At 46.7% G+C, this 144,179-nt stretch overlaps 1 protein-coding gene across 3 annotated transcripts; it reads right to left on the reverse strand.

The window, feature by feature from the left end:
- Positions 1-22,916: 22,916 nt before the first annotated feature.
- On the reverse strand, positions 22,917-113,902 carry LOC144162547 (receptor-type tyrosine-protein phosphatase T-like). 3 transcript variants are annotated; one of them, XM_077693132.1, is made up of 31 exons: positions 113,407-113,902; positions 107,652-107,748; positions 107,315-107,564; positions 106,015-106,054; positions 104,617-104,913; positions 101,019-101,315; positions 89,219-89,469; positions 87,029-87,104; positions 83,966-84,066; positions 83,475-83,679; positions 73,413-73,509; positions 73,081-73,330; positions 70,847-70,886; positions 62,872-63,004; positions 58,192-58,265; positions 54,880-55,058; positions 52,745-52,832; positions 51,393-51,469; positions 43,155-43,191; positions 42,945-43,042; positions 41,829-41,945; positions 40,205-40,353; positions 39,294-39,429; positions 38,493-38,642; positions 37,212-37,287; positions 35,747-35,823; positions 33,718-33,852; positions 29,722-29,835; positions 26,324-26,475; positions 25,062-25,197; positions 22,917-23,164 (listed from the first exon to the last, which is right to left on the reverse strand). In XM_077693132.1, the coding sequence occupies exons 1-31, from the start codon at positions 113,525-113,527 to the stop codon at positions 23,087-23,089; spliced, it is 4,128 nt and encodes a 1,375-aa protein (XP_077549258.1). In that variant the 5' UTR covers positions 113,528-113,902; the 3' UTR covers positions 22,917-23,086. The 3 variants fall into 3 exon arrangements, with proteins under 3 accessions (XP_077549258.1, XP_077549257.1, XP_077549259.1); XM_077693131.1 differs by having other exon boundaries at positions 37,188-37,287; XM_077693133.1 differs by lacking the exons at positions 104,617-104,913; positions 106,015-106,054; positions 107,315-107,564; positions 107,652-107,748 and having other exon boundaries at positions 22,918-23,164; positions 37,188-37,287; positions 113,407-113,901.
- Positions 113,903-144,179: the final 30,277 nt, after the last annotated feature.

Genomic DNA, 144,179 nt, shown 5'->3' on the forward strand with positions numbered 1-144,179 from the left:
AATTCCGATGAGGCTTTCATTTCCTGCAATTCTCGGGACTTCTCTTCTTAGGACAGCCACACCGAGTCTGATCTTATGAGAACACTTATGCCGCCTGTAGTTAGGATCGTCGGCTGCATCAGTTCGACGGCAATGTTTTTCCCGGACTATAAAGGTCGCCACGAAGGGCGATTCCATCCAGGTCACCTCAGTTTCGTTGCAGAAGTGGGATATCACAATTGCACGCAAAAAAAGTCGCTGTCTCTGAACTGGCTACGTAGCTGGTTTTCAATTACGCGGCGTTTTTTAGGTGGTTGGGTCTACACGTTTGGGAACGTATCCATCTCAATCCCGAGAAACCAATGCTTCTTGTCCGAAGATGTGCACACAGTTCCTCTCTCAGAAAGCTGCTCTGGTATCCGCGGTCGAAAACTCCACGGAAATATCTGCAGGCCTCCTCACTCATGGCCCAGGTTTGAAATGTTTGAAACGGAGGTTTGAAACGGATGTTTGAAATGGAGCTCCCAGGTTTCTAACGGAGCTCCGCTGTTCATCGACCCCTCGTTTGGCACCTTGAAAGGACGCGCACACCGCCGTACTTGTATCAGGTCCACCGGTATCCCGTCGGGATTGTGAACGGCTTCTGTAGGGATCACACGCACTCGATGCTTGACGACCGGCCCACTTGCCACTTGACACTTTCGGGTGACAATCTCGGGCTCTGCCCTTTCGATGTGCAGCGAAAACAACTCAGGTCCTTGGCCATAGGTTGCTCACTTTGCTGCAAAAAACCTGCCCTGAAGATTTCTGTCAGGTGTGGCGTCGAATTACAAAAGCCCCGCCACTTGGCCGTCTTTTTGGCGTGGTTGTGCAATAAGGACCATATGATATTGTGGTCATGGAAATGGAAGACCTGGCTTTCAAAATCACCTGGTATAAGCTCCTCGCCCTTACTGCTCTCGAAATCGCTCTTCTTGAGGCCTTCCAGCTCCATTCCAAAAAACGTCAGCAGGCGGCCGAGGTCAGTTTCTTTTTGAGGGGCATCTGTACGTTGACGACATACTTGAGCGGCGCACGTGCGGTGGTATTGGACGACAATGTCATGGGGTAGAGCCCGCAAAATATTGTCGAAGAGTATTGATGAGAATTATATCATCTTTACACCCAGAGTCTCGATGCCTCGTATATTGACGAGCACATAATCGTAGAGCTTGCGAAACCCCACTGTGTCGCTGGATGTCTTCACGGGGTTCAGCATGCATTGTCTAGCGAAGAACTCCTGCTCAAGAGGCGTCTTGTCAACCAAGTGCCTTTTTATACTCCGATCGCATCATTGTAGCAAGCTTTCGTCGTTGGTGAACAGCTGACAGCTGAAACAGCCTCCGTGTTCAAAAAGAGTCCAAGATAATGAATTCCTCTAAGACAGTAAGGCCATTTTAGTTGAACATCTGATCAAACTGCTCCCAGAATTCGTTCCACTTGCACAAAGCTCTGTAGAAGGGAGCGACCTTTCGTTTCGAAAGGCTTGCTCCGTTTCTCTGTGGCGCGACAACTTGAGGATTCGAATTCTCGGCGGTCTTTGAGATGACCGTCGCTGACTGCGACAAGCGAGCGCTCCTGGTTTGCAGTTCCGAAAGTATGCGTGTCGCGTTGTCTTGGTACTCAATCACGCTTTTGTATTCAACCTGAAACTCGTCGCCCTCGATGTAGCTTTCGAGTTCATTGTTGAGCTGGCTAAGTTCGCCGTTATTCGTTTCAAGGCTGTCGTGTAGCGACGTCTGTTGGTCTACCGAAGCGTAGCTGTTATCAGAATGGCACTTGCCTCATTGATGAGCTTGGTATTCCGTGCCCGCCTCGATACTGGCGTGCCCTTGAGTTTCTTCATGACACTCGATTTTCCTCGAAGCCCTCAGCAGGTCTCAGCCATTGCCCCGGGTTGTCGGCACCAAACATGTTGAGCCACGAGTGCCCAAAGGTGAAATTAAAGCCGGAAGGAAGAGGAAAACACATTTATTCGACTGTATTAGTTCTGTTGTGGGAGGCCTCCTTAGTCCAGGAAGCCTTGGTTCTTGGCTGTGCGGTGGGCCCTGTCCACCAGTCGTTGCTGGGTTTGAGGGCGTGATCTGGTCAGCTGGTCCTCCCACTGCTCCAGTGTTGGGTTGGTTGGGGGGTTAATGATGGTGATTGTCGGCACTCCCACACCATATGGTAGAAAGTGTTGGGTGTGGGGCAGTGTTGACAAGTCAGAGTGTATGTTGTTGGGCAGATGGTATGGCGTAGTGTTCCGTGAAGGTAGGTGCTAGTTTGCAGCTGTCTGAGGGTAATGGCGTCCTCTCTGGCTATCTTGGGGTGTGGTGGGGGGTAAATGCCGCGCTGCAGTCAGTAATGGGCGAGGACATCCGTGTATCTTCTTGGAATGTCTTCGCTGGAGGTCATCGATTGGTCTGCCAACGAGGGGAAGGCCCGGAAGGTATGCTCGCGGGCAGCGGCGTGGGCCGCTTCATTCCCCTCGAGAGATGCGTGGCCTGGGGTCCAGATTATCTGGAGTTCGGGTGGGCTATGTAGATTGTTCAGGATGCGGATGACTTGACCAGAAACACGACCTAGTTTGTAATTTTTGCAGGCGCTTTTGGAGTCTTTGATGACAGTGAGGTAGTCTGAGTCCGTGGTAGCAGCGAGAGCGATGGCAATTTCCTCTGCAGACTCTGTGTCAAGGATTGGGATTCTGGCCGACGTGAGTTCTGTGCCACGGTTGTTGACAACGCTGATGGCATGCGCAGACTTTCGAGGGTACCGGGCAGCATCTGTGTAGTGGACTGCTGGTTTTGTTGTCTCTGTAGCATTTTCTGAGGGTGATGACCCTGGCCTTTCGTCGGTATGCATTGAATACGAGATGCATATTTCTGATGATTGGGGCAACGGTAATAAGTTTCCGTAGAACCAGGGGATGCGATGTTTACTATATGATGTCTCCTGGGCATCGTAGACAAGCCGACGTAGCGTATGACGACCCGTTTTGGTGAGTTTAATTCTTTCGAGTTGGCTGATTTTGTGAGCTTCAGCGAGTTCCTCCCAGGTGTTGTGCAGACCAAGTTTAATTACCTTGTCGGTAGAAGTTGTCGGAGGTAGACCAAGTGCAAGCTTGTAGGCCTTCCGGATAAGGACATTCAGTTTGTCGCACTCGCTATTCTTGAGACTGAGGTATGGAGTGCCGTAAGTAATCCTACTGATGATTGGGGCTTGGGTCAAGCGTATTATGTCGTGCTCTTTGACACCATGGCGTCTGTTGCTTACGCGCCGAATGAGATGGGTGACTTGACGTACTGTTTCTTGAACTTTTTGGATGGTTGCAAGGCCTGCTCCGTCACTCTGTAATGTTAAGCTGAGAATCCGTTGGGTATTAACCACGGGTATGGGGTTACCATTGACTGAGAGTTCAAGGTCAGGTATGGGGGCGGGTGGGCAACCTCTGCTGCGTTTGTCAGCAGAGGTCGCCCACCCGCCCAAAACTATTTATTGGCGACGCGGCCAGCTTCCGAACAGTGGTGGTGGTGGTGGTGGCCCATAAAGTGGCGCATACCCACTCAGGGGGATTGGCAAAGAACATTTTTTTTTCATTTAAAAGAACCATATATGGCACAATAGTAAAATTGAAGAAAGAATTTAGTATGTAGGTTAAAGAGAGAAATAGAAAAAGGAAGAGAAACGAGAGATCTTGACCAGAATCGTTTTAGCAAGGCAGATGAGCCGTCTCTGAAATGAAGGAATGGATGACGTGACAAACATTCCCATCGCAGTGGCCTAGCTTCGTACCTACAAACGACAAAAGCACTGGCAATGTTCGTGGCATTCCAAGACATCAGGGGAGCCTCCAGCAGCCTTCTTCGATGATGAGAGAATTGGCGGCAAAAAAGGAAGAAATGTTCATCTGATTCAATTTCATGGCAGAAGTGGCACAAGGCTGAGGTTGTTAAATCTGCCCGGTATAGGTACCTATTTAGTGGGGGAACACCAGAACGAAACAAAGTCAGCGAAACCTCGTGCAAGCGAATTTGGCAGAGGCTTTTTTCCAACGAAACTTCAGATGTTCCAGTTCCGGAGGAGTGTGCAGCCGGTGATCAGACACGTCCAGGGCCAACAGGTATTGTCGATAACGGGCTAGCAACACGCAAGCCAACGGTTGAAGCTCCTCCACAATTGGTAATGCCAATGCCACTTTTGTTAACGTATCAGCGGCTTCATTAAGGGCTAATCCACAGTGACCAGGCAGCCAAACAAGCCTATTTTCCCGCACATAAGTGGCAACGCAGGAGTAAAAAGGTTTAAAAATGGGGCCGACAGTTTCCGAAGAAACGACCATGCACACGGAAAGAGAATCAGTGAGTATCATCTCTGAAGATTGCGCCGAATCGAGTTTCAGGACGGCAAGAAGAGTAGCCAGAAATTCTGCATAAAATATGGGAATATAATCTGGTAGGCACAACGAAAAAGTTCAATTCAATGCCGGATAGAAGATACTTTCTCAGAAGAACTTTCTCATTTTTTCCCGAGGCGTCGGTTGCAATAACCACGTGCGCTGGGTATTCAAACTAGTGAGCCAGGAGAATGATTTTAATTAAGTTGGTTCGAAGAAACTTAGCATATTTTGGGAAAATAATATGAAAAGAAACCTCCACTACTGTGGGGTCAGACTACAAGGCGGGAACTGAAAGGAGCATGCAGTTTAACGGATGAAGTAAAGAATTGGCAAAAACGACCTGCGGGGGCCGGATACGGGACCAATAAGAACCGAAAACCACATTGAGTGTTGGATAAAAACAGCCTGTGATCTGGCTAGCCGTTACTCTAGGAACTTTGCAAATGCATTGATGGTTAGATATTTAAACCTGGAATTCAGCGTTTGGACTCCGGCCTCGAAGTACAATACCCGAATCGGGACGTAACCGGGTAAGCATAAGCAGCCACGGAATGCTTGTCGTTCGAGCTTCAACAAAGACGGGAGCTTATAGGTCGCAGCGCCAGACAATAAAACACACCCAAATTCTAAAATTGGTCGAACATACATGCTGCCATGCCAGATTCGATGCACGAGCTCCAGTTTCTAACTACTGCCTCGTCGTCTTCGTGGTCAAAGGACGCAGCGGGTGGAGAGATTGAACACCTCCGTCCTGTTATTTGGTGTTCCCATTCCTTAGGCTTGTCTCTCGGTATCCACTGGACGTCCTGGTGGTCCACTGGTAGTCATTTCTTCTTACTGCATACAAGCGTAAGTCCATTTTTTCTGTAGTCGAACCATGATATATTCTACTCAAGCGAGTTCCCTGATCTAGGAAACTCGCTTCCTGTCTTCCAAGTCCTACTCGTATCATTATTCCTTCCATGGCCGGTTGACGCGACCCAAGTTTGCTGTGGAGCTGTTTAGTAAAGCGACATCGGATAAACATGTTTAGCGCCTCGCTCTGCGGAAAGGTTCCGGTACATGCGGGCGCATGCGCAGTGGCGTCACGAAATAACGGAAACAGCACGGAAACATGGTAAGCTGAAACAACTGTATTCTTGGAATGGTGGGAAAGCGTAAACCTGTGGTCCGGGTCTCGCAGTGTGTTGGCGAACTGAGTGCGAAGGTGCTCGTGCAAAAGCTTTTTGTGGAGCTGGCACATCCCTATCCGTCTCGGTGGCATCGTGCGTAGCACCCGTGGTTCTGCGCCCGTTGCCCGCGAAGCCCGGCGGCTATGTGCAATCGTCACAGACCCAAGCGAGTATGGAGCCTGAAATGAATATACTCCGGGTCCACGAGGCGTCCGGATGGCTCGTGATGCTTAGTGGCGGCCTAAATACGATGGCTAAGGTCCATATGGTAGTTTTCTTGCGTTGTGTTTGGCATCAATTGTGATATGGTCATTTCCTTCAAGGGGCAAACACGTGTGCGTGGCGATCAACGCGTTTCCGCTGGCATTTTTTCTCTTTTTATAAACAGGTCCGGCAGTGTTTAGGAACACGCATGCAGGCTAAACGACCGGCTTCGGAGAGAAACAAAAACACTTCACGTATTTAGCCCATCAAGTTGTCTCCTCCGCTGTCTGCTGATATATATGCAGCCACTCATTCACGGCAGCCGAGCTCGCGCCGCCAGAGCAGTGCACCGCGTGACCTCAGATCCTGTCCCGAGCCGGGAGCCACGAGGCACGAGTCACGCGGCCGGAAATTGGGATCGAGACACCGGGCCTGTTCGATGTGCGGGCATTCTGGCAGCCCGCGGGCTGCCAGAATGCCCGTGCGATTGCGATTACGAAGCCGAAGTTTTCAATGTGTGCGTCGTCCTCGCGATGGTCCAGCGGGAAGAACGGCACTGCGTTACCCCTCTATATGGAGAACGTTGTGCCGACCTACCCGGAGTTCGAGTTCAGGAGACTGTTTCACGTGTCGCGGTGCACGGTGGTAGCCCTGGTTGCTGAATTCTACCCGAAAGTCCTGCGAGGACGCCCCGAAATGCCTTCCCAGAAGACAGTTCTGATTGCCCTATCGTACAGCGGCACAGAGGGTACTAGCTACATGATCGCGAACTCGGCGTGAGCGAGTTATCTGTTCACGCCGCAGTCTACCGAGTCATCGGATTTGTACATTTCTATCAGCGGACGGGAAATATTCTGGCCCGACTGAGCGGTATTGGAGCTAAACAAGCGGGCGTTCCACACTCTCGTTCGTCGAGGAAGCGGAGGACTGCCGGACATGACGGCGCGATTTATGGGTGTCGCATTTGTACACCCTCGGAGTCCTAAGGAAGCTACTACAATCTCAAGAAATTTCACTCCATCGCACTCCAGGGGATCTAGAATGCCGACATGGTGCTCATCGACGTGTTCGCCGGCTTTTCTGGCAGAGCCCACGACGCCTGAGTGCTGCGGGAGAGCTTTTTTTTCTTTCCGGGAATAAACGAAAACTTTCATTCATTAATCGCGAACAACCAATGTACTTGCTGAAGTAATAAACACAGACATTACTTCATCTAGAATTGTGACGCCGTCCTCGCCCTCGAGCTGAAATAGGCCCTCCATGTCTGTCGGAAGACGAACCGCAAATGACCGTTTATGCGCAAATTATGTCATTTCTCTCCTCGTTGAAAAAAAGCGGGTGTAGCAATGCGAAAAATAAACTGAAATGGGCGCAAAAGTGATTTTTATATCACCTAAATAAACTCCAAACCATCAACTCCGAAAGAACGAGAAATATTCGCAATTTTATTTTGAAAATCGCGGAGCCGCTCTCCTTTGTTGTCTTCTAGCAGCGTCGTCTGCTATCTGCCAGATCTGTGCCCGCTCGCCGCCAGACCACAAACGCCTGGGTGGCTCTGGCAGCTCGCGGGGAGCCAGAAATGGCCGACGCAGAAAAATCGAAGACGATCTAGCGCCACCGGAAGTGACGTTTTGGGCTGCCCGAGGAAAACGAATGACCGGCTCTCGCCTCTGGCAGCCCGCGGGCAGCCTAGGGCAGCCAGAAGTGGAAAATCGAACAGGCCCACCGAGCCGACAGCACCGAGCTCGACTCTGCCACGCAGGATCAGCACCGGCGCCATGGCTCGCCCGTCTCCGCCGCTGTTCGCCTTCTGCTAACCTCTCGGCCGTCCTCAATAAAGAAAGGTGGGACCTCTTCTCACACCCCCTTCATGATTGGTGACCCGGAAAACGAGCCCGCACGGCAGTTAAGGCGTTCATGGCTACACTTTCAGCAGCATCACCAACGCTACGTCTGCGTTGCGATCGCGCTCTAGGACACGTCAGTCATGGCTTTACCAAACCGGTCTGGATTCCCAAGCTCATCCGTCCAGCCGCCCAACCCCACGCTTCCGGGACTACAGGAGTTTTACGAGAAGGACCCTCCTGTGTGGTTCGCGCTGCTTGAGAGCCATTTTTTCATCCGAGGCATCACCGAAAGGGCGCAGCGCTACAACATCGCCACAAAAGCTGTACCAGAGCGCGTCGTAGCACAACTTCGGCTGCCGCTGGAAAGCCACGATGTGTACAACGACTTCAAAAAGGCAGTCTTTGTTCCTTTAGGCTAGACCAGCCCTTTTCATCACCAGAAAATTTCTCCTGCTGCAACAGCCACAGAAACATCCACTGCCCCTGCGGAGACGCCACATTCAGTTCCGTCCTCCGCGCCGCAAGAACACACTGCGGCCTCACCTGACACCGATACGCACCTGACTGCCATCCACGCCCACGGAGCCGTCGATACCACCACGAAGCTCAACAGTTTCGGTGAGCTATTTCGTGCTGTGGATGATAAGACTGATGTTTCTAGGCCCAGTCTCTACCTGCAACTACAGCCGTTTTACGCCAAAGATGTCGAGGTATGGCTGGCTCAGGCCCATGCATTTTTCGCCATCAACGGCATCACCAGTGACGTTCTGAAGTGCAAACTGGTGATTCGAGCCCTGCCAACCGGTAGCCTGTAGTTCATTCGCTACAAGCTTCTTTCTACTCCGTGAGTCCAGTGCTCCCTACTCAAGCAAGCGATCCTCTGGCCTGTACGCCTTCATCAACATACCTCAGCCCCTGGCCCGGCGTTCTCATCCTCGTATAGCACCCCAGAAGCCCTTACTACCCGTAACGAGGTACCTGCGGATTCTCCATCATATCTCGACCTCGTCATACGAATGAGTCAGACATGCATGCCCAAGTCTGTCTCGGCCCCATCCTCGACTGCAACCGCGAGCAAGTTTATGCCATCTAAACTCTCACCCCATGGACACACAACCATGCCAGGTTCGGTACCCGTCTCACAGCTGGGAATCGACAACAAGTTCAGTGCGTCCCTCACTTTTGACTGTGTTCCTTCGCCGACGTCGGAGACATCGATATCAGTTTTGTAGTCCACACCGCCAGCTCATTCCATCATTGCAGCGCCCGCTGGGACTGACGTTCGGAGCCCTGACCACTGCATCCCCGCCGATGCACCAGGGAGTGCGACGTCTTTCACCCAAAAGAGAGGCGTTTTAGGCTCTTTTACCTCCAATCCAGCTTCTTGCAGTTCATCGCAACGAGTAGCAGCCCGTCGCCAGTTATACCTAAGAAGTCAGATGTAGCTAAGGGTGCAAACCCTCCTGAGTGCGGTAAGTCCAACGACCAAGGATCAGCCTACACCGTCACAACCATCGAACAAATCCAACGCACAGAAGCTGCACCTGTAATTCAGCAGACTTGCCCACGCAAGCCTTTCGCCTCGGTTATCAGGTCTGCAAGAACGACGGCCTAACTGCGAACCAGCGGGTATTCTACTACCATCGAAAACCACCACTGGCAGGTGGCTGCAGTCATCAGTGCCAACGCAAACACACGGCAAAGCAGTACCACGTCAGGCATGGCGGCTAATTGACAACCCTCCACTCCGAACGTCCTCAACTGAAAGCACGTGTTAAGGTGTGCCGATGTCCACCCCAGCGTGCTCTAAAAGCAGAAGCATCATGGTACTGTGGTACGAAGCCCCCGGCACCCAAACAGCCACGTTTTATCACTGGAGACCGGTCAGTGCTTCTGTGCGACACCCTGTTCAACCAGAAAACCCTGCTTTCTTTCCCTCCTCGACTAGTCCTGCGTCCGATGACTCGTCCACCGCTGAGCCCCCTGGGACGACCACCCGAAATAATGGAAAACCACCGGACAGCTTCCACGGCCTCACCAGGACAGGACACAACTTGTAAATAGTGTACAGCTTGCAGTTGCCCTCCCTCTGGGACTGTGACTGGAATGAACTTGTATATAGTGTACAGTGTACATAGGACATTTTTTGTTCTCAACCTTTTGCTCATTTCTTGTTCGTCCTCTCGCGTCTCAATACCGCGAGCCAACTGGAGGGGGAGTAGTTGTAGCAGCTCAGCCGCGGCAACCGAGCTCGCGCCGCCAGAGCAGTGCACCGCGTGACCACAGATCCTGTCCCGAGCCGGCAGCCCCGAGGCACGAGTCATGCGGCCGGAAGCTGGGATCGAGACACCGAGCCGACAGCACCGAGCTCGACTGGGCCACGCAGGATCAGCAACGGTGCCATGGCTCGCCCGTCTCCGCCGCTGTTCGCCTTCTGCTAACCTCTGGGCCCTCCTCAGTAAATGAAGCCGGGACCTATTCTCACGTCCCCTTCATATACATTTCTTTTCGTTCATCGGCTCGAAGGTATAACAAAATGACTATGAACATTGTCAAAATCATACTCATGACCATCCACTCATTAAGCGTGGGATGGTCCTTAGAAAACAATAGGAAATATCAAACGGGATCAATAACCTCTCGCAAGAGTATGCGCGTGAAATCAGGCTCTTCTCTAGTTCTTGTGGAGTAAAAGAGTTGTGAAAATGTAGCCCCGTTTTTCCAAAGGGACGGATGTGGGGATAGATGGGTAGTGGGGCATCCCTTTTCACCGCCGGTTCTGATTCCTCTCTGGATAACAGGAGTCGCAATTCAGCTGCCCAGAATATAAAACAATGTAGTGAAGCCCCGCATTGAGGAGGAGTGCCTGTTTGCGGGTTTTTGTGTACACCAGCAATGCATACCGTATTTTTGCCAATTACCCAGAGAAATTGAGCCCGCGTTTCTGTTGTCTCTCCTCCTCACCCCTAGGAGCAACACTAAGGGGGCCCTAACACGAGAGTATTGCATGACGGCGTTGTTGTCGAGACGAACGTGGTGCTCTACGCATTGGGGTTTTGTAAACAATATTGGGGTGGGTGTTGCGAAGAGGAACGAATGGTGGGAGAGACTCCAGTACACTGTAATAAAGCTTGATGCACCAGCTACGCTACGCCTGGCTAGCAGTGTTTGGGCACACTTAGGCAGCTTCAAGGGAAACCTTCGGTAGGCTTAAGGAAGTTCGTAGGGTGATGCAAGAGCTACTTTACGAACCCAAAAGACTTTAGGAAAAGCTTGGCAGATCCAAGGGTAACCTTCGAGTCCGTAAGAGTGTCCAATAGCCTCGTGGTAATAGAACAACACAAACGTCGATTTGCGTCGGCGTTTGTCTAAATATCCGATCTGCATCGGCGTTTGTGCTGTCCTTGCCTTAGTGGAAGCGTCGAGGTTCTCCTTCGTTTTTACTGCGAAGGAGCTATTCTCCACCGCAGTTTTTATTTTGGTAAATCGGATTTGATTTACTCAGCCCAACTTCTATGGTACTCCTCACCATCGACACCCCTTCTCACAGCTCTTATACCGCTCGCCTCTTTCATATGTTCCGCATACGACTGATAACGGTGGTAGCGCCGTTACCAGATATATGTGGAGGGCCAACAGAAGCGCGAGTGTGCGTCAAAACGACACTGCCACCGCAGTCGAACGTGTAGCCGCAACCGTTGCTGCCTGAAATTCCAACTGGCGTGGCAGTTGCGAATACCACCGATGTGTAGAGCAACGTGGCCGCTTGGAACTCCAAAGTGAGCCCATAATTGTTCTTCAGATTGAAAGGTTTCGTGGGCGACATTTGCACCGGTGTATTTCGCGCCTAAGCACACGCTAATAGCCGGTTGCCAGTTGATGCGTGCACGGTTTGGGGGTGGAAAAGGCGGAAGTGCACACGCTGCTACAATTAGTGACCGGACCGATGACACGTGCTTCGTTCAGGTGGGAGGATTAAACGTGGCAGTATCACGTCTCAATGCGACCTGTCAGCTGTCATCCGTGGTCGAGCGTTTTGCGTTTGGGTCGGTGTATTAGTCGTCTGTGACGCGGGAAGGAAATGGACATGTTTGACCGATAGAATAAAGCTCGAGTCCTTGCAGGTTTTAACTCGCTTTGAGACAGAGGAATGTCATTTGTTTGGAGGAATTATAATGGTAACTGAATGAGGGTCGGACCACAAAGAAGCGCGAATGGCCGCAACAGCAACGAACAACTGCTGCCGCCGCCGTTGCCGCCGCAAGTTACAGCTTGTCGAGTCGCTGCAAATCCCTCCATGTTGAACAGGAATTTCCCCACTTGGATCGCCTACGTGAGCCAATATTTGTTGTTTATTCAATTTGAAGGGCTTTCGGGGCCACACTTAGGCGTGTCTTCCACTTTAAGCATGCGCACATCACTCCAGGACTCTTTGTACCTTTTTCTCTCTCTCTGCCACTCTCCACTTTATCCTGTCACTCCCCCTCTACTTTCCTTCCCCTGCACGGGTTGTATGCAGGTGAGCTCCCGACCGAGCTCAAAATATCCCCAGTGCCTTTCATTTGCTTTTCCTTTTCCACGAACCACAAACAACACCGGTTGCCGGTTGATGCGCGCACCGGTGGACAGTCGAAAGGAGGGATAGGGTGTCCGCGCGCAGTTATGGGCTTTACGTGTTCACTGATGACATGGCCGTTGCACCGGCGGGAGGCTCAAACTTGGACGTCAAACAACCAAGTGCTGTCTTCTTCTTCGAGCGCAGTGGTTTGGTGTATTATACAGACAGTAAGATGCCCACGACGCGCGATAGAAACAGACAACCCTATGTTTGTGCGCTGGAGTAAAGCTGGAGTACTTCTAAGTTTCATTCAGCTAGAAAGTATGCTCAATCCCAACTAACAGAGAAACGTTTTTTAGGGCACTGCGTGAACTGCACCTAGCTTCGCAGGTCTTCCTATGCATCGTCGTCATATGCATCGAAGAGGTCATCTTCATCTTAGTGGCGAGTGTCAGCAAGCATTTATAGTAGTCTGAAACTGTTCATTTACATGGTACGTCGGCGCTTTGCACGGTGATAGTAGTATTCGCCGTCATATTAATGAATATTTTCTATTCTCATGTCAAGCATTGCACGCGCTCACGAGCGCCTGGCATTTTCTTGGTATTTGTTTATGTCAACAGTGAACTTGCGGCCATTAACAACAGCTCCACGGTTAAAACAATAGCCACAGCTGGGCTGCGCCAACATGTGAATTTGAGGGTAGCGAGGATGCAGGGTTGGAGTTTGGCCCAAAGGAGCAGCAAGTATGGCTTACGCGCTGTCTGGAAAAAAAAATTGGGAGGGATTCGAACCCTCAAACCTCCCTCTGTCTTGCTACGGCGTTGGGTGCACCAACGCCGCTCTGCTCGTGCCAACAAGGTAGATGGGGAATGTTGTACCAAGTACCACAAGTCCTATAGCCCTGACGAGCTTCCTGTGCAAGCTTCCCGAGAAGATGATAAACCGCAGGCTTGCGTACTTCCTTGACTACATTGGTCTTCTCGAGATCTGCCAGGTAGGCTTCAGTATTGTGTAACGGTGTTTTTGACCTCGAGAAGGCCTATGACACCGCTTGGCGTTACGGGATCCTGAGTGACCTTAAATCTTTCAGTGCTTCGGTTAGCATGTTAAATGGCCTTGCTAGTTACTTGTCGGAGACAGCCTTTCGAGCGAGAGTTGGTTGCGCACCCGCAAAAGTGCGAGAAAATGGCGCAGCGCAAGGTGCAGTGTTCAGCTGCACTCTTTTCGTAGTTAAGATGAACTTTCTCGGACAGGTATTGCAACTCACAATCTATTTCATGTATGTAGACGACGTCCACATTCCTTTAAATCATGTATTATGTCAATCTGTCAACGTCAAGTCGAGCTGCGCGTCAAGAAACGTGCTGGCTGGACAAGCAAGAATGATTTTAAACTTAACCCTGGAATGAACCCTCTCGTTATATTTTTCAGGAAGCGTGGGGTCAATCCGCACCCAGACATCACTCTTAACACCGTGCCCATTCCTGTGAAGAAGGAGCACAAGTCGTTGTGTTTGACCGCAACCTCACATTCTGTCCCTACATCGAGGAACTTAACCATAAATGTCTGAAATCAATGAATATCCTTCAGTTTCTCTCCCACCAATCCTATGGGGCCGACAAAGAACTCCTGCTGCACTTGCATACTGCTTTGCTTTGGTCTCGGTTGGACTATGGTAGTGTGGTGTGTGGGTCGGTGACTAAAACGGCATTGTGAATGCTTGAACCAGTGCTATACTTGGGGCTTCGTCTTGCGTCGGGTGCTTTCCGCACCAGTCCGGTCCAAAGTCTGTATGTTAAGTTTTACACTGGTGCCTTGAGAGCCCTCGGATGTACATAGACTTGCCTCATGGTTTTAAAATTTCATCGCAGAATAATCATACTTTTTATCCTGTCTTTAGCAACACATCCACATATCGTCCATCCCTTGCTCTGCCCTTCTCGCTTAGAGTGAAAGAGCGAACCTCAGATCTCACCGTTTCATTTTTAGATGTTTACAGACTATCTTTTACCGCCTTGGGAAGTTTTCGCTGTCTTGCGACTTTTTTAAAACTTGGTAAAAATTGTTTACGACGAAGTATATTAGTACAGCACTTTCTGCCTCTGCAGTGTAAATACCCATGTGTAGAATTTTACAGTGGTGGTTCTAAAACCCGCACTATGTTGACTTGTGCTGTTCATGACCCGAATTTTAATGCTGCTGGAACTTGAGCGTACAGACGACCATTTTTTGAGCATAAACATATATAGTGTTGCTCTTTGTACAACACATTTATGAAAATCAAATTAACAATTCCACAATCTATACAGATTCCCTGAGTGTTGTTCGAGCATTGTCATCCCACAAGCACAGAAGAAACCACATAGGTAATCTCGTTTTCAACATCATTAGGTCTGTATATGCACAAATCATAAAATGGTCCTGTGCTTGGTCCCTGTATACGCTGGGATTGCTGGCAACGAGTTGACAGGTGAGAGGGCTGCGGCTGCTCCCCTCAAGAACACTGTAGGCATTACAACGGAGCCCTATACAGACCTCAAGCCACACATAACACAACACTCGCGTAGAACATGGCAAACACAATGGAGTGAACAGACAACAAACTACTTGTAATAAAGCCAGACTTGCGATGGTACACAACTGACTCACAACAGACTCACGGAAGTCGCCTTGGCTATTGCACGGATCGGGCACACCCACGCAATCCACTCGTACCTGCTCACGGGATCTTCAAGACCCCAGTGGAGCAAGTGCGGACAGGCCCTATCTGTAGTTCGCATACCCATTCAATGCAAGGCACTCGACTCCACATGACGCAAACATTCTCCAGAACAAAACAGCGAACACATCCCGGTACACATATCGCACTTCTTGGCTGACAACATAATGTTCACTATTAAGCGTGGTTTTCAGTTTTACGGGCGAAGCTCCTCTTGCTTGGGCCCTGTCCCGTCCCTCGTTGCTGCCGTGTACATACCGCTGATGATGATTGTGGCAGGATGCCCATAGGGATTGGCCAACCAAAGATTGGACGAAGAAGTCAAAACGTTCAACGCGATCGTTGCTACCCAACAAGGAGGAGAGGAAGAAGACGAGGTTGTCGTTCGTCGTCTGCGAACTCAAGACACGTACCGAGGGTACGCGACACAAAACGCTCTGCAGAAGGCGACGGCCAAGGTGGCTAAAATGTCACACAGCGAATTGGCCAACTCACCCATGGAGATTCTCATCATCCCAAACAAGCCCTACATGACCACCACAAACCTCGACGTCGTCGATAGGCTTGTCAACGGAGCGGTGGGAGCTCTCAAGCTTTGCGAGCGAGGAATGGTAGTCTTGACGCGGTGGCTGCCGTTTTCGATCCCACGACTCTCTGGCCGCGACTAGAGGTACGTGGCGCTGTTCCCACTGCGCTACAAACCGAGACACGAGGATGGCTACGAACGAGCCTTATGTCTGTCTCTCATTAGGATGGTGCGCACCGTAAAGAAGACCTATAACAACGTGTCGAGTCTTTATATGATGTGTGGGCGACTCTTTCATAGTTTTACCGATAAGCATTTTAGCTTCGCCCCTATCATCATCATTCACTTCGTGGAGATGTCGGGATTTGTTTATCAGATTTCAAGTTTTTGCAGCCTCTGTCATATCATGCATAATCATCCTGGCCCTGTACACCAGCCACCTTCATGAATTTTAAGTCGCTTCACTTTTGTTTGTACTGATACAATTTACTAATTAATTGTAAATGTGTGCCATCATCCAATAACTTTGTCTTTGGCGCTCTTTTCCCTTGTTGGCCTTGCGCCATTAAACACAAAGCATCATCATCAGCAGCATCGTCATCTACATGTTATGAATTCCAGCAAGAACAAATTAGACATCCAAACCACTAAACTAACCAGCGTTGAAACATACAAGGGACAAATATTATGCACTCAAGTTGAAAGCAGTTATTTCAGTTCTAACATTTTACTGTAGATACAATTCACGGTTCTGTGCTTTTTTTGTACATACTGGAAGTCCTAACCAGACCCTTGCAGGAGTGATGCTGTGCAAAAGGGCCTGGCCCGGGCCCAAAAGCGCCCGTCCCCAAAGGGCGTTGGTTATAGACAAGAAGGGCGGAAATCATTTTACACTGCACGAGAATGCTGCCAAAAAAATTAAGAAAACATGTTAGAGTACATTCCCAAATCAAACCACGACCAGAATTTTACCTGAGAACTTTGCGAAGTGGGGAGAAACGGAATGGGGGTCAGGACCTTGCGACGCATATTATACCCTCCTCCACCCTTACAATTAGGGACAATCCAATCCCTCAGTAGACAAATGTCATGCGTATAGTACCCCCTTGCTCATGGCCAAGCCCTTTGAGATGGTATGCCTGATCGAGACTCACTAATTCATTCTTCCAATACCCATGCTTTATAAATTGCGTTTATATTTTGGCCTTTCTTGCACTTGCTTTCATGTTGAATTGCAAGCTCCCTTTGCTTCCCGCAAAATAGTCCGACACCGTATAATGTCTCACAACAAATGAACAGCCCCATGGTAAAATAACTAATACCTTTTTGTCGATAAATACGTTCCTTACACGCTGCCAAAAAATAAAAAAACGCCCTTTCAGAGGGTTAACTAACGACAAAATTCCCTTTAAAAGGCCGTATTCTTGTGTTTTTGCTAGGGTGTAAGGTTGATATAAACGGGAAAAACCCCAAAATTGTGTTTTCTTGTTTTTTGTCTGATTTTAAGGGTGTCGCTTATAGACAGTCATTTCCATCCTTAAGGGCGTGTATAATTTTACAGTGCAGCACCAGCTAAAGAATATGCATGCAACGCGATGTGCGTGTGACCAGCATCACATTGGGGGAGCGTGTATACGGGGGTCGTAGTTCTGACAAGTAGTTTATTGGGGCCATGAAGACAAAATGCAAATTTGGGTTGTTAGCCAAAATAACAACGATACCAATTTATCGAACTCTTGGAATAATAATTTGCACAATTAATAAAAAAATTAGCAGTGCGTTTCCTCGGCCATGCCAGGTTATACGTAGCGTGTGCTTAGTTTCAGCTAGCTATTCATAGGTTTCCTGGTTGTCTAGGATTAGCTGATTGTTATGCTTACTGCTGCTAAAATGGTTTCCAATCCAATATAATTCAATAAAATCTAATTTATTCCAATCCAGTCCAATTTAATCAAATCCAATACAACCCAATTCACTCCAGTCATGGCGGCGGCAGCTCTGGCACCAGCGGTGCGCCGTGAGATGTCACTGCTGCTCGCGCATGTGCAGCACGACTCTCCAGGAGCCGCGCGAAACTGCTCAAGCTCGGCCAGTGTAGCTCATGCTCAAGACAGGTGAAGCTGCAGTGACTCCTCAGACACTTTTCTATGATGTCACAGAATTTTGTTTGTGCGATTGGCGCTCGCCATCAAAGCCACTGGGCGGTTGTAGTGTTTACGTCTCATTCAATTAGTTGAATGCTAATGTAGTGACACCATCGTCATCATAGCCATCACCGCAAAAATCATCATCAGCGGGGCTGGCACTGCAGCGTCAGCTTTGCCACGCGCATCACAAGAGATTGAGCACGACCGAGCACGACGCCGCTCTCCCAGTTCCGGCCGGGCCTTGAACACCCTCAATAAATGGAGGAGGTCCACCGCTCACCTACTCCACGCTTAATTGTCTACACTAACATGCAGTTAACACCATAGAGTTTCATACTAATATACACTAGAGGGAAATCTGGCGCCACTGTCTAGGGGAGCCGCACTTCAGCGAGCGTGCCGTCATGTACCGGGCAGGCACGTTCCACTTGTCCTTGGCATGGCTCACGAACAGGCTGAAAAGTTGGCTTTGGCTGCAAAAATGCAACAATATTACTGCAGAAGATTAACCGAATTTGTTTTGTTATTGTAAAATTAAAGCTCCAGAGAGATTTATTTGTCAGGGATTATTTAGAAGCTTCATGCAAGATGAACAAAAAAAGAATGTTACTACTTTTGGCTTCAAGACGAAAAAGAAGCCATGTGGCTAACCAAGCCAAGGAGGCGAGGAACGTCGCTAGCTGCAATGGCGCCGCTCACGGCGGCACGCGAATGCAGCGCCAGATTTCCCTCTAGTATATATTAGTATGAAACTCTATGGTTAACACACTGCTAACTGTGTTTTTACATATGGCCGTTATTACGTCGTCCCTGCCCATATTATCATTGATTAAACATTGTTCTTTCAGACTGAGCAAAATTATTTGTAGTCCTCATGGCGCTGAGCGTTCCTAGCGGCCGTGGTAAGTCAGAGAAAAACCTCAAGGGGCTCTGTAGCAACAGCGGCGTTCTGTGGTCGGCAAAATAGTCCGGTGGCGCCATTTTTAAAACAATGCTTTGCTACTTTCGAACAGCGGTTTCGCTGAAAATGCGGAAGTTAATCTTTTGACCGAGGCACACCCCCGGCGACACACTCCTCGAAGTACATCACGTGATTCGCCGGGCTCGCTGTCCGCGCTGCGCACAAGGCACCGTTTTTAGTCATTCTGCTCATGTAGCGGCGGCGGCCGCGACTGGAGTGGCAGCTCAGCTGATCGGCAGCCGACCAAGCCCGCAGCCTCCCACGCACGCACCGCTGGGTCGTCTCGGGCTATGTGACTCATCTTGAGCCGCGTTCACCGCGAAAGAATGAAAGTGAGGCCGGGCCTCTTTTAGTGAGCCTTGCACGAGACCGACAGGCTTTGAGCCGTGGTAGGCAATACAGTAATCGAAGGTTAACCAAGCAAAACCAAGGCTCAACCACACTAAGCCAAGCTTTTGGTTTGCATATCCAAGGTTAGCCGAGCTAAACGGCATCCATTTTTTAGACTGCTATTGGCAAGATCATACTTTAGTGTGCTGTCTTATAAAGATTGTTATTTGCAAGTTTCCATACCACACTACAAACGCATCAATGTAAATCATCACGATGTGCTTAAAGTGGTTATCCGATCCGAGGAAAGCACAAGTCGCGTTGCTGGCGCACACAAAAACGACGACAGCGTAGCCGTTTTAGTGTCGCAACAGCCCGCTAACATCGAAGAAGCGAGAGATTTTAGACTCATGTGTACACGAAAAAGAGAAATCAGGAAATCAGAGCGAGAGAAGGAGGCAGAGAGAGAGAAAGAAAGCTCTTTATTAGAAGCGAAAGCTGAGATCAGGAAATCAGAAGCTCACACTGAGGCCCTCTGAGGCACTGAATAGTAGGCTAATCGCCATACATCTTGACGTATACACACTTTTGAATTAATTGGTGAATAATTTTTATTGTTGATTTTGACTGACTGGTTGATCGATCCATGTTTGGATATCTTCACTGCAAATTTAGGCAGCAGAAATAGAAGGTTTCTTCTGTGAGTGCGCTTTACAAGCATCAGGTCAGCCTGATTTGGTCTGTATTTTTATCCCATTTTATTTTCACGTTCTTCCCTACTAACCTCCAAACATTGCTTAATAGCTAACTGTACACGCAACTCAAAAGCAGTCATTTGGAGAGACAGCCTGCAATAAACTTTTTAATCTCAACCTGGGATACCCGTGTTCTGCAGTTTATTCGTCATTACCTTGGGTTTTTGAGATGACCAAGCTGCTTCATACCCGGTGTTCATGTTTACATTCCGGAAGCATGCCATACCAAATTTGCGTTTTCGTATAAAAATCCGTTAGGCGAAGCTTTACATCCCGAGAGCGCTCGCAAGTCTTTGCTTCTGTGTGTGCTTCGTGCTGTATAGGTGTTGGGCCGATTATATGATGGTCGCACGTAAACATAATATTTGCAACATTTTGCAACATTTGAAGGAATTATATAGTGAAATTCAAACAGACCCCGGCAAAAAGTATATTGAAAAGCACGTGTAGCCAAACACATTACTGGAGACCTTTATGAGCTGTCGCACTAACTTTCATGTAAAGCAAGTTGAAAGCGCAACAATGATGAGGAGGCAAAATTTAAGGAATTTTGGGTCAAAGTGACAGAATATGCAAGCACAAAACAGAACTGATTGCACGTGGGTTATAGCTGGGCGGTCAGTTGCCGGTTCGTCGACTAAATGACCTGCTCTGGCTACTTTCACAACAAGGCAGCATTTGAATTGTAGCGCATTACCGTATTGCGGCGGTGGTGAAGGAGAACATGCAATCTACTGGTGTATAAATTATTGATTGATTGATTGATTGATTGATTGATTGATTGATTGATTGATTGATTTATTGATTGATTGATTGATTGATTGATTGATTGGTTGATTGATTGAATGAATGAATGAATGAATGAATGAATGAATGAATGAATGAATGAATGAATGAATGAATGAATGACATACGTTCATTCCATGTTTTAGACCGAATCTTCAAAGTAGCTATACTGTCGCGCTTTATACTTATCATGGTAACATAGCAGAGAACATTTGCGCATCTCCACGAAGTGAATAATGACGAGTGGGTGATGCACTATGGATTGCTCTAACCGTAAATCACCCGTGGCATTGCCCACTCGCGCATTTAAATGAATGACAACGCGTGTGTATACAGTTGTTTACAATTCCAATACAGTCTAATTCTATACAATTGAATTCATTCCGTTTCAATCTAATCCAATCCAAATTAAATCCATTCCAATCCAATGCTTCTCGCGCATGCGCAACACTATGTACATGGACGCCAAGCCCAAAACAAAGCGAGGTCCTTAGGTGCTGCGCACCGAAAAGCTCAGTGATTCCTAGCGAGTGGTGGACGCATAGTGACTGTACTTGGAGATGCTAACGTAGCACTCTGGTTTCAGGTATTTTAAAGACGATAGTCTTTCTTTGGCTGCTTAAAAGCAAAAAAATCGGTCTGTCTGTCAGTCTCTTTGTCCGTCTGTTACTCGATTCAGCCACCCGGCCGAAGTGAAACTGAAACTGCGCCTGAGTCTTATATAAACACAGCAAATCTAAACATCTAAGTCCGGAGTTAATGTTCATACCTGTCAACATTGTTGAACAAGAACAAGACATTAAGCAAATGTAAGGCAGAAAATCAATACACCAGTAATATTTGCAGTATTTTTTATTGTTTTCGCAGTGCTTTTGATTGGCATGGTTTTTTGCGCTAGCAAATGAAATACTACATCAGCTGCAGAAAACCATAGCCTGCTGTTGCCCGCGCTACCTGGCGGAATTTTAAAAAGTCAAACGGCAACAGCAACGAAAGGTCCCACTAGATAGGTTCCGTGTTCCGCTTGGAACACACTTGAAGCAGGACTACGTGGTTCTATAAACGTTGTAGTAGGGCGCCTCTATTCACGCGCGCCTCCACCGAACGGCAACACTCGCATAGAGGTACCCGACTTGGAGCACTGGAACGCGGTAACTTTAAATTCACTTCAGCAAACATCTAGCGTGTCATCTTGGGAGGAACGAGATGGGCGAGGAACAGCATGAGAGGTGAGCGGGAAAGATATTGGAGGCATTTACTTGCAAGGGGCGCAAGTCGACTATCGTCTTTCTCCGACATCTGCAACGAAAGGAGCAGATATATGGCTAACTTTTTTCTGTGCATTTGCCAACAGATGTATTTCTGTGAGACAGAGGAGAGGGTTATGCTTCTATGTGTAAATCAGTAAAATAAATCATATTCCGTGCAGTTCCACAAGTATACATGCGTCCGCATGGGTGCGTGAGTGCGTGTATATATGCGACTACTTTCTTCGTTATCACCGTCAGCCACGCCGAGGTCTCTTGTGCAACCTATTGTTTTACCACTGTTTCATGTGGGACTCTTAACCAGGATAGCCTATGTAAAAGAACGTGTGACACGTAGAAAGGAACAGAAAAGTTTTCTACACAATTGAGAAAACAAGGAATATTCCCGGTATTCAGGGTACGAAAGTGGCGTCTCTTGCGCTCTCTGGACCAAACTCACCAGTGGCTTGCTGCTGCCACCGATGCTTTTTAAACGACGTACTCTAGTTTACAGGCACACAGGCACAAGGTATAGTTTACAAGCACAGGCACAAGGCATAGAACCAAACAAGTGGCGTCTGCAGTGCTACTCCGGCTACCACTAGGTAGGCCTAATACGCAAGTGAAGATAAAGGAGGTACCCGTTCACTTGGACGGCCAGTGGAACCGCTCACCCATTTGCTTCTTTCTAGCTTCTCCTATCTCCCCCCCTCGCTACTTGGCATTACAATCGCAGAGAATGCAAACATAATAAAAAAACTACATTTGAATGGCTTTAAACTTCGTAGTAAAGCCTGTTGCTTGCCTCCAATATTTACTCTTGTAATGTTTTTCCTTTTGGGCAGGTACTGTACAATTACTGCTCTGTATTGTTTTCCAAGCGCCATGAGCAATCCCACGCTACCTTGGCTGGCACAAAACAAAAGCGAAGCACACATTCGCAGCTAGAGTAGTGCAAAGATGGCGAAAGTTTGGACCTTCACGTTATAACTTCCAGTGTTTCGATAACTTCGCTGAAACAGTCTTTTCTAAAAACAAAAAGCTATGTCGTGTACTACTCTCAGTTCAACAGCCCGTTTAAGTAATGTAGCGTTTTTTGTTCTTGTTGAGTTCCGATATAACCATTCGATAACAAACATTTATACTTAAAACACAAATTTATTATGAAAAATAACTAACCAACCCCCTAGCTATCGGGAGCTCCGAGCTGTCGTTGACGGAAAGCGCACACAGGGTCGTTATAAATAAAAAAAACAGCTTAAAAACACAAATTCTTAGCAGTGTTTCATGAATTTACAGAACAGAAACATTTATTTCATGGAGAAATTGCAAACTTATATACAACAGCCACGAATCGGAATAAAAACTTGTTCTTCTTCACCGTACACGTTTGCGCTGAGGTTTTGATCGACTGGCGTCGTTCGCCAGAGCAGAATCAACTGAAGTTTGAATAGGCGGCGCTGAACGCGTCTAGATAAGTGTGCGCCATTTCGTAGCAGAAGGCGTACTGCGCCTGAAAAATACGCGAGGAAATCACAATCAACGTCGCATCAAATATTCATTTTCCCCCTGTATGCGAAGCTACTCTCGAGAAATGTATTCCATATGTGAATACTCCGTACCAAAGCGGTTCCCCTAGTATTATTAGCACAGCTTTTAGCTTCACAGAACCGTAATACAGTGACACTTGACTGCAATGCAAGTGTCTTGTAACTCCACGTGCTCAGTGCATAGGGGAGAGATGCAGTGTCTTCCTCGCCATGTCAACGTGACTGAGGTCGCACGTTGCACTGCTCGATAACACGTTTCCAATTTATTTCCGTGTTCCCCTTCTCAAAGTAAAACAAGAAAAAAAAGTGGGGAACAACACCCGCACCAGCAAAGCTATGGCAGGTTTGCAGCCAATCAGATATAAATGAACAGGGGCTAGCACCCAAAATGCAAATTTCAAAAAAACCAAAAAACCCCAGGCCCAACAAAGGTGGACGAAGCCTGCCTTTGTCGAGACGAGGTTCCCGACGTCCCGCCCGCTACCTCTTCCGCCCTCCCTCCGACGAAAGCGCAACGCAGTCATAAGTGCTGATGGAGAGCTGCCGATTTCACCGCCCTCCATGCGAGCCGCCACTTGAGCATACAGTACACACCGCGTTACATTGGCATTCCTATTTTGTATGTTTTACATATACCACATCCCACTGTGCTGTCACTCGCCCGATAATATTAGCCATGACTTAGTGGTTTTACATGCCTAATTTAATGCCTTACTTAAACAGAGAAAACATAATTATATCTAGAAACCCTAAAGCGTAACATAGCCACTGTACACTGACAAAATAAATGCAGTATTTTAACACGAAAGTGTTTTATTCCGGGGTACACAAACATTTCGCTAACGTCCTATCCGTCACGGAAATGACGCCAGTACTACAACGAAGCAAGCGGCCTGTAAAGAGTGCACCCCTGCACAGAGGGTCTTCTTGCGGGGAAGCAACCTTTAGTACTAAAGAGTACGTTATACTTTGGGTTGTTCGTTTTCGGGTTGTATTTTTAACACGAAAATGTTTTTTGCCGAGATACACAAGATATCACTGGCGTCATATCTGTAACGTAAATGATGCCACTACACCTTTGCCGGAGCGACCCGTTAGCAGGAAAGCACACCGACGTGACATCCGCCGACCCGCGAATCACGCTCATATACATATTTCGCTGCACATTTCGCTTTCGTGTTTTACCGATTGGTATGACAGAGGAATCAAGCTTCTTTTTTTTCTGTTCATTCACGTCTCATGCAGCGCCAAATCTCTTGTGTTAGTTGGTATGTCGCTAACAGGCAGCGTCACGCCATACCTAAAACTTTATAAACTTTATCAAAGCTCCCCCACTGCAGCATAACTAAGTCATGTATGTACCAGCAGATCGTTTTAACCACAGACGGATTTTCAGAACTGAATATTCTTTGTTGGTAACTCTCGTACACAACACCGCTTGAAATGAAAGCTAGCTCTCGCAGCTCGCTCATGGTAAATACAAAGAACACACTGAACACTGAACACTGAACACTCCGCTAAGACAGCAGCTGCGTCCAAAAATTGGATCGTTCATTAGTGCAACGAGCAATGAATGGTTCTACTCGGTATGAAAAACGCACAAACATATCGGCATAACATATTACGTTACTAGACGAGGGGGTTGTCATCCCACTCAACGTTTACCTCCCTTTCTTTTTCACTCTTTATAAACGCGGCTTCGGAGCGATATCCATTCAGTTTTAAGGATTCCAACATTTAAGGATTGTTTGTTTGCCGTTCCTGTGCATGGCGACGGAAATTCGCTTTCCTAAATATATTCTTACTTACGTTCACGAGCCCAAACGTCCAACTCAAAAGGTAAATGTTTGAAGTTCTTACCGCACTGACGATGAATTCGGGACGGTTACGGCGAATCCTCTGCACGCATCCAAAGACGTCCACTTCATGCTCAAGTTTCAGCTGCTCGCACGTTGACATTACTGCACAGAACAAGCCGCTTCCAACACATCCATCCCTGCGTGACAAAAGAAGGAACAGTGATGGTTTTTTTTTTAATGCGAATCGCTATCAACGTTAGCTGATAAAAAAGGGCGCCTGTTTAAAAACAATGAACAATGCACCACTCTTTTTTCTTTTTACCCTAAAAAGCAGAACGGCTTATAGTGAGTTCTTATCAGCGGCTATGTTAGGAAATCTGGATCAAGAAATATAGCGCTGACGAGTGGCCGTAAAACCAATTTTAAACATATACGTGTGGTTGTCTTTATCCCCACATCAGTGGTTGGACATTTCAGTTCGCTTGCCGGAAACGTACCCCGGGGAGCGATTAGGTACTGAAGAATGGAGAACCCATCCTGGTACGGCATCCCGTATGCAGGGGGCTCAGCTTACCCATTCGCTCAACTAGTTTCGACCCTTCTATGTACCCACAGTCGTGGCGGTCGACACCAATGTGGCGTATCACAACCGGTTCTCAGCTCTGTGTTCTTCCTTCCATAGTCTTCACTATCATGGGTCATGCATAACAACTTCTGGTCACTAGAGTTCAGTGCAGCCTACTGCTACTACTCTGCCGTCAACGGCCTTCTAAATCCACACATGACCATACAATTTGTTTAACTACGTAGTATGATCACCCCAGTTCGTCCGTTGAAATCCGGGTGCAACATTCCATTTCGTCGACATCACAGAACCGGCCCTCCTTGCATTACACAAAGCATCAACGAAATACGATGATAGGCTGCACACTACGCCAATAGCTATCTAAAGCATATGAAACCACTGTTATTTCCGAGAAATGGGTATAAGAATTACTTTGAAACAATTCACATAAAAATTACCCGTCTTATAAAAAAAAACACACATAATTCAGAGGGCTCGAACCCAGGCTGTTACAATAGGAACCAAAGACTCAACTTCAAATTCACAAAGCTCCAACGGCAGGTACAATGTCAGCAGTTGGTCAAAATAACTGCTCTCAGCTCTGTAGCATTTACGAAATGGATTGTTGCATCCCGGGAACCTACATGCCAAAGGCATGCAGCGCACCGTGCGGTCGTAGTGGCCCCTAAAGCAACCGTTTTTTTTAAGTGTCGATGGCGGAAAATATGCCATTTGAGGTATTATAGATGACCACTTACGGGCACTGCACCATTATGGGGTGGCCTTCGGCAGGCATCTGCCAGCGCTCTACCTGGCTCAGGGCCTCCAAGACGGTACCACATGGGCTTGGAACCTTTGCGTAACAGTCCCAAGAGTGGAAGTGGTACTGTTTCACGATTCTTGAGGGTTTCTATAAGGAAAGAGAAATAAAAAGTACACCCGCAGAAGCGTGGAACTATTTCACTCTAACTACGTCCTATTTTGTAACCAGGTCCTCTAATGTGACTAGGTTCTATTTTAATTTCACTTAATGAAAATGATCTCCCTGACGCAATACACAGCTCTGCAATATTAATGTATGCGGATGACACCGCTATTGTAATTTGTTCTGATGCTCTATCAGACATGCAAGATACCATATTAGCTGGTACGTGAGCATCTATTTATGGTTTCTGAACAGTCAATTAACCGTAAATACGGACATATATAAACATGTCATCTTTCACTCAAGGAGAAAAGTAATTGATGGTACTTCTTTTAGTGTGTACATAAATGATAAGCCAATTCAGAATGCAAGCTCCTTCAAATGTCTGGGTGTTATCTTTGATTCACACCTGCATTGGAAAAATATAATCGAACAGGTGTGTGGAAAACGTGCGTTTACTTGTTTCTCGTAAACCAAAGCGCGGTCTTTTTTCCATGCAGTTTGTGACGATCCTTATACTTCACCTAAATTCAGTGCCACATTATTTATTGTACGGAAGCCTGGGGGCTTGCCAATGAAATATATTTTACGCTTTTATAACCATTACAACGACGAGCACTAAGAATAATATCATTTTCTACATTTTGCTTTCCGGAAATTACAATTTTTCAGGAAGTGCGTGTACTTCGTTTTAAACTATTAGGGAATACAAGATGTCTCTTTTAGTAAACGCAATTATAAACCATAAATTTCCTGCATTCTCACAACGTGTTTCAATTCCGGTTTTGAGCACTAAGCAATCGTCCAATGCCAGCTTCAACTTGCCAATCTGTCATAACGTCTATGGAAAAAGGCTTACTGAATTCTACGGTGCCAAAGTGTGGAACGATGTAGTTATTGAAGTAAAAACTGCGAGGAACTTCCAATTGTCTTGCAAGATATTTCACTTAATTAAACACAACGTAGTTTAATGATGCTATTGTAATTCTCGTTGATGTTTATAGTGCTTTATGAGATTCGTTTTTGTTTCATTTTGCATTTTTTTTCAGGTTATCTTTATTTTCAACCCTTGGTGGATACTTGTGACTCACTTGTAGGTATAGGTTTGTATGGGATCGAAAACTATCCTCCTGGCTATGGGTCAAAATAGTCTGTAAACATTTTTCCTATCCTGTGATAATAAAGCTTTGATTGATTGATCGATTGATTGATTGATTGATTGATTGATTGATTGATTGATTGATTGATTGATTGATTGATTGATTGATTGATTGATTGATTGATTGATTGATTGATTGATTGATTGATTGATTGATTGATTGATTGATATAACATCAGCTTTGGGATATCCCTTCGTTGATAATAGCGACAATGTGTGAAAACGCAATCGACCAGCTGCGGAGTTAACTCAAATCCGTGTTAGTGCGACGCCAGTATTTGTTGCCCTGACGCATGTTTAATAAAAGGGCACGAGCCCTTTCCCGCGCCATGTATAGGGCACACGTTCATAGCCAGTAGAACAAAATTACGGCTGATCCGTGTTCTGCCTCAAGCCCCTAACTGTGCGCATTTTCTATACGATACATGCCAACCTTCACTGTACAACATACCTGAAAGTACGCGACAAATTAGGGAAAAAATCCTAGCCTACAGGTAGCGGGAACGAGGTGCAAGTCAAAGGGAGCGCAACATTCTTTTTCTGTAGTCTGAGAATTTTGTGCAGAAAAGATTTTATTCGACGTCTTCTCGGTAAAAAACGCACGTTTTTCACCAATTGCCGCAAATCTATTGCAGTGCCGAGCTGAATCGCGCTGCCTAAGATAACTTCCCGGTTTCCCGCTTACTAAACTAACGACCTTTTGCTTAATAATCTTCGTTCAGTGGCCTAGGAATTACTAACAGCATTAATCCTCTGTTCTTGGGGAGAGAACGTTCGTTAAATGACCCCGACTTTTTTGGCGTGAATCGCCGTTGTAGCTCAGTGGGTAAGGCGTCACGGTGTCTGTTTTTCATGTGGAGAAGAAAACTTAAAGCGCCTTTGTGTTGAGATCTGGCCGCATGGTAAAGATGCCCGCGTGGTAAAAATTAGTTCAGCGCCCTCCACTACGGCGCGCCCCATAACCAAGGTGTAGTAGCTTCACATCCCCCGGTCCAAATGACACTTTTTTTGGCCTGTGCCTCAGCTGTGACAGCGACGGACTTAGTTGTTCGCGAGCACTAAAAACGTAACACTTCAAACCAATACGCTGTCGAAAGGGGGGCGAAAAACATTGCTCGTGATGAAAAAAATGTGGAAGCGTGAACTGAACGACAACCCTGCCAGCCGCGCAACACTTTTGGGACAAAAAACGTCTGCCGAGAGCTGTCTGCGCAGCAGCAGATCATTGAACAAAACGGTTGGGCAAGTTTGTTCACTATGTTTAAAAAAAAGGACGTGACCTCGCAAACCATACAAGGAAGAACGACGGGACAAGCGCTCACTCGCGATAACACTTATTTGAAACATCGTCTCGTATTTATACAGGTATTATCACTGGGAGTATAGGCACTGGAGTACGCTATGCAGAAAGAGTTTGAATTTTCGAAAGAGTTTGAATACACTTTGCACTGAGTGTGAATTTCTGGAAGCTTTTCTGACGGAGGCGAAAAGTAAAAGTAAAAATGCCCATGTATACGAGATTTCGTCGCACGTTGAATATCCACAGGTGGTGAAAATTAATTTTGAGCCCTCCCCTACAGCGTGCCTTATCGCCTGCGTTGAGTCGACACGTTCAAACCTATTATCAACGATTTTTTGGGAACTTCGAATTGAGTGTTGCTATCATCTGTTTTGTTCTTTCTGCAAAGTGTATTTCAGTGCGCATGCCCCCGGTGGTAATACCTGTATAAATACGAGACGATGTCTCAAATAAATGTTAGTTGCGAGTGAGCGCTTGTCCCGTCGTTCTTCCTTGTGTCGTTGCCGCAGTCTCATTCTTTTTGTCAATCAACAGCAGATCACTAACAGCAAAATAGTTTTACTATCCTAGGTGCTTATAATGACATTGTACGGGTGCAGATCTCAACGGAAGCTCACGTAAAAGCGAATGCTCTACCTGTCCGAATTGGCATAAACTTTAACAGCCACCGCGTGTGGACGCATCGGCACCATGGAAATTGGTCATGCGTTACTTCCAGATATAGAAAGAGCAGAATTTTTCACTGCTATTTAACAGAACTACCCAGGCCTACCTTGAGTTGAGTGACCCTGAACGTCCGCACGACAAAGTCAGGATAGTCAGTGTTGTCGGCGTTTTCCACGGCCACGTCTCTGTGAACTGCCGTATTTCCTTTCTCCGGCCAGAACTGCACCATGACGTGAAAGGCCATAAGGTCAGTCGGAGGACATGAGGACATGAATTCGACCTTTTTTGTAAGGTTATATTGTTACCCGTGGAGTAGAAAACAATTCGCTGTTTTTAAAGACGATAGTCTTTCTTGGGCTACTTAAACCCAGAAATGTTGGTCTGTCTGTATGTCTGTCCGTCTGTCTGTCTGTGACTCTATTCAGCCGCCCGGCAAAAGTAAAACAATGCCTGCGAAATAGTCTCCAATAGTCACAGCTAAATGTGCCCGTCTAAGTCTGCTGTAATGTTTATACTTGTCAATATTGTTGAAGAACAACAAGACATTACGCGTATATAAGACAACAAATTAATACAGAAGTAATATTTGCAGCGTTCCTTTATAGAAAATCGCACATGTTTATTTTGGCGAGATTAAATACTTCAACTTAAGAAAAAATATCACTCCGCCGTCGCCTGCTGTCGCCCGCACCATATAGCTTCTGGCCGCATTTGAAGAATTCAAGCGGCAAGAGTTACGAAAGGTTGCACTAGATAGGTTCCGCGTTCTGCTTGGAACGCACGTGGAGTAGGGAAACGCGGTTCTATAAACGTTGAAGTAGGGCGCCTCGATTCACACGGGTGTTCGCCGTACGGCAGCGTTCGCATCGAGACACCTGGTTTGGAGCAGTGGAACGCGGGAAATTTAAAATGATTTAAGCAAACCTTTGGCGTCTTTAGCTCGGGAGGAGCGCGACGCAACAGGAACAACATGAGATGTGAGCGGGAAAGCGAAGGGAGGTATTTACTTGGCAAAAGTCGATAAAGACTATCGTCTTTTGACGACAGTTGCAACGAAAGGAGCAGATGCGCGGCCAATTTTTTGTAAGGTTAGATTGTCAGTATTTTAGTAGAAAACTTCTGATACCAGAAAAAATGTAGCACCCGCACGTTTCAGGAAGATGTGCACGGAGTACATACCCCTCAATAATGCATTGCCGGCAATTCGCCGCAGTTTTGTCTGCCCTCACGAGCCACCAGGGCCTCTACAGGTACACATATAAGTATCGTAGTGCGGCACTACATAGAATGGATGTCACTCCGCTCTTTCGCGTGGTATAATATGACGGACAGCATCGTGTATCATTCAAATTAAAACTTTGATAAGTACTGGGACAATCAAAATGTACTGAAAGTGCTTTTGTGTGGTATAAAATATAAATTTTAAAATTTTGAACTGAAATTGTACTTGCTAGAAAAAGAGGAAAATGACCAGCTAGCTGATCCGTTCGGAAATTTAAAATAAACTGCGGAGATGTCAGCCCGGAAAATGTATTGTGCTGGCTGACTTTGTGTTAGTTGGGCAGCAAAAAAAAAAGCAAGGGATATTTTGTGCCAAACATTTTTTTAGCATTCACTTCGCCTACCATTTGATCCGGTGTCCTATCTCAGCGAGTACGTTAAACCTCACGATTGTTATTTTTTGGTGCTTTTAACAAACTGACTTTGGCTATGTGGGCTTATGGTTAAACACAACTGCGATCTCGGCCTACCACCAACGTATTTATAAAGCCTGTTTCTTTAAATAAAGAAACGTAAAGCAAATATTTTGCAAACACACACACTTTATAAGCTATGCGGTTATTCGCCGTACGAAAAGTACCGAAAACGCAAGACGTCTTCGCCCATCCCACTCTGTGAAGGCAGTTGACAAGCCAAGCTCTATTGGCGACAGGACGGTACCAATGCATTTACGCCACATTTTGGATTAATTTTTTTCTGACCCTGCGTTGCCGCCCTTTCGACGCCGTCTCTTGCGCTCGGTGTCGCGGGCCCGCTCTTCCTCCAGCGCCGCCGGATTGGCGCGATGTTAATGGTTGCGCTCGGCGTCGCGGCCTGTTCCGCTTCCCAGGCCACGGGATACGCCTGTTGACAGTTACGATCGGCGGAACGCGATCGCTCTCCTTCTCTCGCCGCCGCGTCGGAGGTCTCCTTCCCGCCTATGCTCGCGGCCTCGTTCCTCGTAAAAACGCGCCAACGTACCTAATAAAACGCACCAACAAGTAAGTATGGCGCGTATCGCCACGAGAGACCCCGACGTTCCTTTTCCATTCCTGGCTTCGCTCGCACTGGGGTTTCCTTCGCGTACGCGCACTCAATTCTTCCGAGGGTTCTCTGTTAGCTGCCACGCAGGTGGTTGTCCCTGCCATAGACAGCTTCAATGCAACGCCGCCTGTATAAACATTGCCTAACGCGTGAGCGAAAAATGGCCAAACAGCCACTCTCCTGTTGCTCTCTCCTACCCTTCCCCGCCCCGTAGCCTTCCAGCGTACTTTCGTGTCCGCCAGCCAGCGCCGCTTCTCGGAAACTATGCAAAATAGTGGAAAGTTTGTTTAGCGTTCCCGAGGCGGCGATCCCACGCCTTCTTGTTTTTCACCATGCCTGTCTGTCTTGGTCTGTCAGTGATAAAACTTCCTTTGTCACGAAGCAAAATCCCTTGCGCTGCCGCAGGCTGATGCCGGCTTTGCGCGCTTATCTACTCGGATTACAGGCCCTGCAATTTTCTGAATGGGGCATCCCACCTCTATCCCCTCCGCATTTAGGTACTGTTTTGACCCCGCTGTTCGCACTCCGCCCCGGTACGCACTTCTAAAATTGAGGACTGTACTGTAGAAGCGCCCGGACAGCGTGGCGGGATCCCAGCTGCTTATCCTTTTGTTTCCTATAATTTTGTGAAGTTTACAAGCACGTGATATTGTTGGAAAGTAATCGTAGAACTAAGCGCCTGAACAAAAATTGTGCACGCAATTTTTTCTTCTTTAAATACTCAAGAAAGAAAAATATCAGTAAAACAATGGCTGCCCCATCCGAAAATATCGTTTTTCTGTTAGCTATATGTCTACCCTACAATCAGAATGTTCTTACACTATTTCAGTCCACCTCCGTCTTTATCTTCGGAAAAATGCAGCAAGTATAAAGCGAGCGACACGTTCAACGAGATCCCCAGTGCGCCACAGAACTAGCGCCCCGTCGCGGCTAAGATGTAAGCGAAACGGCCCTTGAAGCCCAACAGGCAAGCTGGCAGACACACGTCGTAGAAGTGGGTGCAGCGTTCGCGACTCGCGAGCAGTGACGTAAGGCGAGATGTCCGCCGGCACACGCCACATAGCGGATCAATGCCTCAACTAAGCGTCCCTACCCTTCCCATTGAAAAGCGCGCGACGCGTCAGGCAATGTTAATACAGGCGGCGTTGTTCAGTGTAACACCATGCATCGGTGTTTCTCTCCCGTGTAGCAAGAAATGAGGCTTGACCGGCCTTTCACTGAAATAAAATCTGTGCAGTCTGCAAAGTGCAGTCTTTAAAGCCACAGGGATTAAAAACGCCTCAACCATAAGACCACTCCCACAGTGAATTACTATCGTCCAGTGCCATGCGGCGTTCGGTCTGAGAAAATCGCCTTATTTAATATATCATTTTTGAACGGCCGTAAGGACTTCAAAATGAATGGCTTTAGTTTACATCCCAGTTTCCGTTACTTGCGCCGCTGTATGAAGTACAATGTTTACTGAAGCCAAGCTTTTATCGCAGACAAGTTGTGACAGGTGAATGGGACGGAAGTTTGCATTGACCGCAGTTTTTAACTAATTTGCAAAGCATTGCGGTCAAACTTTAAACAAAAGACCACATAATTATTTAAATAATACTGAAGATATGTTAAACCAAATGGCTAAAGAATTTAGTGCCTTAATTGTTTGACCCAAGATTTCTAAGATTTCACCTCGTAGTGCTTGCGTGTAAAGTAAGTTTTTAAAGAATAAGAGTGGCTACGCAAAACTGCTGCGCAGATCACGCTCTAAGTGGAAGGCGTTGCACAAAATACAGCGTAACAATAAATGGCATACCTGCTCTTGAAGTGGCCCCAACGTGATTACAGTTACCGATGAACTGCTGGCGACCAACTCCCAGAATTCATCTATGCCTACCGTCGCTGGAGACGGAACTTGCATCACTATGTAGGCGTTCTTCTTCTTGAATCCCTGCGAACCGCGCGAATGATTTGCCCGATAAATCCTACGGAAATGGCAAGACATTTGACAGACGAAAGTCGTCCACGGGTATCATTGCTCGTTATAAACGTTAGGATGGAGGCTAACAAAAAGAGGAAGGTATTCAGCGACGTAAGACTGTGATTGACTGCAACACGGGTTTTAGGAGGGCCAGTTGCTACGTCATTGACTTAGAAACAGCACAGGGACATTGTCCTGTCGACCTGTTACTGCGCTGTTTGTAACTCAACTCTGAGATTTGAATCAGCATGAAGTGACGCACACGAATTCTCACATAAAAAAGCGTGGGTATCACAATATCATTGTTCCTTAGCATTGGGAATAGGTTATAAAAAAGGCACAAGGAGCTGAGGGACCTTGCTCGGTAATCTAAGCCAGCGTGCTGTAGCACACACAAATTCCCACCACATAAAAGAAAACCTTGGGTTCCCCGCTAGTTGTTTCATCCAAACCTATATGCAAGAGTACTCTGTAGAAATTTAAAATCCCAATATATGTAACACTGAGGCTTTGTTGTCATCTTGTATCCCTGGGAATCACGTGAACTACTTCCCCCAATAAATGCAACGTTAATGCCAAAACAGTTTCGTAAAAAATTCGGTACGGGAATCAGTAATTAATTCATTTCATTTAATGCATACTTCAAGGACCGAGGGCACTGCACAAGAGTCTGTGGGGGGGGGGGGGGGGTCAACAAATACTCTGTAAGGGGGTACAATTTGGTGGGAAAAAATTAAACACATTACTTCAACAAACACGCATATGGTAGGAATTGGTCAAAAATGCAAATAAAAATCGCAAAATGTCCACTTCATCTAGCTGCTCATTATCAGCAATGAGAAGAGAAAGGGAAAGGCAGAAGAAACTCAGCAGCATAACTTAGCGACCTAGGCCAGCGTGAACTGACGCCCACGAATGGTGACTTAAGAAAAACATGAAAAAGCTTGGGTGCCCAGGTAATTTGTTTGTACCGAACGTATGAGCAGACGTACTCTGCAGGGATAAATAACCACAGTGAACGTAGCGCTACGGCAAATGTTGTCCGAGCGCGCAAGAACCTTAAAAACTGCCACGAATGCAACTGCCCACGCCGCAGCACTTTTATTTTTAGCCATTTTTCTAACGGTACACGCACACATGAACATAGGAAAGGTTTGGTGGGCCCCTCTAAAAACATTCTATTCCTATAAGAAGGCACTGCATTTATTTGCCATGGCGACACAAACGCCAGTCCCAACAGATCGCCCAAACAGATCAGCAGTAGCTCAAAAGCAAACAGAGGAGTGCCGTGTATTGAACGGGACCACAGCATTGCTCCCTATAAAACTGCTGTTTTACTTAAGTGTCAAATATCTATAAACTGTGCGCGCAAAAGCCTCGTTAAGAATGTGTTGCTAAGACCAGTGGCACTATTCTTCTTACAAGTTACGTAAACTATACTTTTCGTTGCCATGGCCCAGCAGAAATTATTTAAAATAGGTAATAATCATGATGAGGTACTGACGTTCGGAAGAACCCGGTAAAGTTATTTGAATGGACAGATTACTGAGAGTTGTTGAAAATAGGGATTTCCAGGCAACACAGTGCCAATCTATACAAGAAAAGAATAGTTCGACACATATTAAAGTGCACCGTCCGACCAGGAAAGCTCACAGGATTTTTTTTATTCAACTAGCACAAACTGTCACTTCCTAAAAGGCGGTAAGACTTATTTGTCGTAAAAAAACCGCCACAAGCGTCACAAGGTGCCCCAGTTTACCCTCACCTTGTCCAAGCAGAGCACGATGAATATTTACATCTATAAACTGTACATGGCTTCAACATTCTATTGAAGCTTTAGACAAGTAGCTGTAAGGGTTCTTACATCTACGTAGACAGGGTCGATGCCCTGTTTGTGGTCCCCGTCAGGTGTAGAGGTGAGCATTGGCTTCCGGCTATCAGCTGAAAACAAGCAGCAATAAGTGTTTTCATGTCACGGCAATCACACGCATATTAAATGGAAAACAAAGCGTATGCACCAATCAGTTGTGCTCGGCACAAATAGTCCACAAATCAAAGCCCACTTTAACAACCGATGAATTTTTGCACATCGCACCATACGCAAGTAACCACCGCTAATAGGTGCAACGGCTTGTTTCAAAGGCAATGCTAAGGTCACTGGCTTCTCCAATCACGTGTGATACTATTTCATTGTTTATATTTACCATTCATTTCAGGTGCGTAAAAATATTCAAACTGACAAATATACACATTCCACGTTCAGTATTCCTCAATTCAAGAACTGAGTTTATTCGATGACACTTTGCCTTTGGCTTGGAATCATTAATTACAATAATATCATACAAAACTTGATTACAACTAGTCCCAAATAGGTTAAGCTTTACAAACTCGCCGCCAGGACATACTCAACTCAACGAACTTCTCTGTAATATGCCACTTCGATCCATGTATAGCTTTCTAGAAACTTTCAAGGAGATTGCTGTCCTGTTGCGTTCTTGCGTTGAAGTAATTTCTCGGATTTAAATATTTCCACGTTAGAATTTTACTGACTACTGCTTTAGATGACTGAATTACAATATTTCGCATTTTATGCTTTTTTGTTAGCACAGCTTCTCTAGAATATATATCTCATTGCTCGTTTCACACTTTTCGGGTTTTTGGCATTGTATGACAAGCAGTTCGCAATTTTACATTGTTACATTAGTTCTTTCTACCCCCTAACACCCGCATATCCTTGCTTTTCGCCTTATTTTGTTTTTGAAACTATCAGTTTTTTGTAAGTAGCTGTTGGTAACCTGCAGGTTGCAGCCCTACGCAAAGTAATACCTTTAAAGGGACCCTGCAACTCTTTCGATAAACGCTTTCACTCTTTTCTTCGCGTGTGAAAGCACTGCGAAAGCTACAGTTACGGCCAGCACGGAGCGGCACCGCGTGATTTGCTCGTCGCACAAGATACGTCTTCCGTTTCTCCTTTGTTTTTGTGGCTTTGTTTTTAAAATTCTTATCGAAAAGCGTTCATTGCTGCGACTGAAGGAAAACCGGCCGACAGCCGCTACATGGCCTCACTGACGTAATTCGGGCCGTCGAAGAACGTGAAAACCGGGAAGGAGAGAAAAATCTTTTCAGTGAGTTTACAAGTTAACTGATTAGCATAGAGCAGTAATTTTTGGCTGAGGTACTTTGCAACCCCCTAATCTAACTACTAGGTGGGTTGGGTGACAAGGTTTTGCAAGCATTTAAGATTTTAAAAAATGTTGAAAGAAGTGTTGCAGGGTCCCTTTAATTGAGAATCTTCGAGCGCTTACCAGTCAAATGTGTTCCAAAATAACTTTTGACGCTGTTTTGCCCATCTAGAGCACCTCCGAAGTTGCCAGGGGTGTAATGTAGACGCAGTTGGTTCAGTTCCTACAGAAACACACATTATACCAAAATGAGTTCGTGCGTTTTACCTAATAGGACCCCAAGCAGTCAGAAGTTTTTCAGTAAACTGCCCTTTGAACACAATTCAAAAAACACCTAAAAAACTTCATCTAAATAAACAATTCTGGCTGTGAAACAAAAATTGCCATTCGTAAATTCATTGCTGGAGATTCAAGGTGGGGGGAGCAGGCGAGTTGCCAGCGGTGTACAACATGTACAGTCTTTCTCAAAATTTTCTAGGCCATGCCAGAAGTTGATAGGCCACAAAAATGCAAGTTAAATTTTACCTGTCAAGCCAGGCGGAAACGTTTTATACCAGGCAGCTAACACATTTCTTTCTTATTGTCATAAAATATTTTGGCCATAGTTAAGGTTAATCTTGTGATTTCAATTATTTGTGACTCAGAAACCTTCGTCATGGCCTAGAAAAATGCGATTTTGACACCATGTCAATGAACGACACAAAAAAATGTCAGGCAAAGATGTACTAATGCAAATAACGCAGATGAACAAGAACAGATCGTGCGATGCAAACCACCGCTCTATAATATGGGTATTTATGTCTGATGAAATATTTAGTTGACATTTAGCCAAGTTCAATGTTTTCGGTATTCCTGACGACCTGTTTGAGCCGCAAACTTTTATTCTGTATTTCGTTCTCCACGGGATTCTACCACCCCTTCACAGCCGAGTGTTCAGTTAGAGGTAAGCGAGTAAAAATGTGCAATGGCATTACAAACTGTATCTAGAAAACGAAGCACACCATTAAAATATATACTACTTTCAAATCACCTTTTAGAACCTGTCAATCTAGAAAGACACAAACAGTTCATATTTTTTCAGCCCAAGCCCACACGTTACATTCTACAAAAATGTATGTGCGAAGAAGAATCCGCACCTACTTCCTTGCATGTCTCCTCAGCCATATCGTTCTTTTCTTGAATGTATGACAAGCCGCACATGAAAAAAGACGCTCATTTCTGCTTTTGTTTCTTTTTCCATTTCTGTAGTATTTTTACTTACTGCCTCCTGTTCATGCTTAAAATTGTATTCAACTTGTAATAATTATCATTTTTGGCTGCTGGGATTTTTCTTTTTTGTACGTGTAATAATGTACACCCACACCTGCCGAGGGCCTTGTGTAAGGCTGGCAGTATTCCTGAAATAAATAAATAAATAAAGTTACTTACCTCGTACTCCTTGTGAATTGGAGTCTTCCCAGTTGCAGGGTGCACACAGTTGAGGTTGCGGTACAGCTTCATGAATTCTTCAACTGTCAACATCCGACTTCTTGAGCAAACCAGTGCTACAAGAACCTTGTAGGCTAAAATGTACTGCTCCTATGAAACAAAATAACATGAGAAATGTGAAAACGAAACCGAAAAGTTTTGCAAAGTTGTAGGCAGCGTTTCAGAACATCTGACCAGTCAAACACATATTCTGCGCGGGCTGTGCCCGCTAGAATGCGTAAAGTATGCAGAATTGTGCTACTTCTTTTGCACGTGAGTGATTGTCTGTGCAGCAATAACTTGTACAAAAACAACCAGCTAGCCTGGATGACATGCGACTAGGAGTATTTTAACACTGGCATTTTTTCTACTTTAAACGTTGTAGTTTATATTTAACAAGCATCTACAAGTGTCAAATGCTTCCAGGTGTACACATAACTCAACGCATGCATTTGCGCATGCTGCAGCAGCATTTGCATAGAAGCAATGCATCATTGTTTTGCATGCATTCATTGTACGCATGTAAACATGAAAAACAGTCAACTTAAACAGCAAGTGATTCTAATACAATGGTTTTTCTTAACCATACCGGGGAATCCTATTAACTCATTAAGACACAGTGAACATTTCCGACCTAAATTTATCGCGATAACTACTGCGATTTGAAAGAGTGCAGAAATGTCGTGATATAGCTTCTAGTCTCTAAAGATGCCGCCGAGAATGAGATTTCTGGCTCTGAGAAAAACTGTAAAGGGGACTCACCAAACTTGCAACCATATTGGCCCTGCTTTGCCGCATGGAGTGGAGCTGCTTTACAAAATCCACTTTACCCTCCACCTCCGACTGAGACACCATGCTGTCTATGAGGATGAACGTGCCGGTTCGGCCAGTGCCTTCGCTGTGTTGGAAAACACGCCAATTTTCAAAATGTAGCTGCAGTTAGTGCACCGTGGCTGACAGAGTAACCATTACATTTACAGTAACGTGAACAAATTAGTCAGAAGTACAAGGAGAAATAATATATAGAGACCCTGCAACACTTTGTCAACTGTTTTGGAAATCGTAAATGCTTCCATAATGTAGTCACCCAACACACCCAGTATTTAGATTAGGGGGTCGCAAAGTACCTCAGCCAAAATTTACTGCTCGATGTCCGTCAGATAACTTGAAAACTCGCTCAAATGCATTTTCCCTCTTTCCCGGTCTTGAAGTTCTTCGACGACTCGATTTACGTCATTAAGGCCATGCAGCGGATGTTGGCCAGTTTTCCTTCAGTTGCAGCAATGTGAACGCTTTTCGACACCAACTTTAAAAATAAAGTCACAAAAACAAAGCAGTACGGAAGGCCCATCTGCTGCGGCGAGCAAATAACGCAGTACCGCTCCTTGCTGGCGATAACTACAGCTCTCGCAGTGCCTCCAGACGCGAACGAAACAGTGAAAGCGTTTATTGAAAGTGTTGCAGGGTCCTTTAAATTCTATAGCAACCTTCTGGTGGTTTTTCCACCTACTTCCCAAAAGATAGTCTGTGGTCGTTCAAAAAACGGCCATAAACTTGTTCCCTAGAAATTTGAATTACCAAAGCAACTGCTTTACCATTTACGAAAGCGGTTCGTTAACGGACGTTTATCTTATTTCAGTCTGAACACATGTACATACGTAAGTGTTGTTTACCTGCTGTGAACAAGGATTTTATTTCCTTCATCCGTCATGTTCTGACGCGCGCATCTCACGAAAGCCTTCAGACTGTCGCTAGATGCTGGTACGCAATGACGTGGCCACGCTGTGTAATGAAACTGCTGGAGATGTCGTTTCTCATGTTTCTGGGAGTAAAAAAGTTTAAATTGGTAAATTATCTCTCTACTAGCCCACGATTGTTTTAACACGAAAGTGTTGTCTTCTGGGATACACCAAGATTTCGACGACATCATATACGTCACGGAAATGACGCCAGAACAAAGAACGCAGGAAAACCGCCAAAAAAGGTTCATTGACGCTGATGGTGCTGCGGTCTAGGAGAGTTGACGCGAACTAGTGCATCATAAGGCTAACAAGCACCGGCAGTTGCCGTAAGCTGCGTCGTAGCGACGCCGACGGGCGAATGGCGTAAACGTCGACTGATTTGATGCGAAGAGAAATGCCAGCGGGTAGCGGAACGCGTTCACGCTTGCACGGTTCAAGCTAGAAATTCGACCTCTCGTGTTCCACAAGCTGATCTGCGCATACGCCGCGGAGCAGGACCGAAGTGGTCGCACCTTTCCTGAAGAGACCCGCTAGCAGGACGTAGCTTGCCAAGAACACCCACAAGACCGCCGCCATCCCGCAAATAATGCTCCTTTCTCTGCATATTTCGCTGCACATTTCACTTTCGTGGTTTACAGAACCCTATGACAGAGGAATCAACCACAGTTTTTTAGAGCATCCGCTGTCAGTATTGAGCTCTATAATAGATCTTTTTAAATAAATAGGGTACGGAAGCAGCGCTTCCTGCAGGCACCTAGCACCGGCTTCTGCTTCGCTTTCAACGCTACCAATGTTCGATTAAGCAAAATTTTAATTCAAATTGCCGTTTAACTGGCACTTCACTGCATGCAGAAAGCAGGGGTGCTCATCGTTTCATGAACGGAAAGTCATCCCGGGAATCAACCGTCATAAGCAGCCACGAGAAATCATCGACATGAGAATGGGGATATCTTGCGCCGTTTGTGATACAAATTCTTCTTCGCATCAGTGGTTACCTCCTACTGTACTTATCAGCTCTCAATATATGAAGTGGCTTTAACCACACTCCATTATTACCATTACAATAACATCGACTTGCCTTCGCCCTTTGCGGCATTGGTGAATGGAAAATAGATAACAGATTCGGAATCACCGCTACAGCGTTGGAAGTGTCAAGTGAAGGTTTGGAGCCATTTATGAGATTATGCTACTGATGCCGAAATTCGCAGCACATTCGTGTTGGCCTCCCTAAATTATCACTTATGTTTCTTCTATTTTGCTGCGGCCTTGCCAATTTGCTTTTTTTTTAATTAAGGAACCATGCATTGCTTGGTTCCTCATTAGCTAGCATGTGGCTTACTGCTACACTTGTCCTAGGGTCGGTGGTCATCCCACCGACAATAAAAAAAATACAAAGCAGAACCAAACAACCCCACTATATAATTAGGCGTTTCTTTGCACCCGAAAGAACGCACACAAGCTAATTAACGTATTAGAAATGACTTCAACAACCCTAAAGTTGAAAAAGCCCATAGCGAGTTGAGAAGGCCGGCCTGAATGCGTGCAAAATACTCACCAGGACAACCTCGAACTCCCGCACAACAAAGTCGGTTTTGACATCAGTTTTTCTTAGCGTCACCACAAACTCGCCGTACTTCTCGCCGAATTCCGGCCAATACTTCTCACTCGGTGTCTGAAATGGGAACAACGTTCACGTATCGGCTTCTGAGACAGGCTTCAGCGCTCCCTCAGCTGTGCATAATGACGTAGTTTATTTTGAACCAATTCAAACTTGTTTTCTCAGCTGTGCACAATACGTTTTTTTCTCCACTTCTGTGTATTTGGTCTGATAGAAACTTTCCTGCGAACTGCGAGCAAACTACACGTACGACCTACTATCCAAGACCAATATTTGATTCAGTTTTGATTACGTGTTATTTATTCACAAAAATAGAAGCACTCACGAGGGCCGGGTGCTAGAAGGTTAAAAACGTTTACCTTGACTTTCTCATTCAACCTCTCAGAAAGTGCTAACCATTTTCTGATGTTTTTTATTATTCGGTTTACGCTGCTCTTGTACAACGTGAGCTTTAGTATTGTCAGCCTTGCTTGCTGGCAACCTTGGAAAATTCTGCGTGGCAAGTTAACATCTTCCAAGTGGCCTTGAACCACATGAAGTATTTTCTAATAGCATTTTGTATTGCATTGTAAAAGATTGCCGTTTAAATGAACAGCCCTTGAGTGGGTGAAATTATTTACGGCGCCAGTAAAAACGTTGATTGGCAACAATGCTACGCCGTATCTCAGGTCTTTGCACTGACCTTTTTTTGTATTCAGGTAAATAGCAATTGTGATGAAGAGTATTCTTTGTTACATTCGACGAACGATTTTTCTGATGACACTTTTTAGCACGGCTTGACAATTGAGAATGTTTTGGAACACCTGTCTGGTAACATTACACTTTTTAATCGACTTCTCATGCTGCAGCATTGTTTCGACATGTTACCGTCCCCATCGAATTAAAAGAAACCGTTTTTGGATTGCAGTTATAGATGTTGCAGTGGCATTATTTCCCGTCTGATTATGCTCTAGCCCAGGAGACGGCATAATTGGTAACAGGATAGACAGAAAAAATATGGCGGCAAAATGTGTGATAAGGTTTAAAAATAAGGAACGAGGCGTAACCACATACCATTTCTTCCTCGCACCCACCACTCAGCATCACCAGTCTGCGTACGTCTTCCTGCCAGATCATTCGCCAAAAGTCAGGGATTGTTTTTATTGTAGGGCCTGCAATAAATGATCTCTTTAAGGCGACTTAATGTACTGCTTTCTCACATACATCGCGCGCAGCTATCACGTAGAACATAAGGAAAGATGAAGGCGCTGGAAAATGGCTCACCTTTGTCTGCTATGTACTTGCGAGGATTCCTGAAGTCCTATGAAGACAGAAGCAAGTGTGGTTTATAAGTGCAAACACGTACATTTATTATTTTGTTCTCTTCTGTTTGCACCTTTCCTAAACACAAAAACTCGCACTTAAAACGTTTCCGTCACAATTTTGTAATGCTTCCCATGTGGCACCAAGCAATGTTTATATAAACGTTCATGCTGTACAGTGTGGGCGAAACCACGGCACAATAGAAGACCGCACAGCACGGTCTGTGAAAGGGCACCACACAGGCACAGCGCCCGTAACGTCCCCTCTGTTCTCTTGTGTTTTTCTCCGCGCTGGACCTCAATCATTAGCGTCTTACAACTCGCTTAGATCGCTACTGTGTTGCAGTGTGTAGAAAAATATTTATCATACTGTACTTCCTGCTTAACTAAGGAACATAAGCAGGACAAATTCCCAAGCATAACAAATACGCCCATGCATAACAAAGGTCAACGCTGTGTGCGTGACGCTAAAGAAATAACCTATTTTGCACCTCCTCCATCCTCCCGCGATATTCTGTTCTAAGATAGGTACAAGGCCGACACTTCCGTTAAGATGCAAAAACGGTAAAAACATCTGTTGATATTCCATGCCCCACCTCTAAACCGACCTAAAAGGTATCAAAGTGTTTTTATTTATTGGAAGAATGCGCAGAACTTGGATAAGAGAACATTGTGCAATGAAAAAAATGGCAGCATATCTCGTCCCTTCGTCGGAAATGTCGAAAAGAGACGGTGGTTTTTGTCGACAATTGCCAAGTAGATGCCTCCCTTTGCTTTACCACTCACCTCTCCACTGTTCCTCTTTCGTCACACCCCTCCCAAGGTAAACACACTAGAGGTTTGCTCAAGTCAATTCAAATTTACCGCGTTCCACTGCTCCAGGCCAGGTGCCTGGATGCCAGCGCTGCCGTACTGCGGAGACGCGCGTGAATCGAGCCACCCTACTACAGCGTTTATAGAACCACGTTGCCGAACTCCACCAGCGTTCCAAGGGGAACGTGGAACCTATCTAGTGGAACCTTTCGTTGGTATTGCCGTTTGATTCCTTAAATGCCGCCAGGAGGTAGCGCTGCAACACCTGGTGACGGTTTTATGCCGCTGATATATTTCATTTGCTGTAGCAAAAATCAAGCGTCCATATTTTTTTATAAAGGAACGCTGCATATATCACTTATGTATTGATTTGCTCCTTATATTTGCGTAATGTCTTGTTCTTTTTCAACAATGTTGACAAATATGAACAATGACACCTGACTTAGACGTTTAGATTTGGAGCGAGTATTCGTTTCACTTTGGCCTGGTGGATGAATGGAGTCACAGATAGACAGACAGACAGACGAAATTTCTGGGTTTAAATAGCCGAAGAACGACTAGCGTCTTTAAAAGCACATTTCTAGCAAAAAACATTCATAATCCGGTGGTTCGGCCAGGGGTGTTTGTTCCGACCCCCACGTTTCTACCCTTAGGCTACTGAAGCCGAACAGCTGCCATATTTTAGCAGCTGCATAAAAGAATAAAAGCAGTGTTCCAAGTGGACCAGTAAATGGCGTTGGATGCGCAGAGGAAATGCTGCGGTTGTACCCACAAGGGAACGTAGTCTGCCCCCCGCCCCTCCTACCCCCTAAGAAGACAAAAATTATTTCTTGATTTTAAGGAACATTTGTGTCCGCATAAGCGTTCACAGATGATGAAGATGTTCGCAACGCTAATTTTTTATAAGGTGTGCGCATATGTTAGTCTTTTCTAGTCTGGAATCCAGCGCGAATTCACAGAAGGCATTAAAACATTTCGAAATGACTTCAGGCATGGAATACTAAGTGGGAAAATTCTGAAATAAAAAAATTACATTTTTTTTAATGGGAAACTGCACTGCTTCCATGGCCTGCTTAACGTCGACTCTGCCTCGTGTTGACAGCTATGACGAAGGGCTTCAGAGCTGAAACCTGCTTCCTGTACCTTAATAACAGCCTAAGCGGATACACGACTTGACTGTACAAAGTCGGCCTTGCTGACCCCTTGTACAACCAAGTGGTCTGGCACAATAAGCAAGTTATCGCACAAATATAAAACGACGAAGGCGACGACGAGCTGACCGAGTGTGCTTGGCACCGGCTCTGGTTCAAGGATCAACCTCTGGTGGAAATTAACTTCAGTGTTCCGAAACAACGCTCCTGTAGTGTTCCTTAAGTCACCAGGGGCACGTTGATACTAAGTGCGATGCCGAAAGTGCATTTTTTGCACTTTGCGGCCGTTTAAGCTACCGAAGCGGCGGCCGCCTCGCTAAGCCTGAAGCGCTAGCGGTGCAGCCTATCCCGCACCGGGACAGTCACGATGCTCGAGATGGCGAGTGCAACATCGTGCGCCGTCGCTGAAAACGTCCACCAGTCGTCGAACGGCGACTCGGAGGATGAGGAGATGGAAACTCGCGACAACAAAGACGCCTCTTCACATCCCTAGGAAGACAAAGCAACTACTGCACCTTGTATTTTCTTCGCCCACCGCGCCAAGCACCGTCGTGATCAGCGACTCGTTACTGCACAGCAGCAGTTGACCGAAACGCCGGAGAAGCCCGCCTTCGCAAAAGTCGGCACACAGCGCGCAAACCCCGACAGCCTCCCCTACCTGCCGAAGATCTGAAACTGGCATTTCGGCCACGCAATGGTCTACGCCTTGCCAGGATGAGCCCAGAAAAATTACTAATGGCTATAGCAACTGAGGCAAACCTACCTGTTGGAGCAGACAACGTCAAGATGCGGATAGACGGGGACCAAAACGTCCTTCATGAGTACCCCTTCTAAAACAACAGCTATGACGCTAAGCACGATTTGATGGGAAGTCTTACGAGGTAGCGTCATACGCACAATCTCCAGACAACTACTGCAAAGGGTCATTCATAACATCGACCTTGATACAACCCCCGACACGGTCATCAAACGCATCGAGGATCCAGGTTATGAAGTTTTCACTTGCAGAAGGCTTGGAAACACCGAAACAATGGTGATCACATTCTGTGGCAAGCATGTGCCCTATTATGTCAACTACAGTGGTATCCCGCTTCAGTCCTACTTCTACAAGAGAACGGTACCCTATTGCCAGAAATGCAACGAGACTGGTCACAGGGAGGATGTGCGCCCGCAACCCTCTACAACACCGAGGTGCGGGAAATGTGGGCTCGCCTTAACAACGGCGCAGCATCAGTGCCACCCTCAGTGCAGCTTTGCGGGGGCTCCCACCCGATGGCGGACAAGTCTTGCACTAGACGGTACCTGCCACCTGTGAATCGTCAAAAGCCTCAGCGCCAACAGCAACAGTCCTCCCGACAGACCCGCTCTCCCTCCCCTGAACTCCGTGGTGGTAGTTCGCACTTTCGCCATTCTCGCTCATCAACGCAGCGCAGTGCCAGCAGGGAAGGATCATCTCTAAGCACCGTTCCGGGTCAAGGCTGAAGACTTCATCGAGGAAACGAACGCCTTGCCGAGACACAACTCTAAGTGAAGACCGGTCGACGATCGTGGCGGGCGAAAAAGCAAGCCAGCTTCGTATACCTTACCAATGGTGAGCTGGACACAGGTTACCTCCCCCAAAGCTCTCCATGCAGCAGTCACTGCAGAATTGGCTAGGGAGCGCGCCTATAGTGCACGAGTGGCCGAAGGAAATGCCACACTCAAGAAGGAACTAGCTAATATGCGAGCCGAACTTCTAGCGCTTCGAAGCGAAATTCGTAAAACAGACAAAACATTCAACGAGGCAGACACCCAATCCCCACCCCTTGTCAAATGCAAACGGGAAAGAAAAACGAACACGCAACAACACCAGACCCATCACATCACCAGGCAACCGTAACACCCAGCGACCAGCAGGGTCTCCTTGCTCCGCCATATGCAACCGTCCAAAAGGTAATGGGTATGGAAACCAGGACTGTCCCAGCCTTACAGGCGGCTACTCAGCAGGCAGCCGCAACATCCGGCGACCCGCAGGGTCTCCTACCAGCGGCTTATGATACCATCCAAAAGGTAATGGATATAAAAACCAGGACCATCCAAGCCCTACAAACTACTATAGAGCAGGCTATACAGCGACCGTTGCAGCAGCACTTGCCAGTTATGCAACCAGACATCACAACCCAACAGCAGAACCTTGCTGGTTACAGTCAAGAAAGGTTTGCAAGGCTAAAGGAACTCTTGTTTGCTCTTGAGGCCAGGCAGCTCCGGCGGCTGCAGAAGGTAACCACACAAGAGCCTACCGACCTCCACGTGCACCAAGAGCTACCTCCTGATTATGACGAGGATGACTGTTTCCCTACAGACGCCTAACCCTCGCCAAAGCTCTACAGGAAAGACCACCGTATAGCAGTGGAACTGCCGAAGCTTTAAAAACAAATACGGCTCTCTTCTTCAAAGCACATCTTCGTCAACATCCCATCCAGACATTGTTGCGCTTCAGAAACGAACACACGCGCTCGCCTATCCGGATACGTCACGTACAGTAGGGGACAGCCTTCACACCCTCGTGAGTAAAAGACTACTGGCTATACAGCACCACCTGTAGCAATCCCAACCGGTCGCTAGCCTGCTAGAGCGGATACCACGACAAGTTAAAAGAAAGAATAACCTCTTGTTTCTTCTAAACGTTCCGAGATACCCGCCGGGCATCCCCAAACATGTCATAGAGCAGGCCACCTACAAAGCACCGAGCAACCCCCTGCTTATAATGGGCGACTTCAACGCGGCCCACCACTTATGGGGCTATAAATACGCAAACCCCAGAGGCAACCTGCTCTACAGACTTATTGAATACATGGACCTCACACTTATAATCGATCCCATGAAGAGTACAAGAATCGGCATGAGCTCGACAAGAGAAACAAATCCCGATCTCACTTTCATAAAAAACATCCCTCATGCTACATGGACCAATTTGGACGAATACCATGGCAGCTATCATGCTCTACTGGCCACCACTTTCATGGGTTGTAATACAAGGACAGTACTGGTTTAGCCCGTATAACGGACTAGACGAAGCTAAGAGAAACACGATCAGGAAGACACCAAAGCGAGAAATACGATTCCTCGACCATCCAAGAATGGATCGCACAATTATCCCTGTATGTTGAAGCCAATACCAAAACATTGCAGACTTACACCACCACCCCTTGCATCGACGCCTTTCTCCTTCACATATGGGAAGCCCGACAACAGATGGAAAAAGCAGCGCATGAATCGGAAACTCAAAAAAGCGCATTGCTCTACTCGCTGCCAAGGCGGTAGAATACGCAAACAAGCTAGCGAGAGAAAATTGGCTGACCCTTTGTGATGGGCTTCGAGGCACACTAAGCACCTCCAACATTAACAGACTGCTCCGGTATTTGATCAGTCCGACAGGCAGTAGGGCATCCTGCCACAACATGACCAGAGTCACTTACCAATTCCCAGACAGGGAAGCGATCTCGTTCTGGCTGTCAAAGCCTCGTACTTCCCTGCGCAACAGTGGGAGCCATTGCCGCCATACGCCGGCAGCCAAAACTAGCTTCTCGGCGAGGATCTCGATCTTCACGAAGTTGCCGCGGCCATTCAAAATCTGAGGTGCCACACGGCTCGAGGAATTGACCAAATTACTAACAAAGCACTCATCCATATCGGCGACCGTTCGCTGCTAGAACGTACCGCCCACCTTAACAAAATTTCGAAATCTGGCGACCTACCCGACGATTGGAAAACAGCGGAGGTCCGCCTCATACCAAAGCCAGGCAAACCACCAGCCTTTGAAAACTTGAGACGTACCTCTCTTCGTGTGCGGGAAAACCTCTAGAGCATGTGGTTCTCAACAGACTGCAACTGTGTCTGGAAGACTGAGGTAAAATCCCACAAACGATGGTGGGATTTCGTCCACAACTGTCAGCGCAGGATATCTTACTTCAGCTTAAAGAGGATGTGAGGGCCTCTGCGACTCGTGCCTACCCCACTGCCATCCTCGTATTGGACCTCAAAGGGATGTTTGATAACGTCAAGCACCCAGAAATTTCGCACAGGTTGAACACAATGGGATGTGAGGCCAGGGTATACAACTACATCAGAGATTTTCTCTCTGGAAGGAAAGCTGTGTTAAAATTAGGGGAAAAAGCTACGGACCCATTCTTATTGGGTGGGCGCGGAACATTACAGGGGGCTGTAGTGTCTCCTTTTCTTTTTAATAGTGCCCTACTAGGCCTGCCGCCACGCCTCGACATCCCGGGCATCCGCCATGGTCTATACGATGACGACATAACCATCTGGTCATCCACAGGTTCGATCAGAGAGTTAGAGAGCCGCCTAAAAGAGGCAGCAAATGTGGTGGCTGCCTATGCCAAGTCATGTGGTCTCAGGTCCGCCCCCAGAAGACTGAGCTAGTCCTGGTTTCACCGCGCAAAACACACTTTCCGGGTTCGCCCACTATCACCCTACGCCTAGAGGGCTATATCATTGCACCATCTCCAAGTGTGAAGATCCTGGGCACAATATTCCAAGCCGACCGCCCCAACACCCTTCTGATCAAGAAATTAAAACCACAATAGACCAGATCACTCATATGATAGGACGAGTCACGACCAAAACCAGGCGACACGCTTCGCCTTGTCTAGGCCTACGTCGTGTTTATGATTACGTACGCTATACCTTACGCCCTGCTTAAAGCCACACAGCTGGATAAAATAAACATCCTGAGCAGGAAGGCGTACAAGCAAGCCATGGGTCTTCCGGCAAGCACCTCGACCGAACGACTACTCCCACATGGCATTTGCAACTCAGCCGAGGAGTTAATAGAGGTGCACCTGTCTAGCCAAAGAATAAGGTTAGGAGCAACCGAAACGGGGAGGTTGATCCTCTCACGCCTGGCGCTGTCGTCCCCACTCAGCCACCCACCTCTCCTTACTGGAAACGTACCCCACTCCATTAGAAGACACTTCATAGTGCCCGTCTTAACACGCAATGTGCACCCTGTGCATCACGGGGATCGCAGAGAAGCCGGAGCCCGGAAAATATTTAGGTTTTACGGAGATGGACCAACTACCGCCTACACAGACGCAGCCTGTTACCCCGGAAGAGCAGCCATGACGGCCACCGTCGTTTTAAATCAGCAGCACCGGTGCAGCATCTCAATACCTGCACATAACCCTCTCCAAGCCGAGCAAGAGGCGATAGCACTTGTGCTTAGCCAAAGGAACACAAAAATTATACCGAGTCAGCGAGTCACCCGAATACCGAGTCAGTGCTGGTGAAGCCGAAGCCGAGCCCGAGCGCATGCAACTTCTTGTCACCTACCAGGAAATCACGCAGCACCATAGGCTGTCCCGTAAAACCTACTCTTCACCCCACAAATCGCTACCGAGGAATCAGGAAAGATTATTGCATGCCCTGCAGGTCAACACCTTCCCACGTCACACCAGACTTCACCTCTTTGACCAGACACACTTTTCTCCACTTTGCCGCTTCTGTGGAGAGCCTGGGACTCTCAGACACATCGTGGGCGGCTGCGAGGAGTCTACCCTAGACCCCCCTAACATCTACCCTTCCACGGAGGTGTGGAAGAGAGCCATGGCCAGCTCCGGCCTCGAAGATCAGCTGCACCTGATCGAAATGGCTGTCGACGCGGCCCAAGCTCAAGGCATCCTGGTATGAGGACGCCTCTCTGAAGCATTTTCTGGATTTAATTAAACTTTATTCTCTCTCTCACACACACAAATATAGGAAAATATGAGAAGTGTTTTCCAATGTAGGCAAGTTGTGCATGTCCTCCCTCATGTGCACCGGAAATTCTTTGCTACCCATACCTGCTGTCTATACAGTGTCCTTAGGTGAGGAAGCTGGGAAAAGAACTAGCGGCCGGAATCAAACAATAAAAGTTAAAAAAGCAGGGCCGAGTTTTCCGCCTTTCTTAGCCCAGTAGCAGTCGTATTGGCAAAGAAACACGACTAGGTAAGACATCAATCCTTACACAGGACACAGGTCCATTTCATACAACAAAAGCACTTTCGCCACTGGTAAAGGTTCATAGTCTGGTTCAACGGCATGAAGTGGTGTGCATAAAAAGAGCGTGGTTGTTGGCATTGAATATCCATTGACCGCGCTCCGGTCTTCACTGTTTCGCCGAAACCCAGTACTTTAGTGTCCTTGGTTTATTAAGAGCAGTTGGACAGGTGAACTGGCCAAACCAAGCCTAAACTCACCGGAACGTAGCTTGCATTATTGTAGTCGCTACCTCGAGGGCCTTCCCGGTCCGTTAAAATCACTCGAGAGCGGTCGTCTGAAAAGAAATAATAAGATATCACCTCACAAGCAGCTAGGGAGAGAGATGACTCATGAGCGGTGCAAATTACAAAGGGCAAAATAAGCAGCTTATTTTCTATAAGCAAATTAATATTAAATACGATAGTCTTTCTTGGGCTAGTAAACGCAAAAATTTCTGGCTGTCTGTCTGACCATCTGCTTGTCTGTCTGTCCCTCGTATGAGCAGTGGGTGGACTGGCTGTCCAGTTCAGACATCTCGACCCAGCGCATGCTGATAGAGACGGCATAAGTAGCAAGCAAGGACCAGGGTATACCGGACCACTGGACGCCCCCACCGGTGCTCTCACCATCCTACATCATTAAGCTCAAAATTAAACATTTTTATTCTCTCTCTCGACACAGTAGCCCGGCCAAAACCTATAGAACTCCTGAACGAGACGTCTACATAGGCAAACCATTTTCAAGCTACTAAATCTGGTGGCAATGCTAATATATTCAACATTGTTGAGCAAAAGGAACACACTACGCTTATTTGAGGCAAGACAGCAATACATAACTGGTACTCGCTGTGTTCTTTTTAAATGAAAACACATGACTGATTGATTTTTGCCAGCGCAAATAAAACAATACTATTTGAAAAAAATGTTTTGACCCAGAAATACACAACCAGCAAGCGGTGCTAACTAGGGGCGGCATTCTAAGATGTCCAACAAAAGGTTCCAGTGGGTGGCGCGCCAGCAGGGGGACGTGGGTAAATTGGATTGACTTGAGCAATCCTCCAATGTGTTTATCGTGCAAGGAGCCGATTGGGATGGGAAGAGCGGGAGAGTTGGGTAGCAAAGAGAAGAGAGGAATTTACATTGCAGGTGCGGCACATGACTACACCCTTTGCAGATACGCGGCCATTTTTTTACTGTCCCTCGTTCAAACCTGCTTCAACCTACGAATCGCTCCACTAAAGCGGAACTTCGTTACCTTGACGCATATCTTCAACAAGTCCTCATGCACGCGTCACAGTGCACCACAAGTTGTCCGATTGCACCTCTACGGCGACAGCTCTTAGAGTTTCCCTAGAGATTGCAACTTTGTGGAAAGGTACAAATAATGAACTCGTTGCCCGCAAAGCTGCTCTCGTGATCTACGTACAGACTTCGAAAAGTTCTGACATGCCAGAAGCAGTAACGCTGTCACAGATCGGGCAGCCAGTAATAGAAGAATCTCGTCTTCTTTTCCGTCATTTTTTCCACCTGTATTACGTATTACTCTTCATGACATTCCAAACAGTACGTACATGGCAAAACATCGCCGACACTCCTCTTCGACCTCTTCACAGACTTCTCGGCAGTGGCACATGTATTGAGGATTCCAGTGTTCGCTGTCTGTGAATACAGACGTGAAATGACAAAAGCCCGCACTTCAGAAGCAGCACTGCTTCCGCAGCCACCATAGAGAAAAGCAACAAAAAGGCCTGATTCATCCAGAAAGGTACGGCATGGAGAAAGAGCAGATATATCAATTAATGCTTATTTCCTTACAGTACAGCTAGCTTCAAAAAAAGCGTTAGTGCGAAACGAAGCCAGGAATTATCATTCTTGTTAAGAGTGGCAGTGAATGTAAAAACAAGGAACTTTTACTAAACGTACAAACCTGTCATCTGATAAAAATGAAATGGGTTGGTCACTTACTAGGCGCAAGTTTATTGCCAGCGGGAGTTCACAAGCGGATCCGTAGAAGCGACATTTAAAACACGCAGGCAGTATTTAAAACATATATAGTTGTTAATATGACCATGCCTAGGTTTTGCGGCCTGAAGCAGTCGCGCTGAATAGATCTTAACTTGACGTGCCCGGGTTTATATCATATTAAATTTCACTTCTATTGATATTATTGTTCTTGTTGTTGTTAGGTCACTTATTTGCCATTTCTTCTGTTCTGAGTGCTTCTGGCTAACAGAAGCGGCCCCATATTGAGGGTTGTAACCTATGTCCGTGGGTTGCCCTCACATCAGTTTTTCTCTCGCCTTTTCAATGACTCTGACCCCATGTTAGACAGGCCTAATGCACGTCCTAGTTCGACACTTTCTTTAAATTTAAATGTGGCATGCATGGTAATCTACTTAGTGCAAAGTGTTTACGGGGCCTCACAAGGTAAAAGGTAGAGAACAGAATGTTAACAAAATATAAACCATAACGTTGGTTTGAGGTCACAAATTGTACAGTGCAATTCCTTCATCAAAGGAACAATTTCAAACCATCTAATTATTCCTACGTTGTAACATTGATAAAAAGAAACCCGTCTTTGCGGACATGGGACCTAGAGCTCAAGGGGCCATGCAGGCAAAATACAAGTCTGTTTTATTCCAAGATTTCGTGTTTTTTAGTTGCCCTAGCGCTTGTCCGGAATCAAACGACTCTTTATTCACTGAGAAATTAATTAATTTAAGTTAAAATTTTTATTCTCGCGCCAAATTTGGTGTCTTTATGACGTCTGCAATGCCATCACAAGAGAAGGTCTTCAAGGTGAATCTAGTGTGCTGAGGAGCATTGTTTACTGTTAGTCAACCTAGATGGCGACACCATACCTCGATGGGCCGTATTCAGCTTTCGCTTTGTTTTTGACCGTATTTGTACCTGGCTTGTTTTTGTGAAGGTACAAAAAAATCGTTTCGAGAAACTGGTGTTCGCTCGACAACTATGGTCACGTAAGACACCATAGGTTAAACCAATCGACCAGTGTCGTCTGAGGCAACCCCAGAGCTCCGCAGCGCTGTGCAGCTAAAACAAGCATTGTGCGTGCAGTACCAACAGCAGTACGCATCGGTACCTAATGTTTGCGTGTACTCTCGTAACTTTCCTTACTTTCCCTACCATTCTTACTGCTATGAAAAGAATGTGCCTCAAATGTAAGCACTAAAATGGCACCTTCGGCAAGATTACAAGCCCTGCCTAATTTTCGTTTGCTTTTGCCGGCCTCAGCCAATCGCAGAACTCTCACATATGTCATCACAGGTTCTGTTGTGGGAAATGAGCGAGTGGGTCGCATTGCCATTCCCTTTCTTTCTAATCATGTAGCTTATTTAAATGAACTTTGCGTTAACAGTGGTGTGAGTATGATTCTAACAAGGCAATCTTTCGAATAAACGAAACCTGTGTTTTGTCTGCATGGCCCCTTCTTTGTGCCAAAAAATTATTTTTTGTAGAACTGGTCATTATAGGCGGTGTGTAGCGTTTGGACGTGAATGTCGCCATCTTATTCCTCACTTCACTTGAAATAGGTTTCAGTGCTTTTTTGAGGCAGGATGGATGACTATTTATTCACTGTAAAACAGCATGATAATGAGCCCGAGATCTAACGTCGTGCTGACACCGGAAGCAAATGTTCTACGTTCTGACGCATTAAAGAAACTCTGTTGAATGGCTTGCTTACCGCATACTCGTGTGCTAAGGAACCGTCCGTTAGACCTTGAGTCACGTGCTCTTGCAGCAGCTTAATGGACACCGGCTTCGATGGCCCACTCATGGCTGTGGCACTGCTCGTTCTTTCCACGTATTCGTTCCCCGCAACGTTCGACTGACAAGCAGACATCTCTTCTGACATCTCCACCGCTGAAAAAAGAGACAAGATTAATCACCCTACCATTGAAAATACTGTGTAACTAGGCTTGCACTAATGCATTCAGGTGCAATAATAGTAGAGCGGCAGGTTGGGTATTTAAGTACAGCCACTGCCACAACCCCGTAATTCCCGTGTAGACTTACGTATGCGTATGCCAAAGTTATCATCATAAAAAATACAGGTTGTTTCGGATATGTTCGAATACGTAGAATATTTTAAACTATAATCTGTTAACTGCAGAGTGTCTCGTCTACTATAATTTTGGGTGGCATAATGAGGTTCGTCGCGACGGTTGGCAAAACGTTTGCAATTTGTCGGTACGGGGTCTTCACGACCCTAAACAAGGTCTTTTTTCTGTTAAAATTTTTGGGTGATTTAAGTAGTGCATTTACACTGGCTGACGTATTGTCATACACTGTCAGCGTAAGGTCATATCACGTGATAACCCGCCCAAAACGCAGCTTGCGCAAACTATCTTACTATAAACGGAATGCCTTGTGACCCGACGCTGTGTATGGCAATTCCGTTTACAAAACGCGTCCTGCACATTGATCCAATACACTGGTAACAATAACATTCGGTGATCACTCCTATTTCCTGCATTGGTGGTCTTGATGGTGCAAAAATAATTTCATCCTAAGAAAAATTACCGTTTTTACGAAAAAACGTAATAATGCACCCCCTGAAATTAAACAAACTCCCTTTAAAACCTCAAAACAAGCCTGAAAATAATCGAATAATGTTGGGATACACATCAACAATACCTGATGAAAAAATCAAAGGAATTTAAAATTTTACAGTTCGGTTTGTTTTCTCGAAATATTCTAGACGCACCGACCTCGCAAACCTAATGAACAAAGCCCGACCTCCCTCACTCTCATACCACGAAGACTCAGCAAACTAAAATTTGTATGCCTTCTTTACCCTGGCCATTTTAAAATTCCACTGCAAGATTATCTCCTTGAGCGTTTAAGCACTCTTACAGAACAAACCACAAAAAGTGCTTCTACAACCAATTGGCCACAACGCCCATGAACACCGTGTTTTTCTTTCCTGAATTTCTTACTGGAACCAAATACCAGCAAGGGCAGTTAACTGTGAAACTGCGCAGTCATTTATCGATGATATTCTAGACTTGAAATGTGTATAAATGTATATATAGCGTATGTGGCATTTACTTTTGCAGAGAAGAAATCCAACTGTGTGTTTTCGAACGTCATATTTTTTAATTTGGAATAAATGATGTCGCATTAGTTTCATTGTTTTGCTGCCTTCATATAAAATTATGACTATACATTCTGACCCCACTGTGTGCACTATTCGAGTATATCCTCCTGTGCCATTCCTGCCTGAACCACCAACGTGGGCAGTATTGTGAAATAAATAAATAAATCCTGTCACGTTAAATGCAGAAAAGCACCGGCGTCATGCTGTTGGTATGGTAACAAATGCATGTAATATTCCTCCGTTGTTGCTTTGCTATGTTGCTACAATATTCTCTTCCACATTTTAGCCTCCCAAGGCCACGTACGATTTTAACGGTAGGAAGAATTTTCTTCCTTTGATCCGGTATCCTCGCGCCCAGAGGAAGCAATGTGTCCACAATTGGCTCAGATGATGTTTCACCGAGAGCGTAGAACAAACTGGCATCATTTTTGTCCTCTTGTATTTTATTTCAGTCTTTTCTACGTCACGCCAACATTCTAGAGAATCTGTTTTCCTTTCTAACTTCACTCAGGCTTTGTTGATTTTATGTACCCATATCCTGCCATTAAGTAGAGTTCAACGGTGCTTCCATAAAAACCGTGAGGATGATAACGCAAGTATTTCCACCTCCATGGAATGCTGGTGGCCCATCTTAAATAACCTCGAAAATAGAAACATTTCTACGCCAATTTCAATTTTGAATATATTTGTGTTTCCAATCCTTTAAATGTATTTCATCACTGGAATAAGTAATTTCGAACATGTTTGTCACAATAAAATATTTTCAATATAGCATCGTAGTATTATATAACGCGGTAATGATCTTTTCATAAATAAACAATTATTTAATAAATATTATACATCACTATAATTTGTTTTCAATTGGCACAGCTTGTTGACGAGCAGTTATAACAGATTAAGCCTTCAAGGAAAGTTGTGATATCAATCATCCAAATGCTTTAAAAGGCTTGTGCGAATTTCTTGAATTGTTCTAGCTCTATGCTCTATAACAGTCAATGCAACAAAGGTCCTCACCTTGATTAAAAATCCTGAAGTCAAGCATTCAACTACAAAAAGTGGTTCGCGGGTTTTAGTTGATTTATTCTGTCTGGCATTGCGGCGGCCACTTTCAAAAGTAACTTTTAGTAGAAACACAGCATTCACGAAATCGTTATCTTTTTCAGGAGTTCTACAGAGCAGTGATAAAATCGTTACCTGAAATGGTTACTTTTTTCATTACAACCTGTCCATATGACAACGTGAATGCATTAGGCGCCTGATGATCTGCTCAATTTACCACAAAAATTTCAGGTAAATAATATTAATAATATATTAATAATAATTTATTCACTTTACGTATGCAAATACATGATCCAGCCCGCATAAGCATGTGGGGGTCGCTTGTGTGCGTGGCTGGGCAGCCCAGCGAATCACAGTTCGTGATTGAACATAATAAATATACATATAGCCATTTAAAACCAAGTACTAGATTTCCAACATAAAAAAAACAAGCTCAATAAATAGGAACACAAGTGTGGGAACATACAATACATTAGAAAACACTGCGATTATGGAAGCTTCCCGAGAAAGAAAATAATACAACAATCTCTAATCAAAATAATACAACAAATGCTCTAAGAACCTCGACCGTAAGATCCTTAAGGCCCGTAGGCACACGACATTGCAATTTTCTTGATATTTGTACGAGAAGAAAATGTCATAGAAGTGCCATGAACACCCTATATCGACGTCGACGAAGACGAATGGCGCGGGCATTGCTCAAGCTGTGATGGCAGAATCGTAAATACATTCCATCGCTTTCGTAAATAGATCGCTTCAGCATCAACCATGGGTCATGTCATCCGTCCCGCCGTCACGTAAGAATATTATTGCAGAGATAAGTGCAGTTATACGTACATTTTGTCAGTGCAGAGAAGCGCTCCTCTATAACCTTGCCGCGAGAGCCATTTGGATGAGTACTTGCTCGCTTTCTGAAACGAAACAATGCTTGAATAGAGGAACAACTGAGCTGACAATACAGCCAACAAGAAAAATAACTTTTATCTCAGTATCATGGTAAATACACCCTTTTTGCAGAGGGCAACGGGTGATTACTTGGCGTGACCAATTGCTGGCTTTGACTTCGCCAGCGAGCAGCACTCCAGCAATAGGTCGCAACTGATTGCAGTTACTTCCGCAGAGAGTTCCTTCAGCAGTTCGGTCTCAGAAGCCTATCTATAGAATCGCCGATTTTGAAGCCAACAGCCTGTGTCCGAACACCAGCACTGCTAAATTTTTTTTGCGGAAGACCCGTGATTTTATTTTACTGTCAAAAGTTATCTGCTGTGAATCCTGCGTATCCTTTTCGCAAATATTGGTGGTTCGGTATCTTTTGCGTCAGTTTCAGCCTAGGGCGGAGCATGTCAACGCGTTCAATTATTGTTCTTAGTCGCATTGAATATCAATGGCGTGTACGTGCCCTATAGAAAAAAATGTCGCCGACCGCACAAGCAACAGCTTTCCATAAAAGCACCACATGAACGGAACAAAAATTACGGCCATGTCATTGATCTTTGCACATAGTACACGTACTCGTCCGCGGACCGCACTTATCAAAACTGATGTGACTATCGCCACGAGTTTCAATGCGATGTTGCAAGTTTGCTTTTAAAAAACAGGTACAGACATTAGGTTTCACTTGAACACACTGTCATGATAATTGTGGAAAGTCACTTTCTGCTGAATTTCGAGTCGGAACAAAGACGTAGGCTCACCTTGCATCTAACCAACCTTGTACTAACACTGAGTAGGGATCTTGTAAACGAAGATACTAGTGTTCTTTTAATAATTAAATAATAATTTAATTTATTTTTTATTTATTTATTTATTTATTTATTTATTTATTTATTTAAAATACCTTGCAGGCACTGGCAGGGATTGATTAGGAGGGGTTACACGTGAAGAAATTGCAAAATAACTAGATTTGTAAAAGGCACCAAAAAAGAACACAATCATACAAAAAATGAGACAAGAAATCCACCGTAAAGGCATATCTAGACAAGCGTAAAGTACAAAGATAACAAGTGCTATATCTTGCTCAAACAAAGAACAACATGCCGCATATTCAACACGAAAAGCAGGCAATAGCAAACAGACAGTTCAAACGCGAAAATGCGGTTACATAAAATTCCAATAAAACAGGGATAACAGATTAGTATAATAATACACCTAAATACAATACTACACTTTTTCAGGTAGAACGCAAAGAAGAGTTAAGATGTTTCAAGGCAAAGATGAATGCGAGTAGTGTTGTGCAGAAAGATGCGCAAAGTGGAGTTAGATTAGGCTCCTATACGTACTCGCACCTGCCGTGGCTTTACAGCTGAACAAAACCGTAGCCAGGTCTTTTCCCCACAAAAAGAAGGATGCGTTGCTACATCGTGCGCTGGGATTCGTATTCGAGTCAGCACAGAACTACGCATGCCATCAATGCATTAAGAACCATATTGAGAAAAAAATGCTTTAACTAAATTAGAACTTCATGCAACAAAGGTAGGCTAACTCTCGGCTATCAGGTGCGCTCTTCTAGAGGGCTACAAGTTTTTTTTTACTCTAGACCTTGTAGCGGGCACAGAAATCTTGCACACAGACAATTTTTTGCTTTTCGCCTACGTCAGGAAAAATGTCGCCCCAGGCGAGAACTGGAACCTCGACGCCGAGCTCACAACACTAGGCTAATTTGGATACTGATTCACAGCTACGTGTAAAAGCAGTACGCGCGAATAACGCGTGCCTATAAGTGTTTGACTTCTCTATCTGCGCTGTATTGATGGCCCTCAACGTTTCTAAAACATTCGTCCCAATATGAAACTGACCCGCCATGGTGGCTAAGTGGCTAAGGCGTCGTGCTGCTCAGCACGAGGACGCAGGTATGATTCCCGGCACGGCAGCCGCTCTTCTGATGGAGGCGAAAAACAAAAATGCCTGTGTGTTCGAAATTTCGGCGCACGTCAAAGATACCCTCGTTGTCAAAATTTATCCGGAACCCTCTACTACGACGCCCCTCATCGGCTGTGTAGCGTCGCCCCGTTAAGCCCCACAATCAATCAGTAGAAAGCAAAATTAATCTTCTTGTTTCGTGTTCTTTTCTGTAGAGTGGATTTCGAAAATTGCCGCCTCATTTTTCCACGTCCCTCTTTGTAAGTATTGTAATGAACTGATCACATTTTAAGAGCAGTATACGTGGTAGAGGTTCGAACATACTTTCGAGGGTTCCAGTTGCGGGCTAACTGCTTTAACCGAGGTGTTGCCAGAACAATTCCACACTCTAATAGAACGGCTAACATAGTGCACCAGGATTCGCAGTTCTGCTGACCCGCCCGGCAAACGTATAGCAGCCAAGTGGCAGATACGTTCTTAGTCAATCCCAGAGATTGGCAGTGCCTCCGGCGGGTGGTGGTAGTGGCAAGAGGCATTTCTATTTACACATGGTACAAAAACGCCATGTTACGCCTAGGTGAATTTCCGTGTCCAGCGGAAAGTAAAATAGTTATAGGAGGCGGAGGAGAAGGAGGAGCCGTAGGAGTAGGAGGAGGAGGAGCAGGAGGTGGAGGAGAGAGAGAGAGAGAGAGAGAGAGAGAGAGAGAGAGAGAGAGAGAGAGAGAGAGAGAGCTCTTTATTAGATGAAAGCAGAGAGGTTTGCCGGCATGTTCCCGCCTGCATGCTACTCTGCGGGGATGGGGAGAAGGGAGTAAAGGTCCTAAAAGAAGTAGGGCAGAAGAGGGGAAAAGAAGAGATTAAAAGAAAACTAAACACGAGGCTTTGCCTCGTGACTTAAAAGTCCACAAGATCTCACACGTAAAGTTCTAAATTGTCTCTGCGAGGCCGATTCCGTGTAAATAGTCAAATAAAGCAACCAACACTTTTCTCTGGGACGATGGAGAGGGCCAGGGTCCAAGGAGACCTTTCAAAGATATAGGTGGAGGAGGAATAATCTTTATATAGGCGAGCCTTAGGTGCTGCTGTCTGGGCAACAACCTGGTGGGCGGTTTCCTCGAGACCGGGATTCCCTGGACTGCGCTAGCCACCCGGGCCCTCTCCACCAGGCTACTCTGGGAGGAGAGGTCATAGCTGGCTAGCCGTACCACCCAGTTCACGTATGTAGGTTGGGGATTAGAAGTTCGTTGACACCCCCATATCAGATGATATAGGGTGCCAAGGTGGGGCAGTATTTCCAAGGTGGGCAGTAAATGGTGGGGCACATTGCATGTGGTAGAGTATGGGGGGTAAGAGTTCGTTTGTAGTCGTCGGAATATTGTAGCTTTGGTTCTGGATAGGTGTGGGAGAGGTGCTGGGTATTTGTGGCGCCCGCGGAAGTACTGGGCGAGTATGTCGGCGTATTTTTGCAGGTGCGTTGGCTTGAGGATGTCGTCAGCTTGTAGGTTATCCCCCTATTGTGAAAGGGCCTGGTGTGTACGCCTTTGAGGGATTCGTGGCCAGGTGACCAGACAATGTGTAGTCCTGAAAGTAGTTTAATTTGTTTCAGTATAGCCAATGCTGTTAGGGATATTGGTCCGATCAGGAAAGTGCGACATGCATCTTGGGAGTCTGTCAGTAGAACTGTGTAGTCTTCGCAAGTGGGCGCGGCTAGGGCGATAGCAACTTCTTCAGCTGTTTCTATCGATTTTGTAATGGTCGTGAGGAGGGTTATTTCTTTTCCGTTGGCGTCGGTCACACTGGCAGGGTGGGCAGATTTGTGGGGGTATGTAAAGGCGTCTGCATAGAGAGTGAAGGGGAGGAGGTCATACTACACATAGATTGCGCGCGCCCTTGCAGCTCGTCGTGCCTTTTTATATGTCGGATGCATGTTACGTGGTATTGGAGCCACTCTGATGTATTGTCGAATAACCCTGGGAATGCGTACCTTTTCGTCTTGCTGTTGCGGAGTCGAATACCCCACCCGGCGGAGGGTCGCTCTTCCCGTGATGGTGAGTTGGAGGCGTGTCAATTGAGAAATTCGATGGGCTTCTTGGATTTCTACTCCCGTATTGTGGACGCCCAGTGGCAGTAGCTTGTTTGTTGCCATTGTGCGGGGGAATCCTGGAGCGGTTTTGTAGGCTTGCCGTATCACGGTGTTCAGTTTGTTTTGTCCGGAGGGTTTTACGGCTAAGTAGGCAACAATGTATGCAATCCGGCTGGTACGGATGGCTGGGATTATGCGCAGAATATCTGATTCTTCGAGGCCAAATATTCGGTGAGAAACTCGAAGGATAAGGTTCGTAATTGTGAAAGAGTACCTTGAAGTGGTAGGATTGTTTGGGCACCCTACCCGTCTTTTGGAATAGGCTATAGGAATTCGAAAAAAAATAATTGCTCTAAGGCAGTGGTAAGAAATTAAAAGAGAGGCCGTATGTCTCAAGGAAGTTCCGTACAGCAGTTAGCAGGCACCGTTAACGAGTTTGGGTAAGGAAGACGGGTAAAGCCAATCGGTCAAACTGAGTGGGAATGCAATGCCTACTTCGGTGGGTGCTCACCTCAGACAGGTTTTTACACGATACGACCCTTCAAATTCCCCAGCTGCGTCTAGGAGAAGCTTACCTTCGGCGCAGGCACACGTTGGTGGTGGTACCTAAAAGTACTACGAAAACGCCGGCTGCAACTGCAGCAAAGATGGGCCAGTTGCTTTGAATGGAACTAACGATCGCTTCCCTCTTGAGCACATCCTTGCCCACTGAAAACAGAATACAACAGGTCAAAATGACTCGAGCAAATCAACCGTTGCTTATAACATGTATTTTTCAAAAAGCAAGCAAGGTCAAAGCGACTAAGCAGAAAAAAAATGTGTTTTCACTAAAGGTAAAGTATCAAGGCAGCTCAGAGCAGTATGGCGCAACACTTCTATGACTTTAATTAGCCATGGCTTCAATGGGGTCCTTTAGTGTTCTGAGGAAAAAAATTTACACCATCTTCCCGCGAGGGGAACCATGGAGTAGATGCAACGCATGGGGGGGTCGCCGTTGCGTTTCCGTTATGTTAGCGATGTCAGCGTGTGGATTGCTGTTGTTGTGTATCCTATTTACGCAGCATGTTCTCCCCCGATGCGTCCCATCTACCCCATGGATCCCCTCGCGGGAAGATGGTGTAAAGTTTTAACCGAGCGCAAGCTTCGCGCTAACACATAGCTGGCACGGCGACGGGAGCGAGCGCAGCCGAGCGCAAGCTGCCCGCTGACCGCGCTGACACACAGATGGCGCTGCGGTGAGAGCGGCGGAGCGCGCAGCTGCCGCGGCAAGGAGAATGGGGGAGGGATGCGGACTACGCCAGCGACAACGACGCGGGACAAGGCGAGTAAAGAGATGCGTTGCATCTAAAAAAGTCCACGGGAAAATTGAAACTCTACTGTTTCGTTTTCATTGGGTCTAGCTTTGCACTTTGCGGGGTACCGCCGCTTTATTTTTCGGTGTGTGTGATTTGTAAGGATTTGCATGGGCATGTTCATCACTGTCTATCTAGCAATTTTTGTCTGCATACTTTCCGCCTCCCCCACATAATCGCTAACGTTTATTCACCTTTAAAAGCCCGCGACCGCCAACGTTTCTTTTGTCGTTTTTGGAAATCCGCACCATTATTTTAGTTGTACGTGCTTTAGAGATAGACCCAGCGCTGATCAGAATCTCACTACCGGGTTGGACATATTTGTGAATTAAAGGGATGGCGACTGGATGGAGGCATACCACACCTACTATGGTTTAATCACCGGGGGGGGGGGGGGGCACTGAGGAAATATATTGCATCATCCCTATCGCAGACCTTGCAAGTACAGTCATGGACAAATGAAATACGAACACGAACATATGAACCACAACACGCGCAGGAATACAGTTTATGGAGGTCCAATAACGGTGCGTATTGGTGTACTTGGAAAGCCACATTTTCACATTTTGTTACTGCAATTGGGTCACGCGTCAATTTGACTCGCATGAAGGAAAATAGCGCTATTTGTGTGTTCAGGTTCACATTTTCCTGTTCGCGTTTCATTTTCATGACTGTACACCATATATAATTTCATTACATTCAGCCTAAGTCTACTCCAGGACAAAAACCTCTCTCGCCTAGATCTCTAGCTACTCCTGCTCGGCGATGTCCCAATCTGTTATTCGCATTTAATTTAGCTCGTCCCTCCATCCAGTTAAGGGTATTCTCGTAATTCTAATTGGGACGCTTTCATTCCCAGCTGAATTTCATTTATTTTACTTAATTTGAACTACTATATCTCTCACCGGAGTTGTTCCCTACAATATAGGTACGCATAAAAAGGTACCTGCCTCTGCTTTTTCAAAATCTTTTTGTGGTGTGACCCTGCCGCACGTTGAAAGCAGCTTAAAGGAGTGATGAGCCAAAATTTGATGTACTGGAAAGATTTCGTGTTTTATAGTGCCCCCATCGCTTATCCGGCAGAAAAGGATGCCGTATTCACTACGAAATAATTAATTTAGGATAAAATTTTGATTCTCCCGCAAAATCGTGGGTTTTCGTGACGTCTGCTATAAAGTCACAAGGGGGGAACGAACTGTTGAAACGAACTTTCAGCCTCTATGCTTTCAGTGCATCGTTAGGCTCTGCCGTGGCCTCCGTGATTTGCTGCCGGCGGCGCGGCGTTGCTCCGGCCGTCCCAATCGCCCGAAGAGAGCGTAAGTTGAAACGGGGGCGTGGCCGCGTTTTTTGCCGCACCACGGCGGCGCGCGTAACCTAAGGTCGCTTTCCCTGACGCGGGCGGGCGCAGAGGACAAAAACTCGGCCTTCGCAGCCTGTGTGCGCCGTTTAATAATAAAAAAGCTACCGCACACCAACGCAGGAGAAAGGTAGAAGTAGTTGCTGGTGCCATTAGGGTAGTTACTGGTGCCTTTGAATTTTCGACGTAGACTATGCCCGGGGTGATGCATTAGTGAATTCATTGCACAGCAGTATTCTTTTTTGTACTACAGTCACGCATGGTTCCAAAACACAACACGTTTTCCGGTTTTATTTCTGAAAATCTCGTACATGTTGTTTGGAACGCAGGGAACGCATATTGCGGTCGTTCCGAGCAAGAATCAAATTATGGGAACTCAACCGACCGAAATCCAACCTTAAGTAAACACGAAAATACCCCCTATGTCTTTTCCTTTTTTCTCCTTTAAACGTGCGGTCTTCGACAGATAAAGTAGATGACATGGCAACACTTGAAATGTTTGGCATAACTTTTACCGCGATACTATTAACAGAGACGTCGTATACTTCAGCATCTGAAGTGTATGCTGTCCAAATGGCTATCGGTATTTCTTCCGCAATAGGCAGATTAAACGTGCTGGTGCCGTTTATTGGCATGCATGCTTGCATATACAAACGTACAGAGAGGCGTTCAGTCTACCATACATGGACGTGGTCTATGTAATGTAATAAAAATCTTTACCCGAGTCACGATTGGTATAGTCCTCCACTTGATGTGTTTATTCACTGATAATCCGAACAACTTACTTACAGCCGATGTTGTGCATACAGATATTAATGATCAGCTTAACTGCTCACCGAAAAAATAATGCTTTTAATATGTCATCCCAACAAATTACGTGCAGAATATATTACCCCAGCAAATCTAGAAATCCAGAAACAGCCTTTCGAAAAAATACATATGTAGAGACCATGGCGATATGAAAGGCATCGCGGAATACCATATGACTTTTTCTCTCACGGCAAATAATTTGGTACCGAGATTGCAGTAGGTACTTGAAACAACTAAGCATATTAAATAAAACGCAAAAAAATGATTGATTCGTACCCGTGGAAGCCTAACCGATTATTTGACTATCGTAGTCTCGCCTGCCTATAAACAATACACGAGAGCTTATTGGTATTACGCTGTTTTCGCGCACGTGCATTCGCGCGCGCGCGCGCACGCGCACACGCGCGCACACACACACACACACACGCACACACACTCACACGCGCACACGCGCACACGCGCACACGCGCACACGCGCACACGCGCACACGCACACGCACACGCACACACACACACACACACACACACACGCACGCACGCGCACGCGCACGCGCACACGCACACGCACACACACACACGCACGCACGCGCACGCGCACGCACACACACACACACACACACATACACACGCACACGCACACGCACACGCACACGCGCACGCACACGCACACGCACACGCACACACACAACGGATACCCAGAGCGTTCGAAACAACTTAAAAGGCAGAAAGAGCATGTTTTTGCGCAGCGATATCGCGCGAAAATGCTGTAACAGCGAAAAAAGAATTCAGCACGCTGGCATTTACTCTGCCCGAGATGACAGAACCCTGGGCTATGGGATTCACCTTTAAAGCAAACGACCACTAAAGCTGCGTGCAAAGGCAATCGTGGGTGTTAAACAACGTACGTTAAACAACTTTGTACTTGCAGGATTCAGTCAAAATACATAGACCACATATTGAGAGTTTGCTAGCACGAAGACGCGACAACGAAGGCTGATTTACAACTCAAAGCGCAGGCAGCGTCAGCCAGAGGAGCCTCGGTTCAACGTTAGGCTAACGACGCCGCCTCGCGGCGCGTTTCGGAGTTAGCAAAATTACACCGCTCCCTTTGTTTCCGCACCGAATGGGACGGCCGGAGCAACGGCGCGCCGCCGGCGCAAATCGCGGAGGCCACAGCTCTGCAGCCTTGGTTACCGTCAGTCCACCAAGATGGCGCTGCCATACTGAGAAACGGTTCGTTAATTGTCCACCGTGGATGGGTTTTTCATCGCATTTGCACCTTCGTTTGCCCAAACATGGGGTATGCTCGACAAACAGGGCCATGTAAGACACCGCCGCTTACGCCAATCGGTCAGTGTCGTGTAAGAAACCTCCAAAGCGGCGCACTCCTGCGCAGCTAAAACAAGCATAGTGCGCCCCCAGTACCAACAGAATTGCGCATCGGTACTTCTAAGTTTACGTGTATTTTCGTAACTTCCACTTTACCCCACCATTCTTACTGCTGTAAAATGAATATGCATTACATTTAAGCGCAAATAGCTCGTTCGGGAATCTTTATTATGAGCGCTGCCTAATTTGCCTTTGGTTTTGTCGGCCTCAGCCAATCGCACAGCTCGGGATATGACATCAGGGATTCTGTTGCGGGAAATGAGCTAGTGGGTCGCATGGGCATTCCTTTTCTTCCTAATTATAAAGCGCATTCGAGCGAAGTGTACTTTAAAAGTGGTGTCAGTACGATTCGAACGAGGCAGCCTGTCGAATGAACCAAACCAGTGCCTTGTCTGCAGGGCCCCTATGAGTTCCTCTTTAGCCGTTAGGTAAGACCTGCAGCCTTTCGGCTTTGCACATGGTTGATTTTTCAACGCCCTTTCAGAATCACTGGCGTACACCTCATGCATTTTCCTCCACGCGGAGTAGGCATGTGCGCTGTTCGCGCCAGTTCTTTGGACCTAGGCGAGAAATTGCTGCATAATAAATGCATGTAAGGTGAATACTTCTTTATTAAACGGGCTCATGAACTAAAACCCTTCCCGTTCCACCGAGGTATAACGGGTAAATTAAATAATTTAAATTTACGGGTAAATTAAACAAATTAAATTTAAAAAATGTAAAAGGTAATAAAACAAGATAATTACGCAGAAAATGACTCATTACAGATCACAGTTAAATACAAAAGGTCTCAAAGTATAATATTGCGTTATTTGCCGCTGACTTTGTTTCTGCGTGTTTGTGAAATTGTGACAAAATATTTCAGGGGTTAGTATTCTTGAATATTAGCGTTAATTAATATTGTAATTTCTTCTAAAATTTTTAATGTTTTTGTATGTTTTATAAGCTGTGATTTTCTTCTTTTGAGATAATTTCTATGGCTATTAAGAAGTTGTTCTCTGTGTTTGTTTGTTATTGGGCAGTCTTGTAAATAGTGGTCGTAACTTTCTGCTGGTAGGTTACGTTTACATATGTTATTATTTGTAATGGGAAACCTATGAAAATAAAACGAAAATCTGTAGAAAACATCAGAAACGAAGAAGAGGTGGCCATTAGCAGCTGCCTCGAAATAGTGCTATCACCATCATTGTATAGTTCCATCCGCCATTAATATTCACCCGCGTCCTGCGGTCCTCGCCTAGGTTCTTTAACAAAATGGTGCCGTGACCAGGATGGGGAGATCTACACAGTTGAAGAACGGAGTGTGCAGACCGCCATCAACGATGACGTGAGTGACTCGGCTGCGATGGCACTAGTCTCCTGCTCCTGACCCTTGACCGCAAGCGTCCGCGAAGAAAACCCAAGGAATTGAGGGCGCACCAAACGTGTACCGAAAACCATGCCCTTAACGACTTTTACCGATTCTTGGCGGACTCCTAGCGGAAATCAGTGAGTCAACGACAACGGCTTCGACCTTCTACCGATCTCGATCCATCTCAACGACCACGTAGTCATTAACGACGTCGAAAATGGACCTGGAAGCCCTTTGCCACAGACGAAGCCTCATGCACAATAACGTAACCGGACTGACTGAAGAGATCATAACTGAAATCTGCGCCGATTCACCATCAATCTGTAAGCTCATTTTCTTGAAGATAAGCCTACTCAAAACACATGATATTCTAAAGAAGCTTGACAGCGATATCAAAAAACTTGTTGATATGAATCATTTAACCGAATAATAGGAAATCGCAAACGAATTCGAAGGTTCTATCCTGTTAACCAAATTTAAAATGAACAGATTGTTTCCAGAGTTGCAAACCCATTCCAACAATCACATCGCAACAATAGCACCGGAAAAACAGACAGGCATCTCCAACAACAATGATGCGGCAGTGGAGAGCAATGACTCTCCCAGCAGGCAGAGTGATTTGGTGACACTTTTCAATGAACGTGAAGAGCCACAGGCCACTTAACGAGACGCTTCCTCTAAATGAGGAGTGAATGCAATAAAAGAAAAAGAGGTGACAACTGCTACTGTTTTGGGCCCAGATGACGGATTGGAAACAGCTTTCTCCACAGTACACACTCTGAACAATGAACTGGCGCTGGTAACTCCAATAGGGCTCTAGTAGCTACGACAACGCGGTAGAGTCCCTGGAAGAGTAATCGGATTTGAATGGTTTTCATGACACGAAAACACGTTCGGTGCTCAACGATCAACATCATGAAGGCCAACAGGCACTACCGAAGGCGAACGAAGCATCCCTTTCCGAACAATCGTGAGATCGACCGAAACTCATGCCCGGACCCTTTAGATACATGTTGCTATGGTGGAACGTCGGGTTTGGATGTGATTGTGTTGGTCAATGGAAACTGTGACGATTTGAAGATCCCAAAGTCGAAATCAAGACGGAGAGATTGGCGAATACAGGCAGCCCTACAATCAGCAGGTGCAAGCACCCTAAACAAGTCTCCACGAAAACTCAAGATCGTTAAAGACATGGAAAGGTGCGGCCGGTACGTGACCTGCTTTGTGATACCATCGATCCGCCGCACATGCCACATAAAGCTTGCGCGACCACCGCCAGGACACATGATGGTCCAGATTCTCCGCATAAACTGGTCTGACCCCTTAAAGCGAATGCGGCACAGACGCTTCAAACATAGATGGAAGCAGAAGACTCCATAGACTACCATGATGTGGCGAACACGGACAGCATATGGACTGTTGCCACATTGAATTGATTACGTGACCTCGGATGAAAGTGTTAAAATGTATACGAGTGGTTGATGACCGCTGAAAATTGCTCTAGTTCACGTCATAATCAGTATCCTCCTCCATTTACCGCGTGGCAGGGAGGTGGTGGTTGTGAAAAAACGTTTTTATTGAAACCGACAAAAAATAAAAAAAAGGTGGGTGGCCTCTTCTAAGTTCAGAAAGCCGCGAGCCACTGCAGCTGCTCTAGTCCGGAAGATGAGGTGTTTATGAGTCCAGAGCTGAGAGCTGGTCAGCCCGCACTCCCACTGCTCCGGGGTGGGGGAAGGGAGGTGGTTGGGGTGGTCGGCGCATGCCCATACAAGATGGTAGGCCATACAGGGAGTATGGCCACCACTACATACCCTTACAACTGCCCTACCGTCCGGGAAGATGTAGAAATTATCAGAAACATAGAAGAATAGGTAGTCATTAGCAGCTGCCTCCAAATAGTGCTATCACCATCATTGTAGTTCCATCCGCCATTAAAGATTCACCCACGTCCCGCGGTGCTCGCCTCGGTTCTTTAACTAATACTTAGTCATCAAAGCACGACTAATCCAAGAGACGATTATTAAAGGCAGGTCATTGTTTTCTATTAAATGGGCTACTAATAGCATGGGACTGTTTGGGGCGTCGCAAGTAAATGATAATGCACCTATATTCAATTTAAAAATTTGCACAGTATTCACTTACTATGAAAACCGCAACTGCTGGAAGGAAAAATCTTCTCTCAAGAAACCGTAAACCCACAGTTTTTTTCATGCGGCGCACGTGTGGAATTTTAGTCATTGAGGCTAGTGTTCAACAGAAATGTTGTAGGGAAATTTTCCAAAATAACTTACCTATGATGGGTGGCGTCAGCCTGTAACCGTACAAGGTTTCCTGTGGGGAAACAAAATGTTTTTCGCATCAAGAAAGGGAAACCTAAATGAAAATATACGCTTAACATCGAGAATTTTGAGAATTTTTTATTCTTATCAAAGACATTTTGTGCAGTTTATATCCTTCCCAGAAATTGCTAAGTAAATCCGCAGTCTGAATTCGAGTTTAGAACACAAACTCATTGCTAGACTCCGATAGGTCGCGTTTCTGCAACGTTATCTGAAAAGCAAATTACCGCTTTAACAGCCAGAGCTACAAGTCTTCTAAACGACGTTGAATAAGAGGGTTGATGTGGGAATCCCTTTGGCGTACGTTCGACTTCATAATGTGCTCTAGTATTTCTCGTGTGATTAGAAGCGCTACCAATGCCAGACATCAGTCTCTATTGGTACTAATAATCTTCAAGGAGACCTATAAAATTTGGCGTGTGACGTAACAGGTTTAGTAGGTAAAGGTTCCGGGTGTGGAACTCCAGTTCACTTCTTATAGACAAGTTTGAACGCAATTTGTCAACAAAAGCAAATACAGTAAATACTCGTTACAACGAATTCATCAAGACCGAAATTTCGCTGTCTAGTAATAAGCGATTTTTTTGTTAAAAGCGGAGTTGGTATGCTTTCATTTCACTGCAGTAAGGACCGTGAAACACTTCGAATGCAGCAACTTTGTTAAAACGAGGGTGTACTGCACGTTCAAGATGTCTCTCCCCGACCCTTCTCTAACTTACTCGCAGTGTTTGATGTCGGCTGCGAGCGGCACACTAAAGAACGCTCTCCAATGTGTAATGGTAATTTAGCTGGTAATGCTCACCGGCAAAACATTGGTCAGCTGCAAGATGGCATTGAGGCTATAAACCCCAACTATGTCGGCATTGGAACCTGTCATTTAACATCACAGCTGTTGAAGCTTTTAGTTGCGCCGTCGAGCGTTACCAGAAAACTCAGCCCATCCGAGTGCACGTGAGCGTGTGCCTCCTGAGGAGCGTCAAAGCGTCGGCAACTCGAACTTCCAGAACACTCTCCCAGCGACCTCGGGGAGATCCTCGCGTGCTCTTCTCCTCGTCAGTTCACGTGCGTTCGCGCCTGATGTGGGGAGCACAGACGCTGAGTTGGCGCTACAGCTTTCGATTTCACGAAGCCGGTTGCCTTGGGTTCTAGCTCGCGCTAACACGGCCTACTTTAGGAAAGATGTGAAAGCCTGCGGACAAAACTATCCGGGACTTTCATTGATGGAGAACTTGAAGCGGTAAGTTTGCAACTCCATCTGACGTGCAACAGCTTGGTATCCGACGAAGGGAGACGGGCCGCTAGCTCTCTTGTTTCTCCGGCATTTCACCACTAGTGCAAGCTCAGCCATTTCTTTAGCTTTCAATCTCCAAAACTACAAACGCGCTGGATGGGTTGGCGAATGTCAACAACCGTACTCGGTATTTATGCCTTTGGGAGTTTTTTACAGTCACGTTCAATGTACTTCTCGGTAATATTTTAGATCGTATCCAGTGCTGTCCGGATGAACATTGGCGACTATGTTCATCCGGTAAAACTGACCCCTTATTTTGTCGCTTCGCTGCAAATGCAATACTAAAGTATTGTGTTGCTCCTGCCATGCAAGTCCCTTTCTGCTGTGCTCCTTCCACCACCCACGTGCTTCCACCCCTCTCGCTCCTCTCGTGATAAATCGAATGAAGGAGACAGACAGACAGACAGACAGACAGACAGACAGACAGACAGACAGACAGACAGACAGACAGACAGACAGACAGACAGACAGACAGACAGACAGACAGACAGACAGACAGACAAAACTCTTCTCGTTTAAATACCCCAAGAAAGGCTGTCGTTTAATTACTCCAACAAGGCGTCCTTTTTATACTTTATCACCTTCACACAGGCGATGACCCACGGCTCGGGAAACTACTACTGCACACACATCGATGGTGCCCAAGCCGAATCTGGCACTCTGATGCTAATGTTTATTCTAGTGTATACACTGCACACGCACTTGCGAAACTGCTTCAGTATTCTTCCATGCATAAGCTTCTCGGTTGGTGTGCTCGCGTGCTTTAGCCCGAGAGCAAGTGCATTAATGCGCTCCGGACACACATCCACGGCAAGCCTTTCTGTGTGCTCGAAACACACGAACCGGGCCTAAACCAAGTGTTCATACAAAAACGTTTGGATAACAAAGTACTTACGCCCGATAAGTTTGTTTCGGCTACCCAACCAAAACTGTACTGCGTGCCTGCTTCGAGAGGGGGATTTTCGAATTCCCCGTTGACACCACCTGTCCCAACGATGAAGTGAGAAGAGCCGCTGAGTTCATCGGGCGTGAACCGGGCTGCGACGTAGTAGGCAAGACCGGTGGCTGCCGAAGCACTACAGTTGGCGATTTTGATTGGCGCAACGACTTCGTGCACTTTCTGGACTACAAGCAGATAGTACGCTCTGAAAACACATGTAAAATGATATGTGTAAGCTTCACCCAGACAAACACAGTCGTTAAGTGTCCGTAGTGGTAGATACATACGTTACCGGACCCCCATCTGAGTCCACAGGATTGAAAGACACGTTTACGGTGGTTTCGTTCAGTGCTTCTGCAGTTGGTGGTACATCAATTATTGGCCCTGCGAGTATAAAAAGGAGCAATGAATGTGATTTGAATGACTTCATAGTCACAACTCACCTGCACTTATTCAACGTGTAATAACGAGCCCACACACCCTCTCTTTTACAGAACTGGTTGGGCAGACTGATTTGTAGTGATTTGTTGCAAACTTCACGGATCAAAGACGAAGCTAAAGATAGACACGGCATGACAACGCTCGTAAATGCCGTTGCTGTCTCTACCTGCATGCGTGTTTCTCTTTCAGTGCAGCAAGTTTTATTCTTCACCGTATGCTGTTCGATTCTTATCAATATTGCTGTGCCCAAATTATTCGAGGCTGATTATTTGGAGATGGTATAATTGACGTTTCTCAATTTCCCTTCTTTTCACAAAGTGAAAAATATTTCCCCGTAAACAAAACCACGAAATAAAAAGGGCCACGTATCTGCTCCTTTCATCACAAATGTCTACAAAACACGATAGTCTTTGTCGACGTTTACCAAGTGAACGCCTCCCTCAGCTTCTCTTCCGTCGCGCGCCTCACAAGGCAAACACGCGAAAGGTTTGCTCAAGTCAGTTTAAATTTACCGCGTTTCACTGCTCCAGGCCGGGTCCTTCGATGCCAGCTCTGCCGTACGGCACAGACACGCGAGCATCGAGGCGCCCTATTTCAAAGTTTATAGAACCGTGTTGCCCTAGTGCACGTGCGTTCCAAGCAGAACGTGGAACCTATCTAGTGGAACCTTTCGTAACTGTTGCCGCTTGAATTATTAAAATGCCGACAGAAGGTGTAGTGGCGCGGGCGACAGCTGGCGACTGTGTGAAATTTTTTTTCTGCAGTAGACGTAGGGTTTCTTTTCGCAAATATCAAGCATCTATGATTTTGTTTTCTAAAGGAACCCTGTAAATATCCCTTGTGTATTAATTTTCTGCCTTTTATTTGCGTAATGTGTTGTTCTTGTTCAACAATGTGGACAAGTATGAACACTGACACCAGACTTAGACGATGAGATTTGTGTGAGTATATAAGAATATTGCGCAAATTTGATTTCATTTGGGCCCAGTGGCTGAATCGAGTCACAGACAGACATACAGACAGACCAAAATTTCTGGTTTGAAGTAGCCCATCAAAGACTATCGTCTTTAAAAGTTACTATAGTAAGGCATTTCCCCACCGCAGTGACTCAGTGGCTAAGGCGTTGCGCTGCTGAGCACGAGGTCGCGGGTTCGTTTCCCGGCCGCGGTGGCTGCTTTTCAGATGGAGGCGAAAAACGAAGACACCTGTGTGTCGAGACTTCGGTGCACGTTCAAGAGCCCCAGATGGTGAAAACTATTCCGGAGCCCTTCACTACGACATGCCTTCTAGCAAAAGTGTAGCATCGGCGAGTTAAGCTCCACGAAGAATCATTGATCAGGCATTCCGTCAACATAACGTCTATTGCATCTTAAAGCAAAATTATAATTTGTCATTTTGCTGAAAAGCTTGGCAGACCTCACATGGTTCATTAGTTATTGTGAGTTGTTAATTCCAGAGTGCGCGATCAGCTAGACCGCCATACACCCGCGATACTAATTCGGACTTCAGGTACACAACGCTTGCATCAGATAAGAGCGATGAAGACCAATTTTATGCATTTATAGATGCCGGGTGATCTTGGGGTATTTTAGCGTTGCTTGCTTATTTTAAAACGAAATCGCTACTGAAGCACCAACCTTTATTATCCACGCAGTAAGCGCAAACATCCCGTCACATCAGCTACACAATGAGCGTCTGCAAGCTCTTGTCTAAACTGCATGTCCAAAGCGGCAAGGCGGCCATGGGGGTCACTATTGCCCACAATTTTGCCCAGCAACAATTAGGTCTTCAGAAGCGCCGTCCAAGTAAGTATATACCGAGAGTAAATTTGTGCCCTAATTTTGTTTTCAGGTATAATTCGCTTCCCAATATAATACATCCCGCAAGGAAACCACATCTCTTGAAGGTCATGCGACATGCTTGCCAAGGCAAGTTTGCTTTCACTGCAGACCCCTTTCTCAGGCACTGTCCGAAAAAAAGAACCCTTTGTAGTGGTGCCCGCCACGGTGGCTACGTGGCTAAGGCGTTGGGCTGCTGAGGATGAGGTCCCGGGTTCGATTCCCGAGCGCGGCGGCCACCTTTCTGATGGAGGCGAAAAGTAAAAACGCCCGCGTGTACGAGATTTCGGCGCACGTTAAAGATTCCAGGTGGTCAACATTAATCCGGAGCCCTCCACTACGGCGCGCCTCATTGCCCGCGTTGCGTCGGTTCGTTAAACCCTACAATCAATCAGTCAGTCAATCTATCTATATTTTTCTAGTGGTTCCCGCAGGCTTATATGCATTTCTTAGTCAGCACAGCCGGCCGTTATCTTAGCTGGCTATGGGGTTAATGTAACTGCAGAAACACACGCAAAACCACCCCAACTAAAATAAATAACAGCTAAGTGAATCTAAAACGGATGGAAACTACGGTATTTAAAAATATTGAACAGAAATAGCCGAAACCGACCTATAATTAGGCAAAAGCACAAGGGCGTACAAATAACAGTAGCTGAAACTGACCTAAAGGTTATCAAAATACGCGAAATGTAGCTTACAATGCATAAAGATGTCATAAATAGATTATATCCGTCTTAAAAATAATAATCGATGTGACAAACCATGAAAAAACGAAAAAAAAAATGGCTACGGCTTACCTCAGCTAACCGTGGATGTGCAAAGCAAAAGCTTGGCTTAGTCTGGTTGAGTCTTGGTTTCACTTGGTTAACCTTTGATTTAGCTGTATTTGTTGTACTATTCGTCCAAATCCTGCCACTTTTTATGGTTCTGGTCGCGCATCCGGCGTCTTCCGATCTTAACAGCTCGCTCTTTCTTATGGCGTATTCGGTTGGCCGCTCCGGTCCTCTGGCTCGGAGTCGCCAGATGCCAAGGCGGCTCGCAATCAAAGCGCGAGAGGCAGCGTACCAACCGACTGCATCGGCGATATCGGAGCAACGCGCCTGTAGCGCCACCGTGCAGCCAGCGCAGGAAGACGCCGGGTAAACCACGGCGTTTTGTGTCACGTGACCCATCCTCTTGGCCAGACCGCGCCACGCTCTCACTTCGAAGTCAGAGTGGTCGGGAGCGCTCCGAGTCGGAGGCTGGCGCTCCGAAAGAACAAACCGAAGGTAGTTCGAGCGCTCGAATTCTACCAACCGAAGGCGCGGCCGCTTTTCAGAGCACTCCAAAGCGCTTGTAAACGCCCAACCGAATACGCCATTAGTATTTATTTATTTATTTATTTATTTATTTATTTATGAACTTCACTTACTCTCAATCGCCGCAACATTGTAAACAGAGTACAGAGTACACAGAAAAGGACACATGCGCCAAAATACACAAGAACTCTTATAACATGGCTAAATATACTTGGTCGCGACAAAGATAACAAAGAATAATTAGTCAGGTCAAATATATCCGCATGAAAAAGGCATAAAGCAAAATATATGCATATCGCAAGGGAAAAAAGAAAGGGAAGGTGGCAATGTTGCACATCGCAGACGGAGTTGTAAATGCTATTAGTGGTATGATTGATTATGGCGTTTAATGCGCCGACGCTACACAGGCGATGAGGCGCGCCGTAGTGGAGGACTCCGGATTAATTTCGACCTCCTGGGGATTTTTAGCACGTGCTACAATCTCGAACACACGCGTGTTTTCGGGGGTGGCCGGCTGCCTATCAACTGAGCGGCCGCTCCCGCCGCAACCGCCTCCGCTCACTTGAGCGGAACTAACTGAAAACTAGGCCTTGTGCGCAGCACTGAAATCGGGCCCGGCGAGTCACGTAATGTGCTAATGGGTGTGACGCAGCTTCGGTCAAACGAAGGTGAACTTGCGTCCGTGGCAAAACCGCGGGACAAGATTAGTATAGTTTTGCTTCAAAAACCAGCGGTAACAGAATTTGATCCGGGGTTTCGGTGTTTGCTATGCAGGAGCGCAGCAACTACACTACGAGGCCAAACGGTTCTGAGCGATGAAATCCTCGGCCACAAGCACGTAGATATAGCTTCAAACATGCCCTAGATGGCGCCGTGCGTCGCTTGGCTGCGCTGACTAGCAAATGCCTATACGCTCCCGGAGGGTGTAAGCAGAAGTAGTACGTTTCCTGCACCCTTCCAGCGAACCATGCATTGTTGATATAGCCGCGAACTATATTTTATGATCGGCTTTGTTTTTTTGCAAGTGTGTTACCGCGCCATGTTACCGTACTTACTCGATTATAACGTGAGTTTCCCAATTTTTGATGTCTGAAGTTAACCCTCGCGTCACAATCGAATACCGAAATTGCTGCCTAAAACGTGCGATGATACACCCAATTCTCATCGACAGCTATAGTCTTGGTCCTTTCGCGATCTGTTGGCAGCACGCACCAGACCCATTTGAATCCACTACAAGCCAACACCGTCTGTCTTCGTTTTCTTGTTCATTTAAAGACGAGAGTGTTTATTGGCTTACTTAAATGCAAACATTTTGGTCTGTCTGTCTGTGACTCGATTCAGCCACCCGGCGAAAGTAAAGAGAAACGGCGCTTTAGTCTTATATACCATCAGTAAAATCTGTGTGAGTCCGGTGTTAATGCTCATACTTGCCAACATTGTTGAACAAGAACAAGCCATTACATAAATATAAGGCGGAAAATCAATACATGAGTAACATTTGCATAGTTTCTTTATTTAAAAAATTATGATTTTGGGTTTTCGCGATAGCCAATAAAATACTCCATCAACAGCAAAAAACCGTCGCCTTCTGTTGTCCGCGCTACTGCACTTGAAAAAACCAAACGGCAGCAGCAACGAAATGTTCCACTAGATAGCTTCCACGTTCCGCTTGGAACGCTCGTGAAGCAGGACAACCTGGTTCTATAAACGTTGTTGTAGGGTGCCTCGATTGACGCGCGTCTCCGCTGTACGGCAGCGCTTGCATCGCGGCACCCGGCCTGGAGCAGGGAAACGCGGTAAATTTAAATTGACTTGAGCAAACTTCTAGAGTGTTTACTTTGCGATGAGCGCGACGGAAGAGGAACAGCATGAGAGGTAAGTGGGAAAGAGAAGGGAGGCATTTACTTGGCCGGGGCGCCAGACGACTATCGTCTTTCAATGACATTTGCAACGAACAGGGCAGATACTCGGCCAATTTTTCCGTGGACGGCGTGCGCAGCGCTTTGCCTTCGCTTTTGCACCGTAGTGTGTGGAGGCCTCGGTGGGTTGCATTGCCCTTGTAGGCGGCCGATGAGACGGTGCGCAGGGCCTGCATTTATTTACAGTTGCGTTGTGGTGGCAACATTTTCCCGAGAATCAGGGAGCATTCGTGGAGTGCGGCCGAGCAGGGCGGAGGCCATGATGTTCTGTGCTGCGTCATCATCTCCAATAACGATGATGATAGGGCGCCACCGAAAGCGATGATGATGCCCGTACAGGGCTCCCCCCTAGCCCGCATTGAGTGATGTAATAGTGTGGTAAATAAATGCGCATGAAAAAAGAGGAAAAAGGCGGCAGAAGATATATGTACATAAACTGAAAAATATCAACTTGGTGGAAAACAGCCAGACGAGGTGGAGAACTATGTGCTTATGTGCGTTCGTGGTCACAAAATGTTCGGTGGCCAGTTCGAGGTCAAACCATAGGAATCGAAAGAGGGGCAGTCCTGGTCGGCGTTGAGGGAGCGTCCGGGGGAGGTAATAGCTTCGGAAGGCCTACACTGGGAGTTTCGTTGCAGTCGCAGGCGGAAACAAGCTGACTGCCATGCAGGAGCAATTGAATATGGTGGCCAGCGAGGTAGGGTGCCCGCGAAACGCAGCGCACTCATCCGGGCGCGTAGCTTGCATAGGCGGCGGCGGTGCGGCCGGTCCAAAGTCAGTGATGGCAAAGCTAGCAAGGTCGTTGAGAGCACATCATGCCGCAGCCTGCGACAAGCGTCGCCCGAGCGCTGGGTGCGGCGTGCTGTCAACAGTCGAGGCGCTTTTCTTATGTGAGTGATCCTTGTACTTTGCAAAGCGCGTAAGACACGTTGATGGGCGCGTGCTGTGAAGTTGACCTGTCGCCTTTGCCGTGTGATGGCGCGAGCCGTGGTCAGCACCCGCGATGCCCGCGACAGCCCAGCAGCGGCTTTGGGGGTTGGCTGATAATGGCGAGCACAGGTTAGCGTAGCGCGTGCCACTTGTTTTCCAGGCTGAACGCTCATCTGCGCTAGCGCAGGATCGGGAATGGTGGGTATCATAATGAGCGTCTCCTCGTGGCGTTCTGCAATCCCTGAGGTGTGCTACACTTGTCCTCTAACTGAGAAGTGGAGAGAGGAAACGATTGGATACCGTGGGACGACTTCAGTGAAGTGGTCGCTGCAGCTACCTCGCAGGCCGGGGCAATGCGCGGGACAACAGCGTCTTTGACAGGCACCTCAATACGTGTGTCCGAGCATGGTGTGCTGGGTGCCAAGGTCTCCCCCATGTCTAAAGAAGACGTTTGCATGAAAGGGGGAAAATGCGGTTGCTTCAAAGCCCAGCCTGGTGGTTCAGTAAGGTGTGGAGGCAGCGCAGGTGCTGTGGGGGTTGGTTTCCTGTAGCGGTGGCGGGTACAGTCTCCTCTAGACGCTGCCGCATCCCTGTGGCCCGTGAGGCATGACGGGGCCATCGTTGTCGTGGCATCGTTGCTGCACTGCAACGCTGTCGTTGTAGATAGGCTGGTGCTAGGCAGGAAGACCGTGACATCCGTGAGGCAAGGCTCAAGTCTGGCGCGGGTGGTTGGGGGAACCGACTGGAGCGCGCAAGGAGAAAGGCCATGAGCCCGTCGTAAAGCCGTGCTCCAGGTTCTGGCGAGCTGGAGGCCACGATGGAAGGCAGCGGATCAGGAAGTAATGGTTCTGCTTCCACGTGACACCATAGAGGTCGAAGAAACGCTCCATCTTGCAAAACCACACCTTGGGGTTCTTTGGGAAGAACGGTGGGCGAAGTGACAAAGCCGCCGTACTAAGCGGGAGTATCAGCTTGCCGGGAGTCAAGTGTTTGGGTGCAGCGAGCGGTGATGTAACATAGCACCGTGCTCCGGCCATAGGCTCTTCGCAAGGACACTGGGAAGATTGCGAGCCGTTTAACACACTTCCCGTTCGAAAGCTTGACGTGGCTTGCGAAGAGGCAGCGGGGTGGAGCGATGCCGAGTCATGAAGGCAAGCAGGGCTCGTGCCGACACGCGCCATGACAAGGATCCCAAGGTCGTCGTAGGGTTGTTCACTGTATTAGATGTCGATGCGCAGGTCTTTTGGAAGCAACGCTTTGGCAATGCGGTACCGCTCAGCCTGCGAGTCGATGCGCCGTAGCTCAAAGTGCGCCGCCATGTCACGAAACCACGCTCCGTGATGACGGTGTGCGAAGGCCGGGTAGGGGGCAGATGGTAGACGAAAAAGCGGGGCTCCATGCTGCCGACGTCCGGCAGGAAGAAAGGAAGGAAGGGTGTAGAAGGAAGCAGGAAAGTTAACCTGGCTAGAGCCTAGTTTGCTATCCTGCACGTGGAAAAGGGGAAATGGGCAAAAAAAAAAGAAAGAATGAACAGAAGTTGGAGTAGACACGTATGTCCAGCGCTGAAGCACTGACACTGATAGACACTGGAGGCGTTCATTCTATAGTCTGGTGTTTAAGTTCGCCGCCCGTAGAAAGCGTAAAAGTTCCTTAGTCGCCTTCTGAGCGGATGACAGAAAGGGCCAGTAGCGCAGTATCTTCGCCTCCGAAAATGGCCGCCGAGAGTCCAGGTTTCTCAGTGCTGACGACAGCTTTTTTCTTTCAGGCGAGTAGCGTTGGCACTCGCATAAAACGTGCCGGATCGTCTCCGGCGTGCCACACGTTTCCCACTCCTCACTTGCTGCCATTCCGATTGTGTATGAATGAGCATTTGTGAAAGCCACCCCCAGCCAGAGACGGCAAAGAAGAGTTGCGTCATACCGTGGGAGGCTTAGTGGAAGGTGACGCTGCAGGTGCGGGTCAAGGACACCAATGCGTGCACATGTGAAACGTCTGGATCGCCAATTATGTAAGGTGGCCGAGCAGCGCGGAGGCCATGATATTCTGTGCTGCGTAATCATCACCAATAATGATGATGATAGTGCGTGGCCGTTGGCGATGATGATGCCACTACACCCTCAAGTGTTTCGTCTCACCTTCGGCTCCCTTGTGATGGCGACGCTTCGCGCTCAGTACGATGCCAGTTGCAAAAGTCATTTGATGGCTGAAGAAATCGGAAATTCAGCTGCTGGCCGGAGATTTGACTTGCACGAATCGACCACGCACGGATGGCAGCTCCAAAGGGAGGGCACTGTGTCAAGCGAACCCGCCCAAAAAAGTTACCGTAGGCCTCCCCATAGCCGCTACGTTGAATTAGAGAAGCACCCGCCGCGGTGGCTCAGTGGCTAAGGCGTTGCGCTGCTGAGCCCGAGGTCACGGGTTCGATTCCCGAGCGCGGCGGCCACTTTTCTGATGGAGGCGAAAAGCAAAATCGCCCGTGTGTACGAGATTTCAGCGCAACCCGCCGCGGTGGCTCAGTGGCTAAGGCGTTGCGCTGCTGAGCACGAGGTCGCGGGTTCGATTCCCGGCCGCGGCGGCCGCTTTTTTGATGGAGGCGAAAAGCAAAAACGCTCGTGTGTACGAGATTTCGGCGCACGTTAAAGATCCCCAGGTGGTCAAAATTAATCCGGAGCCCTCCACTGCGGCGCGCCTCATCGCCTGCGTTGCGTCGGCGCGTTAAACCCTACAATCAATCAAAATCAATTTCAGCGCACGTTAAAGATCCCCAGGTGGCCAAAATTAATCCGTAGCCCTCCACTACTGCGCGCGTCATCGCATTCGTTGCGTCGGCGCGTTAAACCCTGATATCAATCAATGAATTAGAGAAGCGTGTTGCTGATGTCGTCAGAACGGCTGAAACGCTGCATTGCGGTCAGTGTTAAACTTGTTCAGCGCAAAACAAGCGATGTCGCACAGCAGATCGGCATACCGCGAACGAAGTTCAAAGCGTCACAAGTGGGCGTCTAATCAGTGTTTGAAAAATAAAAAATAAATGTGCTTTTCCATGCTTCCGCTGCCCTCGTGTAAGTGCATCGGTGGTTCTTGCTTTCTTTTTTGCTTCACGCGACAAAGTCTCCCCCACTCGTTACTTTCACGGTTTTATTTTTTTCTTTCTGGGTGCAAAAGAAAAGTCCCCCCTCGTGTTGCGATCGTGGTTGCGGTACAATCGAGGAAATAAGGCATCTTATCCTGCATTTCAAGCATGACCCCAGTTTGAATTCTCTGTGGTACGCCGGGCCGGGCAACTTTTTTTGGTAAGGAAAGGGTACCAGCTTGCCACAAGGCTGTTTGTGTTTGGCTGACAATGTTCTCGATCTGATTGAATACACCTGATAAGGAAATCATGTCGAGATAAGTGTGTGCAGAGTAAACGATTCGGCATTTCTATTCGCTCGTCCTCGACCGTGCACGTCACTGCGTCGACGGCTTCCCATACGATTGCGTTCTATTCTAGTTTATTGCGGAACACGACTTCGCTCCGACAAACGTTATTTCTGCAAGAACGTAACATTGTGATTCACTGCGTGACAACATCAAATGAACTTAAATCATTTTCATTGTTTTTTTAGAAACAGAACGAAGAAAAGGTAAAAAGCTGCACATTTGCGCCTTCGCGAAGCACAATATTCCCCCCCCCCCTTTTCTTTTCTGGCGCGATTTTGAAATAAACAATACAGTTCGAGTCATATCAACTGTTTTTTTTTGTCTACACACAAGTTAATGTTCCAAGTTCATTCGAAAAGGTTCAAATCGCTATAAAGTTAGCAAACTGGTCGCATTGGGGTTGTGGTTATAAAAATACAGTTCATATTTTTTATTTAAGTTGTAAAGCAAGAACACCTACGCAGATATGCAAAAGCCGGGAGTCACTTTACACTCACCAGACGCTCTTGTAGTGAAGTTTGCGCAAATTGGTTCACTCGGAAAAATTCTTGTTATGGCTTGAACGCAAACAAGGTACGTCGACGCTGGGTATAGGTGAGACAACTGTATCTCTTGAACTTTAGAACCGTTGACAACATATGACCTTGGCTTCTCGCTTATCGCCAGCTTGCGATTGAATGTATGAACGAGGGACGTGTTTACCTGCGTCAAATAAAAAAATTACACCAAGAAACCCTGATTTAGTGAGGCAACCATCTAAACACCATTTAATAACATAACACCATGTAGACGAGTAAGTACACCATCTAGACGTGTAAATACTCTCAACAATAAATGAACTGTGAATAGCCCAGCGGAATAAAGTGGTAGTCTTGGCAGTAAATAATGAAGCAGTATAACAGGCTCAGCATCGTTCCCCTCAAAAGAAAGGCATGACGAGGTTACACCGAATCTACTGTAAAAACATTATCAGGCACAGTTATCTCACCATGTAACCAGCTGGCCTCTCTTTCCTGAAATCAGACGCGGACCAGTGAATCTTGAGGCTGTGCTGACCCCGCTCTGAAGAGTGAACGTTATTTAGTCTTCCTGTAAATAAATACAACAAAAATGGTAATGTATGTTTAAACGGTTCCAAAGCCTTTTATACAACATCATAGCCATTCAGACTTACCTCACATTTCAAAATCAACTCGCTCTAGCTTCACTTCGCCTAATAAGAGGCGTTTAAACATACACCGGGTAATGGTTTACGTTCGCGCACGCAAGCCGCATGAGTTTCCGGTTTCGTTTTAAGATTGTTAAGGAGATAAGAAGATAGGCTCGAAACAAGCATAAGGAGGTCTATTTGCTGGTGCAAAGAGAAATCGTAAAATCCACTTATTGTGAAACATACGTTTCAAGCCGACGGAGTTGCTACCTTGCTTCGTAGCTAGATTTGCCGGTCTCCTGATCGGGCACTAGTGACGAAATACTTCTCTGCGAAAAACAAAAACGTCTTCGGTTCCCGCTGACCAAAGCGTTCGCAATGAAACACAAATGCTGGCTACTGTGAATGCCGTGAACAAAACAAGTTGCCGATTTTAAATTATTTACATAAAACAAATAGCTCGCATTTTGTTATCCAGAACCGGTATTTACTTACTTAATATTTTTCTTGTTAGAGGGACACTGAAGTGATTTTTAAACATTGCGGTATTACCAGTGCAAACTTGTCTGGAGTCCCTAGGCCATGTTTCCATCACTCCGGGTGCGTTTACGCGATTTTATTTAGTAGAAAAATCAATTCGGAAATTCTGTCCGCCTCTCTGCATCCTCGGCCATTTTCTGTGGCGTTTTCGTGTGACGTCAGAAAAAAAAAATGGCCTGGCTTGACTGCGCGACTGCGCTACTGCACGGCTCGCCAACCTTCCAAAAAAGTCAGTCGGCCCAGCGTTGATCCGAAATTCAAAATTCGGTCGTCGCAATTCGTTCGGTCTTTGCAACTAATCCACGACACGTTTTTGAATGGAAGAATGTGCCTTTATTTAGTTTTTTAGCTTGTACACTGTATCAGACTCCAAGTCCAGGTCGCTCCACACAAGCGCTGCACAAGTGCATATGCGACGCTTCGCTGACTGGTACGTTAGTGGGAAAATCTAATGTCAATTGAAGGCAGGAGAAGAGTCAGCGAAGTTAGAATGGGTACTAGGGAAAAAGAATCAACTGAAACGTTTACCGTACTGCGTAAAACAATGGTGCAGGAAGCAGTTTTTTTGCGTTGGGTGAACAAGCACAGCGGGCAGCAGCACGACCACACATCTGCGAACGCTTTTCCGTCTAAGAAATGCAGTTGACGGGATATATTGTGGAAATTTGGGAAACGCTTACTGCACGAGCGCTATACAACAAATAGTCATCTAAACTTCTTGAAATGCTAAAACTAAATAAAAATGTAAACTGGGTATACATTATATACCTTATATTTCCAGCACGCGTATGCATTGTCTCGTGGCCGCGTGGTCTGGGGCGCTATGGTATGTTATTTTGCAAGTCGAAAGTTCAAATCCCCGAGGGTACGTTCTTTTTTTGTAAGTAATTTTTCGTTTTCGGCTGATGTTTTCTGTACCGAATTCACCAATTTGGCCTGTAACGTTCATTGCTCTACGAGCGAGTCCGCAGAAAGCGCGCAGACTGACACTCACGCGCTAACGAGTTCTCGTTGGCGTGCTGTTGCCATAAGCACCGACTACTTGCGGGCAGTGGCCACAGGCCAGAATCAGCAGACCTTGGCCTGGTGCGAACACGCTTTTTACGATATAGGCATGCGTGAGGCAAGCTCCAAATATGGGGGGAAAGCGCATGGCATTTGAGCGTCTGCGGTGATGCAGAGGGCGTTCATCCACTGTGTAGGCCTCGGCTAGTGATTGCCACTATTCCAAGCCGTCCTGGTAGGCTTATATAAGGTATTTTACAGCCGAAAACATGACAAAAGCGTGGTATGACGATCATTGAGATAGCGAAGAGGCCCATTCAACAATAACCGAAAACGGAACTTGTTTGAATGCTAACCTGGGACATCGTCGAATCGCGTGGCACCTTTGCCTACCGTCACTGCGGTTAGTTGGTGCGGCCGCCGCTAACCGCGCATTGTAGTTTTTCTTCTTTCAGGCTTTATAAAGAATACCGCTTATCGCTCAGATAAAAATTTATTTGAGCCGGCGTACGCAGCGCAAGCAAAAACGGGTGCTTGATAAATTCAAATCAGGGTACCTTTAAAGTGCCTTAAGTGCCCAAAATTGATTTTTCGATTTATTTTGAACGTTACTTTGTTTCAGTGGTCATTTACAGTCAATTTAAAGAGGTTGCATGGTGCAAGTGACTTCCGGAGTAAAGTTTACCTGTAATTTCTCCAATAAATAAAATTCAGTTACGTCTATTCTACTGTATTTAACCCTTTACAACCCTAGAAAACAGTTATTTAAAGGTTTCGTGTTTCCACTCAGCTGTCAATTCGCACATATTTCTGATAAATGTGACGGTGTAATGAAGTTATCGCAAAGTGATTAAAAAAATATCTGCTTTCTTTTCAAAGTGAAAACCATATCATTAATTAGAACTGGCGCTAACCAATTATATCTTGCTTTGAAATGAATGTTTACTGTTATTATGCGATAATGCGCTTTGAAATGAATGATTACTGTTATTATGATTTAAGTCTTTTTCGGTTGCGACAATTATTCCTGGTAAAAGCTTTCAAACTCCAGCTTTGAAGTTTCTTTCTGTTTTCCAGCACGGCACAGGTCCGGGGTCTTCAATGGGGCAATGCTACGTCAGTTATATTTACATTTCTGCTAATTCAGTAGTCTTTTTTGCTACTTTATTACTTGCCCTAACGTTATCATCGCCGTTTCATCTTCGCCACAAATATGGCGCGGCCATGTTGTTGGGTGACAGTAGTGGTACATACTACCTTTCTTAACCGTACATTCGTCGTGTCTCTCTTTCGTTCGAATAAGGCGCAGATGAGTACAACCACGATTCTTTAACTAAAAGTACAAATCATACATACCAGCTGTCCTCCTTTCGTCAATGTCCGGTTGCACCGAATAGGGTGAGGAAAGATCTCCTTTGTTAACCGCCCTCACCTGAAAACGTGAAACGGTGGCGCGCTTAGGCACATATAATCAATTTACTATTTCACGTGCCGCCGCAGTCAACAACTGTTGCCGAACGCTTAGCCAGATGCATAAATTCTAGTTACGTAGACGCTGAAGGTATGAATATCACGAGAATATATATGGCAAAGTCCACGGGACAGCCAAATTGCTTCGTTATAAGCGATACTTTTGTTAAAAGAAGAGCGTATTTGCGCATAATGCCCTGCAGGGAGTACACAAGAAACTTGGAACAACGTAAATTCACTATAACGATGGTCTACCACATTAAGGCTTCACTTCCAAATAAATAAATGTTTACCCCTGTTAGCTCGTATAAAAGCGATGTTTCTCCGCCGTGTCTCGGAGAATTTCCTATAACCGGGCTCAATTGTATCGACTACTTTGTCGTAGATTACCATGTGCGCTGGCTGGCTCCAGCGCATGCTGGAGCATGCGCACTCGCATGTACCGAAACGCTTCGTGATTATCTGCGTAATTTCCCAGCCCGGTAGTTGCTAATCTTGGGTGAACCACGCCTCACGTCACTGATTGGTGGGACCACCGACGACAGTCTTTTGTTTAACGCGGTATCATGATCGGACTCGTAATAGCCTCCACCCTTTAAAGGGCCATCAAAACGAAACGAAACTTCGGTCTGTTTGAAAGAACTGAGCTTAGGTAGCGAATATATACCTGTGACGCAGTATTTTATGCCAACGGGCATACTATCGCATTAACAAAAAAGAATACAGCTTTATTCCAGTAGCGACACGCTTTTTTAAGAAAAAAAATGCAAGAAAGACTCAACAACTTTTAAATTTCGCGCCATAGTGACGTCATATGGGCAAGAGTGACGTGCTAGGGGCTGGCACTAAAATATTTTTGTCAGCGTATTAACTGCGCGTTAGCATTCAAGTGATGCGATCAAACGGAACTACAAGCCCTGCTACACGTTCCCAGTCATGTTGTTTGGCCGTGGCTAAGGTCGCCGGCGGCCAATAACACAATCAATTCTCTGTGACGTCATAGAAAGTTGCCGGAAAGCGGCATGCGGAGTCGCTACGGTTCACAGCGAAGCTGTTTAGGAAATCGTTTGTGTATGGTGTCCGCAGATAAAAATACGAAGAAAATGGCGGGCCCTCGTGCACGCCTGCCTCGAGTGCCGGTTCATCAATCTAAGCGTGCCCACTTACGGAGATTGGCCAATATTGGCAAGAAAAAAACTTAAGCGTTCGCCGCTTGCCTCGAGCGCATGTTTGTCAGGCCATGCATACCCACTTAGGGAGATAGGCCAACATTGGCCAGAAAAAAGCTCCACCGGTCACCGTATCGTGGCAACACTTGCTCGGAACGAGAAAGACACGTCATAGCGTACGCCCCTCGTTCATTCCTCCTCTTGTCGTCGTGCGCATGCGCTCTGTACCGTAGAAGAGCCGCGACTTGAATGTCGAAGCTGATGATCATTGACTCCCCATTGCCCTGCCGCAGATAGTTCGCACGTCCAAGGAAGAGGCCGCCCTTCAAGAGGCTCAGTGTGCAAAGCATCCGCTAGAGACGATAAGTCACGCTTGCAGAGTGGCGAACGAAAACGTAGACCTGAACGACGAACTCACACTTGCCTTGCTCAACATAAGGTCATTGAAATGCCTTGCCGACGACGTCAACCACGAAACCACAATGATACTAAAACTCAACTTTGTGTGCGTCGATGATCACCTACAACGCCTTCGCCATTCAAATCCTGCGCGTGAGTGAAAAGCTCCCCTACATTTTTTGAATGTTTTCTTCAACTTCATGATTATTTGTTGGAAGCTTGCGATAACATTGACATTGTTGTTATCTGGACAAAACAGCGTTTTTAATGAACCGAATTTGTATTTTTTTCTTCATGGACCCTTTAATTAGTTTGACCGCCGCCGTACAGTATCGGTCTTAGTGGCGAATGGGACTTTGTAAGGCACACTGGCAGAACTATACAGGCAGCAAAACTTCCGGCTCTACAAAACGGGGACTATTACGAGCGGAAACCTTCCACATGCACGTACTACAGAAAACTGACGTCAAGACCATGCGCACCAATGAAAGTGCGAGACGGTTTTTACCGAGAACCTGTAGCTAATGTTGGCGTCCAGCTCCTTGACTGTGATGCAGTGTCTAGGCACCAGCGCCCTTTTCCGCTGACACTCCTCAGGCGAGAAATTCATGCGGCTGACCATTTCCGGGTCAGCTTGGCTCCAGAACTTGAGTTCGTAGTGGTCGAGGACACCGTGTGGTGGATACGGAGCGTTCCAAGACACCAGAACGCTTCTCGTAGTAAGCCAGAAAGTGAGCATGTCCGTTGGTTCTGGGGGTGCTGCGGAAAAACAAAAACACGTTCCACAAGACTTAAAAGCTGCGCTACAAGATGAATTGCTTGGATTTGTCTTTAAATGATCATGTCTGGACGCGGTGTTACATATCCAGCCGTCAAGCAGTCAACACTACTAAAAGGACAAAAAGCAGTTTAGTACAAGAGGTAGCAATACGGACAGATCGGCCCCAGGTTTGAACATAATTTACGAACGAATCTTTTGTACGGGAGGTTGCAAAAGCATGTCTGTGCCAATGATATCAGTCATCACTCTGTCTAAGAATGCAGTGTATCATGAGCAGTCTAGTCAAGGTAAAGCAGATAGCGTAGTGTCATCTAAAAATATCATGCCTAGTAGTCCACTTCAAGGGATGTGCCTGGCCAAATTTGCGGTGGTCTTTGCAGCACTACAATAATGCCCGTGCAAGACGTCGAAGGATAGAAACAAATCATGAAGTACGAGTGGTGCCAGATAAATGTAGTTGCTACTTTCGCGTTTAAAACGTAGTAAACGATTGCTTACGTGAACTCACATTCACACAATGCAATATCTACTTGTAACCATATGATTTTGAACAACTCCAACTTGGTGTGTTTGGTAACATTTTACTTGTACGTGCGTGCGCGCGTGCGTGCGTGCAAGCGTGCGTGCTTTCGTTAAAGCGGCACGCAAGCATAAAACACATCCGCTATCTAGTTAACACCAGGTTTTTCAGCTTCTCCTCAAGAACTCCTAAGGCTACAGTTTGTTCAAATAGCCCTAATTTTTGTGTGAGCTGCTGAAAATTGGCCAGACCTATAAAAAGACAAAATATCGGTTTTCATTACCCTTTACCGCCTTCTTTTATCCTTGTGGCACATTTTGTGGAACATTTGCAAAAACGCTAGAAACTAACAAATGACATCTGCAGAACCCTTTCATTCTTACAAGCTTTTACAAAACAGTCCACAAATTGTGCAGTATTAGCAAGCCGCGGTCATTGCACAAGTAAGGCAATGTTCAGATTACCGACGTAACAGCCATATCGTGCGCTATGGATGTAAAAAAACGGCCTTTCACGCAGTTCGGTTGGCTGAAACGTCAAATGGCGTCATTATATAAAGATATTACGACAGCTGCGACAACAGTCTGGATCCGGCCTAAGGCTGACGGCTCCTGCACTAAGAAAGCCCCAAGGACGTTTTTTTTTGTTAAACAATTCACCTAAACTTCACTTTTTTCAAGAATAGACCACTCTCCCTCAGAGTGGTAGTGATCCATGGTTTGTTCAGATCCAAGGTGATGCCACTGACATACATTGCTCGTCAATCATTTATTGGCGTCCGTCATCTAATTTTGCGGTACTCATGTGTTATTACCAGTATACTATCAATCTGCTGCTATCAGTATCATTCTGCAGCCAGCGTCCTATTTTTTTGCTCTATTTTCCTTCAGACCGATGGTACTCCGGAACCGATTGTAGCATAAACTGCGCTCATTTTAACTTGATACTTCCGCGCGCGGATTGGATTTGGTCGTGTTGTCACTAATTGTGCTGTTACAATTCTTGTTTACGTTTTATGCAATCGCACGCCCATTTCCCTCTGCAACGCCCTCGCCGGGCCCTGAGGGTGCAATAAATAAATAAATAAATAAATAAATAAATAAATAAATAAATCGATCGATCGATTGATCTGTCGATCAATAATCATCATCATCACCAGCCTATCTACGCCCACTGCAGAGCAAAGACCTCTCCCATTATTCTCCAAAAATCCCGATCATGTGCAAACTGCGGCCAATTTATCCCGCAAACTTCTAGACCTCATCTGCCCATCTAACTTTCTGCAGCCCCTTGCCACGCTTGCCTACTCTAGGGATCCGCTCTGTTACACCTATTGACCAACGGTTATCTTGCCTTCGCATTACATGCCCAGCCCACGTCCATTGTTCTTCTTAATTTTTACTAATATGTCCTTAACACGCGTTTGCTCCCTGATTCACTCCGCTCTCTTCTTGTCCCTTAATGTTACACCTATCATCTTCCGTTCCATTGCTCGCTCAGCCGTCGTCAATAAGTTGAACCCTCTTAGTGAGCCACCAAATTTCTGCCCCGTAGGTGAGTACCGGTAAGATGCAGGTGTCATACTTTCTTTTTCGGGGACAATGGTAGACCGCCATTCATTATCTGAGAATGCGTGCCGAATTCACCCCACCCCATTCTTATTCTTCTAATTATCTTTTCCTCATTGTTTGGATCCAGCGTCACAATTTGGCCTAAGTAGATGTATTGGCTTACCACTTCCACTGCCTCACCACCTATCTCAAATCACTTTGCTATCCTGAGGTTACTGATCATTACTGTAGTTTTCTGCATATTAACTTTCAGGGCCATGGTTCTACTCTGTTTGTCCAGTGCAGCAAGCATGCTTTGCAATTCGTCCTCCGAGTTACTTAGCAAGTCAATGTCATCAGCAAATCTCAGGTTCCTGAGGTATTCTCAATTAACCCTTACTCCCACCTGTTCCTAATCCAATGTTCTGAATACTTCTTGTAAATATGCTGTGAATCACATTGGAGAGATTGTGTCCCCTTGTCTGACGCCCTTCCTTATAGGTATTTTACTGCTCTCCTTATGGATGGTGATGGTAGCTATGGACAGGCATGTACCCAGGATTAGGATTTTTTTTCGGGCAGGGGGGGGCAACCCAAGGTAACTTTCCTATGCAAATTAGGCGAGAGGGCCACCCTACTTGCCGTTATGAGTATAAACACGAGGAACCCTCAGCGTTTACCCTACAGACACGTAAACCTGCAAAAAAAATTAAATTAGGTGCATCAGCTTATGTGATGGAGGCGAAAAGCGAAAACACTCGTGTGTTCGAGATTTCGGCGCATGTCAAAGATCGCTACGCGAAGTTTGCAAAATTAAAAAATACCAGCTGTATTAAAATATTCACAGGAATTATTGTGCGTACCGCACAGTAACTACGCATTCCCCTTGCGAATGTTAAGGCAAACAAGCCTCGCCTTTATTTTTTAATTCCACGTTGACCACCAAATGAGGCGTCTTTTCCTTCGAAATGAACCTAATCCACAAACTAAAACTAAGCCAGGTAAAACAACACAGCCAAGCAAATCTCGACAACATTCCCCTAAGAAAAATGTGGCAAGAAAATGGTTGAGAGATAGCCCGGCAAACGTGTACGCAAATCTTACTTCGTATGGAAAATGAACCAGATCCTGCTGTGGCGCGGATGAAAGAGAGCCAAATTCATTTGCCCAATGGGATTTCGCTTTTGGTGTGACCGTTGGGGCTGTTTGTGGGTGTTTTCATACGGCTTTTTTGCTTTTGAGAAATGGCCTATCATAAGATAAGACAGTAAATTTGAGATCAGCGAACGATCTTCCGCCACACGTCTACGATAACATGAATCGAAGTGAACGAAATGAAACTGAAAGATGTGAAACTATCATTTTATCGCGTCTTCCTCGTCCTTAGGGACTAAATCTCATTATTATTATTATTATTAATATTATTATTATATTATTATTATTATTATTATTTTCTGTCTCTTTTCTCTTTTCTGAGCGACCAAGTGGCCCGGCTTCGTGAGGAAAACGAACAGGTCCGTCGTGAGAGCTTGCAGGGCTTTGCTCGGCAGGCCGATGTTGTTGTCTCCCTCCGGGAGGAAATTCGCTGCCTGCGTGGGGAACTCGCTCGACGGCCTGCTGCTCCGCGCACCCAGCCCTGCTCCCCGGAATCGAAGTCGCCATTCTCTGCGGTTGCGGCGGCTCCGACGCTGCCTGCCCCTGCCGCATCCCCCTCGCCGACATCAGCCACTGCCGGGGGTGTGCAGGGTAATGTAGTTGCATTTGTCCCTGCCCCGGTCGCTGGGATTGTACAGCCGAAGGGACGCCCAGCTCGCCTTCAACCGTCGTATGGCACTTCCGACCAGGGATCAATCACGGTGGTTTCACCGAAATTAACACACTCGGCTGACCAACAGCCGACACGTGACGTATCTCGGCGGCCACCCGCTATGTTCGTTTCTAGGCTGTCACCGGAGACTACTAGTGAAGCCTTGTCCTCCCACCTTACCAGTTTGAACGCCCCTCCTGTGACCTGCAAACGTCTAAAAACAAGGTTCACCAACTACGCGTCGTTTCATGTCGTGTTCTCCGATGAGTACTTCGAACGCTTACAAGACCCATCGTTGTGGCCGAACGGGTGCCTCTTTAAACGGTTTCTAGGCCCTCTTCATGAATCCATGCTACACACGTCTGAAACATCTAATAATAATCCACCCGGATGCGCCTGAACATTCTCTATCAAAACGTTCGTGGCCTACGGACAAAGGCTAGTGAGTTTTTTTATTCTGTATCTTCATCCAATTTTCATATTATTATTCTTACTGAAACCTGGCTTGAACCAGATATTGCCTCTGGGGACTATTTTACCGAAAATTTTAATGTTTACCGCAGTGACCGGGACTGTACAAAAGGTAAAAGTTTTGGTGGGGGTGTTCTCATAGCTGTGGATCGTTCTATTACTTCCGTGAGGCGCAGTGATATCGAAACTGTGGATGAATCTGTCTGGGTTGAATTATGCTGCCAAGGTAAGCGGAATATATTACTTTCTACATTTTACTTTTCTCCAAATCTTCATCCACATGAGTATGAGTCAGGCATTTCGGCCATCGAAAACGTCGTCACCTCACATCCCCGTCATGACTTCTGTATCGCTGGCGATTTTAACGCACCTGGTATCGACTGGTTGGATGGTACCGTCCAGCATCAATACCACTATGCCATACGGAAAGGCACCTGCCTTCTTGACTTCATTTCTTTTACTGACCTCCAGCAAAAAAATGGTGTAAAAAACTTCAACGGAAACACGCTTGACCTCTGCTTTTCCAATCTTCATTCTCTCAGTGTTTCCAAGTCCGACTTTCATCTTGTGTGTCCTGACAAGTATCATCCCCCCTTGCATCTTTCCTTACCGTGTTCCCCTCAGTTCATTCGCTCCTGTCCATCTGCCCGTCCTGCCTTTAACTTTGCCGCTGGGGACTACGTAGGTTTTTATAATTATCTGTCGGAGTGTGACTGGTCTGAGGTTTTGAACGCTCGAAAAGTTGACGAGCAAGTCGAGCAATTTTCTTCTATTATGCAAGAAGGTATGCGCAGATTCATCCCGCGTAAGCGGCCCAGGAACTCTAAATTCCCCGCTTGGTTTTCAAGTGAGCTCCGCGTGGCCTTGAAACATAAGAAGCGTGCCCATCGGAAGGCACGGCGGACAAATAGTGAGTCATGGCAACAGCAATTTGTCTATTACAGGTCTTTGTGCAAAGTGCTCTATAAGCGGGATCGGTTACTGTACATCTCTGCTGTTGAAAATGATGCTACGCGGAGTTCCAGATGCTTCTGGCAGTACGTCCGTTTTCGCTCCGGCACGAAGAGCCGAGAACACATCAGCCTTCTCGATGAAAAGGGAAATGATATCGCTTCTGTTGCCGATGCATTTGCTGAGCACTTCAGTTCAGTATTTGGACCCAATACCCTCTCCCACGCCCGCGAACTGTCTTCTTCGAATTTCTGTATCACCCTTATATCCGAAGAAGACGTTCTCAAGGCACTCAAACAGCTAAAGCCATCTCTTTCTTCGGGTCTGGATGGAATTCCCTCCGCACTACTAAAAGCTTACGGGGTCATACTAGCTCCGATTCTCGCTTCTATATTTAACAACTGTATAAAATCATCTACCTTTCCGCGCCTTTGGAAAGTCGCGCGTATTGTTCCTGTGTTTAAGTCTGGTGTGAAAACAAAGGCAGAAAACTACAGGCCAATTTCTATCCTCTGCTCGGCAAGCAAACTGTTCGAATCAATTTTGCACGTAATTTTGTCTAGTGGTGTCAAAAACATCCTTCTTCCAGAACAACACGATTTTTTATCTGGCCGTTCAACTACTACAAACCTTGTGTCTTTTATGTCCTTTGCCTCGGAAGCTGTGCATGGGCGGGGTCAGCTCGATACCGTGTACTGTGACCTCAGCAAAGCGTTTGACGTAGTTGACCATTCCTTGCTTCTGCATAAAATGTCTACTTATAACATTCCTGTTTGCTTCGTGGAGTTACTCAGCAGCTATCTTAATAATAGGTCATGTTTTGTCTCTGTTAATGATAAAAAATCTGCTGCCTACTATGCTTCCAGTGGTGTGCCTCAGGGATCTGTTCTGGGGCCCCTTTTGTTTTCTTTGTTTGTTAATGACGTCTCAGCCTCTATAAATGACTCTTGTTTTCTGTTATATGCTGATGACATCAAAATATTTAAAGAAGTTACTAGCGCTGAAGATTGCATAGCTCTTCAATCTGATGTGGATGCTTTTAGCAACTGGTGCTCCGCGAACAAACTTGCTCTTAGTGGCACTAAAACGAAGGTTATGTCCTACACTCGTAAAACAAACCCCATACTTTATCCGTACGTTGTGAAAAGTGTGCCACTACCACGTGTGTGTAAAATATCTGACCTTGGAGTGGTATTTGACAGTGCGCTAAACTTTTCTGCTCATGTGGATTCTATTTCTAAGCGCGCCCTTCGCCGCTTGGGGTTTGTCTGTCGAATATCAAGAGAATTCAGCAACCCTATCTCACTACTAAAGCTTTATTTGTCTGTTGTCCGCCCTATTTTAGAATATGCCTCTGTTGTTTGGAACGGCACGTGCCAGTCGAACAGTAATATACTTGACAAAGTGCAAAATAAGTTCATATCTATCCACAAACATCGTTTCTCCCGCCACAGAGGCAATGGTTCAGACTTTTTTACTTCTAATCCTCTCCAAAGTTTGAAGTCCAGACGAACCAATGCTGACCTAATTTTTTTATTTAAACTTGTACACGGGATTATTTCTTGTTCGGAGTTGCTTGCAAATGTAAATCTTAGAGTACCGTCGAAACTTACCCGTAAGTCTCCTATACTTCATACCCGTAAGACATGCAATAGACACTGCCCATTGTACCGCCTTCAAGAAACATACAATCTCTACTCCCATAATATTGACCTGTTTCATACACCCCTTCGGTCTTACATGTGCGACCTTCTGACTTCTGTCTCTCCCCGACTTGGTTCCGACAAGTTTTAATTCTATTTTCATTGCCCTATTTTCGTTTATGTTGCTCGCCTTTGTTACTGTTCCTACTCATATATATCTATATCTGCCCGTCTGTATTGTCAAATTTTTATGACACTGTGTTTTATCGTTTCGCGATTGTTCAAACTTTAGTGTGTCGAAATCATTGATTTTGTTAAATGACCTTTATTCTTCATTATAGTTTTTTTTCTTCGCTTGTATTTTGTTGTTCTTCTCACGCGTGGATGTATTTGTGTCGTCGTCTGTCTTTTTCTTAAGTGCGCCAGCACAAAGGCTACGGCTGTACCTGGGCACTATAATAAAGAGATTGATTGATTGATTGATTGATTATTAAGTTTTTATCCATATTAAGGCACCGTCATCAATATCACAGTTCTCATCCTGATTCTGACTTACCCATAGCCCCTTCCATCCCTTCCTTGAACTGCAGACGTATGCGTGCAGACCTTACATTTCTTCACAAAATTGTTCATGGTGACCTTTCTCGCGCGGACCTGCTTAACTGTTTAGAGTTTAGTGTACCACAAAGGGCCACCAGGTCGCATCGCCCGTTCTTGACCGCTGCGCGCAACTCCAATCATTCTCCTGTGCGCAGAATACATAATTGTTACAACCGCTTCTTTGAACGCCTTGACATCTTTCAGAAATCCTTTACAGTTTACCGTACAACGCTATTGAATACAGTATGTTAAACACCTATGATATGTCTGTCGTTATTTTTTTTCTGGAATTTGATTTCTCTGCGGTTGTGTCTATCCAACTGATAGCTGCCTATTTTTGAAACTGTTTACTGTCATTTGTTCGTCTTATCATTTGTCTCTACACTCTTGCCGTTGTTTTTGTTGTATTACTGCCAAGCTTTGTTGCCCCGCCTGTCGTGTGGCCTTTACGACAGGCAGAGCAACATCGGCATCTTCATTTTTTAATTTTTACCTGTTCCCAAGCTCCGCCTGTGCTTTATTTTTGTCATTTTCACTACTTCAATTTGTGTGTGTCTTGTCGCTCGTTTGTTTCTTGATATATGTTTCTTGTATTTTGTTTTCATGTAACTACCCGTGCGCCAGCACTCAGGCCTCTGGCTGTTCCTGGGCACGTAAATAAACATGATTGATTGATTCATTGATTGATTGATTATTATTATTTTTGTCCAATCATTCTCCTGTGCGCAGAATACAGAATTGTTACAACCGCTTCTCTGAACGCCTTGACATCTTTCAAAGTTCCTTTACAATTTACCGTACTGCGCTGTTGAATACAGTATGTTAAACATCTATGATATCTCTGTCGTTCGTTTTTCTTTTTTTTTTCATTCCTGGAATTTGGTTTCCCTGCGGTTCTGTTTAACCAATAGATAGTTGCCTATATTTGAAACTGTTTACTTATCATGCTTGTCTTATCATTTGTCTCTATACTCTGTCATTGTTTTTGTCGTTTTACTGTCAAACTTTGTTCTCTGCTTGTTGTGTGGTCATCTTCTTTTTTTTTTACCTGTACCCAGGCTCCGCCTGTCCTTTATTTCTGTCATTTTCCCTACTTCAATTTGTGTGTGTCTGGTCGCTTGTTTGTTTCTTGCAATATGTTTCTTGTATTTTGTTCTCATGTAACTATCCGTGCGCCAGCACTCAGGCCTCTGGCTGTTCCTGGGCACGTAAATAAACACGATTGATTGATTGATTGATTGATTGATTGATTGATTGATTGATTGATTGATTGATTGATTGATTGATTGATTGATTGATTGATTGATTGATTGATTGATTGATTGTTATTATTACTCCCATATTTCCCATTTACATACCCAAGCAATTAGGTGCCCCTTACAAGCCTTGGCAAATCCCCTCTCTCTGTTAGTACGAGCCACTTCATTAAGGTGACGAAGATGATATGAGCAGGCTTCTTGTGAAGCGTTTTGGAAATTCGTGGCAAGGCAACGAAGAGCTTCACGAGTGTATTCAGACGTGCTCAAAAAAGTACCCAACGGGACAATTCGAAAGAGCTGCTAATGCTCCCAAGAGGACTAAGCGGTTCTTCATGTATAGTTTTACTGTTCTTGAAGCCCTCTTGCATATGTTTATGGCCTTTTTTGCCCTGACCTCTATCGTACCATTCTTGAAAGTCACTCGCAGTGAAGTTTTCATAAGAATGCCGAGCCAACTTGAATGTTTCAATTGAGTACGAGCCAAATCAAAACTTATCCTAATATTGCTCAAATTCTCCGCATAATTATTAACTACCTGTCGCCATAGATTTCCCCTAGCTTACTTGTCTGACATGTAGTTTAATAGCTGTAGTTCCCCTACCTGACATGCAGTTTAATAGTTTTGACAGCATTGCATTTAGGTCCGGTTCCAAACTTTCGTTTTTTTTTCTCCCTGAAATTCTCGTTAAGTGGATTCGGCTCATTTCGGAAAAAAAAACGCCTCGAATAGCTATCAAGCACAGAATTTATATGGCGGCGTTCGAGAATGTGTACGAGGGGAGAAGAGACGTCGCGCGAGGAAAGGAGGGTATGGCCCAAAAATTTTCGGGGAAAAGGGGGGGGGCGGGCCCCCCTGTCCTCCCTCCCCTCTGGGTACGTCCCTGGCTATGGACCCATTGTAAATATCCTCTGGTATTGTTACATAATGAAAGGGGGCAAAGCACCTGGTGAGGATCAGATAACAGCAGACCTCTTGAAGGATGGCGGAGAAATTGTACTTGAAAAACTGGCAAACCTGTATACGCAACGCCTAATGACCGCAATGGTACCGGAATCTTGGAAGAACGCGAAGATCATCCTAATCCATAAGAAAGGCGACATGAAGGACTTGCAAAATTACAGGCCGATCAGCTTACTGTCAGTCGTCTACAAGGTATTTACCAAGGTAATCGCTAACCGAACCTCTGCAACCTTAGATTTCAGTCAACCTAAAGAACAAGCAGGGTTCCGTAAAGTTTACTCAACAATGGACCATATTCACACGATCAATCAGGTGATAGAGAAGTGCGCTGAGTATACTGAACCCCTATATATAGCCTTCATAGATTATGAGAAAGCATTTGACTCGGTCGAAACCCTAGCAGTCATTCAGGCATTAAGGAACCAGGGGGTAGATGAGCATTATGTAAGAATACTAGAGGATATCTACAGTGGGTCTACAGCTACCATCATCCTCCATAGGGAGAGCAGTAAAATACCTATAAGGAAGGGTGTCAGACAAGGAGACACAATCTCTCCAATGTTATTCACAGCATGCTTACAAGAAGTATTCAGAACGTTGGATTGGGAACAGGTGGGAGTAAGGGTTAATGGAGAATACCTCAGTAACCTCAGATTTGCTGATGACGTTGCCTTGCTAAGTAACTCGGGGGACGAATTGCAAAGCATGCTTTCCGCACTGGGCGAACAGAGTAGAACAGTGGGCCTGAAAATTAATATGCAGAAAACTAAAGTAATGATCAATAACCTCGGGACAGCACAGCAGTTTGAGATAGGTGGCGAGGCAGTGGAAGTGGTAAGCGAATATATCTACTTAGGCCAAGTTGTGACCCCAGATCCCAACCATGAGGCAGAGATAATTAGGAGGATCAGAATGGGGTGGGGTGCATATGGCAGACATTCTCAGATAATGAATAGCAGCCTACCATTGTCGCTGAAGAAGAAAGTGTATGACAGCTGCATCTTACCGGTACTCACCTACGGGGCAGAAACTTGGAGGCTCACTAAGAGGGTTCAACTTAAATTGAGAACGACTCAGCGGGCAATGGAGCGGAAAATGATAGGTGTAACATTAAGGGACAAGAAGAGAGCGGAGTGGGTCAGAGAGCAAACTGGTGTTAAAGACATATTTGTAGAAATTAAGAAGAAGTAATGGACGTGGGCAGGGCATGTAATGCGAAGGCAAGATAACCGCTGGTCATTAAGGGTAACAGAGTGGATCCCTAGAGAAGGCAAGCGTTGCAGGGGGCGGCAGAAAGTTAGATAGGCAGATGAGATCAAGAAGTTTGCGGGGATAAATTGGACACAATTGGCACAGGACAGAGGTAATTGGAGAATAATCTGAGAGGCCTTTGCCCTGCAGTGGGCGTAGATAGGCTGGTGATGATGATGATGATGATGATGATGATGATTGTTACATAATGCTCGTCTACACCCTGGTTTGCTAATGCCTGACTGATTGCTGAGGTTTCGGCTTCAGTCAAATACTTTCTCATAGTCTATGAAGACTATTATAGGGGTTCAGTATACTCAGCGCACTTCTCTATCACCTGATTGATCGTGTGAATATGGTCCATTGTTGAATAACCTTTACGGAAACCTGCTTGTTCTTTAGGTTGATGAAGCTCGCATGAAAACAATAAATAAATAAATAAATAAATAAATAAATAAATAAATAATAAATAAACAAATAAATAAATAAATAAATAAATAAATAAAGTGCTTACGGGCTGGTGGCGTGGTGAAGACAATGGATGCGAACTGTGGCGACCGGCCTACGTTGTTCTGGGCGAAAACTCTGGCCTCGTACATGGTGAAGGGCATCAGGTCCCTGAAGACTTCACGCGTACCATTGACGTCACTGCCCCTCTTGTCTGCCTCCCAGGTATCGTTGCTGGTAAGCTCCACGAAGTAGCTGACGTTCGCGCCGTTGAGCTGATCGCAGGGCACTTCGGACCAGGTGAGGACATCGTAGGCCTCCGGGGACATCGAGTGCGTCAGATTGCCTGGACGACCACTGGGAACTGCGTGGCAAATAAGAATCGACTTTGACGCACTCGGTTTCCTCAGGCGTTACATTTTGACGATCATTGGGCAAAGCTCTTGCGTTTACGCATAAATGCCACGCTTAGCAGCGAGATTTCTTTATCTAATGTACCGAAGAACCAAGTCTTTTTCATTGGTGCTCGGTGCAGAGCGGGCTTCAACCACTGCCTAGACGTAGAAAGAAATCTTGTCTAAAATTTCTTAAGGAACTTTACAATAAACATTATCAATTTGGTTCGACCTGCCCCTCCCCGCCTCCAGCCCTTACGGTTGGCGGCACGTACCAACCACCTATTTGCCATTCGTCACATATACCGAGAGTGGATGTATTCAATTTTCGTTTCTTGTTCTCTCCATTGCCGAGTGGAATAATGTACATCCCGAAATGCTCACGGGTATGCGAATCTTCACAGAACTTTGAAGGGCGGCTGGATTTAATGTTTGTACTATAAACCTTCTGTATTTTCCCTCTCCCACACCTGTCCCAATCCGCGAGGGCTAACAGTATTGAAAATAAATAACCGAAAAGTTTATTCCACGGACTGGCGTGCACAGGCAGGGAAAAGTGCACGAGGGGACCGCGGCCCTCCTTCTTCAACAATTTTCGGACTGAGAGAGGGAAGGGGAAGTTTACGAGGCCATTGGCCGTGCTCATCATGACCTAATTACTAGCGACAATTTTGCATTGCCGCAGTATCTTGAGGTGGCTCGTTGAGCGAAAAGGCTGGCGTCGACGTGCCACGTCCGTTACTGCAAAATGGCTACTAAACCTCTGGTGGCTGCCGAGTGTACCACATACCCGCAGAGGTGTATTTGCCAGCATGTTCGCTGGATTTTTCTGACTTTAGGCCTAGCGTTACGTGACGTTAGGCCTAGCGTTGAGTGCCAACGACTGTAAGTGGCACACGCAGCTTCGCGGATGTTAAGTGTGACATTGACTGCACATCTTGATGGCCCCCTGACGCCTTTAACGTTAGGTCGCCGTTAAAACAAAATACAGCTTTGTTAGTTTCGAAAGAACCGGCCTTTAGTAACTTACGCCGCTCCATTCGAGCCACCAAAGACGTTTTTCACCGGGAAAGAGGAATAAATAGAAAAACTTTCAAATTTGGCGCCACAGTGACGTAATGTGGGCAGGAGTGACGTGTTATGGGCCTGCGCTAAACACATCGTCATCAGCGCGTTAACTGCCCGTTAGCATTGCAGTCATCCGATCATACAGAACGAGAGGCCCCACTGCAGAAGTGCAGTTCTGTTTCCTGGCTAAGGCTTAGGTCGGAGGCCGCTCATCACACAAACAAGATTTTCTGACGTCATAGAAAGTTGCCGGAAAGTGGCTGGATAGTCGCCACTGCTTTGCACGCTTTCCTTGCTATCTAAAATATTTCTTTGAAGTTTACGATAAAATTGGCGTCATCGCTATTGGGAAAAACAGATTCTTTAATGAATCAAACATTTATTTTGTAATCATGGCCGGAATGAGCTAAATAAGTTCGATTGCATTTCCCCGCAGAGGTGCATTTCCCAACGTTTTCCCCAAAATCTTTCGTTCCGTGTGAGTCCCAACTCACACAGGGCTACGTTGCCTCGGGGTGGTGCATACCCGCCTCACTCAGCGGCTCAGTAGTCCCTTGCGAGCTGCGCCTTTCTGTGCGGCAGTACGGTGCGGCTGTGGAGTCTGCAGCATGTGCATCGTCTGCGGCGGCCACCTCGACAATAGCAAAAAAATGGATGCAGTTCACTCAACGTGAAAACTGTCGAAAATGGGGAGCAGTGATTCGTCATCGTTTCCCCTGCGCTGTTCTGTTGAGTGCCTGGTGTGAATACTTTGAGTAGCTTCAGTTTCCTGAACTCTAACCGCAGGATTCGCTTGCCTTCACTGTTGTTGAGCCTTGACTGCTGCCTGATAAGCTCGGGATTTTCCTCTCCACGTTGATGCTTGGCTTACCCTTCACGTTGTCGCAAAGATGAGTCTGCGCTGAGGCGTCGCTGTCTTTCGCGAGTAAGCGCCCGCTGTCACCTGAATCGTGCCAACTGTTCTGCGTTCATGGCGGGAAAGACCGCCTTTTTGTTCGGAGGGTCTATTCTGAAAGGCGGTGGCGCCCTCTCTTGACTAGTTTCAGTATCAACATGGGTGTGTGACCCCCAACGACAATGGACGGGCAACATCCGGGCCCCTAAAGAGCTCCGCACTTCAAAGTGGCCGTACACGCAAGTACACCGCCGAAACCCCGTAGAAAATCCCAAAAACGTGAGCAGAAGAATATGTTGCGGGACAAATTGCTACTCATATATGAAACTCATTAGAGCTCTAAGGTAGACGAGGACTTAGAAGACATACGGAACAAGAGGTGACTGTTTATTAACTGTTAAATTGACGGATAGCACACGCTCATATATCCTACAAATACGCGCACGCGTAAAAGAGAACATAGGAACCGATATCACCCATTTCACAAAATGTACACCCCCCTCACCAATTCGCAAATACAAGTGCATGAAAAACTGAAAAGAGCACGAACAAACGACAGATTCTCGTGAAAAACATTCAAACTGCAGCGTACTGAGCGAATCCCGCTCGGTGTCGTGCAGCCTTAGAACGCCGCTGACGCTGTAATCGCCATTCTTTTAATAAAAAAACGCTTCTAACAGCTTCCCTGCTGTCTGGAACCTGCTTTGTCCTAGAATCTTCTCCCCAGTGAATGGTGGCTCAAAAGTTCAGGCCCCACAATCCATGGGCAAACGTGCCAAATAATCTTTTTTGGCGCTCAGCTTAGGCACCCTCAGATGGTGGTAGAGGCAACGTCAAATCTGTCCGACGTAAGACTTGCCACGTGGCACGGGTACTCCGTATACAACCCTTGCATGACACGCAGCCCACAAATGGTTCTGTGAGCTCTTCCGGGCAGAGTGTTGGACCTCGCATCCATACGGTGACCCGTCGCGAGTTCGTTGCCCCAAACAAGTTGGCTCCGTTATGCCCCGTATAAATTACGGCAGCAAACCGAATAGGAATGTGACAAAACGCACACAATATGTTCTGCTGCGGACATGTTCATGCATTGAAGATATGCATTCTACGCTAGCGAGAGTGAATTAATTCAAGTAGGACACCACATACCACAATCGCACAGAGAAAGACGAAGAAACGATTCCGTGTGGGGAATACATTCAACGCCATTGAGACAATGTCACATTCATTTGATCTCTTGCGAAACCCCTTCACATCATCTGCATTGTTTCTGTTCTCTACTATGTAATGGGCATTCTACACCATACCTTCTTCTGCGGTTTGGAAGACGAAGCTCCGTGTCGTTCCTTTTCCAATGGGAACAGCGCTGATGGAGACGAAGTAGTAGGAGTGGGCGCGAAGCTTCCTCAAAAATACTTGTCGCGTCTTCGACCATAGGATTCGCTCTCTCGGTTCACCATTCTCGAGGTAGCACTCTGGCTGCGCATAGGCGATAGGAGCGAAGGCCACCTGAGTCCAGCCGCCATTATGGTGTGTTTTGTTCCAAGTTATCACGGTTTCCCCGGCTACGCTTCGTTTTTGGAAGTATCCTGGGGCTGTTGGTGCTGCGTGGGATATGAATACAAGAACTTTCATCAAATATATTACAAAACCCTTTGTAACATGTGGTATCACGTCGCGACGGCCCCGAGGGGTGAGCAGACAGATTTGCACTCGGGTTGAAGAGTCAAGCCAAATAGTTATTAATTCAGAGTGACGTCTTATATATACCTAGGGGTTAGCCTTCTGATGGAAGAACCACCGACGTCGGAACCAAAACCGAGACCCCGGATACTACAAAACAATTTAAAAACTCAGCAGTACCGTGAAAAATTAAGAGCCTGCACTTATTCTTTCGGTAGCCCAGAGATAGGGACACTCTGCGTCTCTCCACAAGGCTTTAAAAATATTACTGCCTAAACTACTCAGACTAGTTGCGCCTGGCGTAGCCATTGGCAACACTGTGTTGTCACAAAGGGGCGAGTGCTATTTCAACACGTTTACCTAATTAAAGGTAATATTGTTCTTTCCAGAAGTGTGCATGAACAACAAAAAACAAACAACTGTTCCAGGAATCATTGGAACTAATAACCATCTCACACCAAATTATCCTCCGAAGATAAGTCAGTAAGCAATGAGAAATTGCCCATCAGCGTTGGATAGGAAGTGGTCAGCGTTAACACCAGGCATCGACCCAGCATCTGGTCTTCCCTCTTCTTAAGCTTCTGGTCATCAAATCGTTACAAGAAGAATCGACTAAAGAAGGCGAACCACGCATACAAATTCAATAGCACTGAGCTGAACTCATTTTATGTACATTTTCAGTTGCCGTCACAACCAACCTTGCCTCGATAAGGCTTGTTGCTGTGCTAGTTGGTTTATGGTCGTCACAAACGAGGTTAGCGCTTTAAAGAAACAGGACACACGAAAGAAAACGGACAGGACGGGCGCTGCCCATCGGTTTTCTGCCATGTGTCTTGGTTCTGTCGTGTGTCGTGTGTTCTGTCGTGTGTCCTGTCTCTTCGAAACGCATTGTCGTTTGTGACGGCTTGCCTCGATATTTTGTTACGATGAGCTCCCTGCAAAGACGTGGTTCCCAATGCTGCCCGGTTGTTTCATGCTTACTTTTAACGTAAAATATAGCACACTAGAATATTAACACTTACCGATGCTGAATGCAGTGATGCGGTAGTCGAAACTCGATTCCTGCAGATGTAAATACCACCGTAACCTCACACATCTGAAGACGCAAAATTTTTATTCTTATCTGCCCGGTCGAAACATTTTCGTTTGTCGATAGCCCGTTCTTCGCGTATATTCATAAACACCAAAATATCACAATGTAATGAGTATATACGGAAATGTATAGCTGCTTTTTGGTTGCAGTAAAGAAGTATCAGGAAAGTACACGCTTGAAAAAAAAACTGATCGCCAACTCATTCAACAATATTGCGGCCCCCCAAAAAGTTATTTTCACCGATGCGTATAAGCAATGTCGACAATACGTTTTTAAACTTGTGCTATACAACACAAGAAGTGACATGTTAAACGGTGTAATCGCAAAGTAACTGGCGTAACTTCACGCTAGCATCAAGCCGATACGATCAAACTAAACTTCAACGGCTGCCCAGCTCCAGATTGTGTAGTCAGCAGCTTTTGTCGGCGGCAGCCTATTCCGAAAAGCAGTTCTTGTGACGTCATATAACCTGTTTTCGTCTCCCTCCATGCTGTAAAACCGGGTACCAATGAACGTAGTTCCCTACTCCCAAAAATCTGCTATCCGTCCGAGAGGCGGAAGAATGTCGAGGAGTGACTTCTTCAAACTCCCATCTGTTTGTACACTGCATCACGATTTGCACCCCTCAGGGTGTAAATCACTGTCTATAACCCACACCCTTATGCCCTAGCATAAAAAAACAGCCTTTTGTGCGCTTTCCCGCCTATAACAGCCTACATCATAGCAAAAACACAATAATACACCCTTCTAAATGGTATTTTAGAGTTAATTTATAGTCAAAGCATATCTTTTGTTTCCTGTCAGGTGCAAGTGTGTAAATATAGACAAAAAGGGTGTAAATCCTTTTGCAGTGTACCGCTTTTGCAGCCTGGGGACAGAAAGCAGGAATCTTCCATAGAACTGGTTTTCCGAAGTGTATATGAACCCCTTCCTTCGCGGCCCGTTTTTTACAGCAGAGACAGACAAAAGATAGGCTTAAACGGCACCATGAAAGTGAATCGTGATTCGGCCCTCCTTCATCTGTTCTGCATATTATCTAGGCCAACGCTCATTTCTTGCGTTTCCATCGGTAGGACTGTTATTATGACGCATCTATCCTTATAATGAACGTAACTAGTATTTTGTGTGACGGTTCTGTCTACAGTCTACTGTATACCATACACTCTTTACGTATTACATTAGTCAAATGTTTAATGGCTGTGTACCCAGAAAGAGGTGGTGGTACTTACACCGAGCAACCTTGTTTCGGCGACCCATCCAAACTTGTACAGCGTGCCCGTTTGAAGAGGCACGTTTATGAAACCACCTACGACGTCACCAGTTCCGACAATGAAATGCTGCCGGCCAGTGATCTCATTCACGGCGAAGCGAGCAGTTACATAGTATCCGAGCCCTGCGGCTTCTGCGTCGGTTGAGTTCAAAAGTCTCAAGCCCATGGGGACGCTATCAGCCTTACGAGCCACGAGCACGTAATACGCTCTGAAAAAAAAAAAAGAAACCAACAGTAGCAGCGGCTGGTACGACAATCCAAGCAGTGTCCCGAATTAAATCGTCAAAGACCCTTACGTAATGGGAATGTCATCGAAGTGGACGGCACTTAACATCAGCTGGACCGTGGTCTCCCCCACTGCTGTAACTTGCGGTGCCCTTTTCACTATAGAAGCTGTGTAAAAAGAAAAGACAGCAACAATTCTGGTGCTTAGTGTGAGGCATCACAAGTGACAGTTCCACTGGAAATCACGAATACCGGTATCTGAACAGAAGTTAAGACGGGCTGTAATCCCTCGTAACATCATTGGCAGTTACCCTACCACCCATCCCTGGCACCCCACGCCCTGGAGTCCTCTATATCGCTCCAGAGCTCTCCCGATACCGTGGCACATAGAACCCAAGGATGGTTCAGCACGGAGACAAGACATATCTGACCACCTTCAGACACCTCCTGACGACAGATAAAAGTTAAAAACGACAACAAAAGTTGTCCGTGCACCTCATCACTGCAACCGGCTGTTCCTCCACCCGGCGGAAAGAATGCCAGAACACTGAATGTGACCCGAGCCGTTTACGTAATTTTCTAGACTTAATCTGCTTATACTACTGCAGTGATGACAAACAAACTAGGTGAGAAAAAGCAGACGACTTAACGCATTAATACGTGCAATCTTCTTTCAAAAAGCGAGTGCGCTTTGACATCCGTGTCCGTTGCTTTGGCGGCGTGGTACACTAGCTGAATTACTCCCGTTCGTAACTTTATCCGAGCATACACAGACGCCTTCTTCTCAACCTCAACGGAACGACTGCACGTTCTGGCTCCCCCACTAAGAGGTGCACCGCCATACTGGCGGTCCCTCCCTTACCGCTGTCGCAACTCCTTTACCCATGCGAGGGTGATAGATCACCCCCACATGACGGGCACTATTACAATGTGGACAAACAGCCCGGGGGCGGTCAATGATTTTGCAAACAACACGCTACCCACACACATCCCGAATCAATGTACTTCTGGAATGGGTCCCTCGGCTATCAGGTTATAGAGGGAAACAAAAAGGCTCGTGCCCTTGCACGTGACAGTTCACCCAGTAACCTTCGTTAGCCGGAGGATAACGACCCGAAGGACGAGCGCGCTAGCTATCGCTATCACAGGCGCCACAAAACTGAACTCCGCCGCTTCCGCTGCCTTCTTTCTCAACCCTCACCGCATTTCACCCCTCACAAAGACACGCGCATCCGTGAAGCGCAGAATAACGCTATGATGGGCAACGTTTTCCAAGATCGAATACACAACCACACAGGTTTCCCATATTCTCAGGTTTGCGGTGGTTATATCTCAACATCCAACGCGCATATTGTTTCTGCCCTAGGGCTACTCTTTTACCGCACTACCACTTCCCCGATACTCTCCTCTCCAACGTGTTCAATTTCTGGGACAACTGGGTAATTCCTCTCGCAAATTTCCGTGCCACCTAATGTGCCCAACTCTTGGCGAACACTTTTGTGTGCTATGCAAAGCTGTACCTTCATGGCCAAGTTGTAGCACCATCCAAACCGTCTAAAAGCATGTACCCACTGGTGATTCGCCTCATCGCCCGGCGCCCGTTATCGCAAAGCGATGAGCCGGCTGTCGCTTTTCGTCGCTGTGCGACGGCGGAGCAGATGGCTCTCGGACCGAATTCCCTAGCCGCGCGACGGCCCCGCAAAACCGGATAGTGAATCATGGCCGCGAAGTACGCTGACGTAGCCGGAAACGCAACGTTTGCTCACATCCGGTCGCTGGGCCCGCTTGGCCCGCTACCGCTGGCCGGTAGGGTCCGCCCGGCAAGCAACTTCCCGAGCGCTTCGTTTCTTTGGTCAGTGGCTTCAGCGTATACGTGTACACTAATAAACGAACAACGTGGAACTCATCACGGTGGAGAAACGAGTATGAATTGTAAAAGCAAGTAATCATCGTTATAGCTAGGTGCTTAGCGGAGTGGTAGGTTGACTTGCAGCCTTATCGTACTTTTATCGGCGAGTGGTACACAAGCGTAGAGTTCGGAGGCGTCGTAACTGCGCGCCTGTGAAATGAAGCGGAATTTGTGGGCCGTGATGCAAACGTTGTGGCGTGAAGGCAAGCGTGTGTATTTCTTTGTGCAATAATAGGTTAAATACAGCCTTCTTGAATTCGCTTTTTTGTGATCCTCTCGCAAGCCGCAATGCTTTCGGCATTGTTCCAGGCTAGTAGCATGTGTTCCAGAGTGATTTCTCACTATTTTCGTAGCGCTCGCGTAACATAATTTTCTTGTACTGCGCATGGTTGATGCACAAAAGAAATCGTACAAAAATTCGGGTACCAGCACCGCTAAACGCAGTCGCATCATCGCTAATCGCAAGTGCGAACACCGCCTCATCGCGCTACACGCGCCGCGCGACGTCGCTCGGCGAAGCAAATCGCCAGTGGGAATGCGCCTTAAAGGGCCAGACACATGTGCGGAGAGCAACGCGTTTCCGCATGCGTTTTTTTTTCCATTTCCAAAACCTGTCCTGCAGCCTTCGTGCGGGCACCAGACCTCCGACGGACCGGTTTCCCGAGAAGAAAACGCGTTCGGATACGCGTCTCTCTCTGCACATGTGACTGGCCCTCAAGGGACCAATCTTCGACAATTCGAACGCGAATCCCGTATAATAAAAATATCTATCTCCCTTTCTCTGTACAGACGTCAGCTTTAACATCTTCATGACAAATGCGTACCTTATCGTACGATTCTAACGCGCACCTTTTTTTATTAAAATAGGCGTTACAATCAGACGCCAAACCTGAAAACCTCAAAACCTAAACCGCAAACTCGAAACTGAAACTTAGCGGCTCAATGAATGGTGAAGGCTTCGTTTAAACGTAAAGTCATCCTCCTGGGGGAGACGGGAAGGAACCGGGAAGCGTCCCTTGCATAAGGCGTCCGGGGTCCTGTGTTCGCAGTTTGCGAAAAACAAAGGGACCGCATTTTTAAGTGCAAAGCTTCATGGAAGAGCTTTACTTCATTCAGGGTATAACGATTTATGTTCAATAAATGTTTTTTGCAATTTTGAAGGGTCCGTTCATGGCAATATTTCGTCGCACAATCGTTGTTTCGCGGTGTTGAATTATACTGGGCGTTACAATGGGGGCCCCGTTAGAACCGTGCATATACGGTATATTGGTCGCGGTGAGAGATAACTTCCATGAAGGCGAATCAGCAGAAGCACTCAGAAGTCCTTGCGTACAAGTTATTTTTCGCTCAGGTACGAACCATCCGATAAAAGAATTTTTACAGCCGTAGCTCGAATACGACCTATGAAATGTGCTTTGTGCTGTGTGGATATCAGGACAACCTAATGTTATACAGTCCACTCCTCTTAATGCGATTCAACGAGAACCGAAAAAACTTCGTATTAACCAAACTTCCAGTTAAACAAAAAGCCCAAGAACAGCATTGTTATTACCCCGCAACACGTCTCCCTTCCTAATCTTGTTCAGAATCTCGACTTCCGTCCCCAAGTCGGGCGTACGACACGGGTACTCATAATCAGGGGTTTCCCGAGGAATGGAATCACCGGGGGTGTCTCAATGGCTGGGGGGCGGTAGGAAGGGGACAGCGCAGGCGGGAGGCTACATAAACTATACAAACTTTTTTTTAGTGCACTAGTTAAATAATACACGTCTATTTACCATATGCTCATCCCCGGTACGTATGTTTCCCTTTTTTTCTATATACACCTGGGAGGCGGCGTTTTCTATTATATTTGAAAAAAAAACACCTACATTCAAACCCTGCTATAACGAACCCGGATAGAGCAAATTATGCTATATATCGTACAAAAATATTTCAGTTACGGAAATACATGGGAAATACATGGGCCGAAATGCATGATCTCGAGCGGCGATTAAGATGTGGATTGGCCGCGACCACGGAGCAAGAGCCGCGCCTGAGACATTGCGCCTTGCACGGAGCGACGTGACGCCCAATACTTTCCGTAACTGTTTCCGATGCGCTGGACTCGCGACGGAACCCTCCCAGTCAGAGAGTCCGGAACAAGACAGCAGCAGCATCGGTGAACGGTGCAAAGAGCTCGCCAACGTTCCCGATGATGTCGCGAGTAAAATCCGTCCGACGCTTATAATAAAGCGCTTTCGGCAGTCGATGTGCTCCGCCAATGCTTGTTAGATTTTTGAGGACGCGGACTCGAATTGGTGCAAACAATGTTTCTAGTAGAGAATGCTATGCTAGTTGAAGCCGCCAAAACGAAAGTGGAAACAAAAATCACCGTTTTTTTTTGCAACGTGGGCAGTTAAGGCGGAAAGTAGCTTTATTACTAGCAATAAATGGATTATTTTGGTATAGAATGGCTACTGTACTGGGTTCGTTTCTGCATACGCGGATGGCGGAGTTGGGGAGGGGGCGGGGGTTTCCCGCGGATTGCGAACTCGTAACAATAAGCTCGTTATACGGGGGTTCGGATATATCGAACTATTGGATATATCGAACTAATCGCAGTGAATATTGCAGTTCGCTATAAACGGGTTTGACTGTATCTTTTTAGACATTCAGCATTTACAGAAAGAGGTCCGCACTCAGTTTTTAAAATGTCTGACCATTTTTTAACGTATAAGGACATTTTCAAAACTTTTTCCCGGGCCAATTACGAGATTTCACTTTTTGAAACAATGTTTAGGGAGTACCTTAGTTATGCAGCACTTGTAAAGCGGGACCGATTGTATTTTGGCGCTCACAATTTACTAAAACGCCAGTACTATAGCTTCCGCACCTTTTGGCCTTGACAAATTTCCAATTTGAAATGTTGATGTTGAAAGGACTTCTTCAAAGATCACAGTTGTAAATAAAGAACGGCCCCGAATCTATGAAGTAACGTGGTATTTCTCTCCTTGTATTAGGGCTTGACCAAACTTTACAGACGTTTACTACAGGAATTGACATCAGCGACATCAGCAAATTTAGAGATTCTAGGGGGTGTCCAGAAAAATTAGGGGGGTCTACACACCTCCTAGGGGGTGTGTAGGGAAATCACTGGGCATAATAGTTGAGACTTACGCCTGTGGTCGAAGCCTGAAGTGTCCCTCGCCCAAACTTGTCACACGGCACTGTGGCCACCAATAAAAAAGTCAAGAACCTCAAAACAGAGCGATGGGTACGCTGGCGCATGTCTCAACTGGTCTGATGCTTTATCAACTGTACGCTGCCTCATTTTGCAATAGCATCGACAAAGTGCAGAGAACGGCGGTGTTATTGCGATAGAAAATTTGAATTTCATCTAGAAATGGCGGTCACCTCGATGCTTTTTATTCTAAATAGCTTCCAATCAACCGGTGTAGTGGGCATTAGCACTGAATTAACGAACAATTTTTACCATTAGATTTCCTGTAAAATTGCCAGGTCCAGTACGTCGCTTCCAACTAAACGGAAATTTCAATTAATAGACTTCTGATTATCGAGAGTCCCTTCTATTCTTTGCTCGTACCTCTAGCACTGAATACGAAATTGTTTGCACTTGTATCAATTATAAAGAGTGCAGTAGGCAACACAAAATTTAAACAACCCACAAAATTTCAGTACGCCTATTTCCTACGACAATAATTAACAAACATTGAGTGCCTCACTTAAACAGTCCTTCCCTTCAAAACGCCGCCCTCAACTCCACCCCCGAAGCGTACTCCTTCCGAAATAATTTTTGCCTACAATCCTTTTTCAACCTGTTCGTGACTGTCGGCCTGTGTTGCTTTTCGTAGCTCTAGGCAATGACCAGAGGCTGCGCACAGGATTAACAAGTTAGGCTTGGTGATCCAACTTACCTTCAATGCTTGGGGCGAGCGGCAAGAAAACAGCCACGACGTTTGCAACCAGAATAATTGATATCGCCGAGAAGTGCCCTCGGACACGTCCCGGCACGAATGCATCCTCAATGAGACGCATCTGCGCCGAAGAAGCTGTCGTAGGTCCACCGCAGGGTTGGCGGCCAACGCACACACCTTTTTATCTTGGCGATTTCTCAACGCAGCCTTTCAATGGTATTACAATTCCTTTGATTCGTTTTCCGATTGACTTTCGTGAGTCTAAGACCACATAGACAAGCTCTTGCGCGAAAACGATCTCAACCGCCTCACATAGTAAACCACGTCTTCAACATCTTCCTTCAATGGAGTTTCCTCAGACTTACACGAAGAACAAACGCCAATTTCCTTAGCCGGGGATAAAGGAATTTCTGGTCGTTAGAGTCATCTGAACACGTCGCAATAGCTGCCAACCATCGATGCACTCCAGCAGAGGCGGAGAGTTGCGATACGGGCATGCCGGGAAGGCGTGATGGTTCCCGATTGATGCGGGAAAATGAGACAGCTTCCGGACCCACTGAAGAACGAAAAAAAATTACAGCTCGCTTCCTCCGTGATGCGGGGTCGCTTCCTGTATGGATGAACAATACTTCCTTGACGACTTACATACGCGCACTCGGCCAGCACACGGCGGATGTTGCACTCTTTCCACCCCCGACTATGTCGCCATTAACGCCCCTATGCTAGCAGGGTGCTTTCAGAGCGATGTCTCCTCGAAAATTTTCGACATTCATAACCATTTCAACCGTAACAAATTATCAAGCACTGATTAGGCACATTATTCCCTGATTATTAGGATTTAATGAGAAACCGGCGATACGCCTTGGTGGGGAAAAGGTGGCGTAGAGGGAGAAAGATGGGAAGAGCATATCCATAATTGAAAGGTCACACCCAGTTTTTGTATACCGCAGTTGAGTTCATAAAAGCTCGCTGAAGAAACCTGCAACGGTTGTACATTGGCGCCCATTCCCTTAGTTAAAGTACACTGAGGAGCATATGTAACAGTTGTCCAGTTTGCGCACTTTCAACTAGAGTTCTTCGAGAGGGCAAATCGAAGGAGGGGTCATAGTTCACCATGTCAAACAACTTTGAAGAGACCATTTTCTAAAGAAAAGTGCAAAGCTTCCTGAAATAGCGATGTACGTGTCACTGCGAACTCTTTGTGATTGTTCGTGTACGTTACCTGGGACGGCGTACACAGCAGGCCGTTGACCTTGACCCCGTGCAAATTGGGGCATGTCTATGTTGAATGTATATACGAAAAAAAAATCCAAAATTATTTCTAGTCGCAGTTTCGCGGTGTGCAACGTCGTAGTATGCAGCAGTTGTTAAGACTGACAAGCCAATTGCTGCCTACAATAAATTCAGGCTCTACATGATGTTACTGGGTGTTTATCGGCATGACGCTCTATGGTGACTTAAAGGGACTCTGCAGCACTTCCGATAAACGCGTCCACTCTTTCTTTCGGCTCTGTAAGCACCGTGAAATCTATACTTCTTGGAAGCACAAAGGGGCGCTGCGTGATTTGTTCGTCGCAGCAGATACGCCGTCCGTTTCGGCTTTGTTTTTGTGGCTTTTCTTTAAAAGCGGCTGTCCAATGCATTCATTGCTGCATCCGAGGGAAAGCAGGTCAATAGCCGCTACGCCGCTGTAATGACGTCATTCCGGCGGTCGAAGAACGCCAAGACTTGGAAAGAGAGAAAAATCTTTCGAGCAACTTTCCAAGTTATCTGATGGGTATATAAAGGTTATTTTGGACTAATGTACTTCGTGATGCCTATTTCAAGTACTGGAAGTGGTTGTTGACTACAGTCTGAAAACCTGTATTTCTGGAAAAGTTGCGAGAAGTGTTACAGGATGTCTTAAGAAAGGTTCTTCGTGCTGGCATTGTACAGCCATAATCCCCGATGGCCTGAACAGGAGTCCAATGTGCGCTCGCCTTCCCTCATTCTCGGTTGTTGGGCTTTGGAAGGTTTACATACTGGGGCATAAAATCTAAGATCTGTACATGCTCCCGCTCTGACAGGTGGACATCAACGAGGACCAGATGCTCACTTGGGGCCCATTTTTACAATGTGAATTGCGATCTTGCAACATATTTACCAGTGTTCTTTTCCAAAACCATTTTTTGATTTTCGGGTGCAAATGCGTACCAAGATGACTTATTTGGGATTTTATATTTAACTCGACATTTCTCGTAGTCATAGGAAACAATGGTGGCGGAAGACTTTATTACATTGGTGTTGTTTTGGTGTCAATTCGAATTAAGATTTCGTTTGACTTCCTCGTATTCATGTTTTGTGCAGGCAAGGCTTAAATTATAGAGTTGTAGTTGTATCCAATGCATTATCCACACTCATTGTTGGCTCTTGTTCGAATAGAGCACCAGCAATTTTCTAAAAAGAGTTCGGTTACTGTTCGCTCCAGTCACAAAGTAGACAACTGGACTCTGTTCGCAAATCTGCAATCACGCATACTCCCTCTAGATTCTTGGCTTGATTAAGTCAAGAGACTCTGAGGCAGTCTGGCGACTCCACAAGCCGATTCTGTCGATTCTGTGAGGATTCTGTGACGAGCACATGATTCCTTCAAAAAATCCCTGGGCACTCCCTTCTTTCTTAGGATGACGATGACATGCACATGCACACAATGAACATGTCATTTAGAGTTGTGCGAATAAAAGAGATATCACGATGGGTGCAATTCTCTCGTGTTTAAAGGGACAGTGCTACGCTTCCGATAAGCGCTTTCAGTCTTTTCTTTGCATCTGCAAGCGCTGCGAAGCTATTGTTCTCGCCAGCACGGAGGAGCACTGCGTGATTGCTCGTCGCAGCAGATACGCCGTCCGCTTCTGCTTTGCTTTGGTCGTCTTCTTTTAAAGACGATAGTGTTTCTTGGGCTACGTGAATGGGAAAATTTTTGTCTGTCTGTCTGTCTGTCTGTCTGTCTGTCTGTCTGTCTGTCTGTCTGTCTGTCTGTCTGTCGATTCAGCCAGCCGGCCAAAGTGAAACAAAAACTGCTACTCGCTGCCAAATCTAAACGTCTAAGAGCGACACTTGTCAACATTGTTGAACAAGAACAAGACATTACGCAAATATAAGACCGTAAATCAATACATAAGTAATATTTGCATTGTTCTTTTATTAAAAATTTACGGTTGCTTGCTTTTTGCTATAGAAAATAAAATACTACATCTACTGAAGAGAACCGTCGCCTGCTGTTGCCCGCGCTGCCTTACGGAATGCAAAAAAATCCAACGGCAACAGCAACGAAATGTTCCACTAGATAGGTTCCGCGTTCCGCATGGTACGCTCGTGGAGTAGGGCAACGTGGTTTTATAAACGTTTTAGTCGGGTGCCTTGATTCACGCTCGTCTCCGCCGTACGGCATCGCTGGCGTCAAGGCACGCAACTTGGAGCAGTGGAACGCGGTAAATTTAAACTGACTTGAGCAAACCTCTAGGATGTTTATCTTTGGGAGGAACGAGACGGGAGAGAAACAGCATGAGGGGTGAGCGGGAAAGAGAAGGGATGCATTTGGTTGACAGGGACGCCAGACGGCTATCGTCTTGCGTGGACATTTGCCACGAATGTAGCAGATACGCGGCCAATTTTTAAAAGTGGCTGTCGAATGTATTCATTGCTGCAACTGAAGAAAAGCCGTCCAATTGCGGTGCTCCGCTGTAATGTCGTAATTCCAGCGGCGGAAGAGCGCCAAGACTCGGGAAAGACAGAAAAATGTTTTGAGCAAGTTTCTAGGTTTTCTGATTGGCATGGAGTAGTAATTTTTGGCTCGGGTATTTCGCGACCCCCTAACCTGACCATTGAATGTGTTGATTGACTACGTTCTGCAAGCATTTAGGACTCCGAAAAAAATTGGCTGTGTATCTGCTCCTTTTGCTGCAAATGTCGACGCAAGATGTTAGTCGCCTGGCGCTCCTAGCGAGTAAATGCATCCCTTTTTTCCCCGCTCACCCCTGATGCTGTGTCTCTCCCGTCTCGTTCCACTAAAGGTTTGATGAAGTCAACTTAAATTTACCGCGTTCTACTAATCCAAGTCGGGTGTCTCGATGCGAGCGCTGTGATACAGCGGAGACGCGCGTGAATCGAGGCACCCTACTACAACGTTTATAAAATCACGGTGCCCTACTCTACGAGCGTTACAAGCGAACGCGGAACCTATCTAGTGGAACCTTTCGTAGGTGCTGCCGTTTGGTTTTTTCGTATTCCGCCAGATATCGCTGGCAACCGCAGGTGATGGTTCTCTTCAGTTGATGAAGTATTTTATTTGCTATAGCAAAAAGCAGCCATCCGTAAATTTTTAATAAGTAAACGCGGGAAATATCACTCACGTATTGTTTTTCTGCCTTATATTTGTGTAATGGCTTGTTGTTGTTCAACAATGCTGACAAGTGAACATTAACACTGGACTTAGTCGTTTAGATTTAGCAGTGAATATATGACTATTGCCAGTTTCTGTTCCACTATGGCCGGCTGGCTGAATCGAGTGACAAACAGACAGACATAGAGAAAGATAGACCAAATTTTCCCGTTCGAGTAGCCCAAGAAAGATTATCGTCTCCGAAAGTTGAAAGAGTGTCGCAGGGTTCTTTTAAGTAGACCCTCGCAGAACTTCTCACAGCTATAAAAATTGTGGCATAAGCACACTTCCGATATCACCAACAAAAACTTTGTGGCATACGTTACGCTTATAAACACGGCGCATTTATTGAGCTATCAGCCGTTTGAACTCATGCCGCGACTTCCGCAGCCATCACGCCATCATGAGTTGCCGCTGCCTTTCTCGCCCCGCGCACGGTGCTGCCGACAGGACAATTTCCCGCGCACGCTTCGGATACACCTTGGACATCAACCAGCCAATCATAGCGGGAACGTGGCCAAGAAATAGCAAATTTTTTGCTTACCCCTGGGCTTCCACAAAATGCGTTCACTGACTGCTTCCCCCTTTAAATTAGGGGGACTCCTTACTCCTTACTGGCCAGGGCTGCATATATATATATATATATATATATATATATATATATATATATATATATATATATATATATATATATATATATATATATATATATATATATATATATATATATATATATATATATATATATATATATATATATATATATATATATATATATATATATATATATATATATATATATATATATATATATATATATATATATATATATGTGACGTCCCGCAGGTGGATGGTGCAGGGCAGTTGGCCGGAATGGGAGATTAGCCACCAAGAGACGGTGCGGTGCGATAGTGGTGGACGATGAAGAAGAAGTTGTTAATAAAGGTGTTGGTTCGACGGACGCCATGTCTCCTGCGTTACACTAGTCGACAGGATTTACCGTGCAACCCCGCATCATGACAACATCCAAGAAAGCCATCACCATCCCCAAGTACTCGGGAGCAAGCGACGATGTTCCCTTTGACAAGTGGCTCCGACTCTTCGAGGTGAAGACTGCGGCCGCTGCATGGACCGAGCGAGACAAGTTGTTGAATTTCTCCGATTACCTTGAAGGTGAGGCCTTCCGCTGGTACCTCACCGAGGTGTTTGACACTGGCACAGCTTGGGCGGACCTCGTTGCATGCATGACCGAACGGTTCGCAAGCGCCATCGCGGATCCATTCCGTCAGTTCATTCATTGCCGCCTGAAATCGGGCCAGAGCCTCAAGGAGTATTACGATGAAAAAATGTGTCTGGGACGCCTCGCTGAACTAAAGGACGCAAACCTTATATCAGGGCTCATCGACGGCCTTCCTGTTGAAATGGAAATGGCTCTTGCCGGGCTTACTCCACCCACCCCAGCAGCGTGGCTTTCAGCTGCGCTTATAGTAGAGGCTGCTATGAACCGAGCTAAGTCGCACCGCGTTCCACCAGGTCGACACGCACAGATCAATGCACCGAGCGGCAATTCCCATCAGCGTCCGCCTAATACGCCGGGCCGAGCACCCATGTCCGAATGTAGACATTGCGCCATGGCCGGCTTGCCACGACAGATGCACTGGCACAATGAGCCCACGACGCGCAAGCATTTCCGCCCTCGCTACCAACCAGGGAAACGAGGAGGGCGACCCAAAGCTATGTTAATTCACTTTGATGCTCTCATTAACGGGCACCCAGTCAGCGCTACTCTTGATACCGGAGCCACAATTACCTGTATCAGCGAAGCAGTGCTGACAGCCCTTCGCCTACAAATAATGAGAGATTCATGCATCACTGTAGATCAAGTAACATCATCTACCAAAACTTTGGGTCGCGTCAATATAAAAGTACGAATCGGAAAAATCACCAGGGAAATAGAAGCGCACGTTCTGCAAGGAATGAAGAGCAATCTACTTCTTGGCTTGGACAGCGCCTGCCTCTTCAACTTGTTTCTAGACCTCGACACCCTGACCCTACGACAAGAAGTTTCTTCCGTCAGAGCTCCAGGTGGGAGGCTGTGTGTTATATGAGTCACCCTGGCATCCCAACCGCGGCAAACTCTGCGCGATAATGGACGGGCCGTATACTGTCCTACGCAAGATCTCTGCGTTAAACTACGAGATCGACCGCAGCGTGGCTCCACTCGGTCGTCAGACTGACATTGTCCATGTGGGGAGGCTAAGACGATATTATCCGCCCCTACACCAAACACTCTCTCAGGGGGAGGGGGAAGCGTGTGACGTCCCGCAGGTGGATGGTGCAGGGCAGTTGGCCGGAATGGGAGATTAGCCACCAAGAGACGGTGCGGTGCGATAGTGGTGGACGATGAAGAAGAAGTTGTTAATAAAGGTGTTGGTTCGACGGACGCCATGTCTCCTGCGTTACATATATATATATATATATATACATATATATATATATATATATATATATATATATATATATATATATATATATATATATATATATATATATATATATATATATAAATATATATATATATATATATATATATATATATATATATATATATATATATATATATATATATATATATATAGCGAATCAGAACATGGGAAATGAGGGCCTCGGTGAAATAAGACAGAAAATAAGGGTTGGCAGTCAAGAAAACCTCGGAAAGCAAAGGGGAGGTTGTGGTGTGTCATAGAAACAGATGAAGAATTTTTGAGTCAGAAAGAAATTGGTGTAAAAATGCCCGCCGGGTGGGGAAACTGGTGGGGAAACAGCCCCGCCGGTAGCGCAGTGGTTATCGCACCAGACCGGTACTCTGCAGGTCGTGGGTTCGGATCCCACCCGGCGGGCATTTTTTCACCAATTTCTTTCTGACTCAAAAAATTCTTCATCTGTTTCTATGACCCACCACAACCTCCCCCTTGCTTTCCGAGCTTTTCTTGACTGCCAACCCTTATTTTCTGTCTCATTTCACCGAGCCCCTCATTTCCCATTATCTGATTCGCTACATGCTTAGCGAGGGCCTCTGTTCTGGCAGTCTTGGTGCCAAAGGTAGCTTAAGAGGGTTCAACGCTGGTCGACCACTCTCGACATGTCGTAGGCACTCGAGTCACGGCCCGGGGGTTTAAACGAAGGTCCCCTTCACCCCGTGTAGTCCGAGTGGCGCTGGCTACCACCCGCAAGTACAGGAAACAAATATACCTTAACATAAATACCCGAGAAACTGGTGGGGAAACAGCCCCGCCGGTAGCGTAGTGGTTATCGCACCAGACCAGTATTCTGGAGGTCGCCGGCTCAGATCCCACCCGGCGGGCATTTTTTCACCAATTTCTTTCTGACTTAAAAAAATTCTTGATCTGTTTCTATGACCCACCACAACCTCCCCTTGCTTTCCGAGGTTTTCTTGACTGCCAACCCTTATTAAGTGCAATGCACTTCTTAAGCGACCCTGAACCTGCGTCCACCGGCGATGTCCGCATCACATACCCACGTGGGGGATTGGCCAGGAATCTCCTCGTCTTCCTTGGCAACGGGGGGAGATGGGCGCGCGCTGCCTGGCCGCTGACATGGCACATACCCACGCGGGGGATTGGCCAGGAATCGGGCGTGAGAAGGGCTAATGCACCCGCTTAAAGGAGTACTGACACGAAATTTCAAAGCTGAGATCCGCTCTAGCAATCAAGTACAACGACAACACAAATAGGTGTCTGTGAATAAATGCATCTTTCTTTCTTTGTAGTTGTGTGTGTGTGTGTGTGATCTCTTTCGCGAACATTACCGAACCGCGCAAATTCAACTCGTGCATTCGCACTTTCACATTCTTCCCCTCGGGGAAATGCGGGGAATTTTTTTTCTGTCTTATTTCACCGAGCCTCTCATTTCCCATTTTCTGATTCGCTACATGCTTAGCGAGGGCCTCTGTTCTGGCAGTCTTGGTGCCATAGGAAGCTTAAGAGGGTTCAACGCTGGTCGACCACTCTCGACATGTCGTAGACACTCGAGTCACGGCCCGGGTTGTAAAAGAAGGTCCCCTTCACCCCGATAAGTCCGAGTGGCGCTGGCTACCACCCCCAAGCACAGGAAACAAAAATACCTAAACATAAATACCCCAGAAAGTGGAGGGGAAAATCGCCCCGCCGGTAGCACAGTGGCTATCGCCCAAGACCAGTATTCTGGAGGTCGTGGGTTCGGATCCCACCTGGCGGGCATTTTTTCTCCATTTTCTTCCTTTCTTTCAAAATTTTTTATCTGTTTCAATGACCTCCCACATCCTCCCCTTTGCTTTCCGAGGTTTTCTTGACTGCCAACTTTTACTTCTGTGTTATTTTCAACGAGCCCCTCATTTTCTATTCTGATTCGCTACTATATATATATATATATATATATATATATAAATAAATACATATATATATATATATATATATATATATAAATAAATACATATATATATGTATATATATATATATATATATATATATATATATATATATATATATATATATATATATATATATATATATAAATAAATACACACACATATATATATATATATATATATATATATATATATATATATATATATATATATATATATATAAGGTTAGTAGAGACAGAGACAAACGAGAAAGACTTAGAAAATAAAAATAATTTTACTGACGTTTCAGGGAGAGGACTCCCTTTCTTCAGAGTACAAAATAAGTTCGTTTCAGAGCTATATATACAGAAAATGTAGCAAGCGCGAGGGCAAGGTAAGAGGAGGGAGAGTTTGTACAAATGGATTCATGGTTGGTGGGTAGCAAAAGAATGAAGGGAGAGCGGGAAAATTAATTACAACAAGGATAATAAGAACACACAGTCACGCGGTACGAACTTGGAAAAAAAGAGAGAGAGAAGAACCAAACACAGAGAAAAAAATAATGCATAATTAAAAAATAAAAATAATAATAAATAACAAGGTAATTTTCCTCCCCCGTGGCAACGGGGGTGAAAGAGGGGTCAAAACAAGATAGGCCCATGCCCGTGTTTGACATGGGCAAAAAGATTAGTCACGCGGAAGACGTTCCAAAGAAGATATGCACACAAAGGGCGAACATCTGCCCATTCACACCCGTTCTAGGAATCCAAGTAAGGTCATTGAAACAAGAGACACGTGGCTTCTGTTGGTGGGAGGGGGGGGTCGCGCCCAAAAGCAGTAGGACAGGCAGTTTTGACAGGAAAGAGTGTACATTGGTATACAAAGAGCGAAAAAAATAAATAAATAAAAAATAACCAGGTAATTTTCCCCTCCCTTGTGGCAACGGGGGTGAAAGAGGGGTCAAAACAAGATATGCCCATGCACGTGTTTGACATGGGCAAAAAGATTAGTCACGCGGAACAAGGAAACGAAGATATGCAAATGCACACAAAGGATGAACATCTGCCCATACACACCCGTTCTAAGAATCCTGGTAAGGTAATTGAAAGGGGAGACACGTGGCTTCTGTTGGTGGGAGGCGGGGGTCGCGCCCAAAAGCAGTAGGATAGGTAGTTTCGACTCGAAATGAGTTTACATTGATAGGGGAAAAAAGACAAGGTCAAACAAGTCATGAAAAAAAAAAAAAAAAGGCAGGTGCACGCGTATGACGCGGCAGCAAGTGGTATTCATCTGCCCGGCGCATGGTGCCAGTTCAGGGAATGCCGAGGCGGTCAGCAACGAATATTAGAAAACAATAATACAAAAAAGAGGACATGAAAACAATCACGCACGCTCGCGTTCACAAATTAATTGCAAGGTGAGAATATCAAAGCTAAAAATGGTACTGCAGCCTTCTACCCAGAACACAATGTCCAGACTTGTTCATCGAATTTGCTTCAGTGAAGCCATTGTGCTAAAAAACGTCGTGCTAGCACGAAACTATACCCAACTACGAGAGCCCGCCAACTAAAGGGAGAATATTATTGAGGGAAAGAAATGAACAGACATAACACTAGCCTGAGAAATGCAGCCGAAATTTTAATCGGAGGAAAGACAGGTTAATTTTCTATAACTTTCCCCTATCAATGTAAACTCATTTCGAGTCGAAACTACCTATCCTACTGCTTTTGGGCGCGACCCCCGCCTCCCACCAACAGAAGCCACGTGTCTCACCTTTCAATTACCTTACCAGGATTCTTAGAACGGGTGTGTATGGGCAGATGTTCATCCTTTGTGTGCATTTGTATATCTTCGTTTCCTTGTTCCGCGTGACTAATCTTTTTGCCCATGTCAAACACGTGCATGGGCATATCTTGTTTTGACCCCTCTTTCACCCCCGTTGCCACAAGGGAGGGGAAAATTACCTGGTTATTTTTTATTTATTTATTTTTTTCGCTCTTTGTATACCAATGTACACTCTTTCCTGTCAAAACTGCCTGTCCTACTGCTTTTGGGCGCGACCCCCGCCTCCCACCAACAGAAGCCACGTGTCTCTTGTTTCAATGACCTTACTTGGATTCCTAGAACGGGTGTGAATGGGCAGATGTTCGCCCTTTGTGTGCATATCTTCTTTGGAACGTCTTCCGCGTGACTAATCTTTTTGCCCATGTCAAACATGGGCATGGGCCTATCTTGTTTTGACCCTTCTTTCACCCCCGTTGCCACGGGGGAGGAAAATTACCTTGTTATTTATTATTATTTTTATTTTTTAATTATGCATTATATTTTTCTCTGTGTTTGGTTCTTCTCTCTCTCTTTTTTTCCAAGTTCGTACCGCGTGACTGTGTGTTCTTATTATCCTTGTTGTAATTAATTTTCCCGCTCTCCCTTCATTCTTTTGCTACCCACCAACCATGAATCCATTTGTACAAACTCTCCCTCCTCTTACCTTGCCCTCGCGCTTGCTACATTTTCTGTATATATAGCTCTGAAACGAACTTATTTTGTACTCTCAAGAAAGGGAGTCCTCTCCCTGAAACGTCAGTAAAATTATTTTTATTTTCTAAGTCTTTCTCGTTTGTCTCTGTCTCTACTAACCTTATTTTTTTCGCGCTCTGTGTGAGTTTTTATCTTTTCAGTCTATATATATATATATATATATATATAAATACATATATATATATATATATATATTATACGTGTAGGGCAAGGCTAACCGTTCTACTTTCTGTGACTCCACTTTATAACCTGGTTTTTAAATACAGCCTTAGTAGCGAAACGTCACCGCTACACTTCAGCAAGTATTCCCAAAATTGCCACCAGTATTTCCCGCCAGTTTATAGTACCACAGGACGAAGGCCTCTTCCATAAACATACTGCCACTCATGCGTCACCCGAATTCATTATTTACCGTTAAAGTTTGTCACCTCAGTCATTCACTGAATTTTTATACTTAGTACTTCGTTCATCGGAAGCCATTGATGCCGCTCTTGTGGTGTGCATTCTGTTGGTCCTGTGCACCACATATCCGGCACATCTACGTTACTTTTTAACGAGCAGAACTGTTTGGACTCGAGTTTCAGTCGTGCCGGGCGTCACTGAAAACTCGGCGCAGCGAAGTGGAGAGGAGGAAAATGCTAGGCCAAGAAGTGTGAGGGGAAGTGGCAAGGAGGCAACAAGCTGTAAGGTGAAGCGCTCAGTCGGCGGGGACGATGACGACGACGTCGCGGACACATGCCCGTGAAGGGATTGTCCCCGTTTCGGCAGGGCCGAAAAAGAAGTGGCAGGCCACACGAGCCGATGACGGTGAACGCGAGTGGCCGATGAGAGCCGGCCACGACGGAGCGGTGAAGAGGCCAGAGGGGAAGGAGGAAGGATGGCGATTGCAGGGGAGGAGTTCCGAGAGGTCGGTTCGAGGAGAGCGTCGTCCAGGCGCAGAATTAGAGCTCATCGGGTCTCGGGGACCCAAGCTCAGAGGGATCTACCTGACGCCAAGGCCTCCCCTGACCAGCGGCCTATTCCCCAGTGTCCTGTCCCGTGGCACGCACACGCGCTGTGTCGTGCCCCGGTCCTGAACGACCACGGCCTGGGGATCATCGTCTACCGGCGGCCACCGGGTGCCGACTGCCCGCGGCCTTCCGTGACGTGGCACCTGGTGGTGACCAGGTGCCGGCCACGACCGCTACCGCAAGTACCGTTCCTGGAAGTGCAGCGACGGAGCTGCACCGTCAACGGCCCAGCACGCGTGACGTCCCGTCGCGGCCCTCAGCGCAACGCAACGCGACACCCCGACGCCCCGAGTACTACGCCACGTCACGGTGAACTCGTTCTGAACTTTTCTGTAGCGCTTTTCTGGCGTTTAGATGTATAGCCTTTTCTGCACATTAGTTGGACGTTTTGGGCTTCTTGATGTCACATTTGCAAAATGGTTATTCCTTTTGGTTTTAAGTTAGTTCTCTGGTAGGGTCTCGTCTAAGTGTTATTGTCTGCGTCGTGCTTTGTTCTGTAATGTATGTTTTCTTTATAACCTCTCAAAGCACCCTCGTCTGATTAACAGGTGACTGTGGCTACCCCCAATCACCACTGAACACACCCTGCTCAAGAACCTGCAGAGGAGGTTTTCCTTCCCTCCTCACACAAGCCTATTGGCAGGTGTAGGAAGTGCGCGCCTCAAGAAATAATTACACCATCTCCTCGTAGGGGACCCTGAGTAGTATGCGAAGCAGCCGTGGGGTCGACTGAAGTTCCCATTAGTTTTCAGTTCGTCGTTTCCATTGACGTTCAGCTTCGCGTGCCTTCGTTGTATCAGTAGCTTCTTGAAGTAGTTTGAATGAGTGAAGGACATAAGGCGCATTCGTAGCACATGCTCCCGTCTCGGTTCGTAGCGCAGTGGGAAGAGCGCTACGTACTTCCCGTTGCGGCCAGAAAGTCGTGGGATCAAACCCGCGCGCCGCCTAACTATTACTTTTTTATAGCGGACTGCGCTGACGTCAGCCCAAATGCTGACGGGGCTGAAGAGACGCGCATGCGCAGTAGAGTACGGTCGGCAGACAACGACAACGAGGGAGGGAGGGACACAGCCCCGCGCATGAGATGCTTCGCATCTAAGAAACGCTTCCCGTGTCGGAATGGAACGTGGGTACCTCGCGTTATGAAACGGGCGTTTATCCGGCTACGCTATCACTGCATTTGGGGCACTCAGCAGCTCCTTTGGATTCGCAGCGCGGGCGTTGGCTTTGGCCTTTGGCTGAGTTGAAGTGAACAGATGTTCGGGTGGGGAGGAGCGCGTCGAGGATTGGCAGCGCCTAGTTATTGAGTAAGCTCTAGCGTGCAGGTGTTCTCCTAGTTCAGAGAAACGGTACGCGCTCGACGGCTACCGATCTGCCTATGAAATGGGCAGACCTAAAAAAAACCTTTTTCAAATTTACTGAAACCCACCAGCGTTTCCTCACTCTTCCCATCTCAATTGAGAAGCTGTCCACATTTTTTTAGCACGCAGTGTTTTTTTCATGCAGCCCCGCACTGTTCTCTTGCTGGCGGATCTTGCCGAACGTCGGAATTTAAGAACGAAAGCTTTCCGAAACCGTCCTCGTCCTGCTGGGAATTCGACTGTAGGAGACCTTACAGTGTATTCAGCTCCCGGTGAGTTAACTTTTTTTAGACATATGACAGATGGTAGCACTACGTCGGTCGACACTTTTATGTAATGGAAGCATTCTTCCTGCATTCCGTTCGACTTATCTTTGCGGCCTCGAACGTTTCCTTTTGGACCATCACAGTCGGTGTAACAATTAAGTTGCACACGAAAATACGTTTCTTAGCTACTAGAACAGGCGGAGCGGTTTGTACATATGTCGACATCAGGCAGCAGAGCACGTGGCTCACGTGGTCACTGAAACTTGCTCAGGTTACTTAGGCCCACTTAACTTAAATAAACAGAGAGGGAGGGAGGGAGGCCAACTTTATTCTGGTCATCGCGCTTGTAGCCGGTGACATTCCTCCGCAGCCCCATCGATTTGCCGGATCTGAAAGTCCAGATCGGAGCCGCGGGGCATGGCCTTCCAGTGCTCCTCAGAGGTGGTTGGTGGGTGAGTATTTTGTGGGCATGCCCAATGGTGCGAGAAAGGGTGGCGTGATCTCCGCACAGGCGACAGGCCGCGGTTGGGTAGAAACTTCGGTGTATTTCAGATAGGCTGGGTTGGGGAAGGTGTTTATAGTAAACGACAAATGTGTGCTTTGTTTTTATCAAATTGTTGGTCCGCCGGTGGGTAGATCTGACAGGAGAGGCAGTAATGCGTAGTGATGTGGTGAAATCTGACCAGGCGATCCCTCGCGGACAGCGCCCCGTGATAGCGATAGCGATTATGCTCCGCTCGGATCGTCAGCCCTCGGGAGAGTTTGTGGGTCGTCTCATTTCCCTCGAGGCGGGAGTGCGCGGGTGCCCAGGTGAGCCGTATTGTCCCGTCTGGGGATATCGATCGAAATGTTTACATAATTTCGAGTACCACTTGTGATAATCTGCCTGTGGCAAAAGTTTGAATTGCAGTCGTGATCGTTTGAGGGATTGTATTTTGCATGATGGCTTAGGCTATATGGGTGGCTCATATAGTTGCTGAGTTGATAAGTTTTCTTTTACAGGTTCGTTATAAGCAACCACGTATGCGTCGTGGTGTCTGAACTCGGCTGCGCCAACATAGTGTTTGGGTTATCTGTATATAATTTATGGAGTGCTTCAGCTCATTTCTTTCTCCTGGCTGCGAAATGTTCGGGGTGCATGTTGCGTGGCAGAGGTTTGCTGGTTATCCTGCCGTGGATGTGTGTTAGTATAGGGTGAAGGTGTGTACGGTTGGTGTGGAGTCCGATAGATAGTGTAACAAAAGAGGACCAGCGTCTGGCTTCCGATGTGGTAATCTAGTCGATAGTCCAGGCAGCGAGCGCCCCCGATCCTCGTCTTCTTCTTTTCCTACTGTCGCCCTCTGCCTGCGCTTCTTTATTTCTCAACACACTCCCGCCGCCGCCAAGTTGGTTGTGAGCTAGCTGGCTGCAGCACGGGAAGTGGAGAAGTCCGGGCCTCATTACGACCATTTGTTCGACTTCCGGCGGTGCATAATTCCACAGTAGCCATGCTTGTAGGCTGGCTGGAGAATTCAGTGGAGCATTTGGCTGGATGTCTCGATGCCGTCGATCTCGGTACATGTCTATAGCCAGTGTCACGGGCAACGAGCGCTTGCTGGGATGCTGGATCGAAGTGACTTAGGATATAAAAGTGAATATCGCGAATGTTCCTATGGTCAACCCTCAAGAGAAACCATGCTCCAAGTTTTCGACCAGAAGGCAGCCGCCGGGATCGAATGGGAACAGCTGCTGCGGATGGTCAAATTTGCGGAGAGCGTCAGGAGAGTGGTATGGCATTGCCGTCACGTCCACGTCTGATACTTCTTCCCTGAAGAAATATGTGTGTTCCATCGGCGTGTCATTTTTCTTAGCGAATCATAGGATTTCGCTCTCGCTGGACTCAACGCAGTACAAAGGCTCGTACACAATCGAGTTGCGCTTGCTGAATTAGGGGTCGTAACCATAGAAGCATTTGTTCTGCTTCGCCACGAGGATACCTCCCCACCGGGCCTTGACGAGAGCGGCCGCTGCTCGCCTCTGGAGTCGAACCTTGCTCACGGAGCGCCGGAGAAGCAGGCTCTTCGTTGTCCCCTGAAGCGAGTCCATCTTCTGCACGAACCGCGTTTTCGTTGCTGGACCCAATGAAAACATATTCGACTCAAAACCTGGTTGCTGAACTGCCTGCGAAACGAGAGGTGCGTCACCGACGTAAAGGTCACAACAGGAAAGCTTGGTGGTCTCCAAAACAAAGGTCGCATCATCGACGCTAGGGCCGTGGCAGAACGGGTCAGACGTCTCCGTGGCGGTAGTCAAGTCGTGAATGCGAGGGTCGCCACAGTGTCGCATGGACGACTCCAAAACGGGGGTTGCATCGATGACGCCAAGTTCGCTGCAGGGCCGGTCGTTTGTCTCCAAACCAGTAGTCACATTAGCGATGTCATGATTCCAGAAGGGGCGTGGTGACGTCTCTGAAGTGAGAGCCGTGTCGGCAACGCCAGCGCTGCAACAAGGCCGGTCAGACGTATCGGAAACAATAGTCGCGTAAGCGACAGCGAGGTCGTGGCAGGGTCCCTGAGATTTCTCCATAACGGCGACCACGGAAACACCAGGGTAGGGCGGTCGCAGGAGCCGCTTTTGAGGGCTGAGCCCCTCCGGGTCTTCTTTAGCATCGTTGTAACGTGCAGCGCCCTCTTTGTCGTCGTGTTTCTCTACCCGTGCAACAGTCATTGCCCGAGCAGGCGGCATTTCACCCGTGACCTTTGTGGACACCGTCGGCCGCGCCTCCTCGGTAGGCGAGCAGAGGGTCGAAGTCGCGTTGCAGGTAGAAAACAGGGCTGCCCTAGGTTGCGGGACGGGGCTTTAGGAAACGTCTTGGCTCGCGGAAAAGCGTACGCGCGTTCGCAGGGCACAGATACGCTCATCGTAGTCGATCGCGTTCAAAATGTCCGCTTCGAATTCGTCATCCGTAAGGTTTGCTTGAATTTCGGCGTCGAGCTGGTGAAGGCTCACCTGGTCATGAAAGATGAGGTCGAGTACATTTTGCCTATTCAGGGCCGTTGCTGCCTGACTCCGCAGCAAGGCGTCGAGGACTGTCATGGTCCCGGAGATGGTCGCTCGCAGGACATCTCGGCGAATACGAAGTGCGTCCATGGCATTAGTCGATGAAGCAAGACGCTGGGGTTGCGAATACCAAGAAAACAAGGGCGGGCTTGGGCAGGAGCCGAAAGGGGCGGCAGCCGAGGGCAACGCTTCCAGGATAAAGCAGTACGAAGGTATTTCTATGACCCACCACAACCTCCCCCTTGCTTTCCGAGGTTTTCTTGACAGGCAACCCTTATTTTCTGTCTTATTTCACGGAGCCCCTCATTTCCCATTTTCGGATTCGCTACATGCTTAGCGAGGGCCTCTGTTCTGGAAGTCTTGGTGCCAAAGGGAGCTTAAGAGGGTTCAATGCTGGTCGACCACTCTCGTCATGTCGTAGGCACTCGAGTCACGGCCCGGGGTTTAACAAGAAGGTCCCCTTCACCCGGAGTAGTCCGAGTGGCGCTGGCTACCACCCCCAAGTGCAGGAAACAAAAATACCTTAACATAAATATCCGAGAAAGCGCTGGGGAAACAGCCCCGCCGGTAGCGTAGTGGTTATCGCACCAGACCGGTATTCTGGAGGTCGTGCGTTCGGATCCCATCCGGCGGGCATTTTTTCACCACTTTCTTGTCGACTCAAAAAATTCTTCATCCATTTCTATGACCCACAACAAGCTCCCCCTTGCTTTCCGAGGTTTTCTTGACTGCCAACCCATATATATATATATATATATATATATATATATATATATATATATATATATATATATATACAGGGTGTCCCAGCTATCATGCACCAAGATTTAAAAAAAGAGCGATGGAGTTACTCGAAGAAAACCTAGTGCATAATGTTTGCGGTACTGTGGAGAAGTGGACAGTATTTTTTTCGTTAATTAGAGTTAAATAAATAATTGTAATTAATTATCTAACCCGGTAACTACTGTCCTGATCCCCCAAGTGTCAGTGAGGCACTTGTAGGTAGCCACGAGGGGAATCTAACTGCGGTATTTTCAGCGAAGAAATATTTGCGTACTCATTTATTCTGGCTGATAAAGAAAACCCGCGAAATATGAAACATACCACGTGACGACGCTCCCGCGCGTATCGTAAAGCAGCGCCCCCAAATAAGTTTATTGAAAACAACTACTTCGCCTGTCACCCGCCCGAAGAGACAGCGTATCACCTTGATAATGGCATGCATGGAAGGAGCAGCAACAGCAAGATTCGCGGGGCACGTGTGCAGATAAGGCACAAACGCGGTCGCGATTTCTTCTTTCTTTCTTTTGTTTATTTCGTTATGGCTAACTCAGAGGCAGCCTGTTTGAGGGCATTGCTTTACGAAGCCCGCTCACGCGCGCGGGAGCGTCTTCACGTGGTATTTTTCATATTTCGCGGGTTTTCTTTATCAGCCAGAATAAATGAGTACGCAAACAGTGCTTCGCTGAAAATACCGCAGTTAGATTCCCCTCGTGGGTACCTACAAGTGCCTGATTGACACTTCGGGGATCAGGACAGTAATTACCAAGTTAGATAATTAATTACAATTATTTAATTAACTCTAATTAACGAAAAAAATACTGTCCACTTCCCCAGAGTACAGCAAACATTATACACTAGGTTTTCTTCGAGTAACTCCATCGCTCTTTTTTTAAATCTTGGTGCATGATAGCTGGGACACCCTGTATATATATATAGATATATATATATATATATATATGTTCCTTCGGTGAATACATCGACCAGCTCGTTCTTGCTGGTTAAGTGGAGGCAAGACAGCGAGTATATTATTCGAGTCACAACTAAAGCCTGTAGAATGCGGACATCTTCATTTTCTCTCAAGCCTTTATGACGGTTTATTATTCTGCGTTTGAAATGGGCGGTTTGTCTCGCGTTTCTTTCCACGCGATTTAGGAGTTTTCCGTTTTTTCTTTCGTTCTGGATAAGCAATCCAAACACTCGGATACGCGGAACCTCTGCGGTAGGGAGTTCTGGAATGTGAAGCTTGATTTTTGGCTTGTCTGGCTTACGAGATTTTGGTGGTAGCAAACGTAACTCCGATATAGTGGGCGAGCATAAGAATTGTCACGATTTGCCCCGAATTCGTGGACGTGGGAAGGTCGTGGTACCCTCCAGCCGAGTGATTACCCGCAGCGTGGTGGTGGTGACGGTGACTGACCGCGAGCTGCTGTGCTCGTCGGTGTTTATTGGCCTGCCGTGCACAGTGTTTCAAACCAAGCCTGGGTGGGGCCACCAAACTTAGCGGACAAAAAGGATCAGGGTCGGGGGGCGCCACAAACTTGTCACACCCCTCATCCCCAAGTTTGTTTGTCTAACACAAACACAAAACTACGCCTGTTACCCCGGCGAGTGACGGTCCGCTGGTCTCCGCTGTCTCGCACTTCGCCTGAGCACAGGTGTCGATGCAGGTGTGGCAGCATCGGGTGCCGCCTGTGTCACTCTCGCACTGTCTGACGGCCTTGCGGATGGCACCTACTTTCAAGTGGCGCCACAGTGGCGCGAGTAGCACCAGCCCCTGGTGCTTTGTGGGCAGCGGCCGCTGTAGTTCTTGGCTCCTCGGCCAGCGGGCTTCCTGTAGGGGCGGCTGAGATTGCTAGGCGAGGCCTCACATGGTCAGCGTGCCGATGGAACGTGGTCCTTTCCGACATGCGGACAAGCAATGACGATGCACTGGCAGGAGAGACCCCAAGCCCGGCGGATCAGGGTGGACCAGGCTGGAAGTTCCTGGCGAAAACCGGAGCCCCAGACTCCGGCAAAGGCCGAGGACCGCAACCTCTGTCAGCAGCCAGCGTTTGCTTGAGCTGCTTCAGGAGTGCTGTGGACCGGAGCTCTGGATGCAACACGCCCAACGGTGTCTACACCATCAGACCCAACAGGAGCTCTCAGGTGGCACGGCCTGTGATGTCGTGGGGTGTGGTCCGGTACTGGAAGAGGGCGCGGGCAACCAGCGTCCGAAAATCCCCAGCCTTGCTCTTTTTGAGTTTGTCCTTGACAGTTTGTACCACCCGCTCGGCAGCACCATTTGACACAGGGTGGTACGGTGGAACCATCATCCGACGAATCCGTTTTTCGCCAGGCCAGGTACTCCTCGCTTGCGAAAGAGGGACCGTTGTCGAACACGATGACATCCGGCAACCCCTGGGCTGCAAAGACTTCCCGCAGCGCCGCAATGGTTGCTCTTCCCGAAGGAGTGGTGACTGGCAGTACCTCCACCCTCTTGGAGAAGGCGTCCACCACCACCAAGAAGTGGTGGTCCTTGAAGGGGCCCCCGGAATCCACGTGCAGGCGGGACCAGGGTCTCTCCGGGAACGGCCAGGTAGGGGATCTCCACATGACGTGATGCTCGCTGGTTCTCCTGGCAGTCTTGGCAGCTCTGCACCATGCGAGCAATGTCCTGGTCCAGGCGAGGCCACCAAACGTGGGCCGGGCCACCATCTTGGTCTTCTCCATGCCTGGATTACCCGCGTGCAGCAACTGCAGGACCCTGGACCGCAGGCTCTGTGGAATCACCACCCTGGAACTCCACAGCAGGCAGCCCTGCTGCAGGCTCAGTTCGGCAGCCTTGTCGTTTTACGTCCGCTCCGCCAACTCCCCTCAGGACATCGCCTTGACCCCCTCTGACAGGACTGGGTCCCGGCTGGTCGCTACCGGCACCGCCGATCTCGACAGCGCCTCCGCGTAAGCTTGCTCCAGCATGAACACTTCGGCAGGCTCAGGAACCGCAGCAGGCACCTCTGGCAGGGGCAATCGGCTCAGGGCATGAGCAGGTGCCAGGTCCTTCCTCGGACGGTAGACCAGCCGGTAGCTGTAGGCCGTAAGCATCAAGGCCCAGCGTATCACTGGATGTGATGCCTGCTCTGGAACCGCCTTTTCAGGGCCCAGCAGTCCCAGCAGCGGCTTTTGGTCCATGACCTTCTCGAACGTTTGGACCACAGGTACTGGTGAAAGCGCTCGACCCCGAACATGAGGGCCAGGCTTTCCTTGTCCAGCTGGCTGTACCGTTGTTCTGCAGCATGAAGCGGGCAGGACGCAAACGACGCAGGCCGTTCCGGGCCATTATTCTCCCGGTGGACCAGGACGTCTCACACCGTACGGCGACGCATCTACGGTCAGGACGACAGCCTTGGCATCCTGCAATCGGGCCAGGACGTTGTCCAGCTTCTGCAGGTGGTCCTCGTCGTCTGTACCGGTCACCAGGATGTCTTCCAACTACACCGCCACGAGCCACATGCCCCTAAACAGGTTGTCCATCTCCCTCTAGAAAATGGCAGGTGCTGTGGCCACGCCGAACGGTAAGCGTGTGTACTGGAAGAGTCCCAGCGTTGTCGAAATGGTGATGTACTTCCGGGATGACTCCTGGAGCACCAGCGGCTGGTAAGCATCTCTGAGATCGGGTTTCGTGAACTTCTGTCCCCCAGATAATGCCGACCAGAAATCTTCAATTCGGGGCAGTGGATACTTCTCGACCGTAGTGCCGGGTTGATGGTGACCTTGAAGTCCCCGCAGATCCTAACACTGCCGTCTTGCTTGCGGACTGGCACGATGGGAGCGGCCCACTCCGGCGACTTGACGGGCACCAAGATGTCGTTTCGCTGCAACCGTTGCAGCTCCTGGGTGACCCCATCCTTCATGGCAAATGGCAGCGGGCGCGGCTTGAAAAACCGAGGCCGGGCTCCTTCTGGGACATGGATGCTCACCGCCGTGACAGTGAATGTACCCATCCCGGGCTCGAAAAGGGCCTTGAACTTGGTCAGGAGGCCTGGGATGTCTGCAAAGGCATGTACTGGTCCCTGGTACTCCGGCAGCCGCACGGCCAAAGCCTGAATCCAGTTCCGACCCAGCAGCGTCGGTGATGGCCCCTTGGTGAGGCAAAGGGAGAGGAAAGGACAGGGCGTTCGCCCTATCGCCAAGGCGAACGCTGACCTGGGCTTGACCCTCGACCTGGGCGAGCTCTCCGTTGTAGCTGCGCAGCATGACGCCCGACGCCTCGACGGACACTCCAGGGAAGGTGCGTTTGAAGACTTTCCCGGCCATGACAGACACGCTGACTCGTGTCCAGCTCCATGGAGATGGGTTGCCCGTAGACTTCGGTGAACAGCGTATATGGTGGCCCAGGCGAATGCAGTATTCCCGTGTGCAACATGTCGAAAATCTGTGGGTCTTCGGAGATGACGTGAAGCTTAGCCGTTGAGGAATCCGACGGTGCTGCACGTCCCTGCCGCCAACCCTTGCACCGGCTCCCTTGGCTGTGCGCTTGCGTGGGACACGTGCGCCACCCAGGCCGCTGCTTCTGCCCATTCCCCGTCCACCCTCGGCACGCCCGAGCAATGTGCCCAGTTCTCCCACGCGCGAAACACTCCGCTTGCGCGAACTGGTACTGTGAGGGGGGGGGGGTGGTCACCACCGCGACGACTGCACCTGCCATGCCGTGTCGCCATATTGTTCACTGCCGCTTCCGTGGACGGTGAGCCGGCCGCGCATGCTATCTCGCCTGCATCCTTGGCCGCAGCATCCATCGCCAACGCTGCCTTCACGGCGTCCTCCAGCGAGGGCTCAGGAAGCTCCACGACTCGCGTGTGCATGGCGGGGTCGTTTATGCCGCAGATGAAACGGTCCTGGAGCAGCGAGTCGAGCTGGTCCCCGAAGGCGCAGCCGCTCGCTAACCCTCGCAGCGCTGCGACGAACTACCCAAGAGTCTCTCCTTCTCGGCATCTTCGGTTTTTAAAGCGGAAGCGCTCCATTAACGTGGACGGGGCCGGGCTGAAGTGCAAGCGTAGTGTCACGAGCAGCTCACCCAGCCACTTGTCAAGCGGCGTGGCCGGCTTGAGGAGGTCAAGCAGGAGACCGAAGACGTGGGTCTCGCCGCTGGCCAGGAAAACGTTGCGCTGTTTTTTCTCGGGTGTGTCGTTCTCCCGAAAAAACCCGCCGACTTGCTCCTCGTAGACCTGCCAGGCGGACCCTTCACCCTCGAACAGCTCGAGCTTCCCTTACAGCGGCATGGCGTAATGGCGGCTGGCATGGGAAGTGGTCTCGGCGCCCTCGGTCGCTTCGGTCGGTCCGCGGGCTTTTTCCCTCGTCGCCAGTAGAGTGTACTAAAAGTTTTAGAGTGGCCCGAGCGGCGGCCCGCAGCGGTCCTTCTTTCGCGCAGAAAATTGCGGAGGCGCTGTAGTCAACGACTACTGAAAGCGGCGGCTGGCCGCGCGCACGCCCGCGTGCCCGGCCGCATTATCGGTGGCCAGGAAACGCTGCTGCTGGACGCGCGGAGAGCTTGAAGCTTGTTCTGAGGGACGTCCGACTGCTTAAATATACTGTGCGTACAGTGGACAGTGGGTATCGAAAGGATAAATAAGCGCTCCGGTGCATTTTCTGTTAATTTTGCCCTTTCCGGTAGACAACAACGCAAACATTACGGTTATTTCTTTGGTGCAGCATTCGTAGCAGAGTTTAATTGAGTAATTGCAGGGACATTTTTGCTATTAAAACTCCCCACTAAAAATATTTTGCGTGAATTGGCCTATTATGAACGAGTTCATGATCGCTTTATGATCCTGTCTTTATTATGCTGCTAGATGGACATAATTCCTTCACAAAAATGAAAAAAAAATGAGGCCTGGAGTGATGGCTTTTCGGAATTCTTTTATTGCGGCGTAATTTACGTGAGCTATACCTTTGAGCAGTGGCCCACTTGCGATAATAAGGATCAGCGTGGGGTTAATGCTGTCGCCTGGCCCAGCAGAAAATGACGCACGCCAGCGAAAAATTCTTTTAACTAAAAAAGCGTTATCTTAGCGGTAAACCCAGTTGTTCCCAAACCTTGTTTTTTATAACTAGTCCCTCAACCTTCTATTTTTTGTACCACCTTTAACCCGGTTCAGTGATTGATTGATTGATTGATTGATTGATTGATTGATTGATTGATTGATTGATTGTGTTTTAACGCGCCGACGCTACACAGGCGATGAGGCGCGCTGTAGTGGTGGGCTCCAGGTTGATTTTTTTCGACCACCTGGGGATCTTTCACTTGCGCTGAAATCTCGAGCATAAGGGGGGTTCCGCTTTTCTCCTCCATCTGAAAAGCGGCCTCTGCGGCCGGCAATCGAAGCCGAGTCCTTGAGCTCAACAGCGTAACTGAGCCAAGAAAGAATTCGAATCAAAGAACCACAAATTTTACTCACAAGTATACTGAGAGAACCACTACACGCACATGAAACCAAAGCAAGACATAGATGAGATCATAAACAAATATATTGATCGCGATAAAAACGAAATATAACGTGGAAAACCATGCACAGACTATTATACAAGAAAGTACAAAGTTGAAATAAATGGAACTGGGACTAAATGCACATTTTTATTGCATTTTCGACTGCCAACAAAAATAAAATGTAACGCAGAAAATCATACACAAAGTCTATTCAGCAAAGAAAGGTACAAGAACGCTAGCATAGAGGTTTAACTCGGACAAAAATACTTTGCTCACATTATGGGGCAACGCTAACTCTAAGTGACGTGCTAGGCCCGTGGTCGAACGCTAAACGAGCATGTCGGGCGACAAAAGCTCTATTGTCTTTCCTGCGAAGTACACGACTTGATCAGACTCTTTAAACTGGGCTCTCTTAATGAGCGCGTCATCTTCATCACAGTCGTTATCATCATCTGTTCATTGATTTCATTTTTTCATACATCTGGTGTAGCAAGCTAGGCGCCTTGGCCAGGATAACCTCACCAGTTTCATTAAAGACTATTCTCTCTCTCGCATTTTCAGAACTTCGCATGTAATCACATGTAGGCCTTGTTTATACCTTTTATATAGAATTGCATCCGTGTCACGACGTAAAGCCCAACCACGTTTGCTGCCAATCTCTCACTGGGCTAGCCGTAACCAGTGCCGGGGAAGGGGAAAACTTTCCCGATACCGACCGTCACAGTGTAACTCGATTTCGGAATCTCGAAATATCTGTCAGATCGAAACTTTTAGATGCGACGCATCTCTTGCTCTCGGGTATGTCCTTCCGTTGTCGTTGTCGCGGCGTCCGCACACCATCTGCGCATGCGCAAACTCTCCTCCGTTCTTCTCGCCGACAGCTGTGTGCAACGCGCTCTCTCTGTCTCATTATCATAACAGCTGCGCGCGCTTCGCTGACACTTCTCTCTCGCATTTGCTCCCGCTGCGCATGCGCAACTCTCCTTCGTTCGTCTCCTCTCCTTCATGTGCTGAATATAAAGCGGTGGGCGCGCTGCGCCGGTTCAGTCAAATGCGTTCGCTTGACTGCGCTTGACTTTGCTTGTGCTTCGCTTGATGACGACGACTCCGTTGCTTCTTCCGATGTAGTGCGATGGAAGCAACAGTCCCGTCAGGGAGTGGTTTGACACAATTGAGTACCAGCGTCAATCCAAACGCTGATGGCAACGTTACTCCAACTGAAGACAAGGCTGCGAAGCGACGGGCACGTGACGCTGAACGTTTCACGCAGTTTAGAGAATCAACCCAACGGAAACGCCAATTGAACCCTCCGATGCGTCACATCACATCAGGGTTCCCTCGCGGGAAGATGGGCGTAATTTTTTTCTCTCCGTGCATTTACCTCCCATAGCCGGTATGCATATGCCCCCCTTTCTCTCGAAACATTTTTTTCCTAGTAGCACGGATATCTTGAAATCTTGACCGAGAGGACACAATGCAAAGTCCGCACAGGCAGCGGATAATGACTCTGTTCAAACGCTTACCACTACGCGCCAAACGCGGTCGTGAAGGGTAAATTTACGCGAAGTACGGCTGTGCAAGGCCGATCTCTCCGTTACGGGAATGGTGTCTGTCGCTTACATCGTTTTGAGATAGCTACATGTGAACAACGCAGCTGATCATGCGGATGACGAGGAGCCTCCGGAAGTGCCTACAACGGAAGCAACACCAGACACGCAGCGTCTGCTTCACAAGATAGAAAATAGCGGTGGCGACCACAACCAATGTGATGCATTGAGCAGCTTGAGAACGCTTTTTGAGGACGCAGATGCGAAAGCAAAAAAGGCGAGCATCACTTAGTTCTTTCTTTTGCACTATTAAAAATTGTTTTTCCCGCGAATTATTTTCTCTTTATGAGAAAAGCACCCTATCGCAGTGGAGCAAGGCGAGCATCACTTAGTTCTTTCTTTTGGGATATTAAAAATTGTTTTTCCCGCGAAATATTTTCTCTTTATGAGAAAAGCACCCATTCGCAGTGGAGCAAGGCGAGCATCACTTAGTTCTTTCTTTTGCACTATTAAAAATTGTTTTTCCCGCGAAATATTTTCTCTTTATGACAAAAGCACCCATTCGCAGTGGAGCAAGGCGAGCATCACTTAGTTCTTTCTTTTGCACTATTAAAAATTGTTTTTCCCGCGAAATATTTTCTCTTTATGACAAAAGCACCCATTCGCAGTGGAGCAAGGCGAGCATCACTTAGTTCTTTCTTTTACACTATTAAAAATTGTTTTTCCCGCGAAATATTTTCTCTTTCTGAGAAAAGCACCCATTCGCAGTGGAGCAAGGCGAGCATCACTTAGTTCTTTCTTTTGCAGTATTAAAAATTGTTTTTCCCGCGAAATATTTTCTCTTTATGACAAAAGCACCCATTCGCAGTGGAGCAAGGCGAGCATCACTTAGTTCTTTCTTTTGCACTATTAAAAATTGTTTTTCCCGCGAAATATTTTCTCTTTCTGAGAAAAGCACCCATTCGCAGTGGAGCAAGGCGAGCATCACTTAGTTCTTTCTTTTGGAATATTAAAAATTGTTTTTACCCCAAATTGTTTTTCCTTTATTATAAAAGCACTGATTTGCAGTGGAGCTAAGCAGCACGAGCTGTTATTTCCGTGACCTTGGCACAACTTTTTGGCACTCCACATCACTTCTCTTAACATTTTCAGATAATTTTGCGACTTTGAGTTAACGACAGCTGTATATCAAGACCGTTTTCCGAATACGCATCAGGAAGTGTGAAAGTATCGTTGGGGGAAGGTTCGATAATTTTATGTTGAGTCATACTAGTCTAAATTTTTGCGTTGACTTTCTAAATCAGCTGCCCAAAGGCGTGGATTCAATTTCCTGCGACGGCGGCCGCTTTTATGATGGAAAAGAAAAACTAGAAAGGCTGTATGTTCAAGATATTGCGCAGGTTAGAGATTCCCAGGTGGTCAAAACTAATCCTGAGCATCGATGCATTACACCTCATAGTCAATCAATAAATCAGCTGCTCAGGTGCCAAACGCCGCAGCGAGCAGCGCAAATCTTGTCGCGCGCAGGCTGGGAGCGGGGGCCGGGAAGCGCTATTGCGTTTCTACTTTCCAACGGGGGCGTGTCCTTCGGGGCTCTGACATCTCCGACGTCGACGGCATGCTGCCATCACATCCGATGCATGCAGTGGCCGTGGGAGTGCCAGCAACGGAGCTGCCAAAATAAATTTTACGATTTACCTGTCAAACTTCTAAACTGTAATTTGAACATATGCGCTTTTGTGATGATTATGTAAGGCTCCGAAAAATTTTCGAATCCACACCCGCATCTATTGTGAAGTCCCGCTCTAGCCTAGCCGATCCGCTGAAGGAAGAAAAATGTCGCGTACCGTGTGCGATTCGCATGTTATGCTACACTGCAGCTGCTGCGCCGTAAAGTTTCTCTGAGCTGTGCTACTACATAACCCCTTGCTGGGTTGGGCGGGTGGTGGTGACTGCGATGAAAGTGCGCCGTGTGCTTCATAAGCCGTTGTATTGTGAGGTGCTGAGAAGCTGTGCGAGATTCCCAGCCCAACTTTCCGAAACTGCGATCCTCCATTTTGGTGTAGGACCCGCCGCGGTGGCTCAGTGGCTAAGGCGTTGCGCTGCTGAGCACGAGGTCGCGGGTTCGATTCCTGGCCGCGGCGGCCGCTTTTCTGATGGAGGCGAAAAGCAAAAACACCCGTGTGTACGATATTTTGGCGCACGTTAAAGATCCCCAGGTGGCCAAAATTAATCCGCAGCCCTCCACTACGGCGCGCCTCATCGCCTCCGTTGCGTCGGCGCGTTAGATCCTTCAATGAATCAATCAAATCAATCAATCATTTTGCTGTAGGGGGATTTTTTGCGTGACTTGATGTTTTCGTTTCTTTTTTGCTTTTATTTCCGCATTACGGTGTGCTAGAAGCCTGAGCGAACATGTTTCGTATGCCCAAACGCATCGCCGCTTATCTTTTGGTTTTTGTACCGACCAAGGCGGAGTGGCACTGTGTTCGTGTATCCGCCCTGCTAGCATCAAATAAGGCTGATCATCTCAGGCTAATCAAGCGTACAAGGTTCCCACTGGTTGAATACGTTGGATAATGCCTTTAACAAGGCCTTTCAGACGAAAAATCGCGTGGAGTACCACCTAAATTAAAAGATAATGCTGACGCCAACGCCGCTCTATTTCGTGTTGTAGCAAATACACTTATTTAATTGAAATATATTGCACTTTTATTTTTAGTTTTTAATAAGTTTTTGTTTCCATTTTAAATTGCGTAAAGTTTCTAATAACAATGTAATAGTAGCTTTTCGCGAAACTGGGGCTTGCGTTAACATCCGTGCTACGAGGCTTTCGGCTGCGGTGGCATGCCTGCGGTGAGAGCCGCAGCGTCGTTCCAGTTTGTGTTGCTTCAGGGTTGTAATTTGACTGCTTGGTAAGCTGCCTGCTTTCTGTCCGTGAATTTGAATGTAGTGTGCCAGCTCTGCCAAGCATCTGTTGGTGGGTGAGCATCTATTATCTTACCGGCGGTTGTGGAAAGCGAAATATTGTGCCGTGCTTCGTGTCTCGTGAAAAAGTGGTGCGCAGCATTGTTATCATTTGTGAACGCTTTTTTTTGTGGGATAGAGGTATTCAGTGGGCAGGTGTTGTGCGTGACGTTTAGTGTTGCCGATGTGAGTCAAGCTGTACCCAAAAGGCCGACATGTCAACAGTGGACTTGTATTGTCTTATATAATTGGCCCTTCCTGTATTTAAGCCAGCCCACTAGGTTTATTTGTATTTGTCTCATGGGTTAGCAAACACATCCCAGTGGAGCGATTTAAATCCAGTCCTGTAAAACCGGCTTCACTAAGCACGATCGCATTGCTAGAGAGACATCTAGTAAGGGGAAGTATAAGCAGTGTGACAACAAAATATTGTGTTCCAAAGCCTTTTTAAATACCCACTCAGTGCAATACGTCACATTTTTTTATTCTTATCGAGTCTGAAGGTACGAGTCTATGATAATTATGCATGGTAATTTGTCTGATTATGTGTTAACTTAGCATGTATTAGGCATTGCACTTTTTTCATTAAGGACAGACTTTGCGGGCCGACTGGCCAAAGAATGCTGACACTTTAATACGGTTACACTTCTCATCATTGAATTTGTTAGTGAAAAGAACTACTGAAATGGCCCCTTAAATGCTGCTCGTCCGATACCGTTTTCACAATTTTCACAACAGTTCTTACAGTGTCCGCCATGTGCCCTTAGCAGACAGCCAAAGACTTGGGGAGGCATCGACAAAAAATTTTGATTCATATCAAATAATTGGGTACCACTGCGTAGTTAGATGTTTTCTGAGCATGCCTAGACTGGAGCTATCTATTACAAAGTACTTTTTGGTGCATAAAGGTGTGTGTTTTGTGAGGCAACCAGTTTCGCAAAAAGAACTTTACTTTATATTAGCTGAAAGTGATTAGCTTTCTGCCTGATAGCCCTTAGACTGCAGTTCTCTGTATACCTAAAATATATACAATTGTACATTGTTGGCAGCTGTTTGTTTCGTGTTACTCTCCAATGGTACCTTTTAGGCACCTGTTTGTTTTGTGTCACTCATGTATTTTGTTTGTTTATCTGGACTTGTCCTGCCACCAATGATTTCTAATATTTTAAGGCATTCAGTTTCCATTTATAATGTTTGTTTGCACTGCCTCTGATGTGTAAGGTTAAAAATGTGGCTATTAAACCAAAATTTACTGCTCACTTTATTCTCAGCATATTGTACGTAGCTTGTTCTTAGCTTATGCACCTATGATTCCAAGCTATTGCCTTTATACCTACCCCAAAAACATTAGATTTTAAACTAATGTTATACCGGGGTGTCAGCTCAGACGAAGTTATGAATGTATGTGGAAGTGAGAGTTCTTTCAGGCATGCCGGTTGTTGCGTTTTAAGTTGTATACATAGAGATAACGCAGATGAGGACAAGGGCGGACCAAGGGGGCAGCCTTGGTCTGAACAAGGAAGATGAACATCAGAAGCCATGAACATTCTTAGCTATCTAATGTAAATACTGGTATTTTTTATTGTGAACTTGGCCGTTTTTCATCATGTTATGGTGCCTGGAAAGCCGACAAGGAAGAAGTCGCGTCTACAAGGCCGGCGTATCGTGTCCAGTCAGTAAGAACGATGATGGTGACCACAATGTGGAGGAGGCATTGTTATAATCTCGAAGGAAGAATGCACTAGCTGAAAGTAAAGAACAGCTCGTCAACAACAAAACACAAGGCTTGTAAATGAAGTGAAGACGGTTTTGGATACTCCTATATGGAAACTTCACGCTCACTCATAGAGCGGCTGCAGTCCAACAACGATGAGTTGAGCAAGCTGAATGCCGAGGCTAAAAATGTTTACCCGACGGCGAGTTCGACACAATTATGAGGTACGATGACGCCGCCAAAGGCATGCTGGGCCAGCT

Source organism: Haemaphysalis longicornis, unplaced genomic scaffold (assembly GCF_048455015.1).
Source record: "Haemaphysalis longicornis isolate Haplotype H1 unplaced genomic scaffold, Haemaphysalis longicornis Haplotype H1 scaffold_12, whole genome shotgun sequence".
Taxonomy (NCBI): Eukaryota; Metazoa; Arthropoda; class Arachnida; order Ixodida; family Ixodidae; genus Haemaphysalis; species Haemaphysalis longicornis.

Bases quoted from the DNA above. Each gene is read 5' to 3' on its own strand.
- LOC144162547 (XM_077693131.1), bottom strand. From the start codon at position 113,527: ATGCGTCTCATTGAGGATGCATTCGTGCCGGGACGTGTCCGAGGGCAC. The intron at 107,565-107,651 runs GTAAGGGTCTTT...TTTTTTTTTCAG, and splicing joins TTCGATGACATTCCCATTAC to AGCGTATTACGTGCTCGTGG. The intron at 33,853-35,746 runs GTAAGAACCCTT...CGCGGTTCGCAG, and splicing joins TCGACCCTGTCTACGTAGAT to GGATTCAAGAAGAAGAACGC.